The sequence below is a fragment of the Vipera berus genome, assembly GCF_964194415.1.
Source record: "Vipera berus genome assembly, chromosome: 7".
NCBI lineage: Eukaryota > Metazoa > Chordata > Lepidosauria > Squamata > Viperidae > Vipera > Vipera berus.
The window spans coordinates 53,671,746-53,815,924 of NC_138209.1; the positions used below are offsets into that span (position 1 = coordinate 53,671,746).

The following is a 144,179-nucleotide window of genomic DNA, read 5'->3' on the forward strand; positions in this document are numbered from 1 at the left end:
AGAATATTGGTAACTATAATTTTTTCCCACCTAATTTTTGCCCTGACTTTTAGAAGTTTATGGGCAGGGATCTTTTTCTGCTGCCTCCATTAGTGTTGGATCATCTCAGGGTTAAAGGAAAATAAATAAAGGTTATTCTTTTATAAATGGTACCAAATGTAACACCAAATGTAACACCAATGAATTGTATCAAATGTAACACTAAGATGTGGGGGCCATCTATTTCCTGCTTAGACAGAGAATTCACACATGGTAATCAACAAAGTTTTTTTGAAATGTTAAAAAGGATACTCACCTCAAGAAGGTGAGTAAAACAAGATAGTGTAGTGATGTAAGGAAGTTGTTAGAATAAGTCTTTTGGAAGTAAAGGTTCAAAGATCTTTTAGAAATGTAAATGACTTCAAAGACTAACTTAAGTTTCTTAAGGGGGTGCATGTATCGAGAAAAGAAAGTATAAATGCTTGCTTTGAAACTTGCTCAGCGCGCTCTTCGAACCCAATCCAACTTGGGAAGGGTCTAAGAGGCCACGTTTGCAAACGCTTTCTTTCTTTATTATTTTCTTGATTATTTTCAATTTCTTTTCAATAAATCTTTGTTTTTTGTTAACCAGACTTGTCTTTGAGTTGTGAGTATCAAATTTTGGGTTTTTAAATCTCACAGGGTCTATCATCCGCTCTTCACCCATCTACTAATGGGACCACGGAAGCTGCTAACAAGATGGTGGAGCAATATCCCACAACCCAAAACATTCCCCAAGCATTGCTTTAGATTTAGAACAATGCTTTTCAACCCTTCACAGATTGTACCACTTTTAGGATATGGCAATATTCAAGTACACCCAGTCACCTAGCAAGGTGTCAAAACTTGATGACAAAAAAGGAAAAAAGTGATAAAGTACAGGTAGTCCTTGACTTATAGCAGTTTGCTTAGTGACTGTTTGAAGTTAAAATAACACTGAAAAAAGTGACTTATGAACATTTTTCACACTTATGACCATTGCAGCATCCCCAGGGTCACATGATTTACCCAGTACTGGGTTTACCAGGCACCTAGTGCTGCCTGAGTCTAACAGGCCCCTTAAGTTAGTTTTCAGTCCTGAATCTTGAAAGCTCAGTTCTATGGGAATTGTATCTGGTGTAATCAGGCCACTTACCAGGGGTCATCATTGGAATCTGTGTCAGTCAACCCCTGGCCATCATCTGGTAGGATCAGAATTACTTCCACCTGTTTTGGCGATGGGGTGAACTTGATGACCTCCACTCCTTTCAGCTCAGTTTCTCTGGCCCATGGCAGTGCCTTGGTGCCTTCCCCACAGGGCTGGGGTTCACTTTCTAAGTTGGTTGGTTGGCTTTGAATTCCGCCACTCTGTGCCCTTCTTGGCCACACTTAAAACATGCAGTGGAGCGAACCTGCTGAGCTGGTTGTTTGATCACTTCCCTCTTCTCTAGGGGCAATTTCTTCCATGGCTGAGCTGCGGGTACTTGTTGTGTAGTTGATTGATCTCCATTCCTCTGCTAGGATATACCAATCATGGAGGGTTGTAGACACAGGTATTGTACAGGTCATTTTTCAATCCATCTTTGAAGCAGCTGATTAGGATGTCTTCTGGCTAGTCATTGAGCCAACATGCCAGATCATCAAACTCCTCAGTGTACTCAGCCACAACCCAGTGACCCTGCCTCTTGATGCAGTCTCTTGCTTTGTGGTCAACCAGGGGATCCTTGAACTGACAGTGGAGTGCTGTCATTAACCAGATGAACTTCCTCAGCTCAGGAGCATTCACGTTGTGGAGGGCAACCATCCAGCTCCCTGCTAGGGTGACACTTCTCATCTTGGCACCCTTAGTGGGGCTCTCCAGTCCATACTCCTGCACATGGGCCAGGAAGAACCTTAGCTGTTAGGAGTCCCCATCAAATTTCACCCTCCAGGGTTGGGGTCTTTCATCACTTCCATTTTGCCATGCTGTCCCCCCCAGAGCATTGACACTGATGGGAATTCTTTGTGCTGCTTTCCCGGCCATGGTACCACCGGCTGGGATTGTCAAAACTCTCACCGCAGTGTCTAGTGGTGATGCTCCCCTACCATCCTCCTCTTGGGTTGGGCAAGTCTCGCCAGCGATCATCCTAGCCTTGGGCTCACGGACTTGAGGCCCTAGAAGGCATCCATTATAAAGCTCATGGCTTGCTTCCTTAGGAGATCGGTGTGGTCAGCCCCCTTCACCTTCTTTCTCCTTGTCCTTGAGCTCTTCCAGCTCCAGATGCCATTCATGTCATCAGCTGCCTTGGCTGCCTCAGGTGAGGGTCATCCCTTTCCCTTTTGTCCTTCCTGCCAACACTGATGGACCACCTGGGTCTCAATGAGTCCACTTGGAGAGGCCCAGTCCGGGGAAGCCCTGGTGGAGGCTCCCCCACAGCATTCAACTTCCTCCTGGTCACTGCCTTGAGCTGACATTGCTTACACAGTCCCCACAGTAGGGCCAGGCACCTCTTCACTTTACAGATTCCACCTAATGTAAGGATCTGCCCCAGCTGTTCCCACAGGAAAACAAAACTCCTGACTCCATTAAGGTTAATCAAAAAGAACTTTTACTGAGAGATACTGGATCAGAAAAGTCAGGCAGAATCTGAAGCTCCCGCACAAAGCACACAGCGATTTTTTCGTTTTTCCCCCAAACCCACCCCTCCGTACCAATCCATTGGCAGCCAATATGATGCCAAAGGGACGCGGTGGCTCAGTGGGTTAGGACGCTGAGCTTGTCAATCAGAAGGTCGGCTGTTTGGCGGGTCGAATCCCGAGTGCTGCGTAGCAGAGTGAGCGCCTGTTACTCATCCCAACTTCTGCCAACCTAGCAGTTCGAAAGCATGTAAAAATGCAAGTAGAAAAATAGGGACCACTACAGTGGGAAGGTAACAGCATTCCATGCGCCTTTGGCATCTAGTCATGCCAGCCACATGACCACGGAGACGTCCTCGGACAAGCGCTGGCTCTTCGGCTTTGAAACGGAGATGAGCACCGGCCCCTGGAGTCAGAAACGACTAGCACACATGTGCGGGGGAACCTTTACCTTTGACCTTATGATGCCATGAAGATGTTATGAGAACACCAAGGTTCTGGGCAGATAACAGGTCACTCTCGGGGCACGATGACCTTGGAACCAGGTTGGAACCAGCTGAGAAGGAGTCTGCTTCTTCTCAGAAGACAGTCCCCCTCCCTAATTCCCAAGCAGTTACAGCAGAAGTGAAAGTATGCAAAGAATGCCAGAAGCATTCTTCCTCCCTTCCCCCAACAGAATGGCAGGACACCTGCATGGTGGATCTGATACAAAGCCCCATCCTCAGGATGCAGGCAGCATGTGAAACCATAGCCCTCTGATCACAGAAAAACCTCTCTCCACAAAACCTGTCCCTGATGCCCAAAAGGTTGAGAGCTACTGCTTTAACATACCAGCTGCTGCAAACATGTAGGTGTGTTATACTAAGCATTAATGGTGCTTTTTGGACATCTCTGCATATCATTAGAAAAACTGATGAAAACAAGGTGAAAGTCCATCCTACCTATGGAAGCTCAGTTGATACTTGATGAAGAGTTATCACTATTTTTCAAGCCCACATATTTCACAGCTTTCTTATTCTCAGAGGAAAAACAGAAATGGGAACACTATTTTTTGAGTTCCAGAAAGCAAAACAGAATAAGTAAATAAATTTGCTTTGACATTTCACTTCTAGCGCAGATGATTTACTCCTGCAAAAGAGCTTATCTTTCCATGTCTATATCCATGCTGATTTGAAGGATGTCTATATCCAAATATCCAAATTATTGCTCCCTAAGGATGAAGAAGAATATAACTTTATTATGGTGATATACCAGCAATAGACGTCACTTTTTACAATATATTAAAAAACAGTACTGACATTAATAGTAAATAATAACATCCCTGTTAAGAAAATACATGTTCTCAAAATGTTAGGGTCACTCCCTTGTTTACGTGAGTGAAAAGCCAATAAGTATGTGAGTAAATATAATGTTTCAAAAATTGTTAGAGATATCTCCAAAAAATTGGCACAAGTTGACAGCTATAATTCTGTAACCAATTTTTTTCTTGTGGACATTGCAGCAACACAGAATTTTGCCACTGCATGCGTGGTAGAAGGATTTGAGTCCTGGAGGAGAAAACCTACATAAAAATTGTCTGCCCTCCCTGGCAATCTCTCTAATAAGGAGAGAATATATGCTGACCTATAAACTCGGTATAACTCAAGTACAATAAAGCATGTGAGATATCTTCGACTTCTCCTTTACCACATATACATACCCGTTCTGTTATTGGTGTTCTCTTATACCTGCCCTGGAGGAGTGCTGAGGGGAGAATGTTAAATCTGGCTCTGAAAAAAGCTATTCTTTGTTTTGGGAAAATCAGATCATTTAGATATCTTGCTGATTCCCACACACCCTCTTTCATTTTATCCCTACTGTGGACAGGCAACCTATTTAGTTCTTCTTGGAACTCCGTGTCCCTCATTCTATTGATTACTACTTGCTTTGCTTGGTCAAAGCCTAGGGACATTAAGAATACTGATGAGAGCCCATAAGAGCCCAGCTTGTGATCTATCACCTGTTTCCAGGGGTGGACAGTCCCTCTGGAAAGAAATGCATTTTAAACCAATGAATGATCATCAACTTCCAGGCTCTTACCTGAATTTGAGGCATGGCTGTCTCAATTCTTAACTGGGCATTTGGAGTTCCTTTGGGTGCAGCTAAGATGGCTCACAGGAATTTGGTTTGTATGATTTCTAACAAGTTTTTCTTTGCAAGGATTCCTGTTTGTGCCCCATATAGAATTTGTGCCAATGTTTTGGCCTCAAAAGGTTTTAAGGCAGCAGGTACTAATTGACCTCCGCCTGTGTAAATGAAATGTTTAATTGCATTTGAGGACCTATTGGCTGCTTGCAATGTATGATCCAGGTGTGCCTTCCATGTCCCTTGCGAGTGGAAAACCACCCCAAGGTATCTAAATGTTCTAACCTGTTCTAAACTATGTCCTTCTATTTTCCAGGAGTATTGGCTGGGTCTTTTAGCAAAAACTAAAAATTTTGATTTATCAAAGTTAAGGACCAAGTTGTTCTGTCTGCAATAGCCAAGTGTTGCCCTAATTGCTCTCTTCAGTCCTACAGGGATTTGTGAAATAATAACAGCATCGTCGGCATATAGGAGAATCGGCGGATGCAGATCAAGGTTCTGTATGATATCGATCAGGGGCTTAATATAGAAGTTAAAAAGGGAGGGGGACAGGATGCAACCCTGCCGTACCCCTTTTTGTACCCTTACTGGGCCGGTTAAAGTCCCTTGAGGATTACACCTCACTTTCAAGGTGGAATTGGCATACAATTTTTGTATGAGGAAAAGGAGGCGTTTATCGATAGTAGTGCATTTTAATTTCTCCCAGAGGGTGTTCCTGGATATTAAATCAAAGGCCTGCTTAAAATCAAGGAAGGCCATGAAAAGAGAGGATTTTTTTATATATATGTGTATTTTTTTACTAGATGGCGAAGTACCAAGATATGATCCACCGTTGATCTTTCTTCTCTAAAACCGGCTTGTTCATCTTTGATTATCCCCCCCCCAAATTAGCCAATCCTGAAGTTTATAGTTTAGGTGTTTGGCATACAGTTTACTAATAACACTCAGAAGACTAATGGGTCTATAACTGCCTGGGTCATTTCTACTACCTTTTTTATAAATTAATATGATAATTATTAATCCCCAATCTTTTGGCATATGGCCCGTTCTATCTATAAATGTAAACAGAGATGTTAAAAGTGGAGCCCACCAACTGGCATTATTTTTTATTATTTCTGGCAGGACATTGTCAGCACCAGGTGCCGTATTAACCTTGATGGCTCCAATCAACCGGGATATCTCTTCTGGTGTAACAGGGGGCCAGTAAGGGGTTTGGTCCAAACTAATTTGGCTCTCCTTAGTTACATAATTGGGGTCTGCATATATCTCTCTAAAATATTCTTCCCAGGCATGTATCAGTACCTGGTTAGTTGGAGGTAGGGGGGATTTCCCCAATCCTTTGGTGATGTGCCAAAAAAGGGATGGATTTTTTGTCCTGACTGATGCAATTAGTCTGTGCCAAGACTTCTTCAGAGTTGCACTTTTGTTTTCTTTTACAAGCGTCTTATATTGTGCCTTCAACTGCTTTAAGTAGTGAGTGTGATCCTTAGAAGGGGCATTTTTACTTTTTCTGTACTCCCTGTTATATATATATATATATTAATAGCACGCAGTCCCTGTCAAACCATTTTTTATTCTTTAAAACCGGCTTTGGGGAGTGAGCTAATATTCTGTTAGTGATGTTAAACACAAAAATAGTCACAAATTGAAATCCACTCTGTTTGTGTTACAAATAGAAAAGAAGTTTATTAGACTTCACAACAAAGTCTAAAAAGCAACAGTTTGCAAAGCGTGGTGGATTCAGGAAGGCAAACAATGTAGCCAAACACTGAACCACACCCCAAATTCCAAAATCACATATTATTATACATCCTATCACGATGCCCCATTCCCTCCCCCATGGCCCTTCCTTTGCATTTTTCTCAGTTCATTTAATTTTTACCTGGGTATTTTGGTTCTCTAACCTGGGTAGGTAGGTTGAGCCCACCCTTAACAATTTCTGGTGTAATGTAAGAGTAAGGATTAGTGGATTGTGATTGCTCTCCAATCACAAGTCAACCTCCACCTTCTGCAAGAATTTCAGGAGGTCGTATGATATTATCCAATAATCAACTGTGGATTTTCTTCCTGCTCCCCAATAGGTATAGTCTGCTGGTAATCATCCCGTGTGGAACCTTTAAGGATACAAAGGTCCAAAAGTACAGTCATCTGTCTTACACACAGACCTGCTCCCTAAGGACAAATTCTTTAGACAAAATTGGCTGATCTATTAGCTGAATGCCACTATTAGGAAATAAAAGCTAGAAAGAGGTACCATAATTATACAATTAATTACTTTGATTTTTAATGTTTTTTAAAGGGCATGCAGAGTTGTATGAAATACCTGCACAAATGTCAATAATGTCACTCTGGGAGATGGAAAGGTAAACAGTGAAGAAAGACAGGAGAATGAAAATTTGCTCCAGGCTATTTTAAGATGAGATATGGTTCAGTGTGGATGTAAAGGAACTGTTATGTATTGGTGTAAAATACTTGGAAACCGTTATTGTTGGTTAACTACTGCATCTGTTTAAACTCCAGACTGCTTGTCTTTAGAATTGTTACTTGTGTTTTGAGCGGGAAAGACTACTTTAATCCCATTGGCCGCTGCCTAGCAATGGTCCATGTTATGTACTGGGCTTGTGGTGATACACCACGTGCGTTGCTGGAGCAGCCAACGGCTCTCCAGCAACCCAGACTGGCTGTCTCTGGTCCTGCAATTGGTTAGTCCCAGGCAGCAAGAGTGGGTTCAAACCCATTGGCTGCCACCTAGGGGCTAGACTATATATTGTGGCTGGTTGCAGTCCAAGTTTCAGTACAGTTGCAGCAAGAATAAAGTATGAGTTATCCTGTACTCAGCCTCCTGTGAACCCAAGAGCCCACGACTTAACAGTCCATATAAATAGAAGCTTACTGGCAGTTTGAGCCGCTTCTATGTTAACCTAATAAACGTGTTGCTGTTTTCACCATTCGCCTCGTAAATGCCTCACTGATCCCGAAACAACAGGAACACTGTACATGTTCAGTAATTCAGCTTTTAGTATTGGTTTTCATGTTCCAGAGCTGTGCTCTCGTGATTTTAAAATTGTCCAGGGAAAGCCTACGTTAAACTAATTACCACACACCTTGGACTAATATTGCATTACACTTGATGTTTGCTTTCTTTTAACTGTTGAATCCGTTCTGACCATTTTTTAGTGATACAAACATATTCGAACTAATGAAAACGATACGGAGAAGGAGGCAACTGAGAGAGGGAGGGAGGGAGGTTTAAAAACACCCACGCACATGCCCAGAACAACCCAAGCAGTTCAGCGAGAAAAGGCCAGCTTTTCTGCAAGTCTAAAACGGATTCCCGAGTTCTGGGAGGCCTGAGAAAGCAGCGGAGTCATAAAGGTTGAGCAGAGAATCGTTTCTGCAGTCTCGAATCTGAGAATTGGCTTGCATCAGCGGTATTAGGGGAAGGTTCGGGTTGTTTCAGGGGCTCGTTTTGAGCAGCAGCAGCAGCAAAACCCAGGCCTCGCAGTCGCCGTGCTTCTTTAGAGCTCCCTTTCGCTGCCGGACGGCCATAACGCTTGAAAGCTGACGGCACCCTCGGTTCGTGTTCCCTTCCTACCTCTTTCTTGGGCCGGCCTTGTCCAGCCAAGTAGGGCGGTGTTTCACGGAGGCTTTTCCATTCGTTTAGCTGGCTCTTTGTTTTTTGTGTTGTCTTCTTTGAGCGATATGCGGTGGGTGGACTAGAGAGCGTGCTTTGCTTAATTTTGTTCGCCCTGCCTGTTCCTGTTTCCAGACCTGCAGCCTCACAAATTGCGGTTGGAACCGCAGATAGGGAAACGTCAAAGCTATGCTTTCTGCCCACGAACGGTGCCCCAATAGTTTCTCTCGTTTTCTAGAATAAGCTTCCTTTTCTGGGTGGCTGGGGAGAGAATGAGAGCGCGCGAGATGGAAAGTGATTGAAGAGAAACATTCAGCGCCTATTCAAAAAAAACGCATTTAGGGTATGCATAAGAAAGAATTCTACCTCATTGATGCATGGGCTATTTTATATGGATTACTGTATTTAAAAAGCTAAACAACCGCTAGATGGCAGCATAGAGATACAGAAAATATTCTTTGTCTCCTTATTAGTGGTCATCCGGAAGTTTCAGAGTAGATAGGCTAGATGCCTGGAATAAATAACCAAACAAAATTCACATAAGGTGTAATTGGCCGAATGCTTGCTTAATATCTCATATAAACCCAACCATTGTAATTTGTGGCTAGAGAGCCAGTTTGGTCTGGTCGTTAAGGCACTAGTTTAGAAACCAGGTGATGTGAGTAGTCACCTGAGGCCTACTGGGTGACTTCAGGCCAGACACATTCTCAGCCTAAACAATAGGAAGAAGAAACACTAACAATATGTGGTTAGTTCTGGTTGAAGGTATCTCTTATGAGTTATGCAACTGAATTTTTCCAGAATAGAGGTGGTCTCAAACATATTTCTAGACAAATAGTAATAGGAACAAGATAAAATAATTAAAATACTGTTCCTCAGCATACCTAATAGCTGGGAAGTGTGTAGTAAAAAATAGTCTCAGTGGGCTTGCGTGTCATTTATTGTAATTGTTAATAGAGGAGTTGTTGCTTATTGGAAAAATACATTTCATATATAAAGATATATTTTAAGTACAATCCCATGAAAAACATTTTTTCAACTTGGAATCCTCCCAGTGTGTTAGACTACAACTCCTTTACTTACCAGGAAAGAAAAGGCAGCCTTAGAATTCCAAGCTGAAAAGGACAGTAGCTAGTTAGTGCTTCTGTTCAAGTGTTCATAGTAAGAATAGAAAATGGAAAAGGTGAACACAGAGTCACATGTAAGTTACTTTTTATTTTCTGTCTGCCTGCAACATTTTTAAGAAACCAGATGCATTTATTGTTTTAGGAGCTTTAGCAGAATCCCAAAAGCTGCATGGTGTAATACATTTATCTTTGTTTTTTAAATTTTATTGAATGTACATTTAAAAACAAAAGTGGACATGTTACAACTTCCCTGGCTACAGCACTGCTATTAGTATTACCTTATGTAACAAAAAGAAAAACAGAAAAGTAAAATACATTCTATGACGGGACAGAATATGACAAAATGTACATATAATATCTGTAAATTTTCTGGTAAACCATCTTTCGGTCGTCTACGTTGTACTTAAATATCTTTCAATTGTGTCTTGATATAGGTGCTAGTGAAAAGTCTTAGCGTTATCAACTAATCAATCGATAGTCATCTCAGCGTTCCTCCTTATCTCTAAGCATTTGTACAAATGTTTCAAAATTTCATAATACTCTGTTTCAATTTTATTTTTAATCTCTAAAGTTAACCTGTCCATTTTGGCGCAGGATAGAATTTTGTTTATTATTTCTTCTTCAGTAGGAGTTTCCGTTCTTTTCCATTTTTGGGAGTAGGCCAATCTTGGTGTGGTTAAAATATGCAATAGTAAGTAAAAAAGATGCTTTGCTGAGTTTATCATTAATAATCCCTAATAAGAAGGTTTCTGGTTTTAAATCATTTTTTTGTAATAATATTTCTTCAAGCCAATTTTTTATCCGGTGCCAAAAATTTTGCGCTTTTAAACTTTCCCACCACATGTGATAGTAGGTCCGTGGAAGCTTTCTGCATTTCCAGCATGTCAGTGAGGTTTTTTTATCTATTTTTGCTAGCCTTGTGGAGGGAAGGTACCATCTATAAAACATCTTGTATAAATTTTCTTTATAAGAGGTGGGTAGCGTTAACCTCCTCTTTCTATCCCATAGTGATTGCCAATTGTTTAGGTCTATACTGTAACCGAAATTTTGCTCCAGATTAGCATTGTATCTTTTACCTGTTCTTCTAACATATCTTGTTCTAATAAATATTGGTATATCTTTTTTATCATTTGGTCTTCTGTTCCTAGAAGGATTTTATCTAATTGTGAATGCTCTAATTTTATCCCTGGTTCTTTTTTGTCTTTTCTGTATCGTGACTGTATTTGTAAGTATGCCCACCATTCCAGCTCTATACCGTCTTCTAATAGTCTTTTCCTTGTTTTCAAATCTCTGTTCTCACCTAAGATATCTTTATATGTGATTACTCTTCCTAGGTTTATTAATTTGGGGTGCATGAATATCTCTAATAATGATAGCCAATTGGGGATTTCTATATAGTTAATTTTTTTAATTTTAATCCACATGTCTAAAAGTGCCCGTCTAATATAATGATTCTGGAAGTACTGATGAGCCTTATATTTCCCATCCCACATTATGGTATGCCACCCTATCTGCATATCGTGGCCTTCTAATGCTAGTGGTCTTTATTCCTTAAATGTATCCAATCCTTTATCCATACCGATATTGCTGCCTTATAATATTTTTCCCAATTCAGGAGGCCAAGCCCTCCTCTTTCCTTTGCATCCTTTAATAATTTTGATTTAATTCTCGGTTTTTTACCTTGCCAAATAAATTTGGATGTAATTCTGTTTAAATTTTCAAAAAAATCCTTGCCTAATTTAATTGGAATAAAAAGAGTAATTTGGGAAGTATATTCATCTTGATTGTTGCTATTCTCCCCATAAAGGAGAGCTGCAGGTTTTTCCATCTGTCTAAGTGCTGTAATTTGATCTATTAATTTGTCATAATTTTCTCTTTTAAGTGTAATACATCTTGCCGACAGTTGGATCCCCAAGTACCTTACTCTTTTAGATGTCTGGATGTTAATTTTTTTCTACTAGCTCAGTTTCTTATAAATTAGACATGTTTTTAACTAACATTTTAGTTTTTTCTTTATTAATCTTCAACCGAGCAACATCTCCATAATTTTCCAGCACCTGTAGTAGTCTTGTTTCAGATTCTAAGGGGTCTTCCAAAATGAAAAGTAAATCATCTGCATAGGCCTGTAATTTAAATGTCTCTTTTCTGGTTTCTAGTCCTTTAATCAGCTTATCTTTTTGGATTCTTCTTGTGAGTACTTCTAAAGAACAAATAATAGAGGAGATAGTGGGCAACCTTGTCTCGTGCTTTTTTGTATTTGAACACTATTTGTTAATTCTCCGTTTATGATTACTTTTGCTTCTTGTTTGGAATAGATTGCTTTAAACATGTTTATAAATCTTTCCCCAAATTCCATCCGTTTAAGTTGAGTCAACATAAAATTCCATTTGACATATTGAACGCTTTCTCAGCGTCAACAAAAATCAATGCCATTTGTTTTTTGCTGTGTGATTCATAATATTCTGAGGTGTCTAGTATAATCCTAACATTGTGTCTAATTTGTCTTTTGGGCAAGAAGCCATTTTGGTCAGTATGGATAAATTCAGCCAAGTATTTTTTTTAATCTTTCTGCCATTATGGTCATGAAAATCTTGTAATCCGTATTCAATAAAGAAATGGACCTATTGTTGACCTTGTTGAAAATGTTTAATGTATGTTTTTAATGCAGGTCAAATAGGAGTTTTCTTTAGGAATTAGTGAGATGGTTTCTTTTTTCCATGAGTTTTGGATTTTTGCTGTGTTTAGTACATCGTTAAGTATGTCCAATAAAGTTGGGGCCAAAAGTTCTTGGAAGTTCTTATATGTTTCAGATGGTAATCCGTGGGGACCAGGTGTTTTATTACTTTTTTGCTTTTTAATTGCTTCTATAATTTCCTGAGGGGACGCGGTGGCTCAGTGGGTTAGGACGCTGAGCTTGTCGATCAGAAGGTTGGCAGTTTGGTAGGTCGAATCCTGAGTGCCGCGTAACAGAGTGAGCGCCTGTTACTCATCCCAGCTTCTGCCACCCTAGCAGTTCGAAAGCACGTAAAAATGCAAGTAGAAAAATAGGTACCACTATGGTGGGAAGGTAACAGCGTTCCGTGCACCTTTGGCATCTAGTCATGCTGGCCACATGACCACAGAGACATCCTCGGAAAAGTGCTGGCTCTTCGGCTTTGAAACGGAGATGAGCACCGAGTTGGAAACGACTAGCACACATGTGCGGGGGAACCTTTACCTTTATAGTTTCCTGGGCTGTTATGTCCTTATTTAATATATTTTGAAATTCTTCCGGATCCTTCGGTAAGTCCGCTTTCATAAGATATTGTGATATTCTTTCCTCAGTAATCTTTTTGAAATTTTTATAGAGATTTTTATAGAATTCATACGTCACCCATTTTTTTTCTTCATTTTGATGTACCGTCTCCTCTGCTTCATTGCATAGTTTACTAATCCATCTTTTATCTTTTTTTTCAGTCTATAGGCCAACCATCTCCCGGGTTTGTTTGCCTGTTCAAAAAAATTTTTGTCTAATACTTTTTATTTTTTGTGCCATTTCTTCCTTTTCTATAATGTTCAATTTATGCTTATTTAAATCTAGTTGTTGTTTTAGGTCTCTACATTGTGGGGGTTTTTGTAGTTCTAATTCTAATTTTTTGTGTTCTTCTAAACTTTTTCGATATTGCCTTTTCTTTTTATCTTCATTGGCCATGTACACAATTGCAGTTCCTCTCATAACGGCCTTGGCCGTATCCCATAATTTTTGAGTGCTGGTCTCCTCTTTCTTGTTTGTCTGGAGGAATATCCACATTTGTTCTTTCATCTTTTGCTTAAATTTTATTTGGTTTAGGATTGCCTTTTTTAGAGTCCACCTCCTTGTTGTTTCTGTTCTTTCCATTTAATTATAATAGGGTTATGCTCTGCCCAAGTATTAATGTCTATTACTACATTGTCTATATCTGAATTTAATTCTTTCGTTGTCCAGACCATATCAGTTCTGGACCACGATTGGTGCCACCCTGAATAATATGTAAATTGCTTTTCATTCAAATTTCTCTTCCTCCAACTATCTTGAATATTTAATTTTTGTGCCATTTTCAAGAAAGTACCGGATAAAATTCTTCTGGTTCGTTTCCTTACTTCCTCACTCTTATAGTCTAATTCTCTGTCTATAATTGCATTAAAATCACCAATTAAACAAATGTTCTCATATTCAATATCAGCAATAACCTTATGCAGTTTCTTATAAAATTGTCTTTGTTTCTCATTGGGGGCATAAATTCCTACCAGGGCGACCTTTTTTTTATTCAGGGAAATTTCAATGATCAGTATTCTACCTTCTTCATCTTGGATAGATTTGTTTTGTTGGGATTCTTTCTTTAACATATATCACAATTCCTCCTTTCTTCTGCTGTGAAAGTGATACAAATTTGATTCCTAGCTTAGAGTGGTTTAGTAGATCTTGGTCTTGGTTCTTTATATGTGTTTCTTGTAAAATTATTATGTCTTGAGCTTGTTCAAAATTATATTTCTCTTAGCCAGGGAGTTTAGTCCATTTACATTTAATGATAATACTTTTAATATTTCCACATTACTGCCTATGTTTTGATCTTGTTGCTCTTGTCTGTCTATCTTCTTTGAGTTCTTTGTGTCTACTTTCAACATCGTCATCGTCATTTTCATTTTTTCTCTTCTGTTTCCCATTTTTTGCCTTGTGATTCTCGTGTCTTTCTATTATATCTCTCTGTATTGCTCTCTTCTCTTAACTCTCTTTCTTCTGATTCATCTTCATTGCTTAGGTGCTGCTGGAAAAACTCTTCTGCTTTGTCAATCGTATCTATCCTGTATCTTTTTTCTTGCCACGTCACCAGAATCCCTTCCAGCATCTGCCACCTAAAATTGATGTTTTGTATTATTAATTTTGATGTGATATGTTGGTAGGACCTTCTTAGATCTCTTACCCTCCTGGGAACTTGTTTGAGGACTGTTAGTTGTTTGCCTCTGTATTCTGTTGGGTTGTCCCTGGTTCTGTGCAAGATCTCATCCCTAACTGACCTTAACAAATCTAATATGTACTTCCTTAGGTAGGTTATTTCTTCTCACGTAGTTTGTGAGGATTCTGTGTATTTCATCAATCTCATTTTCCATCTCTTTTTCCCCCCTCCCTAAGGCCCTCTAACAAGTCCATCATCATTTCTGGGAGGTCCTCCCCCTTCTCTTCTTTCATGTTTTGAAAACGTAGATAATGGTCTGCTTTCTCAGTTTTTTTCTAATTCTTTGTTTGCTTGTGAGAGTTTTTCATTCATTTCATTTACTCTTCTTTCCTCCTTATTCATTCTGTCTTCCATTTCTAATAATTTCTGATCATTTTTGGGACTTCCGGTGGCAACGCCGCGCCGATGGCGGCTTTTTTCGGCTGCCCGTCCTGAGGTTTTGTCAGAATGACAGAGACAGTGAAAATCAGCTGTCCCGCGGCTTGTAAACCTCCTTCTCGGGAGAAGAAGGGGACGTGAACTTTCCTCGGGTAGAGGTAGAGCTCCCCTAGACCCCCAGAAATATCTGGGGGTCGGAGGGTGTGAGCTCCCTCGGAGCCCAAGGCTTTCTCCGAATCCAGGACGCCTTTGCTCCGAGCTGATGGGGCGAAGCTAGACACTGCATCCACATCTGCTGATTATAGCGATCTGTGATTGATTTGAAAGCAGACAGTGCTGATCAAGAGGAGTTAAATTTGCAAGTATTTGGAACTTTAACTCGGGGAGTATTAATTTTCTCCATACCCTAATTTGATTTTGAAAGGGAAAATATGGTGCCGGAATGTTTGTTTTTTTTGAAAGAATAAAGCGTGAAGAAAGAGATATATTTTGTAACAAAGTTTGAATAACATATTGGATTTTTGTGTATTTGAGAGTTTTTAAAGTTTTTAAAGATTTTTCTGGGAATTTATCTTGAAGTGCATAGGGAAAGTGAAAGCGATAAGGGAAAGTGAATTTTAACAAGCGGGGAAATGGCTTCAAGACAGCAGGGAATTCCTGTTGTTCCTAAAAGTTCAATTTTCTCTCCTGTAACACAGCCTGCAGTGCAATCCACATCGAAGCCCAAATCTCCTCCACCTTCTCCCCCACCACCTGCATTTACACTTAAGGATTTGCAGGATGCTTTGAAGCTTCAAGCTCAGCAAACAGCTCAACAAATAAAGGAAGAGATGGCTGAACTTTTTGAGAGTAAAAATAGAGAGATGAGAGAAGACATATTGCTCGCACTCCAAGGGCTGATCACACACATTGAACGTTTAGATGATCGTGTGGATGAGGTTGTGGAAAACAGTGCAAAATTAGAAAGTAGAATTGCTACAGTTGAAAATAAAATTGATAGAACGGAGGATGAGGTGACTATCTCACAATATAGAGACATGGAATTTGCCTTGAGAATAAGAGGATTGAAAGAGAACCCACGTGAAGACTTGAAGGAGGAGGTAGCAAAAGATATAGCTCCCATTTTGGGATGTGATCCTGAGGAATTATCAAGAGAGGTGGATAAAATATTTAGGGTTAACTCTTGGATTGTAAGGCAGAAAAATTTACCTAGAGATGTGGTGATTTATTTTTCTAAGAGGTCACTCCGAAATGCAATTATCCAGGCCTTTTATCAACAGAGATTTCTAATTGCAGGTCAGGATATTATAATTTTAAAAGAAATACCTCCAAAAATTTTGAGAAAGAGAAAAGATTTTGGTTTCCTGTCTGAGGAGCTTAAAAATTGACAGATTCAGTTCAGATGGGAGATACCTATCGGAATGGTGGTGAATTACGTAGGGACACGATATTGACTTAACACGATTTCAAAGGCAAAAGATTTTTATATTCATGTCCTGAAAGCAGGTTCACCACCATCTCCACAACTTAAGAGAAAAGAAGAAAAGTTGGAAGATAAACAGCAAACTGAAGGTGCAATGTCATTCGTTGCTGGAGAGGCACAGCAGGCTGAGTCTACTGAACAGTTTTTGGTGTTAAAGGATGATCCAAAGGAACAGAGAATGACACGGGCTGCGTATAAATGTAAAGAAAAGGAGCAATTGAAACAGAAGATAGATTCTGGTTCTACAATACAAGGTCCTGTTACTACTGAGGCAGTGGGAGGAGCAAGACTGAAGAGACCAACTGAGGATCTTCAGGCATTGTTCTATAGGCTTCAGGTCGCAAAGAATGGCGACAAAGTTCCTGACTTGGAATGTTAATGGCCTGAATTCACCACAAAAAAGAATTTCATTACCTGAAGCAACATAAAAATGATATTGTTTGCTTACAAGAAACTCATATTAGTGCGAAAGATCAAAGGTATCTGATTAATTCCCAAGTGGGATTACATTTTATTGCATCTGCTCCAGATAAAAAGAGTGGAGTGGTTATCTACTCAAGAAAAGACTTGCCAGTTAGATTAATTGAGACTGATATACAAGGAAGATATGTTATTATTGAACTACTGTTACAAGGCAAGAAAGGTCTTATTATTGGATTATATGCACCTAATCAACAGCAAAGAAAGTTTTATAAGCTTTTACATGACAAAATAACTCAATTGGATTATAAATCTGTTATGATGGCTGACTGGAATGGTGTTTTGGACTCATGTAAGGATAAGAAGGGATCTTTTAAAAATACCCCTAATCGTTCTAAACTGCCTAAAGCCTTTTTTGATTTGAAAGATGATTTGGAATTAAGAGATATTTGGCGGGAGTGAAATTTGGAGGACAGAGACTTTACCTTCTTTTGTGACAGGCATCAATCGTTTTCCAGAATTGTTTTTTTTTAATTACTAATGATCTTTTTTCTAGGGTTAAAAAGGTCAAGATTTTTTCCACAACACTATCGGATCATAGTCTGGTATGGATGGAGTTGTTAATGAAGATGGGATTAGAAGATCTTGGAGACTGAATGAAAATTTATTTAGATATGATGAGTTCTCGGAGAAATGTAGGGAACATTTTAAAGAATTTTTTGCTTTGAATATGCATAAAGGTATTCGATTGAAATGGTTTCGGATGCTAGTAAAGCTTATATGAGAGAGGTTTTGATTTATATGCATAATAGACATAGGCGTAAGCAGATGCAAAAACGTAAAGAGTTGGAAGAAGAAATTAAGTTGAAAGAGAAAGCTCTTATTTTGAACCCACTAGATAAGAGAGTAAGGGACTCAATAAATTTGCTGAAAGAGCAATTTAATATGTTAATGGCAGATCAGGTTGCAACTAACTTGTGGTATGCGAAACAATACTTTTTTTTATTATTGAAAAGTTTTACAATACATTTTATCTTTAACAAAACAAAAACCTTCCCAACCCCCTCCCCTCCCACCCCCTTCCCACTCACCAACCCTCCCCATCCCCTCCCTTCCCCCTCCCCCCTCCCCGACTTCCCAGAGCTAAGTACAGGGTATAAGAATACAAACAATCATAATCTACTTTATGCAAACAATCATAAACTATTAAAACTATCGCACTTTAACTCATATAGATTAACTCCAAACAGTATAAATATCACATCAATAATTATTCAAATGCTGGATAATACTTTTTAGTCCCATATTTACTCCGTAGTATCTCTCTGTTGCAAATAGTCTTTCAGGTACACTAAAGTCTTTGCCATATCCTCGAAATTGAAAACTTTACAGTCCATTCTTCTATAATCGGTAGTTCTTCCTTTTTACTAAGAGTCTTACTGCCATAGTTAAATTCAACATCCACTTGATATCCACAACAATAGTGTCAATAAAAATACCCAATAAAAACAATTGCAGACAAAACAAATTTACATCAATCATTAAAGACCAATTTTCTATTCTCCTTTCCAGCTGGGCTTTAAATTTCCATACTAAAACCAAGTTTATGCAATCTTTCCTTCTCTTAATATATTATACAGCTTCAAGTACCATGCATTACTTTCCAAACTTAATTTTTTTTTATATATAATCACCTCATTTTTATATTTTCTATTACGTGTTTCATTATTGCCCATAAAAATAGCTTACACATTACTTTCCAAACTTAAAATTTTTTATATATAATCACATCATTTTTATATTTTCTATTACATGTTTCCTTATTGCCCATAAAAATAGCTTACAAGTTAGCTTTCATCTATAATTTTTCCCAAATTTGCAACAGAGCATATCACAAAGTATATACCTTAAACACATTATCCACCTTCTTATCACACAATAGATATACATACCAACCAAATAGCAAATCATAACCTTCAAAATTTCTGTAAGCACTACTACAATTCTTCCCAATTAAGTTTTCGTAATTATCTTAAAATTAGAACAACATAAAATATTACAAAGCATAATTATTTTATATAACTCTACATTTGAGGGTGAAAAATATATCCCCAAATATTTAACCGTTCTAACAATTTCAATTCCCGTTTACTCTTCTAGAACCACACTTTATAATCCTTATTACATTATTATCTCCTTCAGTTCTGCAACTAAATCTTCAGGCTTGTCTCGTTCGTCTAGAAGCAGCACGCCTCTTCCAATTTCTGGCCTCCTCCAGTGACACTGAAATTTGATCCACTCCTGTAATTTTCTCATCTGTCTGCATTGTTCCTTCAGCACCTTGTAAGTTCTCTCTTGTGTCGTTGAGACTCTCTCTCACCTTTCTTCTTTGTAGATTCCAAAAGTGGTATGGGGGCTGCTTTTAAAACATTACTGTAAAAATCACGTGCCTGAATCACCGTAGTAAGACGATGCTTCATACCTTCATAGGTCACCACCATACCCACTGGTATCTCCCATCTAAACTTGATATCACGTCGTCTCAATTCTTGTGTCAAAAAAGCAAATTCCTTCCTTTTTCTTAAAATTCTTGGAGGGATCTCTTAAAATCAAGACTTTTTGCTCAGCAATTACAAATTCAATGTTGTAGGAGGCTTGAATAACTTCATTTCTAATCACTCTCTTTGTAAAATAAACCACATCTCTGGGTAATTTCCTTTGTCTTGCAATCCACGAATTAACACGGAAAATTTTATCTATATCTTCCATTATTTCATCTGCTGGTCGCCCCAGCACCCCTTCCAGAGCCTCAGAAACTATTTTCTTCAAGTTTTCTTTAGGATTTTCTTTTAAGCCTCTAATCCTTACAGCAAACTCCATCTGATAATACTGTACCAAGGTCAAATCACAATCAATTTTCTCTACCACATTTTCAGTTTCTGTCATTTTTACTTCCAGTCTAGTATCATTTTGACTGAGATCTTCCACTCTTTCATCCAAATTCTCAATACATGTAGCCATGCCTTGAAATGCAGATAAAATGTCTGCTCTTATTTCTGTTAGTTTCTCTGTAATCATTTCATCCATAACCTCAGCTAGTTTTCCTGTTAACTTCTCCAACTTTTTATCCATTATCTCAGCAAATTGTTGCAATTGCAGCACATTCTGCAAATCTTTAACTGTAAGGGCTGATGCAAATACGGGTGCAGAGGGCAACAAGGCTTGCAACAAAGACTGCTGCACCAGAGCAGAAACTTTAGAAGATATAGCCGCCATTTTCACCCACTATTGTTTGCTACGCACTTCCACTTTCAAGCTCAGCAAAGTCCATTGAGTTAAATATCAAAAAACCATTTTCACCTAAATCTCCTGTATCGCTCTGCCTGCGTCCTCGTTCTCCAAAGTTCTTTCTTGCTAGCAGGGATGGTTGCGGACGCCCTGTTCTGCTCCAAAAAGCCCGGAGCAGAAGCGCCTCGCAGTCCGGAGCATGCCCAGGCTTCATGGGGGCTCAATCCTTCAGCCGACAAAACTTTAAGTTCTGGCGGCCCCGGAGAGCTCTACCCCTACCTGGGCGCTCACCCCCTCCTCTTCTCCCAAGGAGGGGGCTTCCGAGCCGCCGAAACAGCTGATCGGCGCTGTTTTCGGTGGCTCTACGGAGCCGCGAGGCTGACAGCCGAAAAATGACTGCCTCCGGCGACACCTTGCCATCCGGAAGTCCGAAACAATACTTTTTATAATGCAAATAAACCTGGTAGGTGGTTAGCTTATCAATTAAGGAAAAAACAGAAATTACGTACTATAGAGAAAATAGAATATAAGTGTAAAGAGGTTTATCAAGAAAATTTGATTAAAAAGGGTTTTTTAGATTTTTATGCAAATTTATATGCCAGTGAGAATATACAAGCTTTAGATATAGATAAGTATCTACAGGAAGCACATATTCCTATTCTCTCAAATGAGCAACGGGAGGAGATGAATCGATTAATCACTTCTGAGGAAATCATTTCAGCAATTAAACAGTTAAAATTGGGTAAGGCTCCTGGTACAGATGGGTTATCAGCAACTTATTATAAATTATTATTTGCAGAGATGGTAGAACCGTTAAAGGAATTATTTAACAATATCCAGGCTGGAGGGGTGCCTCCGTCCTGGAGAAGGGCTTTTATATTGCTGATTCCAAAGGAGGAGCAAGATCCCACCCAACCAAAGAATTATAGACCTATATCGCTTTTAAATATAGATTATAAAATCTTTGCAAAAATATTGGCAAATAGATTAATGCAGGTTTTGAAACAAATGATTCATAGTGATCAGTCTAGATTTATAACTGGAAGACATATGAAATATAATGTAAGACAAATTGTAAATTTAATAGAGTATTTGGATAAGAACAACCAAGTCCCTGCGGCACTGATATTTTTAGATGCTGAAAAAGCATTTGATCAATTGAATTGGCAATTTTTATTGAAAGTTGTTGATAAGATGAATTTTGGGGATAAATTTTTGCAATCTATTAAGGCTATATATTAACAACAATCGGCACAAATTATAATTAATGGGAGATTAACAGATGCATTTAAAATTGAAAAAGGTACAAGACAGGGATGCCCCCTTTCACCATTGTTGTTTGTTTTAACATTGGAGATTTTATTGATTAAAATTCGTGTATCAACTAAAATAAGGGGAATAAAAATAAAGCAGAATGATTATAGTTTAAGAGCATTTGCGGATGACTTGGTTGTTACACTATCTCAACCGACTCAATCGGTTACAGCTTTAATGGAAATTATAACTCAATATGGGAAAGTTTCTGGTTTTAAGATAAATAATTATCTAAAAATATGACTATGAATGAAAAAGAAAAGTTAGTAAAACTAATGGGTTTTGAAATAGTGAAAAAGGTTAAATATTTGGGAGAATATATTTCAGCTTCAGATGTGAAATTATATAAGAACAACTATGAGATATTATGGCAAAAAGTACAAAAGGAGTTAGATAGTTGGAAAAAATTACAATTATCTCTGTTGGGGAGAATTGCAGCTGTTAAAATGAATGTTCTACCAAAGTTTCTTTTTTTGTTTGAAATGATACCTATATTGAAAAAGGATGCCAATTTGGATGAGTGGCAGAAGGGTATTAATAAATTTATTTGGGCAGGGAAAGGCTGAGAGTTAAATTTAAGATCTTACAAGATGTACGGGAAAGAGGAGGACTTAAAGTGCCTAATTTGAAATTATATTATGATGCGGTTGTTTTATCAGCGGTTAGTGACTGGCTTAATTTAACAAATGAAAGATTACTTTACCTTGAGGCAGGGGACTTATTATATGGGTGGCATGCATATTTAGTTTATGATAAAAAAGTGGATAAGGCATTTAAATCTCACATTTTAAGAAGCGCCTTATTGCGCATATGGAAAAAATATTACTTTAAGTTAAATTATAAAATACCAATTTGGGGGATTCGTGGGCATGCGATAGAGGGTGTATCTGTGGGTGTGAGCTTGGATATGACTTCATATAAGGAATTACTTAGATGGATAGGGAATGGTTGGCAATTAAAATCATTAGGTGAGTTAAAACAAGAAAATATCATACAGTCTTGGTTTCAATATACTCAATTGCAAACGAGGTGGAAGATAGATCAGAAAATTGGTATTACATTAACTGATGGAAATTTGGTAAAACAAATTAAAGATCAAAACCGAGCGCATATAAAGAGAATATATAATGCTTTAATAGAATTGGATTCTGAAACAGAATTAAAGATTGTATGATAAAGTGGGCTCAAAATATTCAAGAACCAATTTCATTGGATACATGGGAGGTAATTTGGGTTAGAAATGTGAAATTTACCCAGGCTCAAAATTTAAGAGAAAACTTTTATAAAATGTTTTATAGATGGCATTTGGATACCCAAAAATTGTCCCGCATGTATCCTAACTTACAGCCCAAATGTTGGAGATGTGGTAGTTTGGATGCTACCTGTTATCATATATGGTGGACTTATAGAAATGTTAAAGCTTTTTGGATTAAAATTTGGTGGAATATTCGAAGGATTTTTAAGAGTAAGATAAAATTTTCTCCACAATTGTTTTTATTGGGTATTGTTATAGATTGTGATACTAAAGAAACAAATTTGATGTTGAATTTGATAGCAGCAAGGCTCTTGGTAGGTCAATATTGGAAGAAAGATAGTTTGCCTACTATAGAAGATTGGTCCACTTAAGGTGTCAAATTTGCCAGAAATGGCTAAGATTTCTGCTTATTTGAAGGATCATTCACAAGAAAGATACATTTCGGTCTGGAGAAGATGGATAGATTATATTCAGAACAAATATGGGACTAAAAAGTTTCATCTAGCTTATGAATGAATTATAGAATGATATTAATATTAGTATGTTTTTATGATATTTTTATTAGTTTTTATTATATTTTATTATTTTTATTAGTATTGTTTAATAATATGGATATTATCTTGTTTTTATGTTCTTATCATGTTTACTTTTATCTTGTTTGTGTTCATGTTAAAGGGGAGTTAAAGTGTGTTAGGAACTTGGTTACGTATATAGTTGGTTAATGTTATTTAGATTTTGATTGTTATTTTTGTAACGCTGTATTCAGTTCTGAGAAGTGGGGGAGGGGGAGGGGTGGTGGTTTGGGGGTGGGTTTGTATTGTAACTTTTATAAAACTTTTTAATAAAAAAAATAATTTCTGTTCATTTTCCATCCATTGCTCTCCTCTTTAAGTTCTCCAGTATCATTCCTTATTTCACCTATTTATTTTTTCAGATCCTCGTGGTTTCTCAGCATAACCTTTTGCATAGATTGTAGCATTGATTGTAGGTCTTTAAGTGAGCCTGCTCTCTCCCGTGGCATCATCTCTTCTATGGATCTTTGCCCTGCTGGGCTTAATTCCACCGATGAGGCTTGGGTTATCTGCCTTCTTCCAGTCCCAACTCTTGTTAGAATTGGGATGCTTCTCATCTTTCGAAGTGACGTCAACCAACCCTCCCACTGATACACAATCTTTGTCTTTCCCTCCACCACACCTGGAGAATTTATTATTCTTCCAAAGTTATAGTTACTAGTGCCTTATATCTTAACAATAATATATTTTGTTGCTAACAAAATATGAAACCTATTACAGTAACACTTCTAATATATAATAATCAATATTAATCAATTTCAAGTGTTTATATTCCACTACAGTCCTGATTTATCTATATGTAACATGTAACAATAATATAACCTTTAAGTTATCTAAATATTGTAACAAAGTATTCAGTTCATTAGCAATAAAGACCAGGTTTTACAGTCAGTCCCTTGGCAGTTATAGATATTATTGTATTCAACAAGAAGACAAGTAAATAAATTTTCTCACCCTCCTTGGGCATTCAACCTTTTGTTTCTAGTTAGCCTCCTCCAATTCAATCATACAATGGGTTATGTACAATTAATTCTTATTGGTCTGAGCTATCAAATCAATTACAGTTTATCCCTTTTGTTTTAATTTTTTTAAGCAATTACTTCACTTCTTAACGTATGGGTGTCACTCTTTCCTCATTTAATGCTAATTGGTTGTCAGTTCTTATTCAAAATGTCCACTCTCTCTGCTCAGTCCGCACTGTCGCTCTTCAAGGTTTTTTTTTTTAGCTGCTTCTTGGCTTTGCTGCATGACCCAGAAAGAGAAACCACCTGTTGTGATTCAGGGTCAGCCTGTGGGTTCGGCAGTTTGGTCGGACGACTCAGAGGAGGAGGGGGGTGTTGAAGAGCTTGCTGAGGGGGTTGGAGAGCTTGCTGAGGGGGTTGGAGAGCTTGCTGATGAGAGCCCTCAGCCAGGCCCCTCCCACCTGGTCACGACGGAGACCCAGCTGTGTGAGCCTGACAGCGTGCATGAAGATGACCCACAGCTGGCCCTGGAGTAAACAGAGGAAGGCAATGGGGCACCTCGGAAGGAGGCAGAGAGAAGCCACGCCCTGAACTGTATAAAAGGGGAATGCGTGGGAGGGCTGGTTTGCTGAAGGCAACCGCTTGGATAGTTCCTGTTTCATGATTAGTGTGTTGTTTTGCTCTGTTTTTTGTTAATAAATTTGGCAGGCTTAGTTCCAGCCTCTTGCCTTCTTGTAAAAGGGGTTGTCCCTGCCTTTTCTGCAGGGCCGGTAGCAGGCTGGTACAGAACAGTTTGCCTTCAGCCTCCCACCCCTTACTATTATTATGGAGCAGCTACGTGCTGAGAATGTCCAGCTCGCCCAGCAACTCACTTTGTTGGCAGCTCAGGTGACTCAATTGCAAGCTCAGGTCCATGCTGCACCCCCACCATCACCCCCACCCAGAAGAAAATGCCAAGTTGCAATGCCGGATAAATTTACTGGCAATCTAGAACTGTTTCCTGCTTTCCTGGGACAATGCCAGCTCATTATCAGCGTGATAGCAGCTGATTTCCCCACTGACCGGGATAAGGTGGGGTTTGTGTTAAGCCATCTTTCGGGTGATGCAGCTCGTTGGGGCACGCCTCTGCTGGCTCAACCTAGTCCATTGTTGGACAACTTTGTGGGGTTTTGTGATCATATGCGTCTGATGTATGAGGACCCTATTGTTGTGATTCAGGGTCACCCTGTGGGTTCGGCAGTTGGGTCGGACGACTCAGAGGAGGAGGGGGGTGTTGAAGAGCTTGCTGATGAGAGCCCTCAGCCAGGCCCCTCCCACCTGGTCACGACGGAGACCCAGCTGTGTGAGCCTGACAGCGTGGATGAAGATGACCCACAGCTGGCCCTGTTCAAGGACGCCGAACACAGGAGGCAGTCAATCAGGAGTAAACAGAGGAAGGCAATGGGGCACCTCGGAAGGAGGCAGAGAGAAGCCACGCCCTGAACTGTATTAAAGGGGAATGCGTGGGAGGGCTGGTTTGCTGAAGGCAACCGCTTGAATAGTTCCTATTTCATAGCTCCTGTTTCATGGTTGGTGTCTTGTTTTGCTCTGTTTTATTTTAATAAATTTGGCAGGCTTAATTCCAGCCTCTTGCCGTTTGTAAAGGGGTTGTCCCTGCCTTTTCTGCAGGGCCGGTAGCAGGCTGGTACAGAACACCTATTAAGACGCAGACTGCTACTCGTCACCTGAAAGCTCTGAGGCAGGGTCAACGACCCCTACAGGGCTATATCAGCGATTTTCGGCTGCTTAGCCAGGATTCTGCCTGGAATGAGGCTGCGCTTGTGGATGCCTTCCAGGATGGATTGTCGGAGGAGATGTTGGATGAGCTGGCCCGTGTGGATATTCCCTCAGACCTGAATGGGCTGATCCATCTCTGCCTGCGGATCGATGTTCGGTTGCAGCAGTGAAGGAGTCGCCGTGCCACCCCACAGACCCCTGCAGCCCCTGTTGTGCGTGAGCCCCCAGTTCAAAGGGAGGAGCCAATGGAGCTGGGTGCCGCCAGGTCTCGTCTATCGGTGACTGAAATGAACAGACGATCGGGGGGGTTGTGTTTTTACTGTGGGGACCCTGGGCATTTGGCTGCTTTTTGCCCAAAGAAGCGACAGCGGGCATCAGTGACCGAGTCTGCCCCGAGAAAGTCCCCTACTTTTCTGTCGGGAAACGCCCCGAGCCCAATCTAGACGGTGTGATAGATCGGGCGTCCCACAACAACACTGAGCGACGTCTTTCCGATGCTGCCTGTGGACCTCCACGGCATCTGATATTGCAGGCACGTCTGATCCTTCCTGGCAAGCCAGAGGGGATTCCAGTCCATGTTTTAATTGACTCTAGGGCCACCACAAATTTTATGGACTCAGCATTTGTGGCCAAATGGGCTGTTCCCCAGTGCCCGGTGGATCCGCCCATGTTAGTGGAGACTATCGATAGTCGAGTGCTCCTGTCTGGGCCAATTACGGCCGCCACACAACCATTATGTATGGCCATCAGTTCCCATGTGGAGGCCATCCAGTTCTATATCACCTCAGATCTGCATTTCCCCGTGGTCTTGGGACTGGCGTGGCTCCGGGCGCATGACCCACAGATCTATTGGTCACAGAACGTGGTCACCTTCCCAAGCTTGCAGTGCGTGGACCACTCCCGCCATATCTGTGCAGGCCAGGTGGAGGGTTCCCCAGGGGTTTCCTTGCCTCCCGAACTGTCCGACGTTGCTGATGTGTTCAGCGAGACAGAGGCGGATCAATTACCCCCACACAGGCCCTATGACTGCCCCATTCATTTAGTCCCTGATGCGCCTCTCCCAGTGGGCCGTTTGTACTCCATGTCGGACCCCGAGTTGGCTGCATTGCGGGACTTTCTGGAGAAGAATTTGTCTCGCGGTTTCATCCGGCCCTCGTCCTCGCCAGTGTCTGCACCCGTGCTCTTCGTCAAAAAGTCGGGTGAATTGCGGCTTTGCTGTGATTATAGGAAACTCAACGCCATCACGGTGCGCAATCGTTACCCGCTGCCCCTCATCCCCGAACCCTTGGACTGACTCCGGGAGGCTAAGATCTTCACGAAACTGGACCTGCGTGGAGCTTACAACCTCGTCAGGGTTCGGCCGGGTGATGAGTGGAAGACGATGTTTGGTACTCGCTATGGACATTTTGAGTACACGGTGATGTCGTTTGGCCTGACCAATGCCCCGCCGTGTTTCAGCATTTCATGAACGACATTTTCCGGGATTTGTTGAATCACTTTGTCGTGATCTACTTGGACGACATCCTGATCTACCCCCCGTCGCGTGAGGTGCACCATCAGCATCTCCATCAGGTTCTGCAGCGACTCCGAGAACATCGGCTGTTTGCCAAGTGGGAGAAGTGCCAGTTCTACTGGGTGACCATCGATTTCCTGGGTCACCGCATTTCTCCTGAGGGCATCGCCATGGAGCCGAGTAAGGTTGAGTCTTTGCAAAGTTGGCAACCCCCGCGTCGCGTGAAGGATGTTCAGCGACTTCTTGGGTTCGCCAACTATTACTGAACTTTCATCCCTGGGTTTGCTGCCTTGACAGCCCCCCTCACCCGGCTCCTGCAGAAGAAGACTCGGTTCCAGTGGAACGCTTCAGAACAACGGGCTTTCCAGACTTTGAAGGAAGCCTTCATGAAGGAGCCCATCTTGAAGCATCCTGACCCGCAACGGCCGTTTGTCGTGGAGGCGGACGCCTCCGACATTGCCATTGGGACGGTGTTACTCCAGGCAACGACGCCCAGCGGTACCCTCTTCCCTTGCGCGTACCATTCACGAAAACTGAACCCTTCGGAGCGCAATTATACAATCTGGGAGAAGGAGCTGCTGGCCATCAAAGTGGCGTTCGAGGCCTGTAGGCATCATCTGGAGGGAGCGCGGCATCAAATCGAGGTCCGGACGGACCATAAGAATTTGGAAAGCCTGCAAATGGTGGTCTCTTTTCTTTGCGAGGTTCGGTACATACCTAGCGGGCACAATCAAAGAGCGGATGCTCTGTCCAGGAAGCCCGAATATTCCCGAGTGGAAGACAAGCTTCTGCCCAGGACAGTGATCCCCGTCGAGTCTTTTACTGCGGTGCGGGAGCCACTTGATATACGGGCTCGGATCCGGGAGGCACAGCAGCAGGAGGTGTGGGTGGCTCAGCGGAAGGAGGAGGTGGGGACAGATTCTCCTTGGATGGTCACGGATGGACTCTTGTATTATCGTGACCGGCTCTACGTTCTGGGAGGGCCACTCAGGGGACTCATCCTCAGCCAGTGTCACGATAACCCGGCGGCGGGGCATTTTGGCCTGTTCAAGACCCTGAACCTGGTCTCCCGTACCTTCTGGTGGCCCCAAGTCCGACACGACGTCCAGTCCTATGTCACCTCCTGCATCCCATGCAGGCAGGCCAAGTCAGCGACAGGGGCCCCGCCTGGATTACTGCAGCCCTTGCCGACACCCAAAAGACCCTGGGGGGCTGTGTCCATGGACTTTCTGATGGATTTACCCCCATCCTCTGGTTTTACAACAGTGTATGTGGTGGTGGACATGCTGACCAAGATGGCGCACTTCATCCCCTGTCGCGGCTTACCGTCAGCCCACGTCACTAGTCGTATGTTCATTCAGCAGGTGTTTCGGCTGCACGGCCTCCCTGATAGAGTCGTCTCTGATAGGGGGGCCCAGTTTACAGTCCGCTTCTGGCAGGAGTTGATGCATGCGTTGGATATCAAGCTTTGCCTCTCGTCTGCACATCATCCTCAAACTGACGGGGGAACCGAGAAGGTCATTGGTATCCTGGAACAATATCTGCACTGCTACGTCAATCTGCAGCAAAACAATTGGGTGGACTATCTGGCCATAGCTGAGTTTGCATTTAACAATTCGCAGCACACCTCCACAGAGATGACACCGTTCTTGGCCAATGTGGGATATCACCCCCGGTTTTTCCCCCTTTCTCCCGTGGACTCACCAGAGCCGGGAGCGAACGACTTCATGGCAGAGTTACAAGTGATCCATCGATTGGTGCGACGTCAGTTAGAGAAGGCCAAGGCCGATTACAAACGGTTTGCTGATCGGTCAAGACGGGATACGCCTCCACTATCGGTGGGAGATCGGGTCTGGTTGTCCACCAGGAACCTACCGTCAACACGGCCGGTGAGAAAGTTAGATCACCGATATTTAGGACCGTTCCCAATCGAGGCTGCCATCAATCCGGTCGCCTATCGCTTAACTCTGCCACGTTCCCTGCGCGTGCACCCAGTTTTTCATTGGTCTCTGTTGGTCCCCGAGCAACCGGCCTGTCCACTCCGCCGAGCAGAACCTCCCCCATCAGGACCTCATGATGGAGACAGCACCCCCGAGTACGAGGTCGCCAGCATCAGGGACTCCCGTTGGCTGAAAGGTCGTTTCCAGTACCTGATTGAATGGAAAGGTTACGGACCAGAGGAGTTCACCTGGGAAGACGCGACCGCCGTTCATGCCCCTGCTTTGGTGACCGCTTTTCATGAACAATTTCCATCCTGACCGCATCTGGATCGGCAGACCCGGGGGAAGGGCCCTGCGGTGCGGGATAATGTTGTGATTCAGGGTCAGCCTGTGGGTTCGGCAGTTGGGTCGGACGACTCAGAGGAGGAGGGGGGTGTTGAAGAGCTTGCTGAGGGGGTTGGAGAGCTTGCTGATGAGAGCCCTCAGCCAGGCCCCTCCCACCTGGTCACGACGGAGACCCAGCTGTGTGAGCCTGACAGCGTGGATGAAGATGACCCACAGCTGGCCCTGTTCAAGGACGCCCGACGCAGGAGGCAGTCAATCAGGAGTAAACAGAGGAAGGCAATGGGGCACCTCGGAAGGAGGCAGAGAGAAGCCACGCCCTGAACTGTATAAAAGGGGCATGCGTGGGAGGGCTGGTTTGCTGAAGGCAACCGCTTGAATAGTTCCTGTTTCATGGTTGGTGTCTTGTTTTGCTCTGGTTTATGTTAATAAATTTGGCAGGCTTAGTTCCAGCCTCTTGCCTTCTTGTAAAAGGGGTTGTCCCTGCCTTTTCTGCAGGGCCGGTAGCAGGCTGGTACAGAACACCACCCTTGTTCACCAATCCTTACAGCCTGTGAGTCTGTTGCTTTAAGGTCAAATCTCTTTTTCCCCGTCTCCTTGTCGCCGCTATCTGACAGGGGAGATGATTTTCCCCTTTTGCTCTGGGGCTTCCCCTCTTTTCTTCTCTTCTGTGAAGTTCTCCAGAATAATTTCACGATCCGGAACACTTACAAAGGTTCGCTGAGTACTCAGTCCGCCAGGTTAGTTGAATCACTGTCCCGCTGATTCACCACTGTTTCTGTCCAGCTGACAGCTGTCATTTCTTCACAGCCGCCATAATGGGCCATCTCCTTCACCCAGCTTTCTCCTAGGCTTTCCTGCTTTCTGCGGTTCAGACCGCCATCCAGAAGCGTTCAGCTGGGCACCTCCATTTCTAATCTCCCTTCGAGAGATCTGGGGCTTTTAAAAAACCCACCAGGAACAGAGAAACGGCTGTGAAATTGGCACGCTCATTCGGAGCGGCATCTCAGCACAGCCATTCTGTTTGACAGCTGGCCAATACATTTATCTTTCATATATCTGCCACCCATGCAGTAAAGGTGCACATAATTGCATCATGATAAATACAACACAGTATCAGCTTTACATTCTCTTCCCACATACACAAATGCTTTGGAGAATGTTTAAGTAGCACTTAAATAAATTTTGTTTTGGAAAATGAGGCCTTGAAATAAACCCAGAAAATATGCAGGTGTCATATTCATCTAGCTGGAACAAAGATTTTCCCAAATGAAACAGTAATATTTCTGTTCTTGGAATATATCCCCAATTTAATCATTTTTTTAAAAACAGAATAGTTGGACAATGTCTTTTTTTTGGCAGACCTAGAAAGTCCTAAGTATTCTTAAGAAAAGCTGAAATAATGAACAGAAAATGGTACTAATGTAAATAAAAGGCCTTCAACTCTATGGCAAACAGCATGAAAATTATCATTAGTTTTAATATTTTATGTTGGATATCTTACATTGAATGTTTACTATTTTATGCTGTGTATCTTGACATTGAATATTTGGTAATATTTTTTCCAAAATTATATCCCTAACAGAAATATTTCTTTTTTTATTAAAAAGTTTTACAATACATTTTAAGCATAAACTCCTTCCCTCCCCCTCCCCCCAGCTTCCCCTCCCTCCCCCTCCCCCCAAACGTACCCTCCTTCCCCCTCCCCCCCAACTTCCCAGAGCTGAATACAGGGTATTGGCTCTAACAAACGTGAGCTAAAATATGCTAACCATCTATAATTACACTTTAAATCCTACCACACTTTAACTCCACTTAAACATAACTAAATAATAATACATCTTATAATTCTAATACTCATTCATATGCTAAATGAAATTTTTTAGTCCCATATTTATTCTGAATATAATCGATCCATCTTCTCCATTCCGAAATATATCTCTGTTGCAATTGTTCTTTCAAATATGCTGATATTTTTGCCATTTCTGCCAAGTTTGAAACTTTTAAAGTCCACTCTTCTATAGTAGGCAGTTCCTCCTTCTTCCAGTATTGCGAAACCAAAAGTCTTGCTGCCATTATTAAATTCAACATCAATTTAGTTTCTATAACGGTACAATCTGTAATAATACCCAACAGAAATAACTGTGGAGAAAACCTTATCTTTTTCTTAAATATTTTCTGCATATTCCACCAAATTTTAATCCAAAAAGCTTTAACTTTTTTACAAGTCCACCATATATGGTAGTATGTTGCATCCTCACAACCACACCTCCAACATTTAGGCTGATAATTTGGATACATATATGCTAATTTTTTAGGATCTAAATGCCATCTATAAAACATTTTATAAAAATTCTCTCTTAAATTTTGTGCCTGAGTAAATTTTACATTCCTGACCCAATTTTTCCCCCAGGTATCCATCGTTATTGGATCCTGAATATTCTGGGCCCATTTTATCATACAATCTTTAACAAGTTCCGTTTCTGAATCTATTTCTATCAATGCATTATATATCCTTCTTATATGCGCTTGACTTTGATCTCTAATTTGTTTTACCAAATTTTCGTCTGGTGTCGAAATGCCAATTTTCTGATCTTTCCATCTAGCTTGTATCTGGCCATACTGAAACCAAGTTTGTACTATTTTCCCTTCTTTTAAAATATTAAATGGCTTTAATTGCCATACATTCCTTTCCAATCTAAGAATATCTTTATATGTAATCACATCATCTCCTAACAGAAATATTTCTTAAGGAAAATATTTTGAACAAATAAAGTTTAAGTAATGAGTGATAGATGTGACCCATTCTCTTTTGAATGTTATTATTTCTTTAAAAGCTTATTGCAGAAAATAGTGTTTTAAAGCATGCATTTTGTGTCCTTTGTTTTGATTTTAGTTATATCCAGTTTATTTTGAAGATTGACTTTGCTACTTGGTGCATTAAGCATGAATTACTCACGTTTCATTACTGCAGTAAGTGCAGCAAGAAAAGCATCTCCAATAAGAGTTCTCAGTAAGTATATAGTTTGCAGTTCGTTCTTCAGACTTTCCTCAAGTTCTAGTTAGGGGTTATCATAGACATGGTTATTAAGAAGAAGTGATATATGGAGGTGGGCACTTCTGGCATTTGTAAACTGTTGTGATTTCCCCCCCACACAAAATAACTGATATAACTGATCTTCCCATTCAGAAGAAAAGGTGCCATGATATCTGTCGCCACTTATTTCCAAGAAGACAAATTGGTGGGGGAAAAGAAAAATAACAATGCTCAGAAATTACATAGCAAACAAGTCTCGGAGCTTTTGTTCCAAAATTTGTTTCATATTAAGTGCAGAAATTCATTATTTCTGAAAATGTGGCATGGAAGATGGTACTTTGCACAATATCAACTTTCTAGTTAAATAAATAAATTAGAAAGTACAGAAAACTAGACAGTTATTTTTTTAAAAAAATGTCCACATAGTAGACATTGTACTAGACTACCTTAAGCTGGGATTCCATGTTGTATGATACTGTTATTTCCCAAATAGCATAATTTTCAGTGACTGGAGAATATGAGGTTTAAATATCAAAAAATGTTATGTATCAAGTTAAGGAAGGCCTAAAGTTTATGTCTTCAATATTGTATAAGGCTACCAGATTTGGCAAAAATTTAGATGACACCTAGGGGGTAGCAAATTGTAATTTTTGTTGCTATCTCATAATAGTTGATTTTTGCAACTCAGACTCATAGCACTAATCATATCAGGTATGCTCTAATTTTTGTTTTTATTATTTTTTTACTCTAGCTGAATTGATGCAGCAATCTCCCCCATCATTAATTTCTCTGGCTGGAGGAGCACCAAATTCCAACATGTTTCCTTTCAGAACTGCTACCATTATCATTAAAGATGAAACAAGAGTTGAAATCAAGGAAGAGCTGATGAAGAGAGCTCTCCAGTATTCTGCTTCAGCAGGGTATTTTAATGGCTGATAAAAGTTGTGATTTTGAAGCCACAAACTCCCTAAAAAAATTTCAAATGTGGGGGCAGGAGAGATAGTCTCCTTTATCTATTTCAGAGCTGTCTTTCTATTGTTGACTTCCTTGAAAATGTTTAATGTATGTAAGATAAGGAAATAGGGAAAGAATGGATACTTTGCTTGTCCAGAAAGCAGCAGATTGTCTTGACTTGACAAAACCTGTCCCTACTTGACAAAACTGCATTCTCCTTGGAGCAGCAGATCCACAACTTGGGGAATCCTTCTAAACCAAAGTGGAAAATGTAGCTATGAGGGTCTTTGTCCACCTTTAGCTAGTACACCAGTTGCAGATGTCTTTAGGGTGGGAGATTTTAATGACAATCATTAGAATTAGAAGTAGAATACTTTATTTGGCCAAGTGTGATTAGACATACAAGGAATTTGTCTCCAGTGCAGAAGCTCTGTACATGCAAAGCAACAGAGTAATAGTAATAATCATAATCATAATACCAATAAGAAGGAGTAGTTAAGAAGATAATTATAATACTATAGCCATACAACATGGATAAATGTACATAGACTACTGTGAGAATTAGGTGTTGAGCAGAGTGATGGCACGAGGGAAGAAACTGTCCCTGTGTCTAGTTGTTTTGGAATGCAATGCCCTTTAGCGGTGTCCTGACCTTGCAATATACAGATGTTCCATGGAAGGCAAGCTGGTTGCAGTTGTTCTTTCTGCAGTCCTAGCTATCTGTTTGAGTCTGTACCCATCCTGTTTGGTTGCTATATCAAACCAGACAGTTATAAAAGTACAGATGACAAACTCAATAATTCCTCTGTAAAACTGTATCAATAGCTTCTGCAACAGTCTGAACTTCCTAAGCTGATACAGGAACAACATTCTTTGTCATGCTTTTTAAATAATGGTTCTATAATCCTGGGAGATTATAGAACCCCAAAACATGAAGGATTCTACTCCTGATACTGTGCTCTTGAATATAGGAACAGATGGTAGAATAAGGGTTTCTCCTAAAATGCACTCATTCATTCTCTTGTTAATTCAAACATGGACAGTTGCGACCTATTCTGATTGCATTTGCTCTTGAAGATTATTCAGATGATACAAACGCAGTGGCTTATATGGTAGCAGGTGAAAATCACTGTGGCAGAGTTACACCATTATTACAGAAGTTGCATTAGTTACAAGGATTACTTAGGTTCAGGATATATAGGGCCATCTCCACCAGAGGCAATCTACCCATCCTATTTGATCAGTCCTGAAGGGGATGCTCTGGCTTCTTTCTGAACAAATCAGGGCAGGATGGCTCCAAAGGGCTTCGAGACTTTTTGAATCTGTCCCAATAGAACATTCTTCTGAAAGCCACAGTGCCCCTGTAGACGTATTTTTTCAAAGAGCAACTAAGACTTGACTCTTTCAAAGAACATTTGGAAATTAAAAGATGCAACTTGGATTGTTTTTCACCTTCAGATTTCTTGTTTAACTACCACTGAAATAGCAGTAAAGAAGGTAATGTTAATGACAACTGCAAGAGTAAGTCTAAGCTAGGGTGTATTTTACATACAGCAACTAATGCTGGTGGTAGATCAGAGTGGTTTAACCAACATCTAAAGGAAGAGACGTCTTCATATTAGTGACTGCATAATAAAAGAATTGTCTAAGAAATGCAAAAAGAATGAAAATCTTATGAAGAAGTGTATGATACACCTTACTAATGTAATCATATTTAGCATTCCAGAACTGTTGTCCTGGTTGAAGGATTTGCAGAAGACTTTCCATAACCCTCCAACAGTTGACTACAGTCCTCAGGAAGGACAAATGGAAATGTGTATCACTACTGGAAGCCAAGAAGGGCTATGTAAAGTAAGGAAAATGAACTATAATGTACAGTGAGCATAATTATATAATTACTGTGAATCTTCAAAAATCTTTAAAAAGCTGCAGAGGCTTCCAGGTACGTAGGATTTGTAGGGATTATGCAAGTCTAATCCTGAACATTTGGGGGGGCATCAAACTGCTTATCCTTGCAGATAGCTTGTCCTTAGTTCCAGGTTATTCTATTTTCTTCTCTATTAAAAGTATCACCAGTATTTGTTATAAACTTTACAAACATATCTCTGTTTAATCTCTGCCTTCTCAGCTCACATATTAATGAAAGCAGTATTAAGAAGCGACACTTTGGTAAAATCATTGTAGATCCTACTTATTTGCAATAGTGGTAAATATCTGTAACTTGGGTGTAGGATGAAGGTGAAGGTTTGTTCTCCGAGCTTGTGGGTTGGTTTCCAAACATTTTGTTATCAGGCTAGGTAACATCTTCACTGAAGTTTAGAGGATGTCAGTGTTTTTTTATATTTTAATAATAATAATAATAATTTTATTTATATACCGCCCTTCTCCCGAAGGACTCAGGGCGGATTGTATTTTATTCTCTATAAAACATTATATATCTATATCTATATCTCTATATATCTATGTATGTATGTATGTATGTATGTGTGTATATATATATATATATATATATATATATATATATATATATATATATATATATATATATATATATATATATATATATATATATATATATATATATATATATATATATATATATATATATATATATATATATATATATATATGTATATATGTTTTCTGAGGTTTTCGCGGGTGTTTGTATGTGGATCTTTGGTTATTCGGGTTTTTCCCCGCGTAGAACTAAAGTTGTAGGCGCAACGTTTCGACAGAATCCCATCCGTCATCATCAGGCTGGTGGCTTTAGCTTCCTTCTTCTGGGAGAAGCATGTGGCTGTTTGTTCCTCTTTTTTAAACTGCCAGAGGGGGTGTGTTCTGTGGAGGTGTGCTCTGATTGGGTGGGGGACCAAGTGTGTTCTGATTGGGTGGGAGTGTGTTTTGAATGGTGGGTGTGTTCTGATTGGGTGGGGGTGTGTTCTGAGTGGATGGGCTGGTCTCAGCTGCCAGCTCCAGACCTGAGCTGGTGAGTTGTGCTGCTTTTGTTCGGCTTCGTGTTTGTGGTGGTGCCATATTTTTATAGTGGGTGTCAGTTTGCTTATTGTGTGGTTTGGAGGGGTTTAAAGTGGCTGATGTTGCAGCTGTAGTTAGGTTTCTGTTTTGTGGTTGTGCCTCGTTATCATTGTGGGTTCGGATTTGCTTTTTGAATGGTTGTGTGGTGGTGATGTCATGTGATGTTATCATGAGTTTGGGTCTGGTATCATTCTTGGTGGTTGGGCCTCGTCTGTCAATTAAGGCGGGTTTCCAAATGGCTGGAAGGCGAGAGGTATCATCTCGTTTATTCATGCTGTGGGGGCGTTTTTCTATCTCAATGGCTTCTCTGATTATTCTGTTGTTGAAATGTTCAATTTTGGCGATAGTTTTGGTTTTTTTAAAATCAATTTCATGTCCCGTGGCTTCAAAGTGTTGGACCAGGGATGAAGTTTGTTCTCCCTTTCTGAGTGAGTTTTTGTGCTCTTCAATGCGTGCACTTATTCTTCTGTTGGTCTATCCGATGTATGTGGTGGGGCAGGTGGTGCATGGGATTTCGTATACTCCTTGGTTTTCTAACCCAATTATGTCCTTGGGGTTTCTTAGGATGGTGGATATTTTTCTGTCTGTGTAGAATGCTGTTTTGATGTTGTGTTTTTGGAGGACCTTGCTGATTCTGTCTGTGGTCCCTTTTAAGTATGGGAGGAGGGCTTTGCCATTTTCTTGTTCTCTGTCTTGGGTTTTTGTGGGTGTCTCTCTTCGGATTAAGTTGGTAATCGTGTTTCTTTGGAATCCATTGGCTGTTAGTACATTAGTGAGAGTGTGTAGTTCGGTTTTTAGGTGTTGTTCGTCAGCTAGGTGTTTTGTTCTGGAGATGAGTGTCTTGGCTACGGAGTTGATCTGTGCTGGGTGGTGGTGTGAGAGTGCGTTCAGATAGCGGTTTGTGTGTGTTTTTTTATGGTAGATAGTGTGTCCTAGGGAGCCGTTGGATTTCTTGTAGACTAAGACATCAAGGAAGGGAAGTTGATTGTTAGCTTCTGTTTCCATGGTGAATTGTATTTTGGGGTGTAGGCTATTGAGGTGTATGAGGAAGTCATCCAGTTTTTCTTTGCCGTGTGGCCAGATTACGAAGGTGTCATCTACGTATCTGAGCCAGAGTTTGGGTTTGTGGTTGGATTTTTCTAGAGCGAGGGTTTCAAAGTGTTCCATGTAGAGGTTTGCGATGACAGGTGAAAGGGGTGATCCCATGGGTGCTCCTTCCATTTGTTTGTATCTTTGTCCATTGTAGATGAAGTATGTGTTAGATAGGCAGTGGTTGGTCAGATCTAGGATGTGTTTTGGGGGGTTGTATTTATTTAGGATAGCTGTCAAGGCTTCTTTGATTGGCACTTGGGTGAAGAGGGATACGACATCGAAGCTCACAAGTAGGTCACAGGGCTGTAAGTTTAGTTTACTTATGATCTCTATGAATTGGAATGAGTTTTGTACGTGTGAGGTGATGGAATTTGCGTAAGGCTGTAGTTGTTTGGCCAGAAATTTGGCTAGATTTTGTAGAGGTGAGCCTATGGAGCTGACTATGGGTCTGAGTGGGGTTCCTTCTTTGTGTATCTTGGGCAGACCATAGAGCTTAGGACATCTGGATGATTTTTCTCTGGGAATGATTGTTTTCTGGATCTCTTCACTGATGGGGGTGGCTTTTATTTTTGATTTTGTGGTTTTTTCCAGGTAGGTGGTGGGATCTGTCTTGAGGAGTTTGTATGTGGAGTCTTGGAGTAGGTTGGATAATTTGGTATGGTAGTCAGATGAGTTCATTACCACCGTGGCGTTGCCTTTGTCTGCTGGCAGAATGATTATGCTGGTGTCATTTTTTAGGTTAAGTAGTGCTGTCTGTTCCTCTTTGGGTAAGTTGCTTTTGGGTGGTTTGCTGGTGCAGAGGATGTTGGTTGCTGAGATTGAGGTGAAGTTGCTGAGATTGAGGTGAAACACAACATCAAAACAGCATTCTACACAGACAGAAAAATATCCACCATCCTAAGAAACCCCAAGGACATAATTGGGTTAGAAAACCAAGGAGTATACGAAATCCCATGCACCACCTGCCCCACCACATACATCGGACAGACCAACAGAAGAATAAGTGCACGCATTGAAGAGCACAAAAACACTCAGAAAGGGAGAACAAACTTCATCCCTGGTCCAACACTTTGAAGCCACGGGACATGAAATTGATTTTAAAAAACCAAAACTATCGCCAAAATTGAACATTTCAACAACAGAATAATCAGAGAAGCCATTGAGATAGAAAAACGCCCCCACAGCATGAATAAACGAGATGATACCTCTCGCCTTCCAGCCATTTGGAAACCCGCCTTAATTGACAGACGAGGCCCAACCACCAAGAATGATACCAGACCCAAACTCATGATAACATCACATGACATCACCACCACACAACCATTCAAAAAGCAAATCCGAACCCACAATGATAATGAGGCACAACCACAAAACAGAAACCTAACTACAGCTGCAACATCAGCCACTTTAAACCCCTCCAAACCACACAATAAGCAAACTGACACCCACTATAAAAACATGGCACACCCACAAACACGAAGCCGAACAAAAGCAGCACAACTCACCAGCTCAGGTCTGGAGCTGGCAGCTGAGACCAGCCCATCCACTCAGAACACACCCCCACCCAATCAGAACACACCCACCATTCAAAACACACTCCCACCCAATCAGAACACACTTGGTCCCCCACCCAATCAGAGCACACCTCCACAGAACACACCCCCTCTGGCAGTTTAAAAAAGAGGAACAAACAGCCACATGCTTCTCCCTGAAGAAGGAAGCTAAAGCCACCAGCCTGATGATGACGGATGGGATTCCGTCGAAACGTTGCGCCTACAACTTTAGTTCTACGCGGGGAAAAACCCGAATAACCAATATATATATATATATATATATGAAAAAGTATGTGAACCCTTTGGGATTATGTGGTTTTTTTGCATGAATTGGCCATAAAATGCGCTCTAAACGTCATGTAAGTCACAACAATAGAAAAACACAGTCTGCTTAAAATAATACTACACAAACATTAGCTGTTGTCATGTTTTAATTGAACATAAGATGGAAACACTCACAGTGCAGGGTGGAAAAAGTATGTGAACCTTTGGACTTAATAACTGGTTGACCCTCCTGTGGCAGCAATAACCTCAACCAAACGTTTCCTGTAGTTGCCGATCAGATCTGTACAACGATCTGGAGTAATTTTGGACCACTCCTCTGCACAAAACTGTTTCAGTGTAGCAATATTCTTGGGATGTTTGGTGTGAGGTCAGGACTCTGACTGGGCCACTCCAGAAGGCGTATTCTGTTCTGTTGAAGCCATTGTTTTGTTGAATTACTTGTATGCTTTGGGTCATTGTCCTGTCCCATCCTCTGCGGAGCTTCAGTTGGCGGACAGATGGTCGTATGTTTTCCTGCAAAATGTCCTGATAAACTCTGGAATTCATTTTCCCATCAATGACAACAATTCGTCCAGGCCCTGAGGCAGCAAAGCAGCCCCAAACCATGATGCTCCCTCCACCATGTTTTACAGTGGGGATGAGGTTTTGATGTTGGTGTGCTGTGCCTTTTTTTCTCCACACATAGTGTTGTGTGTTTTTCCCAAACAACTCAATTTTGGTTTCATCTGTCCACAGTATATTTTGCCAGTAGTGCTGTGGAACATCCAGGTGCTCTTTTGCAAACTTCAAATGTATACATATACATATACATACACATACATACATACATACACACACACACATAAAGGGATGCAGTGGCTCAGTGGGTTAGGACGCTGAGCTTCTCGATCAGAAGATTGGCAGTTTGGCGGGTCGAATCCCGAGTGCCGTGTAACAGAGTGAGTGCCTGTTACTCGTCCCAGCTTCTACCAACCTAGCAGTTTGAAAGCACGTAAAAATGCAAGTAGAAAAATAGGGACCACTACGGTGGGAAGGTAACAGTGTTCCATGCGCCTTTGGCGTCTAGTCATGCTGGCCACATGACCATGGAGATGTCCTCGGACAAGCGCTAGCTCTTATATATATACTTTGCCCAAGATGGCGGCGACCATGGGCAGCGCTCGCTGAGCTCCGCGGTGAGCCGATACAATGGGTGGCTGGGAGGCTCACGAAAGCCCAGCCGAGGGCCATATTCGGAGGGGGGGTGTAGGAACAACAGGCTAGCACCGTTTCACGGTGTGGAGCCTTTCCCCCCCCAGAGAAGTAGCAGTGGCAGCGGCCGGGCGGTGCTGGTGCTCGGGATCAGTTGTCGGGCACTGTGCTGGCTTGAATCAATCTCTCGCTTCTACTTACCTCGGGCGCTGGGGAGCTTCGTTAGACTGGAATGGCTTCGGCAGCCTAGGATCCTGCTGCGGACCCCTGGATGGACTATCTGGCACCTGAACTTAATTGGAGGGCGCCGTTCGTAGCCGCGCGGATCTCTCTACTCCTGACTGTTACTCCTGGCCTTTTGGCTTATAAAATGGCCGCGGATCATCTCCTTTTAGGGTTTGTTGTTAGGTGCCGTTTTGGTGTGGAGGCTATGGGGGAGACTTTTTTGTCTACTTCTTTTTCTCAGAGGATGATGGAGATTTGGCTGCTTGAATCTGAACATTTGACATTTATGACTGAGATCCCTGCTGCCCTAGGGATGGATTTAGCGTGTTTGGATGGCCTCTGCTTGTTACTTTTCAAGATGGATTGGAGGCTGGATCAGGATTTGGGACATTTTTTCCCTGTTCCCGTGACCTCCCTATGATGTTCCAGAAGGAGTCTGGGACAGGCCGTGGTGAGAGGGCGGCCCTGGACTGGCTATCAATCCCCTGCTGGTGTGAGAGACTAGCAGGGGGGATTTTTGCTCCCCCAGCAATGCTGCCCTTATCCATCCCAGGCTGGATCTCATGGCTAGGTGAGAGGACAGTCATGGGCTCTTGTCTGGACCGGCTCAGGTGAGAGCAGAGCCGGATTGGCAGATTGCTGGATGAAGACATGTTCCGGACTTAATGTTTTTACATCTTAACTAACATCTTATCATCTTAATAACATCTGACCCCATTTGTGAACAATGGCTCATACGGACAGTTCTATCTCATGGCTCGAGTACAATACTCTAGATCGGACTTGTACGCCCTCGGGGGTTTTTCCCTCCTGGATACGACCTGCCTCCCTTTCTAACATTTCCCTTGATGACGGGCCCAATTGTTGGGACCCCGAGAGGTGGCTGGGCTTAACTAGGGGCCCCTGGTGGAGACGAATTAAGAGGCCCCTGATATATTTTTAGCTAGGTATTTTAAAGGGTTAGGAATGGGGAGGGACAGTAGGGTGGGGAGGGAATTTTTAATTGGTACCCAGTCTGGGCCTATGAAGGGTCCCGGCGAGATAGGGTTGGGGGTGGAGACTGCTGGTTCTGTGTGTGCTCGGGTGGGGCTGCAAATCCCCACGACAATAGGAAATGGTGGCAGGTGGTTGCACGGAGGGCCATATCAACATCTGGGATCGCGCCCCCGCTGTCTTCAAGCGGTGGCGCGCTCCGACCCTCCGGTTAGCACCCTCTTGCCCGGGGGTGAGGGTGATCAGGTCCCTAAGCTTAGGCTGGTTTATTTTAACGCCAGATCCGTTGTTAGCAAGGCTCCCCTCGTTCATGACATGATCGAGGAGGAATGCGCGGATCTGGCGTGCATTACGGAAACTTGGGTGGGCTCGGAGGGAGGGGTCCCTCTGACTGAATTATGACCCCCAGGTTTCCGTGTGCTACACCGGCTGTGGGCTCAGGGCAGGGGTGGAGGGGTGGCGGTGGTTATCAGGGAGACTTTATGTCTGCGGGAGACCACCATTGTCCAGACTGGCGGGAGTGAGACCCTTCTCCTGAGATGTGGCCCTCGGGTTCAGATGGGCTTGTTGCTTACATACCTGGTGCCCAGCTGTGTGGCAACAGCCCTGCCCGAGCTGCTCGACACCCTCTCAGGGTTGGCGGTGGAGTTCCCCAGGCTTATGGTACTGGGTGACTTCAACCTGCCTTCACTGGGAGGGTCATCTGAGGTGGCTTGGGAGTTCATGGCTTCCATGACAGCCATGGGCCTGACCCAAGTAATTCAGGGCCCGACTCATGCGGGGGTTCACACTCTCGACCTGGTGTTCCTGTCTGGACAGTGGTTGGATGATCTAGGAAGGGGGTCACCTGTCATTGGTCCCCTGTCATGGTCCGACCATTATCTCCTGCGGCTGGTCTTCCATTATGCTATCCCCCACTGCTGGGCGGCGGAACCGACCAGGTGGTTCCGCCCTAGGCGCCTAATGGACCCGGAACGGTTCCAGATGGCACTTGGGTCTATACCCATCGCCCTCACTCACAGCCCAGTTGAGGCCTTGGTTGATGCCTGAGATAGGGCAGCAGCTGAGGCACTCGACTGTGTTGTACCCTTGCGACCCCTGACCCGGCACAGATCCCGTTGGGCGCCATGGTTTTCTGTGGAGCTCCGGGACATGAAACGTCGGAGACGGGGTCTAGAGAGCTGTTGGAGATCCACCCGATCCGAATCTGACCGATTGCAGTTAAGAACCTTTATAAGGTCTTATCTTGCGGCGATGAGGACGGAGAAGGCTAATTACTTCACTGCCCTTATCGCGTCCACAGATAATCGCCCGGCCGCCCTGTTTAGGGTGACTCGCTCCCTTCTTAACCAGGAGGTGAGGGAGGATCCCTTGCAGGGGCGTGCCGAGGAGTTTAGTCATCATCTGACTGACAAAATCGCTCAGATCCGGGCCGGTTTGGACTCTGACTGGGCAGAGTCTGACGTGGAGGAATCGGACGGTCTTGAGCATGTTATCTGGACTGAGTTCGATCCTGTTTCCCCTGATGATGTGGACAGGATGATGAGGAGGCTGAGCTCCACCACCTGTTTGCTGGACCCGTGCCCCTCCTGGCTGGTTTATGCGGCTCGGGAGGAGACACGAGGCTGGTTCCAGGCAGTAATAACTGCTTCCTTGAAGGAGGGTATCTTCCCCGCCACCCTGAAGGAGGTGGTGGTGAGACCCCTCCTCAAGAAGCCTGCCCTGGACCCGGCTGTTTTAAATAACTATCGTCTGGTCTCCAACCTCCGCTTTCTGGCGAAGGTTGTTGAGAGTGTGGTGGCCCATCAGCTTCCTCAGTTCCTGGATGAAACTGATTATCTGGACCCGTACCAATCGGGTTTCAGGCCTGGGCACAGCACGGAGACGGCATTGGTCGCGCTGGTGAATGATCTCTGGCGGGCTCGGGACGGGTTGTTCCTCTGTCCTAGTCCTATTAGATCTCTTAGCGGCTTTCGATACCATCGACCATGGTATCCTACTGCGGCGTCTCAGGGGGTTGGGAGTGGGAGGCACTGTTTTGCGGTGGTTCTCCTATCTCCTGGGCCGCTCACAGTTGGTGTTGACGGGAGGGCAGAGGTCCGCCCCGAGGCCTCTCGTTTGTGGAGTTCCTCAGGGGTCGGTTCTCTCGCCCCTCCTGTTCAACATCTATATTAAGCCGCTGGGCGAGATCATTTGTGGTTTCGGGGTGGGATATCATCAGTACGCTGATGATACCCAACTTTTTTTCCCCACCCCAAACCAACCCAGCGATGCCCTCGCCGTGATGTCCCGTTGCCTGGAAGCGGTCCGGGTCTGGATGGGGAGAAACAGGCTTTGTCTCAATCCTGCCAAGACTGAGTGGCTGTGCATACCGGCATCTCGGGTCAACCAGACTATTCCATCTCTAACGATGGGGGGTGAGGTGTTACCCCCTGTTGATAGGGCTCACAACGTGGGCGTCCTCCTGGATTCATGGCTCAATTTTGAAGATCATATAGGAGCCATGACCAGGGGGGCTTTTGCCCAGGTTCGCCTGGTGCGCCAGTTGCGACCCTACCTGGACCGAGATGCCCTACGCACAGTCACTCATGCGCTCGTGACCTCCCGTTTAGACTACTGCAACGCTCTCTACATGGGGCTGCCCTTGAGGACCACCCGGAGGCTTCAGCTGGTGCAGAATGCGGCCGCGCGAGTCGTGATGGGGGTCTCCCGATACTCCCATGTAACACCTCTACTCCGCGAGCTGCATTGGCTTCCGGTTGCCCTTCGGGTGAGATTCAAGGTGCTGGTGATGACCTATAAAGCCCTAAATGGCGAGGGTCCGGGATATTTGAGGGAACACCTGCTGCCAGCATCAAGCTCCCTTCGTCCAGTGCGCTCCCACAGGGAGGGTCTTCTCAGGGTGCCGCCGGTTAATGATTGCCGGCAGGTAACACCCAGGGGTAGGGCCTTCTCAGTGGACACGCCTGCCCTTTGGAACCAGCTGCCCGCGGAGCTTAGGACTGCCCCCGACCTCCGTTCATTCCGCCGGGACCTGAAGACCTGGCTCTTCGAGCTCTCTGGCCCAGGCTGAGAATTTTTTAATTTTTAATTTTAACTGGGTTTTTATTTTTTTCTCAGGGTTTCATTTAATCTTTTTAAATTTGTTTTAACTTTTGTATTGATTTTCTTTTAAATATCCTGTAAACCGCCCTGAGTCCTTCGGGAAAGGGCGGTATATAAATCTAAATAAATAAATAAATAAAATAAATATATATACATACACACACACATGTATACATATACATATGCTGTACACACACACACACACACACACACACACACACACACACACATATATATAAATGTGTGTGTGTGTGTGTATTTTATTTATTTATTTAGATTTATATAGAAAAATAGGGACCACTACGGTGGGAAGGTAACAGCGTTCCGTGCGCCTTTGGCGTCTAGTCATGCCGGCCACATGACCACGGAGATGTCCTCGGACAAGCGCTGGCTCTTCGGCTTTGAAACAGAGATGAGCATCGGCCCCTAGAGTTGGAAATGACTAGCACGGATTGCGGGGGAACCTTTACGTTTACCTTTTTAGCTAATTTTCATTCCCTTAGAAATCTAGATCCTAAATATAAAATCAGTTTATATCTTTTAACAGTTCCCCTTGGCCCATTAAAAAAGATTTTAAGCTTTATTATTACAAATCCCAAGATTAAGAGAAAACCCTTTTTTAAATCTAGCTTTAGCTTTCTTTTTGTACCAGGCAGGCTTCCATATCATTGCCTTAGCTTCTCAAATGTGTCTCTCTTTCTTCCTAACACGGTGTTGGAATCCAGGGAGACCAGTTATCAATTTTTCAAAGAGAGTGACCCCTTTATAGTCATTAAATTTTTGTTCTAATAAATCCAATTCCATGTTTGGCATTAATTCAATCTGGTCTTCTCCTTTCAGTTCCAGAGGTCATGTCTGGTGTTGTAGTTATTGTTTGGTTGGTTAAAGTTGGTTATACTATATTTGAAGGCCTTTGGCATCCTCCATCTTAGTATTGCTTTCTTCAGCTTCTGTAGTTTATTGAATTGCAGATTTTATAGTTGAAATCAAAGTTTGGGCATCAAGGCTCTCAATAGATTGTACTTGGTGTTCTTTAGAGTCCCCTATTTTCTTGTTGATTTCCTCCTCTTCTGTTAGTTTTTGGGTTGTCAGTTCATCAATTAAAGTCAAAGTGTCATTTGATGAGTTTATGCTGTCAGATTTGTCTTTAAGTTTAGCTTTCATTTCTTCAGTCATTGCCAGGATTGTTTCAAGTATAAGTTTATAGTCAAGTGGTGGAATATATTCCTCCATTTCTTTGATGTTTACAGATAGGTCTTTAGTGGAGGCTATTTTGATAAGAGTCAGTGAATGTCCACCTCCACTATTCCTAAAGGTTGTTTCCAGTGCCAGGTGTTCCCAGTTCTTATCTTTAAAGATAATGTCAAGGACAAATCTGTTACAGCCAGATCTCACAGTAAAAAAAAGTTTACTTGCTATACGAGGTTTCACCACAAGATGTCATCAATAGCATGTAAAATCTTTTTCCAGACTAATATGAGGCTTTTATCCAATTAATCCACTTTTTAGCAGTAAATAAGGTAGTAGGTCCCCGCAGAAATAAGAACTTTTTAGTGGTCCAGAAATTCCAGAAATAGAAATAGAGTTGCTTAATTGTTTAGCTTAGTCATTTGATTTCTTTGAAGGCTTTAAGGTTTTAGTTCCCCAAGTAGGCAGTCGCCGATCTTTCAAGAAAGGGGGAGAAGATTTTCAGAGAAGTCCCACAGGAAAGTAATTAGGGAAGTAAGAAAGGTAAGGTCTCATCCAAATCCTCCAGATTGCTTCGTTGTGCTTGATGGTGATTTTGGCTTTAGGCAGGGAACGGCTTAGTGATCGGCCATGTTGATGGCCGATCTCTTTTGCTTTGGGCCAGATGAGCTACTCCTGATCAAACAGAGGGCTGCCGCCCTTGTGCAATTACAGGGAGGGCCTCCTCATGGTGGGAGACTTTTGACCCTTTTCAAGGTTCTCCAAGGAAGAAAGACCGGATGGCAGGGGGAGCATTCTTCCCATGTGTCCGCCGGCGCTGCGTGCACAAACCAGAAGCCTGCACCCCAAATTGTTTTTCAATTGTTTTGTCCAGCTTACTAAAAGAGAAGCTTCAGTTTTCATTAATATTTGTATCTTAAATATTTTTCACATTGTCATTGTTAATGTTTAGCCAGTATGTTTTCACATGCAAGACCATGACATGATGAACCTGGATTTGAACTGCATTTCCAATATTTAATAGAAATCCCTTTATATATTTTCGCTAGTCTATCTGGGGTCAAGTACCAATGATACATCATTTTATAAAAGTTTTTTTCAAACTATAATTTAATGTAAATTTAGTTCCTTTGTCCATACATTCTCCCATTTATCTAGCATCATATTGTAGCCAAAAAAATTGCCCATTTTATCATACACTCTTTAACATATTCATCTTCTAGATTCATTTTGAGTAGCATTTTATATACGTTAGAAATCAAGTGGGGTCCCCAACCCCCGGTCTGTGGACTGGTACTAGGCTGCAGCATGCAAGCAACTGGTCTGCACAAACTAGAGCCCCATCCATGGGATGTAGGCAGCACACAAAACTATGCATTCTCCGGTCCATGGAAAAACCTCCACGGAAAAGGTCCCCAGTGCCCAAAAGTTTGGGGACCTCTGCTCTACAGCATAAATTAATGTCCAATTCAGATTTTGTTCCTGTGAAAACATAACATTTTTAATCAAGTTTAAATCTTTCAAAAATTCTATAATAATTTAACCAATCACAACCATATCCTTCACATACTTGTTGTTCTCTTGTCTTTATCTTAAATCCCTCTTTTTCAAATATCAATAAGTCTTGATATGTCATCCATTTACATTCCAAAATCATTTCTGTTCTGTATAGTGCTTCAGGAGGTGATAGCCAGAGTGGTACTTTATCAGCTAATCTTCTTTTATACTTCCACCATACACATGTAATCGATTGCCTAATAACATGAATCAAATCAAAACCTTTGAGGTCTAACAGCTTTGAATTTTTTAAAGTTATCCAATCCTTTAACCATACCAGATAACAAGCATCATAATATAATCTAAGATCCAGCAAATCCAGACCTCCTCTATCTTTAGAAGCTTCTGGCAGCTTTTCAAGCTATTGATTTAACAGCTAACCAGTTTATGTAATGATGGGAATGACTCAGCAGGATCTATGTCACGCATGTCAAACTGCCAGCCCGTGGGCCGAATACATCACAACAAAACCGTGCCCTCCCATTGCTGGCAATGGGGAAAAAGTCACGATACGTCACACAACGTCACATGACGTCACGAGTTTGACATGTCTGGTCTATGTCTCTTTAAGAACCTTTGTATAAAGGGAAGGCTCTGCTAATGTGTTCTCTCTTCCGTTTCCTGCTGTAACTGGTTTATTGGATCCTGCTATATTAGCACATGTATGTATATTGTTCCTGGTGTATAATACTGTAGATAAAGATAAACCACCATTTACTATAGCCCACTGTTTACTGAGAGTTCTGACAAAACGTGATCCACTGGAGAAGGAAATGGCAACCCATTCCAGTATATTTTCCATGAAAACCCTATGGACAGTACCAAAAGGCAAAACGATATGACACTGGAAGATGAGCCCCTCAGGTCGGAAGGCGTCCAATATGCTACTGGGGAAGAGCAGAGGGCTAGTACTAGTAGCGCCAGAAAGAATGAAGCGACTGGGCCAAAGCCGAAAGGACACTCAGCTGTGGATGTGTCTGGTGTTGAAAGGAAAGTCCGATGCTGTAAAGATTTTTTCTCCATAGGAACCTGGAATGTAAGATCCATGAATCAAGGAAAGCTGGATGTGGTCAAACAAGAGATGACAAGACTGAACATCGACATCTTAGGTATCAGCGAACTAAAATGGACAGGAATGGGTGAAATTAATTCAGATGACCATCAGGCATACTACTGCGGGCAAGAATCCCTCAGAAGAAATGGAGTAGCCTTCATAGTCAATAAAAGTAGGAAAAGCAATACTGGGATACAATCCTCAAAATGACAGAATGATCTCAGTTCGAATCCAATTCAATATCACAGTAGTCCAAGTCTATGCCCCAACCACCGGTGCTGAAGAGGATGAAATTGACTGGTTCTATGAAGCCCTACAGCACCTTATAGAACTAACACCAAAAATGATGTCCTTATCATCATGGAGGTTTGGAATGCTAAAGTAGGAAGCCAAAAGATAACTGGAATAACAGGCAAGTGTTGTGATTCAGGGTCAGCCTGTGGGTTCGGCAGTTGGGTCGGACGACTCAAGATAAGGAGGAGGGGGGTGTTGAAGAGCTTGCTGATGATGGCTTTGAGGCTCCGCAGAGCCCTCAGCCAGGCCCCTCCCACCTGGTGGAGACCCAGCTTTGTGAGCCTGACAGCGTGGATGAAGATGACCCACAGCTGGCCCTGTTCAAGGACGCCCGACGCAGGAGGCAGTCAATCAGGAGTAAAGAGAGGAAGGCAATGGGGCACCTCAGAAGGAGGCAGAGAGAGGCCACGCCCTGAGCTGTATTTAAGGGGAATGTGTGGGAGGGCTGGTTTGCTGAAGGCAACCGCTTGGATAGTTCCTGTTTCATAGCTCCTGTTTCATGGTTGGTGTCTGTTTTATGTTAATAAATTTGGCAAGCTTTATTCCAGCCTCTTGCTGTTTGTAAAGGGGTTGTCCCTGCCTTTTCTGCAGGGCCGGTAGCAGGCTGGTACAGAACAGTTTGCCTTCAGCCTCCCACCCCTTACTATTATTATGGAGCAGCTACGTGCTGAGAATGCCCAGCTCACCCAGCAACTCACTTTGCTGGCAGCACCGGTGGCTCAACTGCAAGCTCAGGTCCATGCTGCACCCCCACCATCACCCCCACCCAGGAGAAAATGCCAAGTTGCAATGCCGGATAAATTTACTGGCAATCCAGAACTGTTTCCTGCTTTCCTGGGACAATGCCAGCTCTTTATCAGCGTGAGAGCAGCTGATTTCCCCACTGACCGGGATAAGGTGCGGTTTGTGTTAAGCCTTCTTTCGGGTGATGCAGCTCGTTGTGGCACGCCTCTGCTGGCTCAACCTAGTCCATTGTTGGACAACTTTGTGGGGTTTTGTGATCATATGCGTCTGATGTATGAGGACCCTATAAAGACGCAGACTGCTACTCGTCGCCTGAAAGCTCTGAGGCAGGGCTATATCAGCGATTTTCAGCTGCTTAGCCAGTATTCCGCCTGGAATGAGGCTGCGCTTGTGGATGCCTTCCAGGATGGATTTTCGGAGGAGATGTTGGATGAGCTGGCCCGTGTGGATATTCCCTCAGACCTGAATGGGCTGATCCATCTCTGCCTGCGGATCGATGTTCGGTTGCAGCAGCGAAGGAGTCGCCGTGCCACCCCACAGACCCCTACAGCCCCTGTTGTGCGTGAGCCCCCAGTTCAAAGGGAGGACCCAATGGAGCTGGGTGCCGCCAGGTCTCGTCTATCGGTGACTGAAATGAACAGACGATGATCGGGGGGGTTGTGTTTTTACTGCGGGGACCCTGGGCATTTGGCTTCTTTTTGCCCAAAGAAGCGACAGCGGGCATCAGTGACCGAGTCTGCCCCGAGAAAGTCCCCTACTTTTCTGTCAGGAAACGCCCCGAGCCCAATCTAGACGGTGTGATAGATCGGGCGTCCCACAACAACACTGAGCGATGTCTTTCCGATGCTGCCTGTGGACCTCCACGGCATCTGATATTGCAGGCACGTCTGATCCTTCCTGGCAAGCCAGAGGGGATTCCAGTCCATGCCTTAATTGACTCTGGGGCCACCACAAATTTTATGGACTCAGCATTTGTGGCCAAATGGGCTGTTCCCCAGTGCCTGGTGGATCCGCACATGTTAGTAGAGACTATCGATAGTCGAGTGCTCCTGTCTGGGCCAATTACGGCCGCCACACAACCATTATGTATGGCCATCAGTTCCCATGTGGAGGCCATCCAGTTCTATATCACCTCAGATCTGCATTTCCCTGTGGTCTTGGGACTGGCGTGGCTCCGGGCGCATGACCCACAGATCTATTGGTCACAGAACGTGGTCACCTTCCCAAGCTTGCAGTGCATGGACCACTCCCGCCATATCTGTGCCGGCCAGGTGGAGGGTTCCCCAGGGGTTTCCTTGCCTCCCGAATTGTCCGACTTTGCTGATGTGTTCAGCGAGACAGAGGCGGATCAATTACCCCCGCACAGGCCCTATGACTGCCCCATTGATTAAGTCCCTGATGCGCCTCTCCCAGTGGGGCGTTTGTACTCCATGTCGGACCCCGAGTTGGCTGCATTGCGGGACTTTCTGGAGAAGAATTTGGCTCGCGGTTTCATCCGGCCCTCGGCCTCGCCAGTGTCTGCACCCGTGCTCTTCGTCAAAAAGAAGTCGGGTGAATTGCGGCTTTGCTGTGATTATAGGAAACTCAACGCCATCACGGTGCACAATCGTTACCCGCTGCCCCTCATCCCCGAACCCTTGGACCGACTCCGGGAGGCTAAGATCTTCACGAAACTGGACCTGCGTGGAGCTTACAACCTCGTCAGGGTTCAGCCGGGTGATGAGTGGAAGACGGCGTTTGGTACTCGCTATGGACATTTTGAGTACACGGTGATGCCGTTTGGCCTGACCAATGCCCCCGCCGTGTTTCAGCATTTCATGAATGACATTTTCCGGGATTTGTTGGATCACTTTGTCGTGATCTACTTGGACGACATCCTGATCTACTCCCCGTCGCGTGAGGTGCACCATCAGCATCTCCATCAGGTTCTGCAGCGACTCCGAGAACATCGGCTGTTTGCCAAGTGGGAGAAGTGCCAGTTCTACCGGGTGACCATCGATTTCCTGGGTCACCGCATTTCTCCTGAGGGCATCGCCATGGAGCCGAGTAAGGTTGAGTCTTTGCAGAGTTGGCAACCCCCGCGTCGCATGAAGGATGTTCATCGACTTCTTGGGTTCGCCAACTATTACCGAACTTTCATCCCTGGGTTTGCTGCCTTGACAGCCCCCCTCACCCGGCTCATGCAGCAGAAGACTCGGTTCCAGTGGAACGCTTCAGAACAACGGGCTTTCCAGACTTTGAAGGAAGCCTTCATGAAGGAGCCCATCTTGAAGCATCCTGACCCGCAACGGCCGTTTGTCGTGGAGGCGGACGCCTCCGACATTGCCATTGGGACGGTGTTACTCCAGGCAACGACGCCCAGCGATACCCTCTTCCCTTGCGCGTACCATTCACGAAAGCTGAACCCTTCGGAGCGCAATTATGCAATCTGGGAGAAGGAGCTGCTGGCCATCAAAGTGGCGTTCGAGGCCTGTAGGCATCATCTGGAGGGAGCGCGGCATCAAATCGAGGTCCGGACGGACCATAAGAATTTGGAAAGTCTGCAGACCGCTCGGAATTTGAACCAACGCCAGATCCGGTGGTCTCTTTTCTTTGCGAGGTTCGACTTCCGAGTTCGGTACATACCTAGCGGGCACAATCAAAGAGCGGATGCTCTGTCCAGGAAGCCCGAATATTCCCGAGTGGAAGACAAGCTTCTGCCCAGGACAGTGATCCCCATCGAGTCTTTTGCTGCGGTGTGGGAGCCAGTTGATATACGGGCTCGGATCCGGGAGGCACAGCAGCAGGAGGTGTGGGTGGGTCAGCGGAAGGAGGAGGTGGGGCCAGATTCTCCTTGGACGGTCACGGATGGACTCTTGTATTATCATGACCGGCTCTACGTTCCGGGAGGGCCACTCAGGGGACTCATCCTCAGCCAGTGTCACAATAACCTGGCGGGGGGGCATTTTGGCCTGTTCAAGACCATGAACCTGGTCTCCCGTACCTTCTGGTGGCCCCGAGTCCGACACGACGTCCAGTCCTTTGTCACCTCCTGCATCCCATGCAGGCAGGCCAAGTCAGCGACAGGGGCCCCGCCTGGATTACTGCAGCCCTTGCCGACACCCAAAAGACCCTGGGGGGCTGTGTCCATGGACTTTCTGACGGATTTACCCCCATCTGGTTTTACGACAGTGTATGTGGTGGTGGATATGCTGACCAAGATGGCGCACTTCATCCCCTGTCACGGCTTACCGTCAGCCCGCGCCACTAGTCGTATGTTCATTCAGCAGGTGTTTCGGCTGCACGGCCTCCCTGATAGAGTCGTCTCTGATAGGGGGGCCCAGTTTACAGCCCGCTTCTGGCAGGAGTTGATGCATGCGTTGGATATCAAGATTTGCCTCTCGTCCGCGCATCATCCTCAAACTGACGGGGGAACCGAGAAGGTCATCGGTATCCTGGAACAATATCTGCGCTGCTACGTCAATCTGCAGCAAAACAATTGGGTGGACTATCTGGCCATAGCTGAGTTTGCATTTAACAATTCGCAGCACACCTCCACACAGATGACACCGTTCTTGGCCAATGTGGGATATCACCCCCGGTTTTTCCCCCTTTCTCCCATGGACTCACCGGAGCCGGCAGCGAACGACTTCATGGCAGGGTTACAGGCGATCCATCGATTGGTGCGACGTCAGTTAGAGAAGGCCAAGGCCGATTACAAAAGTTTTGCTGATCGGTCAAGACGGGATATGCCTCCACTATCGGTGGGAGATCGGGTCTGGTTGTCCACCAGGAACCTACCGTCAACACGGCCGGTGAGAAAGTTAGATCACCGATATTTAGGACCGTTCCCAGTCGATGCTGTCATCAATCCAGTCGCCTATCGCTTAACTCTGCCACGTTCCCTGCACGTGCACCCAGTCTTTCATCGGTCTCTGTTGGTCCCCGAGCAACCGGCCTGTCCACTCTGCCAAGCGGAACCTCCCCCATCAGGACCTCGTGATGGAGGCAGCACCCCCGAGTACGAGGTCGCCAGCATCAGGGACTCCCATTGGCTGAAAGGTCGTTTCCAGTACCTGATTGAATGGAAAGGTTACGGACCAGAGGACTTCACCTGGGAAGACGCGACCGCCGTTCATGCCCCTGCGTTGGTGACCGCTTTTCATGAACAATTTCCATCCCGACCGCATCCGGATCGGCAGACCCGGGGAAAGGGCCCTGCGGTGCGGGATAGTGTTGTGATTCAGGGTCAGCCTGTGGGTTCGGCAGTTGGGTCGGACGACTCCGAGGAGGAGGAGGGGGGTGTTGAAGACCTTGCTGAGGGGGTTGAAGATCTTGCTGATGAGAGCCCTCAGCCAGGCCCCTCCCACTTGGTCACCACGGAGACCCAGCTGTGTGAGCCTGACAGCGTGGATGAAGATGACCCACAGCTGGCCCTGTTCAAGGACGCCCGACGCAGGAGGCAGTCAATTAGGAGTAAACAGAGGAATGCAATGGGGCTTCTCGGAAGGAGGCAGAGAGAAGCCACGCCCTGAACTCTATATAATGGGAATGTGTGGGGAGGGCTGGTTTGCTGAAGGCAACCGCTTGGATAGTTCATGTTTCTTTAAGCTCCTGTTTCTTGGTTTGTCTTGTTCCGTTTGTTTTTATGGTAATAAATTTGGCAGGCGTAATTCCAGCCTCTTGCCTTCTTGTAAAAGGGGTTGTCCCTGCCTTTTCTGCAGGGCCGGTAGCAGGCTGGTACAGAACACTATGGTCTTCCCAGTTGCAATGTATGGCTGTGAAACCTGGACCATGAAAAAGGCTGAGCGCCAAAGAATTGAGGACTTTGAACTCTGGTGCTGGAGAAGACTCCTGCGAGTCCCTTGGACTGCAAGGTGATCAAACCGGTCAGTCCTAGAGGAGATCAACCCTGACTTCTCTTTAGAAGGCCAGATCCTGAAGCTAAAACTCAGATACTTTGGCCACCTAATGAGAAGGAAGGACTCACTGGAGAAGAGCCTAATGCTGGGAAAGATTGAGGGCAATAGAAGAAGGGGACGACAGAGAATGAGGTGGCTGGATGGAGTCACTGAAGCAGTAGGCATGAGCTTAAATAAACTCCAGAAGATGGTAGAGGACAGGAAGGCCTGGAGGAACATTGTCCATAGGGTCGCGATGGGTCGGACACAACTTCGCAACTAACAACAACAACTACTGTTTACTGTGTTTACTCCTGGGTTATCTTGCGCAATAAGACTGTGCATGCTCTGACATGTTATGGGCTCAGTAAGAGGAGAAACCCAGTAAAAGCTTGACCCAGAGCCAGAGGATTTAGGGCTTGTGGTTTGTGGTGGTTTGTGGTGGTAGCAGGCAACATGGACTCCGTCAGCGTAATGGGAGGAGGTTTCGTAATATCTCATCTGAATGAGACAAACTACCTCTTCTGGTGTTTGAAAATGGAGATGTACCTGCGAAGGGAGGAGTTGTGGATGATAGTTGCTGATAGCCCTGGATGATGGAGACCAGAGAAAGAATGAGAAAGCATTGGCCAGCATAATCCTGAGTTTGGAGGATAGCCAGCTGATACACGTGAGGGGTCTCTAATCTGTTAAAGAGTTCTGGGAAGCTTTGCGCAGTGTGTATGTGAGAGAGACTGCGAGCAGGAAAGTAATGCTGACAAGAAATCTATATAAGGCCCAGCTGAAACTGGGAGAGCATTTCTACCCATTTGCAGTCCATGAGAAAGACATTCCTAGAGATAGAAGAAAGAGGAATGACTTTTACTGAGGCACACAAGGTATGTGGTGCTCAGTTCATTGGACACTTCATGGGATGTACTAGTGACCAGTTAGATTCCATGTAAGTTATTTGACTGGCCAGTTGCTGGAGGAGGAACATAAATGGCTGGAAAGGCAGCAGAGAGAGGTGACAATGCACAGACCAGGCCTAAAACTGCAACATCCAAAGATGCCAATAGAGCAGCCAAGAACGTTTGCATGCCCTGAAAGAAGAAACAGAGGAGCAGCGAAACAGGGTTGTAGAGCTACACAACCAACATTTTCCCTGGTAGCAATATTAACTGAAAAAAAACCCACTTATCTGTTGTTTAGTGGGGTAAGTCAGCATATTGTAAATGACCTACAAATGTTTTCAAACCTAAGACCAGCTAAACCAGACATGTCAAACTCACGACATCACGTGACATCAAGCAACGTATCAGAGCTTTTTCTCCATTGCCGGAAATGGGGTGGGCGCAGTTTCCTGCTGACGCATCCGGCCTGCGGGCCAGTAGTTTGACACCCCTGAGCTAAACAAACATTTATTAGCTTGGCTAATGGACAACAGTCTGCTGTTAAAGGGGAAGATAAAGTTCATGTACCTGATACTGGAGAAACATTGGATAATGTATTATATGTACCAAAGTTAGACCATAATTTACTTAGTATTTCAAGTTGGATAATATGGGGTATGAAGTACTGTTTACAAAGGGTCAATACACTATCAGAAAAGGTGGAAGGATACACAAGGTATTAAGCTGGATAATTTATACATGTTAGGAAAGCAACAGGATGGTTGTGCATGAACACTTACAAACACTCCCACGCATGATAATTGCATACATTTATTACACAGGAGGTTAGGTCATGCAAGTTTAGAGTGCTGCAAAGGATGCCAGACCTAGCTGAAGGACTACACATTAAGCAATGCAACACATAGTTAGATTGCGCTATTTGTAAGCAGTCAAAGTCCAGAGTGTATCCTGTAAGTAAGAAAAGCTCAAGTCAAACAGTGTTTTGCAGTTGTGCACACTGATTTAATTGGTCCTATGGCACCCTCTCTAGGAGGGCTTAGATACGTACTTGCCTTAGTAGATGACTACACCAGTTATCAATTTTGCTATTTATTAAAGAGCAAAACAGAAGTTCTACAAGAGTTCAAGCAATAGGTGAACTGTGTAGAGCAAAGATATGGCCATAAAGTATGCCAACTGCAAACAGACGGGGGAACAGAGTTCATGTCTAACAATTTCCAAAAGTGGCTGAGGAACTTAGGCATAAGCATAGACATACGAATCCGTACTCACCAGCAGAAACTGAAGTGGCTGAGTGGAGGAATGGCGTATTGCAAACCACTGCTGGCAGATACAGGAATAAGTAAAACGTACTGGTGGGAGAGTTTGTCCTCAGACAAACGCTGGCTCTTCGGCTTTGAAACGGAGATGAGCACCGCCCCCTAGAGTCAGAAACGACTAGCACGCATGTGCAGGGGAACCTTTACCTTTACCTTTTTACTGGTGGGAAGCCATGAAAACAGCCAACTATCTAGTAAACAAGGTATGGAGTGTTGCTATCAATGAAACTCCATATTACCTGTTATATGGAAGGAAACCTTCATTGGCTCACCTAAGGACATTTGGCAGTTATGCTTGCGTGCATATTCCCAAAAGCATCGGAAGGAAGAGACAGAAAAAGGCCAGGAAACTTACGTTTGTTGGATATGAGCCAGGTTTCAGAGGATATAGATTCACAGATGGAACAAAGAAGGTTGTGATTTCAAGGTCTGCTAATTTTGCAGAACAAAACAATTTGGACAGGGTGCAAGCTAACACTGAGGTGTTCATGCCAACACGTAGCACTAATTCTCAGGAAGGAGAGGCTACACAAAGCCCAATGAAGGAAGAACAGAATAGCAGGTCAGAAATAGAATAGAAGAGGATAAACCTCAGGTAAAGAGGGAAGAAACACAGGAACAGATGATACCGAAGAGGTCTGAACATAGCAATAAAGGCGTACCTCCTGATTGGTTCTCAGCAAGTGGGGTTACAGCGTGTAGTGTAAGGTATGAACCCTGTAATTACCAAGAGATGTTCTCATTGCCTAAAGTAGAACAGGATAAATAGAAGGAGGCTATGGACAGAGAGATGGAGTCTATGATTGTGCATCAGGTGTTTACCCTTATGAGATTAACAGAAGGACATATAAAAAGGTTTTACACAATAATGAAACAGTATAAGGCACACTGGACCTAGGACTAAGGATAAGGCCATCTGATAGCTTATCATTACAATGCTGCATAGACAGTGACTGGGCAAATAATATGCATCACAAAAAGTCAAACTCAGGGTTTGTGATATTGTTTACTGGCACCGTAATTGAATGGAAATCCAGAAAACAACTTTTAGTAGCACTGTCAACTGCTGAAGCTGAATTTATAGCATTGTTTGAAGCATGTTCTGAATTAACCTGGTATGTCCAATTACTAAGACATGTACATATTAATGTAAAAGAAGCTGTGCCAATATTTAAGGACGATGCATGTATAAAGATGGCAATGGAGAATGTATCGGAAGCAGAAGCAAACGTAGACATAATATATTGTAACATCAGGGAGGTTGTAAAGGATAAACTGATAAAGTTACAGCATTGTTCCACTAACAACAATATAGCTGATACGTTGACTAAGCCTTTAAATGCAGGCAAGCATCAAGAGTATGTAAAAGCATTTGTGTTAACAGCTGTTTAGTTTTAAATGGGAGGAGTGTCAAGATATTGATTTAACATCTAACCAGCTTATGTAATGTATGTAATGATGGGCTTTGCTGATGTGTTCCTCCTTCCATTTCCTGCTGTAACTGGGGTTTGTTGGATCCTGCTGTATTAGATCATGTATGTATATTGTTCCTGGTGTATGATATCATAGATAGTATAAGATAAACCACCATTTTTACTGTGTTTACTCCTGGGTTATCTCGTGCAATAAGACTGTGCACACTCTGACACAGCTTATATTTAATTCTTGGTTTTTTATTTTGCCAAATAAATTTAGATATATTTTTCTGCCACTGTTGGAAAGTAGAATCTCTAATCAATATCAGTATAGTCTGAAACAGAAATAACATTCTAGGTATTTTAATTCATTTTAATTACTGAAATTCTTCCCATTGGAAGCCAAGACGGCGGCTCCTTGCTTGGCTGCGGCCTGGTAGGTTCCTGCAGCAGCATGTTTTCCAGCAGCAAGTAAGCTAGGAAGGAGCAAGGGGAAGGTGGGGGGAGGAGGAAGGCGACGCCGCGTACCACCAGCCATACGCTCACGTACCACCAGTGGTACGCGTACCACCAGTTGAAAAGCACTGGCCTAGATGTTAGGCCTCCGCGCTTGCCACGCTTCCTTTTATAGTCACACCTCCTCCTCTTCTTACGAGGATGGTCAGCAACAGAGGGAAACTTCCCAGCTACAATGACTGCTCCTCCCCTCTGCCTCTGTGGCCCAAAACGCTGGCTTTGCTGCTCAAAACACTGAGCATGCTGCTTTTTCCACATCCAGCAATTTCCTTTCTTCCTCTCCGCTCCTCCAGACATAGCAGCTGATCTCTCACTCTCTGTGTCAGCTGCCGGCATCTCCAACGTTGATTTTATCCTCCGTAGTAATCCATGTAGACTCTTCTGAACAGTTTTCTCTACCATTCCTTTCACGCTGAATTTCTTCAACTCCAGTATGGATTGACGTTTGTATGAAAGTTTAGCAGCCCAACTCTGCTTAGTTGTCCCTATTTCCGAAAACTGGTTCAGTCCAGATCATTCTTTTCACTCCCTAACCCAGGGGTCGGCAACCTGAAAAAGGAAAAGAGCCACTGGGAACCGGTTCCATCACACATAAAAAAAAGTGGGAGCTGCACGTGCATGCGCAAAAAACCCGTTTTTTCTTGCGCATGCACGGACGCGCGCGGTTGCCATTTTTTTTATGTGTAATGGAACCGGTTCCCGGTTGCGCGACGGCGACGGCCCGTTTGCAGAGCTACCGCCTTCGGCAGCCTGCAAACGTGCCGCGACAGCTTTCCCAAAGAGCGGCGCCGCTGCCCGTTTGTGTGGAGGTACGTGCGCACCTCTTCAAAGGTTTGGGGAGGTGCGCGCACACCTCCGCTCGTTCGGAGAGGTGCGCGCCCACCTCGGAATGGGCAGCGGCGCCACTTGTTGGGAAAGATGCCGCGGCCCGTTTGCAGAGCTGCACATGTCTGCTGGCTCAAACTAGTCCATTGTTGGACAACTTTGTGGGGTTTTGTAATCATATGTGTCTGATGTATGAGGACCCCATAAAGACGCAGACTGCTACCCAACGCCTGAAAGCTCTGAGACAAGGTCAATGCCCCCTACAGGGCTATATCAGCGATTTTCAGCTGCTTAGCCAGGATTCAGCCTGGAATGAGGCTGCGCTTGTGGACGCTTTCCAGGATGGATTGTTGGAGGAGATGTTGGATGAGCTGGCCCGTGTTGATATTCCCTCAGACCTCAATGGGCTGATCCATCTCTGTGGATCGACGCTCAGTTGCAGCAGCGAAGGAGTTGCCGAGCCACCCCAGAGATCCCTGCAGCCCCTGTTGTGCATGAGACTCCAGTTCAATGGGAGGAGCCAATGGAGCTAGGTGCTGCCAGGCCTCGTCTATCGGTGGCAGAAATGAACAGATGACGATCGGGAGGGGGTTGTGTTTTTACTGTGGGGACCCTGCACATTTGGCTGCCTTCTGCCCAAAGAAGCGACAATGGGCGTCAGTGATCGAGTCTGCCCCAAGAAAGCACCCTACTCCTCTGTCAGGAAATGCCCCGAGCCCGATCTATAAGGTGTGTTAGGTCGGGCGTCCCACAACACCGAGCAACGTCTTTCCAATGCTGCCTGTGGACCTCCACGGCATCTGATATTGGAGGCAAGTCTGATCCTCCCCGGCAAGCCGAAGGGTTTTCCAGTCCATGCCTTAATTGACTCTGGGGCCACCACAAATTTTATGGACTCAGCATTTGTGGCCAAATGGGCTGTTCCCCAGTGCCCGGTGGAACCACCCATGTTAGTGGAGACTATCAATGGTCAAATGCTCCTGTCTGGGCCAATTAAGGCTGCCACGGAACCATTATGTATGGCCATCAGTTCCCATGAGGAGGCCATCCAGTTCTATATCACCTCAGATCTGCATTTCCCCGTGGTCTTGGGACTGGTGTGGCTCCGGGTGCATGACCCACAGATCTATTAGTCACCTTCCCAAGCTTGCAGTGCATGGACCACACCCGCCATATCTGTGCCGGTCAGGTGAAGGGTTCCCCAGCGGTTTCCTTGCCTTCTGAACTGTCTGAATTTGCTGATGTGTTCAATGAGACGGAGGCGGATCAATTACCCGCACACAAGCCCCATTGATTTAGTCCTTGACGTGCCTCTCCCAGTGGGGCATTTGTACTCCATGTCGGACCCCATGTTGGCTGCATTACGGGACTTTTTGGATAAGAATTTGGCTCGAGGTTTCATCCGGCCCTCGTCCTCACCAGTGTCTGCACCAGTGCTCTTCATCAAAAAGAAGTCTGGCAACTTGCGGCTTTGCTGCGATTATAGAAAATTAAACGCCATCACGGTGTGCAATTGTTACCCGCTGCCCTTCATCCCCGAACTCTTGGACCGACTCCAGGAGGCTAAGATCTTCATGAAACTGTACCTGCGTGGAGCTTACAACCTTGTCAGAGTTCAGTCGGGTGATGAGTGGAAGATGGCGTTTGGTACTCAATATGGACATTTTGAATACACGGTGATGCCGTTTGGCCTGACCAATGCCCCCGCCATGTTTCAGCATTTCATGAACAATATTTTCCGGGATTTGTTAGATCAGTTTGTCGTCATCTACTTGGACGACATCCTGATCTACTCCCCGCCACGAGAGGTGCACCATCAACATCTCTGTCAGGTCCTGCAGGGACTCCGAGAACATTGGCTGTATGCTAAATTGGAGAAGTGCCAGTTCTACCGGGTGACCATCGATTTTTTGGGCCACCGCATTTCTCCTGAGGGCATCGCCATGGAGCCGAGTAAGGTCGAGTCTTTGCAGAGTTGGCAACCCCCATGTCGTGTGAAGGAACTTCAGCAACTTCTTGGGTTCGCCAACTATTATCGAGCTTTCATCCCTGGGTTTGCTACCCTTACAGCCCCCCCTCACTCGGTTCCTGCAGAAGAAGACTCGGTTTCAGTGGGACGCTCCAGAACAATGGGCTTTCCAGACTTTGAAGGAAGCCTTCATGAAGGAGCCCATCTTGAAGCATCCTGACCCGCAACAGCCGTTTGTCGTGGAGGCAGACGCCTCCGACATCGCCATTGGGGCGGTGTTACTCCAGGCAACGACGCCCAGCGGTACCCTCTTCCCTTGCACATACCATTCGCGGAAACAATCCTTCGGAGCGCAACTATACCATCTGGGAGAAGGAGCTGCTGGCCATCAAAGTGGCGTTCAAGGCCTGGAGGCATCATCTGGAGGGAGCATGGCATCAAATCGAGTGGACAGACCATAAGAATTTGGAAAGCCTGCAGACCACTCGGAAATTGAACCAACACCAGATTCGGTGGTCTCTTTTCTTTGCGAGGTTCAATTTCTGAGTCGAGTACATATCCAGCGGTCGCAATCAAAGAGCAGATGCTCTGTCCAGGAAGCTGGAATATTCCCGAGCGGAAGACAAGCTTCTGCCCAGGACAGTGCTCCTCATCGAGTCTTTTGCTGTGGTGTGGGAGCCGATAGATATATGGGCTCAGATCCAGGAGGCACAGCAGCAGGATGTGTGGGTGTCTCAGCAGAAGGAGGAGGTGGGGCCAGATTTTCCTTCGATGGTCATGGATGGACTCTTATATTATTGTGACCGGCTCTGTGTTCCGGGAGGGCCACTCAGGGGACTCATCCTCAGCCAGTGTCACAATAACCCAGCGGCGGGGCATTTTGGCCTGTTCAAGACCCTGAACTTGGTCTCCTGTATCTTCTGGTGGCCCTGAGTCTGACATGACATCCAGGCCTACGTCACTTCCTGTATCCTGTGTAGGCAGGCCAAGTCAGCAACAGGCCCCGCCTGGATTACTGCAGCCCTTGCCGTCACCCAAAAGACCCTGGGGGGCTGTGTCCATGGAGTTTCTGATGGATTTACCCCCATCTTCTGGTTTTACAACAGTGTTTGTGGTGATGGACATGCTGACCAAATGGCACATTTCATCCCATGTCATGGTTTACCGTCAGCCCGCGCCACTAGTTGTATGTTCATTCAGCAGGTGTTTCAGCTGCACGGTCTCCCTGATAGAGTCATATCTGATAGAGGGTCCTAGTTTACAGCCCGTTTCTGGCAGGAGTTGATGCATGCGTTGGATGTCAAGATTTGCCTCTTGTCCGCGCATCATCCTCAAACTGACGGGGGAACTGAGAAGGTCATCAGTATTCTTGAACAATATCTGCACTGCTATGTCAATCAGCAACAAAACAATTGGGTGGATTATCTGGGCATAGCTGAGTTTGCATTCAACAACTCGCAGCACACCTCCACACAGATGACATCATTCTTGGTTAATGTGGGATATCACCCCCGGTTTTTCCCCCTTTCCCCGTTAGACTCACCAGAGCCAGCAGCAAATGACTACATGGCAGAGTTACAGGCGATCCATCGATTGGTGCGGTGACAGTTAGAGAAGGCCAAGGTCAATTACAAAAGGTTTGCTGATCGGTCGAGGCGAGATATGCCTCCACTATCGGTGGGAGATCAGGTCTGGTTGTCCACCAGGAACCTACCGTCAACACGGCCGGTGAGAAAGTTAGATCACCGATATTTAGGACTGTTCCCAATCGATGCTGTCATCAATCCGGTCGCCTATCGCTTAACTCTGCCACGTTCCCTGCGTGTACATCCAGTCTTTCATCGGTCTCTGTTGGTCCCCGAGCAACCGGCGTGTCCACTCCGCCAAGCAGAACCTCCCCCACCAGAACATTGTGACAAAGACAGCACCCCCAAGTACGAGGTCGCCAGCATCAGGGACTCCCATTGGCTGAAATGTCGTTTCCAGTACTTGATTGAATGGAAAGGCTACGGACCAGAGGAGATCACCTGGGAAGACGCAACCACCATTCATGCTCCTGCTTTGGTGTCTGCCTTTCATGAACAATTCCCATCCCGACCGCATCCAGATCAGCAGACCTGGGGGAAAGGCCCTGCAGTGCGGGATAGTGTTGTGATTCAGCATCAGCCTGTGCATTCGGTAGCTGAGTTGGACAATTCTGAAGAGGAGGAGGAGGAGTGGTTTGGAGAGCCTTTGGTGTCAGAGGAAGGTTCTGATGCACCGCAGAACTCTCAGCCAGGCCTTTCCTGTCTTGTTCCTCCTCAGACCCAGCTGTGTGAGCCTGAAAGATTGGAAGAAGACGATCCACAGCTGGCTCTGTTCAGGGACGCTAGGAGCAGGAAGCAATTTAGCAGAACTGAGCAAAGGAAAGCAATGAGGCAACTCAGGAGAAGGCAATGAGAAGCCACGCCTTGAGACTGCTGTTTAAAAGGGGAATATGTGGGAGGTGCTGGTTGCTGAAGGCAACCGTTTGAAGAGCTTCTGATAAAGTCTTGGTCTGTATTTGTTTAACTTTTGTTTGAACTTTTTCGTTTAGCTTTTGCAAATAAATTTGGTTGGATTAGTTCCAGCCTATTGTTTATAAAAAGGGGTTGTCCCTGACATTCCAACAGGGCCGGTCATAGGCTGGAACAGAATACCCTGTCTGGCCGGCTTTGTGCCTCCGTCCCCCAAGAGCAGCTGGTTGTGAGTTGCTAGCGTGCGCTTCCCTGAGTGCCGGATCTCCCCCCACCCGGAACTCCGGCCGTGTCTGCAGAAGGTGAGCGGGGAGAAGGGCACTTTGGTGCATCTCCCATCCCTCCCGTGTGAAGGGCGCCTTCCTGCCCCATGGTCCACAGCAGCATATTGGCGTGCATGGATTGACTCTGAGCGAAGACGAGGTGTTTCTGTTGCTGGAATAAAGCTTATTAAATGAGCTAGCAACCTCCAAGTATCATTGATAGATCTTCCCAACTTTCCTACGGTGGTTCATAAAAATTTAATTGGGCGTCAGGATTCTTGGTAAAATGGATTTGGAAGGAAGGAAGGAAAGAAATGACAATGGGAGGGAGGGAAGGAGGAAAGGACAAAGGGAGGGAAGAAAGGAAAGGGAGGGACAATGGGAGAGGGAGGGAGAGAGAAATAGGGAGAGAAAGAGAAAAAGGGAGAGAAGGAGAAAGAAATAGGGAGGGAGAAAAAGAGAGAGAAATAAAGGGAGAGAGAAGGACAAAGAGGGAGGGAAATAAAGGGAGAAATAGAGGGAGAGAGACAAAGAGAAAGAAAGGGAGGGAAATGGAGAGAAAGGGAGAAATAGAGGGAAAGAAAAATAGGGAGAGAGAGGAGAGAGAAAGAAAGAGGGAGGGGGAGAGAGAGGGAGAGAGAAATTAAATTAGTAACATGATTGTTAAGTGAATCTGGTTTCCCCACTAACTTTGCTTGTCAAAAGGTTGCAAAAGGCAATCACATGACCCTGGAACAATGTGACCATCATAAATATGAATTGATTGCCAAGCATCCGAATGTAAATCACATGACCCTGGGGATGCTGCAACAGTCATAAGTGTGAAAAATGGTCATAAGTCACTTTTTTCAGTGCCATCCTAACTTTGAACAGTCACTAAGTGAATTGTAAGTTGAGAACTACCTGTACTTTATCATGTTTTTTTCCTTTTGGGGGGGGGTCAAGTTTTTGACACCTTGCTGGGCGACTGGTGGTACTCGGACATTGCCTTGTCCTAAAAGTGGTACAATGGATGAAAAGGTTGAAAAGCCCCGATCTAGGCTAAAAGCTAGCCTTTACAGAGTGTCTCTTCCATCTATTTTGTTTGCAAATGCTCACTCCTTAGAACCAAAAATGGATTACTTGAGGCTAGATTTAACAACAAACCGGGAGGTGAGAAATTCCTCTGTCATCATTGCAACAGAAACTTGGTTAAAACCCTCTGTCCCAGATAGTGCTGTTAGCTTGATGGGATTTTCAACATTTCGGCTGGACAGGAGTTTTACTCTTACTGGCAAATCCACTAAGGGAGGGGGTGTCTGTTTTTATATAAATGACAGATGGTGTAATAATGCCAAGGTGGTTTCAAGTCTGTGTTCCCCAGATGTGGAGCTTCTGACCATCAAATGCAGACCCTTCTATCTGCCGTGAATTCTCTGTTACCATTATCACAGCTGTGTATATCCCCCCTGATGCAAACAGAGAAGAGGCCCTGAAGGCTATCTGTCATACAAACAAACTACTCACCCAGAGGGTGCATTTATTGCAGTGGGAGACTTTAACCAAGTGGATTTGAAAGCTACCCTGCCACATTTCCATCAATATGTGGACTTTGCAACCAGAGGGGACAATACACTAGATCTTGCTTATTCCAACATCAAGATTGCTTTCAAAGCTATCCCCCGCCATCACCTGGACTCCTCTGACCATCTCTCAGTGCTGCTTATTCCAGCATATAAACCTTTATTACTCAGAGTGAAACCTACAGTAAAGCAGGTGAGGGTTTGGACAGAGGGAGCTATAGAAGCATTACAAGACTGCTTTGAGTGTACAGATTGGGGCATGTTTAAGGAAGCAACTACTGATAACCAGCATACAAATGTTGAGTATGCTACCACGGTATCTGCATATATCCAAAAGTGGTTAGATGATGTCTGTGTCCTGAAAAGCATTGTTGTGAGGGCGAATAATAAACCGTGGCTGACTTATGAGATCCGCAAGATGCTGAAAGCACGGAATGTGGCTTTTAAATCTGGCGACATGCTGGCACTTAGAACAGCCAGAGCAAATCTGAAAAGTGCCACAAAAGATGCAAAACAAGCCCATTGCCAGAAAATTCACAACTTTTTTCAAGACCCTACAAACACCAGGCAAATATGGAAAGGAATCCAGACCATTACAGATTACAAGGTGAATCCACCGAGATGCAAGGACGACACAGACTTCCTAAACAAACTGAATGCATTTCTTGGTAAATTTGAGACATCAAATAGCACTCCTGCTAGGAAAGCTGTGCCCCATCCTGATGAGCAAGTGCTAAGCTTTGATGTCACCTCTGTCCAGAAAACACTGAAGAAAGTTAACATTCAGAAAGCAGCAGGCCCAGATAAACTATCTCTTCTGTTCTCCATCTGAGCTTGAAGCACTTAGAGCAGTGCTTTTCAACCAGTGGTATGGGTACCACCTGTGGTTCATTGGCACCTGGCAGGTGGTATGCAACCATCCTAGAAAAGTGATAGTGGGGCTGAATGAGCTGAACCAGTGGCAGCACCGCACAAGCCTGAGTGAGAAATGGCTATAGTCGCAGGGCTGTCAGGGCTCAGCGGAAGCACCATGATCAGCGCCAGGCTCCAGCTGGAGCTTGGCGCTGATCCTGGTGCTTTTGCTTAGCCCAGAAGAAGCGCCAATCAGCTGGAATGTTGCAGCATCTCCAGGGTCTTATGATTTACATTCAGATGCTTGGCAACTGATTCATATTTATGACGGTATCCCAGGGTCATGTGAAGTGACCAAAACTTGCTGCAACCACCCAGCAGACGGGGGGAATAACAACCAAACACCCCCCACCCCACCCCCACTACCAATTCTCAACAGAAATGCTCACAACAATGAAAACCTTGGACAGGAGGAAGAGCGCTACCGGGCGGGCAGGCAGGTGTCTTGCTCAGCTGTGGCTTGGGGGGCACTTTTTTCAGTTCCATTGTAACTTTGAACAGTCACTAAGTGAACTGTTGTAAGTCGAGGACTACCTGTACTTCATCACTTTTTCCCTTTTTTTTGGTCATCAAGTTTTTGACACCTTGCTAGGCGACTGGTGGTACTTGGATGATGCCATATCCTAAAAGTGGTACAATGGGTGAAAAGATTGAAAAGCCCTGACTTAGAGGAAAGAAATATTCAGGTGCATTTGTTGTTTCTCGACTTCAGTTCGGCGTTTAACACAATCATTCCCCAACATCTAGTAGACAAACTGGGCCTTTTAGGCTTAAACACCTCTTTGTGCAACTGGATTCTTGATTTTCTTACCAACAGGCCCAATATGTGCGACTGGAATAAATACCTCTAATACCATTTTCTTGAGCACAGGTTCTCCTCAGGGCTGCGTCCTAAGTCCGGTGCTGTTCACCCTGTTGAGTCATGACTGTTGTGCTAGGCTTGCCACCAACCATATTGTGAAGTTTGCAGATGATACAACAGTAGTAGGCCTTATGATGGCAGTGTGGAAGCTTACTGCAAGGAGGTTGAGGGGTGTTCTGTTCCAGCCTACTACCGGCCCTGCAGAAAAGGCAGGGACAACCCCTTTACAAAAAGGCAAGAGGCTGGAACTAAGCCTGCCAAATTTATTGACACAAAACAGAGCAAACAGAGCAAAACAAAAACACGAACCATGAAACAGGAGCTATTCAAACGGTTGCCTTCAGCAAACCAGCCCTCCCACACATTCCCCTTTTAAACAGTTCAAGGCGTGGCTTCTCTCTGCCTCCTTCCGAGGTGCCCTATTGCCTTCCTCTGTTTACTCCTGATTGACTGCCTCCTCCGTCGGGCATCCTTGAACAGGGCCAGCTGTGGGTCATCTTCATCCACGCTGTCAGGCTCACACAGCTGGGTCTGCGTAGTAACCAGATGAGAGGGGCCTGGCTGAGGGCTCTGCGAAACCTCAGGACTGTCCTCTGCAGGCTCTCCAAAAAACCCCTCCTCCTCCTCCTCCTCTGAATCGTCCGACCCAACTGCCAAACCCACAGGCTGACCCTGAATCACAACAAGGGGTTGGTAAACTGGTGTAAGAAAAAACAGCCTGGTTTTGAATACCGGAAAAACCAAAGAGATCATTGTTGATTTCAGAAAAGGCAGGCACAGCTATACTTCTCTTTGCATTAATGATTCACCTGTGAAGATGGTTACCAGCATCAAATTCCTGGGTGTGCAGCTAACGAGTAGGCTGGCTTGGTCACTCAACAGTGAGAAACTGGTGAAGCAGGCACAGCACTGCCTGCACTTTCTGCGTCGCATGAGAAAAACTCAATTTCCTTCCCCTGTTCTGACCACTTTCTACAGGGGGACGATTGAGAGCATCCTGTTATACAGCATCACAGTCTGGTTTGGAAGCATCACTGCTTCAGAGAGGAAGGCGGTGCAGGGAGTGGTGAGGATGGCTGAAAAGATCATTGGCAGTTCCCTCCCATCCAGGATATAGCACAGAAGCGTTGTCTGAACAGGGTCCGTAAGATTATCTGGGACACTACTCATCCTCTTCACAACCTGTTTTCCTTGTTACCTTCTGGGAGGAGGCTTCATGGTATCCATAGCAGAACATCCAGATTCAAACATAGTTTCATTCCATACAGCATTAACCTTGTGAACTCTCAGGTTTCCTCCTTCTGTGATATATTCAAGATGGACAGTATTTAATATTTTATTATGTATATGTAGAGGTGTGGGTCTATACATATGTTGTATATAGTATGTTTTAGGTGTTTGTCATGTATGTGTTTCACTTTGAGAGCGGGCAACTAAATTTAATTTTTGAGGTGTGTCATTGTACGCACAGTAAAAAATGACAGTGAAGATTATCTTATCTTATTGATGATAAGTCTAATTATTGCCACCTATTTAAATCCAATTTTATCTCCTTCCATATTTTACTGTAATTATTTTTGTAAAGCTTAGAACTTTCCTCAGTGAGAGTCATCCCCAAGTACTATATCCTTCTCACAACTTTAAAACCAGTTTTAAATTCCAATTTCTTCTGATCTTCCACCTTTATGTTCTTAGTCTTTGATTTATTTATTCTTAAACCTGCCATTTTTTCAAACATTTTAATCCTCCTCATAATATGTTTGTCCTGTCCCATGCAGAGAGAGTTGTTCCACGTGAATCAGGCAGGATGAACTCAATGGACAGATCATGCAAGATTACTTTTATTCACATGTATCCTCAAGTCAATAACTCACAGTTACAGCAGAGGTTCTTCTGTAATGTAGGTTGTAATCTGGACCCATCACATAGGTAAAAGAATAATGGATTTCCCCGTCCTATGTAAATGTTACATGCTGGTACGGAGCTCCTAGTCTAGCATCGTGGCTAGGATTCATGCAGAGAGATAAAACCCTGGCGCGTAACCAGGATGTCCTGCAATAAACTTTGAAGCTCCTCCCTCTAACTAGATAAGATATAAGACTGACTAACAACTAGACTACATTTCCCAGAAGCCATCTCTTAAGGAAACAGCGTTTAACCCTTTAAATGCTAAATGTTCTTACAGTTCTCTTAAGGATACTGCATTAACCCTTTAAATACCAAATGCTCTAACACAGTTCTTAATTCCTAAGCTATCTATATAATGGACCAGAGGACTATATACTGGTCCAGCACAATGTTCAGTGCTCTCTAACAGGTCTTGCACAGTCAAAATCAAATCATCAGTAAACGCACATAATTTGTAATTATGTACTTTGATTTGTAGTCCCTTTGCTCTGTTATTCTGTATAATATCTCTAACAGTTCCAACATTAGAATAAATAATAAAGGGGATAAAGGACACCCATATCTTATTCCTTTCTGGATTTCAACTTGTCTCCATTCACCATGATTTGAGCTTTCTGGAGTGCATAGGTGGACTTCAGACCCTGTATAAAGCCCAGTCCAAAATCCATCTTTTCCACTACTTTAAACATAAAGGCCCAGTTCAAATTGTGAAAACCTTTTTCTCATCCAGAAAAATTAATGCAACCTATTTGTCGCTACATTGTTGTAAATATTTAATTATATTCAAAATTACTCTTACATTATCATTTAGTTGTCTTTTAGCTAAGAAGTCACACTGGCCTTTATGTATATATTCCAGTAAAACTTTTTTAAGTCTTTCAGTGAAAATAGATGTAAGATTCCTCCAGAGTATTAAAGAGATTTCTAGTTCTTTATATAATTAGTATAATAATTCTAAAAAGGTTTTTGAATGTTTTTGTTATCTATGTAAGTCTTATTCCCCTCTTGAAGCTTCTTTTCTATCTGTTTTCTTAGTTTGTATGCCAACCATCTCCCTGGTTTATTTGCATGTTCAAAGAAAGTGTTTCGTAAATTTAAATTTCTTTTCAGTATTGAAAAAGTCAACAAAAAAATTGTTGTTCCAATATTTTTAGTTGATTAAGTATGTTAGAATCTTCTGGTGAATTCTGGAGTTTCCTCTCCTTTAATTTAATTTCTTGTAACACATTTTAGATTTTTTCATCTATCCTCCTCTTAATTGCTCTATTGTATTGTATAAAATGTCTTCATAACACAGCCTTACAAGCATCCCAAAATGTTGTCAAATTGGTTCCCTTACCTAAATTATTATTAAAATAGTCTTGATGTACAAAATAGTCTCTGTATACATTCTTTAACAATCTGGTCTCTGCAAAATAAATTCATTTAATCTCCATTTAAAAGAACCAAATTTAAGATGTAAAGACACTGGATTATGGTCAGAAAAAGGTTTTGAAAGAATAATGGCTTTAGTTGCTTTATGAAGCAGATTTTTTGTAATGCAAATCAAATTGATTCTAGAAAAGGATTTGTCAAATGTCAAGGTTCCGACTGATGGAACTGAATAAATCAGAACTCCAAGGCACAAGATTTCCTCAAAGAACATGTTTATTGGATACATAATGTTGGCACATTCAAATGTGAAACCAAATCTAAAATCCCCCCCCAAAGATTCAGAGTAATTCACTGTAATAATTCCCACCCTCCTATTTAGCTGTAAATCACATTCCAATATAACTATTTGGCAGACTCTGTAACAGAACGTCCCTCTTTCTCCATTATGGTGTGGGAATGACATGGGTTCTTACAGGATTTACTCATATTTAGACTAGCAGAAATACTTCGTCCCCCCTCCCTTTCTTGTGACAACCTAGAATGACAAAAGATGGCTGCAGCCAGGTTCCTTGTAGAGTTGACAGTAAAATCTTTTCTTAGTCCATTTTTACACCTCCAAACATCGATCAAACCTAAAGTATTGGTCAGCTCAAAAAACGTTGGGGGCAGTTTCCCTTGTGTTTCTTTAATTCCTTTATCAACTGATCTGTCCAATTGTGGGTTACTATCCCATTGTAGCCATTACAAGATATACTGACCACACAAAGCTCTTATAAACAGTAGAACACTGATATCCCCTAAATTCTGCTGAAGATGTTACCTAGCCTGGTAACGAAACTTTTGAAAACCAACCCACAAGCTTGGAGAACAAACCTTCACCATCATCATACTTATTTCACTGAGATCTTCCCTTAAAGAGATGTGCCTTTTCAGTAGAGCTTGTGCAGAAGCTCACAGAGGCTATTCACGTTGCTTGTTCTTTTCATTTAGGTAAAAGTTTATTACATATAATCCCATAATTTTTTAAAAAACATGAAGTAAGCAGTTGTATAGATAAACTATGAAGCCATTTGCCAGATATACTTAGATTCTTAAAGAACCAAAACCAAAAATGAATTGTGATGGAACAATGTTTTAAAATTCTTTAAAATTTGCTATATGCATAATTGGCTTTGGTTTTTAAACAATTTACTAAAATTAACAAGTTTTATTTTGTCTTTATGCTTCATATTCTTGTGTTTTGTATTACGTTACACCAAACATTTTTTTTATTTTTTGTGATTTAAAAATCTTTATCTCTGCTATTATCAAAGGTCATATTTGTCTGCAGCAGGAAAAATTACTGCCTTTTATATTTTGTTAGGTGTTTGAAATGCTTATTAATCCTGGAGATAACATTCTTTTGGATGCCCCCACTTATCCTGGGACATTAGCTGCTGTGAGTATTCCACAAATCTGGAAGATTGTGATGGGAAAAAGATTTATTTTTCCTTCTACCTATTTAGGTCTTGCTCCCATTTATACCAGGCTGTCATTTTTGTTAAACTAGGAAAGAAAGGAAATATTTCCAGTAAAAACTAATCCACGTTTCTGGAATGTTTCACCTGATCAAAGATAAGTGGAAAATAGTAACAGCCTTCCCTCATAATTCTACCACTACTTCTGATCAGCTATATTTTAACTGAAAATTCTGGGAGTTGTAGTCTGAGCACACTGGGAGAGTACCTGACTGGGAAAAGTTGGACTAGGAGCTCTCCTATACATTTTAAAGGAACAAATTTGTGTATCTATATCCAATCCTGATTATCTAATAATTATCTACAGTGCAGATAATTTTATAATTTACATAATTACATCATAAATATATGCTTAAATATATCATATAATATGCAATTTGATGTAGGAAACAGACAACCCATTTAACGTATTATAGTAGTAGATATTATGATGTGACCAGCTCACATTGCCATTGCAAACAAGTAAAAACAGGGAGACTCTAGATGCAGTGCCACAACTTCCGTCTTGTTCTGAACTGCCCCTGCAGACATCATTGCGTGCGTATAATGAAATTTTCAAAATCAAAAAGCTGACCTGCTCCATATAAATAATATTCTGCATAGAATACAGACCTCAGTTCCCAGAATTCCTACTCAGCAATCTCAATATATTTGGAGAAGGCCAGATTGGATAAGACTAAAATAAACTAATTTCATACAACCTTTGCCTAACCAGATCCTACACTATATTGTCTTGTTACATATCTTGTGAACCACCCTTTAGAAACCCAATAGAAAAGAAAAACAAATTGCAGTATGAAAAATATGCATCAAAGCTGAGCAATTACTCTAACATATTTTAAGGATATTATTATTTTAATACGTATTTTCTCACAAGATGACCGTTGAAACTTGGGAAATAAGAACTGATGATTTAGTTTGCAGGAATAGTACGTTATACAGTAGCAAGTTTAGAAATTAATTTATCAAAAGCTGAATAGAATGCATATGTACAATAAATGCTTGTTTCTCTCCTTTTGTTAAAATAGCTTAGACCACTGGGTTGTAATATCATCAATGTGCCCAGTGACCATCATGGTATGATTCCAAAAGCTTTGAAAGAAGTTCTTTCCAGGTGGAATCCAGAAGATGTAAAAAAGCTCAGGAATGATACCCCAAAATTTCTATACACAATTCCTAATGGTGGCAATCCAACAGGAGCCTCATTGACAACAGAACGCAAGAAAGAGATCTATCAGGTATAACCATCCAATAAATGGTCTCTATACATAATTTTATAGCATTTAATCTAAGATGCAGTTAGGCTTCAGTCTAAAATAAATGACTGTTTATTATCAGCCACATGGGAAAGGTTCTCTGAAAATCAGAATAGTAATATGCAAACTAAAAGATACACATTTCAAAAGGCAATCTGTGATGTCAGTATATGTTAGATACAAAATAATATTTCCTTGCTTATTTGTGTATTCAATGAGAGATCAAATTATTCCATAAATAAGATTACTTATTTGTCCAGTTTATACTTTTTAAAACCTGGGATTAAATATTTGTTAATTAAAGATGTAATTGAAATATGAAATATGATATCCTACAGTGTGATCCCCCTTCATGGATTACTGCCTTGTCGTGGCGAAGGGGCTTGCGTAATTCAATGAAGCTATGAGCTATGCCGTGCAGGGCCACCCAAGACGGAAAGGTCATAGCAGAGAGTTCTGACAAAACGTGATCCACTGGAGAAGGAAATGGCAAACCACTCCAGTATCTTTGCCATGAAAACCCTATTGTTGTTGTTAGTTGCGAAGTCGTGTCCAACCCATCGCGACCCTATGGACAATGTTCCTCCAGGCCTTCCTGTCCTCTACCATCTTCTGGAGTTCATCTAAGCTCACGCCTACTGCTTCAGTGACTCCATCCAGCCACCTCATTCTCTGTCGTCCCCTTCTTCTATTGCCCTCAATCTTTCCCAGCATGAGTCTCTTCTCCAGTGAGTCCTTCCTTCTCATTAGGTGGCCAAAGTATTTGAGTTTTAGCTTCAGGATCTGGCCTTCTAAAGAGCAGTCAGGGTTGATCTCCTCTAGGACTGACCGATTTGATCGCCTTGCAGTCCAAGGAACTCGCAGGAGTCTTCTCCAGCACCATAGTTCAAAGGCTTCAATTCTTTGGCGCTCAGCCTTTCTTATGGTCCAGCTTTCACTGCCATACATTGCAACTGGGAAGACCATAGCCTTGACTATACACACTTTTGTTGGCAGGGTGATGTCTCTGCTTTTTAGTGTGCTGTCTAGATTTGCCATGGCTTTCCTCCCGAGGAGCAAGCGTCTTTTAATTTCTTGGCTACAGTCCCCATCTGCAGTGATCTTGGAGCCCAGGAAAATAAAATCTGTCACTACCTCCATTTCTTCCCCATCGATTTGCCAGGAATTGAGAGGGCCAGATGCCATGATCTTGGTTTTCTTAATGTTTAGTTTCAACCCAAGTTTTGCACTCTCCTTCTTCACCCGCAACAAGAGGCTCTTTAGTTCTTCTTCACTTTCTGCCATTAGAGTGGTATCATCTGCATATCTTAGGTTGTTGATGTTTCTTCCGGCAATCTTAATTCCAACTTTTGATTCATCTAGCCCTGCCTTTCTCATGATGTGCTCTGCATATAAGTTAAATAGGCAAGGCGACAGTATACAGCCTTGCCGGACTCCTTTCCTAATTTGGAACCAATCAGTGGTTCCGTGTCCAGTTCTCACTGTTGCTTCTTGGTCCGCATATAGGTTTCTCAAGAGACAAATAAGATGGTCTGGTACGCCCATCTCTTTAAGGACTTGCCACAGTTTGTTATGATCCACACAATCAAAGGCTTTAGCATACTCAATGAAGCAGAAGTAGATGTTTTTCTGGAACGCTCTAGCTTTCTCCATGATCCAGCGTATGTTAGCAATTTGATCTCTAGTTCCTCTGCCTCTTTGAAATGCTGCCTGTACTTCTGGTAGTTCTCAATCCACATACTGCTGGAGTCTAGCTTGTAGGATTTTAAGCATAACTTTACTAGCATGTGAAATGAGTGCAATGGTGCGATAGTTTGAACATTCTTTGGCACTGCCTTTCTTTGGAATTGGAATGTAAACTGATCTTTTCCAACCCTGTGGCCACTGTTGAGTTTTCCAAATTTGCTGGCAAATTGAGTGTAGCACTTTTACTGCATCGTCTTTTAAGATTTTGAATAGCTCAGCTGGAATACTGTCACCTCCCCTAGCTTTGTTGTTGCTCAGATTTTCTAAGGCCCACTTCACTTCACATTCTAGGATGTCTGGCTCGAGGTCAGTGACCACCTCATTGTGATTATCAGGGACGTTAAGCTCGTTCTTGTATAGTTCTTCTGTGTAATTTTGCCACCTCTTCTTAATCTCTTCTGCCTCTGTTAGGTCCCTGCCATTTTGGTCCTTTATCATGCCCATTTTTGCATGAAACGTTCCTTTCATCTCTCCAATTTTCTTGAAAAGATCTCTGGTCCTCCCTATTCTGTTGTTTTCTTCTATTTCTTTGCATTGTTCATTTAAGAAGGCATTCTTATCTCTTCTAGCTATTCTTTGGAATTCTGCATTTAATTGGGCATATCTTTCTTTTTCTCCCTTGCCTTTCACTTCCCTCCTTTCCTCAGCTATTTGCAAAGCTTCCTCAGACAGCCATTTTGCTTTCTTGCATTTCTTTTTCTTTGGGATGGTTTTGGTTGCTACCTGTTGTACAATGTTGCGAACCTCTGTCCATAGTTCTTCAGGCACTCTGTCTATCAGATCTAATTCCTTAAATCTATTTGTCACCTCTACTGTATATTCAACAGGGATATGATTTAATTCATACCTGACTGGCCTAGCGCTTTTCCCTACTTTCTTTAATTTAAGCCTAAACTTTGCAAGGAGAAGCTCATGGTCTGAGCCACAGTCAGCTCATGGTCTTGTTTTTACTGACTGTATAGAGGTTCTCCATCTTTGGCTGCAGAGCATATAGTCAATCTGATTTCTGTGTTGACCGTCTGGTGATGTCCATGTGTAAAGCCGTCTCTTGGGTTGTTGGAAAAGAGTGTTTGCTATGACCATCGTATTCTCTTGACAAAATTCTATCAGCCTGTGCCCTGCTTCATTTTGTACTCCAAGGCCAAACTTGCCTGTTATTCCAGTTATCTTTTGGCTTCCTCCTTTAGCATTCCAATCCCCCATGATGATAAGGACATCATTTTTTGGTGTTAGTTCTATAAGGTGCTGTAGGGCTTCATAGAACCAGTCAATTTCATCCTCTTCAGCACCGGTGGTTGGGGCATAGACTTGGACTACTGTGATATTGAATGGTTTGCCTTGGATTCGAACTGAGATCATTCTGTCATTTTGAGGATTATATCCCAGTATTGCTTTTCCTATTTTTTTATTGACTATGAAGGCTACTCCATTTCTTCTGAGGGATTCTTGCCCGCAGTAGTATACCTGATGGTCATCTGAATTAAATTCACCCATTCCTGTCCATTTTAGTTCACTGATACCTAAGATGTCGATGTTCAGTCTTGTCATCTCTTGTTTGACCACGTCCAGCTTTCCTTGATTCATGGATCTTACATTCCAGGTTCCTATGGAGAAAAAATCTTTACAGCATCGGACTTTCCTTTCACCACCAGACACATCCACAGCTGAGCGTCCTTTCGGCTTTGGCCCAGTCGCTTCATTCTTTCTGGCGCTACTAGTACTAGCCCTCTGCTCTTCCCCAGTAGCATATTGGACGCCTTTGATTGTGTGGATCATAACAAACTGTGGCAAGTCCTTAAAGAGATGGGCGTACCAGACCATCTTATTTGTCTCTTGAGAAACCTATATGCGGACCAAGAAGCAACAGTGAGAACTGGACACGGAACCACTGATTGGTTCAAAATTGGGAAAGGAGTCCGGCAAGGCTGTATACTGTCGCCTTGCCTATTTAACTTATATGCAGAGCACATCATGAGAAAGGCAGGGCTAGATGAATCAAAAGTTGGAATTAAGATTGCCGGAAGAAACATCAACAACCTAAGATATGCAGATAATACCACTCTAATGGCAGAAAGTGAAGAGGAACTAAAGAGCCTCTTGTTGCGAGTGAAGAAGGAAAGTGCAAAACTTGGGTTGAAACTAAACATTAAGAAAACCAAGATCATGGCATCTGGCCCTCTCAATTCCTGGCAAATAGATAGGGAAGAAATGGAGGTAGTGACATATTTTATTTTCCTGGGCTCCAAGATCACCGCAGATGGGGACTGTAGCCAAGAAATTAAAAGACGCTTGCTCCTCGGGAGGAAAGCAATGGCAAATCTAGACAGCATACTAAAAAGCAGAGACATCACCCTGTCAACAAAAGTGCGTATAGTCAAGGCTATGGTCTTCCCAGTTGCAATGTATGGCAGTGAAAGTTGGACCATAAGAAAGGCTGAGCGCCAAACAATTGAGGCCTTTGAACTGTGGTGCTGGAGAAGACTCCTGCGAGTCCCTTGGACTGCAAGGCAATCAAACCGGTCAGTCCTAGAGGAGATCAACCCTGACTGCTCTTTAGAAGGCCAGATCCTGAAGCTAAAACTCAAATACTTTGGCCACCTAATGAGAAGGAAGGACTCACTGGAGAAGAGCCTAATGCTGGGAAAGATTGAGGGCAATAGAAGAAGGGGACGACAGAGAATGAGGTGGCTGGATGGAGTCACTGAAGCAGTAGGCGTGAGCTTAAATGGACTCCAGAAGATGGTAGAGGACAGGAAGGCCTGGAGGAACGTTGTCCATAGGGTCGCGATGGGTCGGACACGACTTCGCAACTAACAACAACAACAACAGTGTGATCCATTATGTCAGGACCCACCCCAATTCGCATTTTAGGAAATAAGGACTCTTGGTGCCAAAGGAATTTTTTTTACTAAGGATAAATTGGTTGTGGAGATATGAGACAGGATCTGGTCTCGAGTCACATTTCAAATCTTATATAAGCATTCTCGGTTCAGCCCACTCCCCTCAAAACTCCATTTGGTTAGGATCCCATCAATTTGGTTGTCAGGTCCTTCCGTGGGAAGATAGGACTTCTTGCATTCCTTTGTTGATTGCCTTCTTCCTACAGCCCCAACAGACAGATCATTTCCCCCCCTTTGTTCCCCCAGATCAAAGGTTCTTTGAAAGCAGCTACAGATAGATTGAATAAACAATCCCCCCCTCCTTCTACCAGTATGGCAGAATCCCGGTAGGCACAATATTTTAACCATACATTTATGAATGTGTTATCAATGGATTCTGACACATTAGCCTTTTGGGCCCAGGGATGTATAATTTTTCTGGGGAAAATTAACATGCATATGCTTTCTTTGGTTTGTGTACATTAGTGTTTTTTTTCAATGAAGCAATTCTATCTGATTTCAAAGGTTGAAGTTGTGTATGAGCTTGGGAAATCTGTTCTTTTAGAACTTGTTCCAATCAGTCACAGTAGTTAGGATAATTGGGGATTTGAGTTAGGGATAAGAATCATCTGGAGAGTCATCAAAAACCCCACAGCATCAATTCTGCCATAAATCAGACCGTATTATTGTTCAAGAATATTTCCTACTGTTTATTTGAATTTACTTCCCTTTTGCTAATTTTTATACAATTACCCTTTTCAAAGTTAGTTACGTTGAATTGTTCTTAAATTATACTGGGATTTGGATTTGTTTTCTAATTTGTACAGTAATGTGCTTTGCCATTAGTGTGAATCTCTGGGATTCCCGTTGTATTCCCTGATTGAGGTTTTGAGAACCATGTTGTTCTCCAGCATGACGAATGGAGAATCTACAGATGGGTTGATCTTTCCTTTCTGCCCTAGAGACTAAGTCAATCAACCTTTGCCACGCCTCTCTTCTTCTGGCTAGGAATCCCCAGTCACGACTTAGTCTTAGCCCAAGAGAGACGTGGTGAAGATTTGCTCTAGTTTCTAGCAGACAAAACTGTTGGATTTTCACAGGTTGTACCTTTCCCTTCCCTTCCCTTCTCTGTGCTGATATCAGCACTTCGTTTCAAACCGTTGAGAGTAAGAGCAGTTTTGCAGGCTTTGGGTGCAGGTAGGGTAGCTTCCAGATAGGGTAGAAGTGCAGCGGTCGCCATTTTGAGCGCCGCTTTTACTGTTCCTAGGTGGGGGGGCTCTCCCAGAGAGGGCTTTTTAGACTCAAATAGAGTCAATTTTGGCCAAAGTTCTGTCAGCACTCTTATTAGCCCGGCATCAGAAGCAGCTGTCGCATTTCTTAATTCAGATATCAATGGAGCAGGAGGTCGCTTACTTTTGAAAGCCTTACAAACACTCTCAGTCCATTCCAGAAGGCTAGAGTTAAGGAGAGGCATTTCGAGGGTGCTGCTTCTCCAATTCCAGGCTCCTTGGCAGCTCCTATTACAATTAGAGGCAACAACAGCACCTCCAGCCTCCCAGGCATTATGGAGGTCCTCAATCGGTCAGGCAATTTCCAAAGACTTCAGGGCATGGCCGAGTGCCCGCTTTAACTGTCGCCATTTTCAGCGACTCTTACTACCACCAATTTCATTGATTATAAGTGTGCTAGCTAGCCCATTAAGTTGGTCTTGCCGCCACTAACAGGATCATAAATGTGCTGGCTACCCCATTAAGTTGGTTTTGCTGCCACTAACAGAATTGTGAGTGTGCTGGCTATCCCATTAAGTTGGTTGTGCCGCCACTATCAGGATTGTGAATGTGCTGGCTATCCCATTAAGTTGGTTGTTGCCACCACTATCAGGATTGTGAGTGTGCTGGCTATCCCATTAAGTTGGTTGTTGCCACCACTATCAGGATTGTGAGTGTGCTGGCTATCCCATTAAGTTGGTTGTGCCGCCACCACTTCTAGCCACAGCTTGGCTCCTTGCTACTGGGATCACCTCTCTGTTGCAAACACATTGAGATTGCCATTATTGTGATATCTCTGATTTTGCAATGGCAGATAAAACTACAGAAGCTCAGGTATCTCAAGGTGCCTCCAGCAGTCCTTCCAGGCACAAGAAATCCAGATCAGCCAAGCAGGAGGCTGCTGGGAAACTCAGATCTAAAGTTATCTCTGGCAGAAGGTCTTCCAAAGCTGCTGAGAAAGAAGCAAGCAGGAGGCACCAGTCATTGGAAAAACAATTCTCCAAAGCTGCAAAGCAAAAGAAAGATGCAAAGGTGGGTCAGATTACTTCTGTTCCCATGGAGGCATTGGTTTTTGGCCCTCAACAAGCTCAACAAGCTCCTTCAACTCTGCTGCTCCAAGTGCCTGGTCTTCAAAAGGGGAAAAAGGTCAGTTCATTTTTCCCATGGGAGAACAGGTGGAGATGGTTCCCCTTTCCAGTGAGGGGCTTGGCCTTCAGATCCCTGCTCCTCCGAGTACAGCTAGACCTCTGGGCCCAGAGGCCACATTCACTCCTACAGCGGCAGGGCTTTGCCCTCCAGAGGGTCAGGAGACAGATCTATTAGAACGAATGCATTTTCTGATTTCTCAGGCTATTGCCAAGGCGTAGCTTCATCCCTACACCAGAGAGCTTGACCTGAGTTGATAGCATCAGGGATCCCATCTCACAGCAATGTATCGTATCTCTCCCAGGTGGAAGCAGCCGCATACCAAGGGTCAGTTTCCCCCTCTCATTCCTCCAGGAATAGAATGTCGTTCATAGGGGATGAGGAGCAGAGAGAGCTGGGGATGTCAGAAGATGAGGACTTATCTCCTGATCCCCCTCCTTTCATAGGCCTGTTTAATCCGGCCCTCTTTAAATCCTTACTTCACAAGGCCAGGAGCACTGCTCAACTTGGTCCTGAAGGTGTCCCACCAGCCTGGGACCTATCAGTAAAGTCTTTTCAGAACCAACATTTACCCAACAGGACATTCCCTGTCCTCCCCTTTTCCTCAATGTAGTCCAAAGACAATGGGGAACGCCAGGTACTTTTCCATCCCTGGGGGTGGGGGGACTGATAAGTTATTTAATATGGCTCCAGCACTGTCAGGGATGCTAGCACTCCCCACTGTAGATGAGCCCTTAGCACCATTGGTTTCCTCCTTCACTGTGTCGGGATATAGCGGAGGTTCTGAAGTCAGAGGATAAGAAAGCAAGAGTTTAATTTCCACAGGACCCATCAAGCCTCAGCATGGGCGGTAAAGGCAGCTACATCAACTTTCTTTTTCGCCAGAATTTCACTCCTCTGGCTTTGCCAGTTATAGCCTAGGGTCCCACCAGAAGAGGTACGGATGCACCAAGATTTAAACAAATTAGTGGCTGCATCAGAATACATGGCTGACTCGTTGCACGTGGCCAGATTTTTCTCCCAGGCATTAGCATTTAATGTTAGCTCCTGTAGACTTCTGTGGCTCAGGCATTGGCGAGCGGATGTTAGGTCCAAGTGGCGGTTGGCCTCAGCCCCTTACGTAGTCAAAAGAAGCCTCATGAAAGAGGCCATTCGACATCTCCTGGAGATCCAGGCCATAAAACCGGTACCGGCAGGGCAGAAGGGACAGGGTTTTTAATTCCATTCTGTTCATCGTTCCGAAGGCCTCAGGATGATGGAGGGCAATCCTAGATTTAAAGAAATTAAATGTCCATTTGGCATACAAGAAGTTCAAAATGCAAATGCTCCAATCCATATTAGCAGGCATCAGAAGGGGGACCTCCTGACATCCATCAACCTCACGGAGGCCTACCTACACATTCCCATCCTTCCCGGACACCGTAAATTCCTCAGGTTCTGCTACTCAGGCCACCATTTTCAGTACAGAGCTCTACCATTCGGCCGGTCATTGGCCCCCACACCATTCACAAAGGTCCTGGTGGTGCTGGCCGCGCATCTGAGTACCATTCTGGTGCGTGTCCAGTGTTATCTGGACAACATCCTCATTCAATCCTCCTCAGTGCAGTTGGCTTAGTCAGATTTGGCATTATCCATCAAGACCCTCCAGGATGGGTTTTCAGTAAATTTTCCAAAAAGCCAAACAGTTCCCTCCACCCGCCTCCTTCACCTTGGCACAGTGATAGATACAAGGAAGTGCGAGGTTTACCTGTCTCAGGAATGTTGGGACAGTATCCAATCCCTAGTCACCCAGATTCAAAGGGAGCGAGTAGTCACCCTAGCAATCCTTTCTCAACTGCTAGGAAAAATGGTTTCCTGCATAGCAGTGGTTCCTTGGGCTCGACTTCATTCCAGAACCCTCCAATGGTTCTTGCTCCCATTCCAGAGACTAGGCACCAGTTCCTCCAACCACAGGGTAAGGGTCCCATCACAGACCTTGAAATCCCTCCAGTGGTGGGTCCCCCCAGCGATGGCCAGGGGAACCTTATTCAAGGAGCCCAACTGACTCATCCTAACATCGGATGCCAGCTTGTTCGGCTGGGGAGCGCACCTGCAATTCCAGTTAGCCCAGGGTTGGTGGTCCCAGTCAGATCTGAAGCACAACATAAACTAGTTGGCTCAGAGCTATACATTTGGCTCTACACCACTTTCGCCACACAGTAGCAAGGCAATACATTCTAGTCCTCATGGACAACCTGGCGGCAAAAGCCCATATCAATAGGCAAGAAGATACCCACTCCAGGTCCCTCATGGCCGAGGCTCAATTATTAGGAACCTGGGCAGAGACCAACCTCTCCTCCCTCAAGGCAGAGCACATCTTGGAAGAGACGAATCGGCAAGCAGATTTCTTGAGCAGGGCAACAGTGGACCACTCCGAGTGGTGCCTGAACCCAGATCTCTTCAGGGAGTTATCGGAGAGGTTCGGTCATCCAGCGGTGGACTTGTTCGCTACCCCGGCAAATTCCCAGCTCCCAAGATTCTTCTCCCGGTTCCCGTCTCCAGAGGCAGAAAGGGTAGATGCCCTCTGCAGCCCATGGCCCAGAGAGCTCCTGCATGTGTTCCCTCCTCTCCCTCTGATCCAGGCAGTTATTCAGAAGATACTGCAGGAATGGGCAGAGGTGATACTCATTGCTCTCCACTGGTCAAGACGGCCATGGTATGCTGACCTCGTAGGTCTCTCAATCTCTCCTCCGTTGAGGATACCCCAAGATCGACTCTCCCTCAGCCAGGGGATTCTACAACATCCAGAGCCTCAGTGGCTCCAGCTAACCGCCTGGCATTTGAAAGGAAACTCCTAACAAAAGAGACCTACTCATCAGATGTGTTTACCATGGATTCAGGCTTCAAGAAGACCTGCAAATAATAGAATTTATGATTCCACATGGAAGAATTTCTGTAACTGGTGTGGGAGACAACAATTAGATCCAGCTACAATTCCTATTCCAAGAATTCTGCATTATTTACTGGAGGGACTTAAGAAGGGCTTAGCACCCAACACAATCCGCAGACAAGTTGCTGCCCTGTCCACGGTGCTCACATATGGCACCTCAGAACCCTTGGCTCAACACCCCATGGTACGTTCCTTTATCAAGGGAGCAATTAACAGCAAACCACCCGTGGTTCACAGATATCCCTTTTAGCACCTGTCCATGGTCTTACAGGCTCTCACCCCACCTCCATTTGAGCCCATCAGAACCTCCACTCTATGGTTCTTGACGCTTAAGGTCGCCTTCCTAGTAGCCATCACTTCGGCTAGGCACATCTTGGAATTGGCAGCACTCTCAATTAGAGATGACTTATGTATTTCTCATAATGACAGGATGGTCCTACGCTTAGACCCCTCCTTCATCCCCCAAAATCAACTCATTGTTTCACAGGGCGCAGGAGATTGTGCTGCCAGATTTTTGTCCTGAGCTGTCCTATGATTTGGAACGTAAATGGCACACCTTGGACGTTCGTAGAGCCTTGCGTCGCTATATTAAGTGAACTGCCTCTTTTGCAAATCTGAAGCTCTGTTCGTTTCATTCCAGCCCTCTTCAATGGGTCAGAAGGTGACTGCCTCTACTATCGGCAGATGGATTAGGGCTTGCATAGCAGGAGCGTACCAGACGCACTCCTTGCCACTTCCAAGACGACTCACCGCACACTCCACTCGCAGTGCGGCAACTTCAGCGGCAAGGGCGACACAGGCGTCCATCGAAGAGATATGCAGGGCAGTGACATGGTTGTCTCCTTCCCCATTTGTGAGGCATTATAAGTTAGATGTGTTTGCCTCAGCAGACGCTTCATTTGGTAGGAGATCGTGGGACACAGATAGTGGGACAGATAGTAACAGATAGTGGGACACAGGCCTAGACTTCTTCCCGCCCATAGGGACAGTGAGGATTTGGTATGTCCCATCTGTGGATTCTCCATTTGTCATGCTGGAAAAGGGGCGTTGTCTTACCTGAACGCCTTTTCTCAGCATGACGATGGAGAATCCACTCCCCCCCCTAGGGTCCATCCAATCCTGTGTCAGGAGAATTTGAGCCACCACCTTAAAAAATCATCAACTGCTGCGCCTTCGTCGTGACTAGGGATTCCTAGCCAGAGGAAGAGAGGCGTAGCAAAGGTTGATTGACTTAGTCTCTAGGGCAGAAAGGAAAGATCAACTTATCTGTGGATTCTCGATCATCATGCTGAGAAAAGGTGTTCAGGTAAGACAACGCCCCATCCCAGCAAGGAAATTGAAACAGACTTCAAAATTCCCCCAACTGATAACAACTGAATGTTTTAACCATACAAAACAGCTCATTTGGTAGCAATAATATATGATTATGAAACAATTGTTTTTATTATTTTGTTTGCATGTATGAATATGAGTATATATATTTCTTTCAGCTTGCAAGACAATATGATTTCCTTATAATAGAAGATGATCCATATTATTTCCTTCAATTTAACAGGGTGAGTTTTTGTTAATTGTGAACTAGAAGCTACAGCAAAGAATGCATGGATTTGTATTCTTTGGATATTTCTATATAAATTGTGTTATAATTTATCACTACTGTTTTCAAAGTCGGTAGAATATTTTTTCCATTAATTATGATGCTGTTTTCAAAGCTACAGAAGGTATACCATAGATTTCTGGTACATATGCATTTAAAGCCTCAACAATATCCATAAAAGAGTATCATTATGGTTTTAGGCTTATATGCTGAGCAATATCAGTTTTTATCAGTTATTAAAAATATGAGAACATATCTGTGATTTCATCTACACACATTTCAATTTAAGAAAAAACACTAGACCAAAACATTCTATTTAGACTTTCTGTATCTTGATAATGTATTATTGTCAAGAGGCATCGTTTATAATGATTCTCCTTTGCCAAATATTCCACTTCTTGTACATAGGTAGTTATACTTTAAATAATTGATAGACCTTTCAGAGTAGATTTGGGGCAGATATTGAGATGGGTGGGGAGTATAATGGGAAACCATGCTACCTGAATGGAAATGTTGGATGCAGCCCAGTTTTGATGCATGAATAGGTTTCATCATGCATGTATACCCTTTTTTAAAAAAAAAATTTCCACATGTAAGCCACCTTGTGCAAGTATTATTTACTAACAGCAAACCTTTGCTTTCTTTCCTAAAGCCTTGGGCACCAACCTTTCTTTCAATGGACATTGATGGGCGAGTTATCAGGACTGACTCCTTTTCTAAGATTCTCTCATCTGGGTAAATTCAACTGCACCATAGCTGGACATTCAGTTACATGGGGGCTGGCCAAGCACACACTTGAAAATCCCTAAAGTTACTGGTATAAATTTAATTTGAACAAAGTCTTTGATTGTAGTCTTTTTTGAAATTGAATTATATGATTTAACAGTCAATTGTTGTTCCATGAATACATCTTCTATCCTTTCAATTTTCATGACAGTAATCTTTTTCCTGAAACAGTATCAGATTTTTTCTTTGTCTTAGTTGTCCAGTTCCATCATTAGTTATATGATTCCTATTTAATTAACTTTTATAAAATTGGTTTGTTTTTCTCTTCGTGATACTTTCATAATTTGCTTTTGTTGCCTCAAAATGAATATGAATATTAGGATATATATTGTCTTCCACAATTTCAGACATGGTATTTTATGTGTATGTAAGGAAGTATTTTAAGTATATTTTTATTTTTGCACAGGCTAAGAATTGGATTTCTAACTGGTCCTAAGCCATTAATTGATAGAGTTATTCTACATATACAGGTTTCTACAATGCACACCAGTACATTCACACAGGTAAGAAAATATAAATATACCGGTATATTCTCAGCTAACAAAGCGAGAGAGATCCTGTGGCTTAGAGGTGAAAACAACTGCCTAATGTGTAATGTGTAATCAGCCCAGGTTCGAATCTCAGAAGGGTATGGCTGACTGATGAAAACTAATAAGTTTGAAATGCATATCAGTCTCCCTTAATTCTTTGTTAGCAATTTAAAAATGTACACAAATATGAGCTGTCACCGGTGTGACTATTGCCTGTCGATGGCCTTCAGGATAGGCTGACACAGGAAATAAAGATTTGTCCCATGTTTGGGGCCTAGCAAGGTAATCTAAAAACAGTTAACAAGCATTTGTCATATATATATATATATATATATATATATATATATATATATGTATGTATGTATGTATGTATGTATGTATGTATGTATGTATGTATGTGTATATATATATATATATATATATATATATATATATATATATATATATATATATATATATATATATATATATATATATATATATATATATATATACATCCGTCATCATCAGGCTGGTGGCTTTAGCTTCCTTCTTCTGGGAGAAGCATGTGGCTGTTTGTTCCTCTTTTTTAAACTGCCAGAGGGGGTGTGTTCTGTGGGTGGAGGTGTGCTCTGATTGGGTGGGGGACCAAGTGTGTTCTGATTGGGTGGGAGTGTGTTTTGAATGGTGGGTGTGTTCTGATTGGGTGGGGGTGTGTTCTGAGTGGATGGGCTGGTCTCAGCTGCCAGCTCCAGACCTGAGCTGGTGAGTTGTGCTGCTTTTGTTCGGCTTCGTGTTTGTGGTGGTGCCATGTTTTTATAGTGGGTGTCAGTTTGCTTATTGTGTGGTTTGGAGGGGTTTAAAGTGGCTGATGTTGCAGCTGTAGTTAGGTTTCTCTTTTGTGGTTACTACAGCTGCAACATCAGCCACTTTAAACCCCTCCAAACCACACAATAAGCAAACTGACACCCACTATAAAAACATGGCACCACCACAAACACGAAGCCGAACAAAAGCAGTCGAAACATTGCGCCTACACCTTTAGTTCTACGCGGGGAAAAACCCGAATAACCAAAGATCCACATACAAACACCCGCGAAAACCTCAGAAAACATATATATATATATATATATATATATATATATATATATATATATATATATATATACTCTTAACTTTTAGACACAAACATCAGTATAACATCCATGTATTTATAGAATCATCTAAAACAGTACACTGAAGAAAAGCTTTTCATTATTTATAATTCCTTAATCCTATATAATATGTTTGATTGGCATAATTTTAATAAAAATTAAGTTTTTTCCTATAGAAAAAAGTACCAACAGGATGAAAAGTTAGGCCATTTTAAAAAGAAAATATTCTTTCACTGATTTTATTTAATAGCTCTTAAAATACTTTATAACTTGTTTATAGTTGTGAGCGTTTGAAAGCTCTGATGGATACAGTATTAGTTTTTCTACAGCAAACCCTTTCTCTGTTCCACTTCTGTAGCTATTATTAATAAAGTTATGAACAAGCCAAACAACTATTACTACTGTTAATACTACTAATAGTATTGGTTCCTGGCATATCTACAGTGAGGGAAAATAATTATTTTAACAGAGACAGAATAACAACAGCAAAATCCAGAAAAGCACATTTCAAAAAAGTTATGTTGATTTGCATTTTAATGAGTGAAAGAAGTATTTGACCCCTTTGCAAAACATGACTTAGTACTTGGTGGCAAAACCTTTGTTGGCAATCACAGAAGTCAGATGTTGTTTGTAATTGGCCACCAGGTTTGCACACATCTGAGGAGGAATTTTGTCCCAGTCCTCTTTGCAGATGCTCTCCAAATCTTTAAGGTTTTAAGGCTGATGTTTGGCAGCTCTCACCTTCAGCTTCCTCACAGATTTTCTATGGGATTAAGATCTGGAAACTGGCTAGGCCACTCCAGAACCTTAATGTGCTTTTTCTTGAGCCTTGGCCATATGTTTTGGGGCATTGCCATGCTGGAATACCCATCCACGACCCATTTTCAATGCCCTGGCTGAGGGAAGTTCTCACCCAAGATTTGACAGTACATGGTCCCGTCCATCGTTCCTTTGATGTGGTAAAGTTGCCCTGTCCCCTTAGCAGAAAACCTCCCCCAAAGCATAATGTTTCCACCTCCATATTTGACGGTGTAGATGGTGTTCTTGGGGGTCATAGGTAGCATTTCTCCTCCTCCAAACGGCAAGTTGAGTTGATGCCAAAGAGCTCGATTTTGGTCTCATCTGACCACAACACTTTCACCCAGTTCTCCTTTGAATCATTCAGATGTTCATTGGTAAACTTCAGATGGGCCTGTACATGTGCTTTCTTGAGCAGGGGGACCTTGCAGGCGCTGCAGGATTTCAGTTTTTCACAGCATAGTGTGTTACCAATTGTTTTCTTGGTGACTGACATCATTGACAAGATCCTCCCATGTACTTCTGGGCTGATCATTGAAACTCCACAAGGTAAGATCTTGCATGGAGCCCCAGACCAAGGGAGATTGACAATTATTTTGTGTTTCTTCCATTTGTGAATAATCGCACCAATTGTTGTCACCTTCTCACCAAGCTGCTTGGCGATAGTCTCCTAGCCCATTCCAGCCTTGTGTAGGTCTACAATCTTGAACAGCTCTTTGGTCTTGGCCATGGTGGAGAGTTTGGAATCTGATTGATTGATTGCTTCTGTGGACAGGTGTCTTTTATTACAGGTAACAAGCTGAGATTAGGAGAACTCCCTTTAAGAGAGTGCTCCTAATCTCAGCTCGTTACCTTTATAAAAGATACCTGGGAGCCAGAAATCTTGCTGATTGATAGGGGATCCAATACTTATTTCACTCATTAAAATGCAAAGCAATTTAAAACTTTTTTGAAATGCATTTTTCTGGAATTTTTTGTTGTTATTCTCACTGTTAAAATAAACCTATGATTAAAATTATAGACTGATCGGGCTTCTGGTTTGCGATCGCGGTGCTGGCGGATGTGATGAGAGATTGCTCCCTTCATCCGTTTTTTCCCCGCTGGGGGACCCTGAAGAGGGTCGGAGGTCGCCCTGTAGGGGTGACGAGCATGAAGAGGACCTCCAAGTGATCGTTGAAGTGCGGCAGCCCTCCTGTTTGATCCGGGGCAACTCTTCAAACTGATGGGGAAAAGATCAGGCATTTATGGCCCATCATCAAGCTGCTGACAGACGAGGCAAAACTTACTAACAAGCACCCTGAAAGCAACATGGAGAAATTGGGTGAGATTTTATCTTCTCTGTACCCCAATTACTTTTCCTTTTCCTGTTAAAAGCTTCTTGAAAAATTATCCCCTTCTGAGGAGAGAGGGAAGGGAACTACTTTCCCCCACCCTCTAAAATGGCGGCGTCTGCTTACTCGGGAAATAAAGCTTTGAAAAGATCTACTTAACACAATTGAATATCTATTTTCTGTTTGGAATTTGGGGACCCAAAAAGTTGCTATTCTTACTGGAACCTGCTATTCTACTTTTATTTGTAAAAAGAATTTGAATCAGATAAGAACCTAGCCCAGGATCTGAAAAAGACTCTAAATGCTATCAGGGACATCTTGTGGCGAAGCTTGGTACAGCAGTTTTTATTACTTCTGACAAAGAGACTTGCTCACAGCCCAGATTTGACCTTGGTATTATCTATGAGAGACTTATCTTGGAGAGAGCAGCTGGGCAGTGAAATTGGCTTCTAGGAATGGTGGAGGTGAACATTTACTGACTCTTGTTTAATATAGCCTTAACTAGAAAGACCATCTCTAACTATGTCAGAAATGGGGGAGGATCAACAAAAGATTTTGGATATGTTAAAATCTTTACTTGAAAGCATTTTGGCAAACACTGAGAAACTTAAAGCTAATCTGAAAGACAAAGGTGCCAGCTTACCCCCAGAACACGAAACCCTGATTGCAGCTAGAAAACTACTAACAACAGGAGTGGAACAAGTGGATATGAAGACAGAGAGCTTTACAGAACAGCAAGCACAGTCTGCTGAAAATCCAGAAAACAAAACAATAACTCCAAAACTGGAAATGACCTATGCAAACCAGAAGAAATTTGAGAAAGAAAAAGACCAGATCGAATTGAAGACAACTATATCAGAACAAACACAGGGATCTGGGATATCAGGGTGACAGCCTAATGATTATAAATGGACCAGATCTTTCAGAAAATTGGCAATGAGATGGTCTCCTTTAATTCAAATAATATATACAAGAATGAAGGGAGATCTATCTGATGATTTAAAAGCATTGATATGGAAGCCTGGTTGGCAAAAGAAGAAAGCTAGAATTAGGTTGAAAAACTGGGGCCTTTTGATTTATTAGAGAAGACCCTAAACTGTCAGCTAGTGGGCTAAAGGGAGATTTTGAGACAAAGAGAAATTTGATTACTAGATTTAAAATAGTTGGAAAATAGTAAAAAGTAAGGGATTAATCTGTTTAATATTGAAGATTTAGATTTACAAGGGAAATGTAAACTAACTATTAGAAAATAGGTTTGAATTATTGACTAGCCCGGAGAATATAGATGATGGATTTGAACTAATAATGGATACTCTATTATTAAGGTGGTGATGTATTAGGGTGAGAAATAGAAAATGTTTATGGAATAGAATAAGAATATATACTGCTCAAAAAAATAAAGGGAACAGAAAATAAGACATCCTATTATTAAATACAGTACATTGTGTTGTTTAAGTGTTCCCTTTATTTTTTTGAGCAGTATAGTTAAGTAACTAATATGTGTATTTTAAACATTATATTTTTATGAAGTGAGATAAAGGAAGTTTGGGTTACCTGAAAGTTAAATACTATGGATATTAAAGATCAAACTGGAAATACGTAATTAAAAATTAAAATTAGGTAAAATTTAATAACAGGACATTGATTGTTCATCAAGATTTATTAAGATATGTATAAGCAAAAAAAATGTATGAATGCTATAATGAAGTTTATACTAACTTTTGATACAATTAGAAATTTGTTAGCTTAAATATGAAATAGCAAATGTTAAGGGAAACAGAGACGGAAGTATTTGATGATGTAACATGAGATACCTACTAAAGATTGTATTACTGAAGTATTGTTTAACCCAGTTACCACATTGCCTTCTAAATACTTATATGTAAAACTGGAAAATCAATAAAATATCTTTTTAAAAAATATAGACTGATCGTTTCTTTGTCAGTGGGCAAATAGTTGTTATATGTTGATGAGCAAGTAACATACTGACTGTAGACCTACTATTCCTATAGATTATGATAGCCCAGCTTCTTCAACAATGGGGACTGAAGGGTTTCCTGGACCATGTAGAGAGGTAAATATATTTAGCGTACTTCATTTTTGATAAACTATATATTTGTAATTATTATATTCTCATATATATTTTAAACATATGTTGTTTTAATATTACTGTCACAATTCTGTACACACACACACACACACACACACATACTGTACATAAAGACATATTAATATAGTGGCCGCAATAATATATGCAATTTATTGTGCTAAAGTCCATTCATTTGAATGTACAGATTTAATTTTCTGAGAGCTGCCCATTGAAATACTTGCAAAGAATTCCGGACATTGTAATCTAAAACATCTTGGAATTGCAGCAAGTGTACATGTATCCTTTTAAACATGGTTAAATTAAATATAAATTAAATGAATTAAAAATATTTAGAATGGAATTTTTATTTCTAACAGTATCAGAAATTACTGTACATGTTTTGCAGGACTCTGCATTTTACAGTATATGCTGACTTTTGGAAATTGTAGAAATAAATAAATTACAAATTAGGGAAACTGGAAAAATTGCAAGCGCTGGATAGTTTATATCAAATGGATAACTTCACAAGAAATTGGCTAAAACGTAAAATCAACACACTGACATGAATTGAAATCTGTCCTTTACATTTGAAAGGAGCAGATGAAAAAAAGGAATACTATCTCATGAACTCTGCTCAGAGACCCAACTGTTTAAATTGAGCCCCATCCACTTCTTCTAGTTGCTGGCAGCCACTCATAGCAGGAGGCCATGTGGCACGTCTTGCCGGTGCTGCCAGTTATGTCAGGATACCACATGGCACATTGTACCAGTGCTGTCGCGCACGCCACAATACACCACATGGCATCCTGCTGCAACCAGCAACACTGATGTGATGTGCCACATGGCCTCCTACCATGAACGGCAACACCAGCGTGACACACCACATGGTATCCTGCAGCAAGTGGCAGCACTGGCACAACACACCACGAGTGGCACCACTTGCACGATGCGCCACATGGCATCCTGCTGCGAGTGGCAGCACTGGCGTGATACGCCACACAGCATCCTACCACGAGCTGCAGCACCAGCACAATGTGCCATACGGCATCCTGCCACAAGCAGTGGCACTGGCACAACATGCCATGTGGTGTCCTACAAGTGGCTGTGAGAGGCTGCAGAAGTCAAGCAGTGGCGTGACAAGTGTCAGGGCGTGGGAGGCCTGGCTGCAGTAAGCGGGTAAGACATCCCCCGAAAATAAGATCTAGTGTCTGTTTTGGAGACAAAAAAATATATAAGACCAGGTCTTATTTTCAGGGAAACACCGTAGAACTGTAAATTAAGCTTTTATTTGATTTGTAGGGTTTTTTCCCTCCTATCCCATATTGTTTTCCTTTTGGGTCACAGTTTTTAGTTATGTTGTTTTATATAGGAATACCATAATCCACATTATTTGGACATCCTCTTCCATCAGGAAACAATCTATAAATATCATTTTGTGCTAGAAAAGAGCTAAGAGATAGAGATGTATTCAAGTTTGTGCTACAGTCAGTGAAAATTGAAATCCAATACGTACTTTACATTCACATTTATATCAGAATTGTTATCTGAACAATAAATGATCCTAATAATGATACACAGATTTTTTTGTTGTTTAATGATTCTGAAATCATTAAAGAACAAAAAAAATCTGTCATTATTAGGAATGATGCATCCAAATGCATCCAATTCAATATAGTTTGGATGCATCAAAAAGATATACACAGGGAAAGGCCATTTAATGTTCTTTGCATAGTAATTATATATACAGTATTCCTCCTGGCAGATTTTTATTTAAAAATTGCAGTAATTAAAAAATTATCTTAATTTTGAAGAATATCTACAAACTGTTATTTAGGGCACAGAAGTCTTTATAACCAATTGCTATTTCTATAAAGTTCATAAAGTCTTCTCTAAACCAGGGAGTTGACTATCTGTGGCCTTCAACTCTCAGAATTTCTCAGCCAGCCATGCTGAGTCTTCAAATTCCCAGGATTGGACTCCCCTGACCTAAATGACCTTCCTTGTTTTGAGCATGAGAACTGTTAATTTGGAAGACTTTCTTCATCATTATGCTTTTCTCTTTTCTTTTTCTCATCTTTTGCTAGTGTGGTGGATTTTTACAAAGAACAGCGAGATGTGATGCTTAATGCAGCAGATAAATGGCTAAAAGGTTGGAGTCAATAATGAACATTTGAACTATTAATATATGACAGAAATATACTACTAAAAAGATGATTAAAAAGGGAAATGTATAACTTTTCCCTTGGTTTTGAGAAGTGTGTGAAAAATTAATGTATCCCATTTTAGGATTACCTTCAGTAAAAACAATCTTTTTCCTTTTGAAGGTTGTTCAATGCCCGGTAATAACTCTCCTGTGAAAATATAATATGGTCCCTTGCCTTTTGCATTTTGTTCCTGTGTTTCATTTCTGCCATTGCTGTGCCCCTACAACTATTCCAGATAACATACTTACACTTGTGGTTCCTTTTAGTTAAAGAAGCTTCTCTGTCAGGCATAGGTTCATTTACTGATATCATTACTAGCCAATAAAACTCAACACAGTCCTTGGATATAGGTATAGATATATGGATATATACATTTGTCAAGTCCATAATATTTCCCACATGTTACTACATTCTACTAATGATGATGCTAATTGTTCATAACTGTTTATTCAATAAATTGTGTACAGATAATCCTCAATTTATGACAACAGTTGGGACCAGAATTTCCATTGCTAATAAGACCTTTTTGCTGCAGTTGTTAAGTGAATCACACAGTTGTTAAGTGAATCTAGCTTTCTTCATTTACTTTGCTTTTTGGAAATCAGCTGGGAAAATCACAAATTGTGATGTGACCCCAGAAGTCTGCAACTGATATAAATAAATGCCAACTGCGAAGCACCCAAATGTTGATCATATGACCATGGGGATGCTACAGTAGTCATAAGTGTGAAGCATAGTTGTAAGCTATTTTTTTCAGTGCCAAATACTTCAAACAGTCACTAAACAAATGGTTAAGTCAAGGACTACTTATATTGGAGCTAAACATTATAACTGATAGCTATTTCACTAGACACAACGTGATGGATATCATTGTGTCAGCCTCCACCAGATAGACCAGGCCAGAGATTCAACCTAACAGACTAAAACCGACTTTATTAGTAACAGCTATAGTAAACAGAATTTTACAAATGTGATTGTGCTCCATAAAGGCTATCTTCCTTATTCTTTGATACCAGCCTAAAGCTCAGCCATATATGCAGAAGCTTACTCAAAAAGAAATCCTGTTTTGTTTATTAGAACAGATTTTTCAATACAGCCATTTGTAGTGAAGAAAATAAGTTGCATTTACTTTACCAGCAATAATTTAAAATGAAAACATACATATACCATACATAATGTCAGAACCCACCCCAATCCACATCTTAGTAAAGAAGAACTCTTAGAGACAGGATTGTCCAAACAGGAACTTTTACTAAAACATGGTTGACAGTGGATAATCTAGACAGGATCTGGAAACTGTCTCACATATCGATGCTTTTAAAGTGTCCCCGAGTAATAACCCCTCCCTTCAGTCCCTTTGGTCAGTACCGGATCAGTCAAGTTTCAGGTGTCAAACTCCTCGTGGGAAAGGAGAGCACCAGTACATTTGCAACATTATTACTTCCTCCCCTTCGTATTCCAGTTGGAGATACAAACCAGAATCCCCCCCCCCCTTATCTTTGTTCTTCTTAGTTCAAAGGGTTTCTTCCCTGGTCTTTTGTGATGGCCTCCAGACAGGCTGAATAAACAAACCTTGCATCTAAGAGATAGAGATGGCTCTTAACAACCCTGCCTTCTCTTTCCCTCCTTGGAAATGGCAGAATCCCGTAAGGGGGTGAGATTTAGATTTGCACAGATAGGGAGTTAGAAATGAACTATAAATGGATTCTGACACATATACTGTTTATTCTGTACCCAGCCAGGATTTTGTAGTTTGTATCAATCAGGACAGACCTGGAAGGAACATTGGAGGTCTTTTGTCCAACCCCCTGCTCAAGCAGGAGACCCTATACCATTTCAGACAATTAGCTTCCAGTGTCTTCTTAAAAACCTCCAGTGATGAAGCACCCACAACTTCTGAAGGCAAGCTGTTCCACTGGTTAATTATTCTCGCTCTTAGGAAGTTTCTCCTTAATTCCTGGTTGCTTCTCTCCTTAATTAGTTTCCACCCATTGTTTCTTGTCCTGCCCTCTGGTGCTTTGGAAAATAAGTTGACCCCCCCCCCTCTTTATGGCAATCTCTCAAATACTGGAATACTGCTATCATGTCCCCCTAGTCCATGGGTCGGCAACCCGCGGCTCTCGACCTGCATGCAGCTTTTCAGCCTTCTACAGCGCCTCCCATTTGCAGTCCCACAAAAAAAATGGAACTAAAAATGTTCAATCAATCAATTCCAACTTCTCACGAAAACAAAATCTCGTGAAGTTGGAATTGATTGATTGAATTTCTTTTATTTGTGGGACTGTCCACAGACTTCTTTTCTTCTTGGCACTGCACGTGGCAGTGGCGGAGGAAGAGACGGAAGAGTGCGGAAAGAAGGTGCATGGGTCAGATGAGATGTGTGGGGGGAGGGTTCTGCCAAGCAAATGGAGCTGGGGAAACAGGCTGGGTGGGAGGAGCTGCCAACACCATTGCCATGATCCCCCCCTCCCCAGCCACCCAACCACCATCGCCAATATTCTCACCTGGCCTCACACTCTTCTTCTCTTCATCTTTCACACTCAAATCGGCTGCTAGTGGCTTGGATGGCTCTGCTCTGTCTGAGTTGAAGAAAGCTGCTTTCTGCTGGCCTCCACTTTCTTCAACTTGGACAAAGTAGAGCCACCCAAGCTGCTAGCAGCTGATTTGAGTGCAGAGGAGAAGAGCATTTCCTCAGGAACCGCCTGAAGCTCTGCAGCTGGAAGAGCTCCAGCTGAGGCTGCTTTAGGAAGGTGTCTCCAGCCTTGAAGCCGCTTAGCATTGAAGGAAAGGTCAGCTCTTTATAGCCCCCGCGTGCTCTCACCCCATGGAGTGCTTTTTATGCACAAGGTGCCAGCCTCATTCACACCCTGGAGCGTGAGGAAGGCGGCCAGAAGCAGCGGAGGAGGCACCTTCTCACTTGATAAGGCTGATGCAAGGTAATGGCGCTCTGGGCTCAATTCCAGCCACCCCCTTCTCACCTGGATTGCTCTTCCAGTTACTCAGGTGCGGTAGCCCCCTTCTCTTCAAGAAGCCTCATCCAAATCTATGTGAAAGGGGAGCGCAATGAGCACAAGGGAGAAGCAAACGGGCTACGGTAGGAGTGGCAGGGGCTATTCATTTGGCAATGTGAGACAGGGAGGGAGGGAGAGGGAAGAGAGAGAGAGCATGTGAACTGCAGAGGCTGGTCTCTTCCCAACCCAAATGGTGAAGCATCAATTTGGCTTCCAGACATCTTTTCAGAGTCCTGGGAAAAGCATGTAAAGCAAACTGTTGTAATCATTTTACTTGTCTTGTTTCCTAGGAACTGTCAGACAGTTATTGAGACAGGCAAGTGGCAGCCAGCCCCTTTTAAAAGACAAAAAGGATTGGAATTTGTTAGATTTTCCCAGTAACTGGTTTGCTGGGAGGGAGAGGGAGGGAGGGAGAGAGAGAGAGAGAGAGAATATGAATATACGTGGTTGTCCTTACTGGACTTTTAGTAAAGAACGTTTAATGAAATATTTTGATTTTTTTTAGTTAAGAGATGAGGTATGGTGATAATTATGCTGTATTTAAAGATGGTAGATAAGCTACTAAAATTGTTTTTACCTATTGGGATGAAAGAGAAAGGGTTTTTTCCCCTCTTTCTCCTGTCCTTCTCTTTTTTTCCCTCGCAATTTTTTTTCCATTTTTCTATTTGTAGTTTTTATAGTTTGCACTGGCTTTTTATTTCATAAATATGAGGAGGACCCAAATAGACATTGCGTATTTTATTTCAAACTAACCTTCGACCCAGCGCCTTTTTTTGGAGCTCAAAACGTTTTTGTTGCATGGAGAAATAAAAATTTGTTTTCTTTGAAGCAACACTATACTTTTTTTATACATAGCATAAAGGTAAAAAATGATATATGCAGTGTGTCAGGACCCACTTCAATCCCACATCTTAAGAAAGCAGAACTCTTGGAAGCGATGTCTTCCAACAGGAACTTTTATTAAGAGTAGTTGATAACAGGCATAATAGACAGGATCTGAGATTTCCCGCGGAAAACGATAGGTTAAGGTATCCCCAAGCAAGCCCACCCCATAGTCCATCTGGCCAGTGTGGGACGACCAATCCCCAGGTGTTAGGTCCATCGTGGAAAAAGGGGAGATAACATCGGCCCATCTCCAGATCACACAGCAATCGTTGACGGCTCTTCACATCTTCCTCTGGGATTGTAGAAACAAACCAGGCATGGAGGTTGCATTCTTTATTCTTTCCCTTGTTTTAGCTGACAGTTTAGGGAGATAGGTTCGGAGAGAGTGATAGTGGAGGGCAGCAAGATGTTACATTGTGGCGGATGGAGGAAGCAAACGGAATAAACGAAAGCAAAAGGTTACATTGTAGCAGATAGAGGAAGCAGAGGCAATAAACCTGCGGACACATCCCGCCTTCCCCTTGGGAGTATGGCAGAACCCAGGGAAAGGTGATATTTGCTTTTGGGCTAGAGGGGATAGATAGAAATGAAATAGGAATGGGTTCTGACATCCTGCCTCCCTTAAAAATAGTGAGATCCACCTGTAGAGATAACAAAACAGGTATATAGGTTAGTCGGATTTGTCAGGAAATTCTGTATGAAACTTTTTTAGCAATTTGGGTGCTCTAACATGTCATTTGTGGACCCACATGTTCTGTGAAGAGGGAAGGTGTTTCCACACTACTAGGTATTGGGTTGCCCCACAGTATGTCCTAGAATCTAGAATTTCTTTTATTTCGAAGTGTTGTTCTCCTTCAATCATGATTGGAGGTGGTGTGTATTTTTGGCCGTAAGGGTGATTGTTGTTCTAGTTTCAGCAAGCTGCAGTGAAAGATTGGGTGTATTTATCTGAGGTTCTTCTGCAATTCTAATTCTACTGTTACTGGGTTTATGATTCTTTTAATTGGAAAAGATCCTATATATTTTGGACCAAGTTTTTTACAAGGCTGTAGGGATTTTAGGTATTTTGTAGACAAATATACCATTTCTCCTACAGTGAATGGTCTAGGTTCGACTCTTTTTTTATCCACTTGTGTTTTGTATACCAGTCTAGCTTCATCTAAGTCTTTCCTAACTACTGGCCAGGTGTTTTATAATTGGGATATCCATTCTTTCAGTGATGGGATTGCCGGTTCATTTGGGGTTAGTTCTGGCATAGGGTTGAAACTTTGGCCAGTGGCTACCTGAAAGGGAGTATATCCTATGCTGGAGTGGACTGCCTTGTTGTAGGCAACCTCTGCAAAAGGAATTAGGTCCATCCAATTCATTTGTTGGAAATTAATAAAGCACCTTAAATATTGCTCAAGTACTGAGTTCGAAAGTTCAGTCGATCCATTAGTCTAAGGATGATGACTAGATGACAGTCCCTGGGATAAAAATTCTTTCCAAAACTGTGATGTGAATTGCACTCCCCTATCTGATATGATGCGTTGGGGTGACCCATGCAATCTGTAGATGTGCTGCACGAATAGTTTTGCTAAGATTTTTGCGGTAGGGATTTTTTGGCAAGGGATAAAGTGCATTTGTTTTGAAAACAGGTCCGTAACCACCCAGATGACAGTGTTTCCATTGCTTTCTGGTAACTCCACTATAAAATCCATGGATATTTCTTTCCATGGGGTCGAGGGATTCGCCACTGGTTGTAGCAATCTGTGTGATTTCCCTTACAGCCTCTTAGCAGCTGTGCAGGTTGGGCAGCTAGCCACATAGCTTTCTATTTCCTTTTTCATGGATGGCCACCAAAACTGTCTTGATTAAATGTAGTGTTTTTACAAATCCAAAATATCCTGCTGATTTTGTGTCATGGCACAGCTGCATGAAAGTGACTCTCTGGTGGGTGGTATATATGACTTCTCTCCCACCCATGGCAGATCGTGCATACATGTTTATTCTTCTGGAACCATTCATCTGTTTCTAAAGTTTTCCAGAATTCGATTCCAGTTTGGCTGCCCAGCTGCGGCTTTAATTTAGCCTGGGCCCTGGTGGTCACTGGTGCTGCCAGTTGTGGTTCGGGCATGAGTGGTTTAGAACCAGTGGAACACATGCTGTTATATTGGGGCATGCGACACAGGGCATCTGCCAGGATGTTCTTTCCCCCTCGGCAAGTGTTTGAGCAGAAAATGGAATTAGTGAAAGTGCTGAGACTAGTGGGCCTGCTTAGAGGTGAGCTTTCTGGGTGTTTTTAGTGCTTCCAAGTTTTTGCGGTCTGTCCAGACCTGAAAAGGGATTTTATTCCCTTCAAGGAAATGGCGCCATGTGAGTAACGACCATCTCACAGCGTACACTTCCTTTTTCCACACAGCCCAGCATTGTTCTGTTTCAGTGAGTTTTCTGGATGTGTATGCGCACGGTTGCAGTGCCCCTTTGGCATTTTCTTATAATAGTACAGCCCTCACCACAACATCACTTGCGTCTGCCTGTATTACGAAAGGTTTATCTGGGTCCGGGTGCCTCAGTACAGGTTTGGCAGAAAAGAGTCTCTTTAATCTTTCGAATGCTGCTTGGCATTTCATTGTCCATTTCAGTGGCTGGCTGGGTTTCACTGAGGTTTCCCCCCTCGTTTTTAAGAGGTTTGTGAGGGACAGGGCTATTTGGGCTAATGAAGGGATGAACTGGCAGTAAAAGTTTGCAAAACCCAGCAAACTTTGCAATTGCTTCCTTGTGCAAGGTGGTGCCCATTCTAACACTGCCCTCAACTTCTCGGGTTCCATTTCAATGTCCTGTGGGGATATGCGATAACCTAGGTAGTCTATTTTTTTCCTGGTAAGAGTTCGCATTTCAATAGTTTGGCATGTAGGTGGGCAGCTCACAGTTTCTTTAAAACTGCTCTGACTAGGTTGACATGCTTCTCTTCGGACTCAATGAAGATAAGGAAGTCATCCAAATAAACCAGGACCCCCTTGAATAGGAGCTCCCTTACCATGTCATTGATTAATTGCGTAAATATTGCAGAGGGCCCTTATAGTCCAAACGGCAAAACTTTGAATTGGTAGCATCCCATTGGACAATTAAATGTGATTTTCCATTTGTCCCCTTCCTTAATCCTGACATGGTAGTACACTTCTCTTAGGTCTAGTTTGGTAAAAATTCTTCCTTACAATAGGTGGGATAACATGTCCTTCATGAGGGGTAGGGGGTACAGGTTACTTTCACTGATTGCATTCAGGGCACGGTAATCCATGCACAAGCGCAAAGTGCTATCCTTCTCTCTAAAGAGGACCAGGGCGGCTACTTTGGGCTTGGCAGGTTCGATAAATCCCCTTTCTAGGTTTTTGTTTATGAATCTTTCCATCTCCTCCTTCTCTTTAGAGAAGTATAATGGAGTATAATCTGGGCTTCGGGAGTTTTGCCCCGGGTTTGATTTCTATGGCACAGTCCGTGGGTTGGTGAGGAGGGAGTTCATCCACCCATTCCTTGCTGAAAACCTCGGCAAGGTATCGGTATTCCTCTGGTATTTTGGGTAACCCCTTTTCCTCTCCCACCAACGCTTTCTGCACTCCTGGGCTTGGTAGGGCTCCTTGGGGTGTTGAGTTCGCACAATCCCCTTTTGGGAATTTGAGCTCTGCCATCTTCCAATCTACCCAGGGGTTCCATTTCTTTAGCCATGCCAGCCCTAGGATCACTGAGCATTCCATACCTGGGGTTACTACAAACCTTATGTCTTCCTCGTGGTCCCCCAGAGATAGGTAGATTGGTAAAGTGGCTAGGGTAGCTGGCACCCCCCCTGCTGTGGACCCATCTAACTGGCCGAACGAGATCAGCTGTTTCAGCCTCCTCACCGGGATGCCAAAGTTTCCCACTACTGTTGGGCTAATGAAGCACTGGGTGCAGCCAGAGTCTATTAGGGCTTTCACTTTGACAGCTTCAGGCATGGAGGGGGCTAATATAGTCACTTTCTTGAGGATGGGCGCAATGAGTCCACTTACCAGGGGTTTGCCCTCTGAGTTTCCCAAGGAATCGGCCACCCCTGCAGTGTAGGCCGGAGTTCCCTGCCCACGCTTGAAAGATGGTGGAGACTCTACAGCCTTTGTTGCCTTCATGGCAGTTCTTGTGTATTGGCTGGGGTCTTCCCTGACTTCCCTGCCGGTGATCGATCTGGGTTGTGTTGAGGGGCTTTTGAGCGGCACTCTGCGGCACGATGCCCCTCTGTCCCGCATTTGAAACAGCCTGTTGACTTCTTGGCCATGGCCGATGGTTTTGGTAGTGCGCGCAACAGTTCAGGGGGTGAGCAGCCCCACGGTTTCCCTCGGCAGTGCCTCTTCAGGTTGATCTCTGCTTCCTCCGCCAGGACGTACCAGTTGGCGTGGGTTTTCTCGGGGCAGGCAAGCATTGTACAGGATGTAGTTTAGGCCATCTTTAAAGTGGCTAAGGAGGATGTCTTCCGGCCAGTTCAGCTTGCTGACGAAGGCGTATATTCAGCTACCAGGCGTCTGCCTTGTTTCACTGTTTTGATCTTCTCACGGACTTTTCGGTCAGTCAGGGGTCCTCAAATTGCCTTCTCAGTGAGGACATGAAGTGGTTGAAGTTGTGGAGCTCTGAGGCATTGAAATCATACAGATTCACCATCAATCTGTGGTCGCCCCATCCAGAGCAGATTGCACAATACAGATACGGGCTTCATCGTTGGGGATGTCTCGTCCGTATTTTTCCATGTAGCTGATGACTTGGGTTAAGAAGAACCCCAAGCGTTGCGGCTCTCCCCTGAATTTCACGTCCAGAGGTCGGTACCTTCGCTGCCGATGGTGATGTCTCCCATCCTGATTGGCCGCTGCAGGTAGGCGGGGAGTGGGGACTGCCAAAGCAGTAGCTGCTGTCTTGGTGGTTTTGGTGGACATCCTTGGGACTTCAGCTTCCGATTCCCCTTCAGTGTCTCTGGCTGTGACCCAAAGTTCAGGTTTCTCATCCCCGAGAGAGCTGAGGGTTCTTTTCATCAGGTCAATAGCTTTCTCTAGGGTCCAATTTGAGTGCTGTGCATGATCCCCTTCCTCTTCACTAAGGTGAAGGGATCTCTCCATTTCTTGCTTCCATCTGGGTTGGTGGCTGCCTCGTCTCAGGGTCACCTTTCTTGATCTCTTCTCCCACTTGTCTTTCTTTCCTACGCTCATCAACCACAGAGGTTTGTGGCTGCATGTTCCCACCACCTTAATTAATCGTTCTGCGCAGGAAATCTCAGATCCTGTTTAATGTCAGGACTCAATCCCACATCTTAAGAAAGCAGAACTTTTGGAAGCAATTTCTTCCAACAGGAACTTTTATTAAGAGTAGTTGATAGCAGGGGCTTCCAGTTTGCAATTGCGGGGCCGGCACGTGCGCGGTAATCGCTCTCTCCGCCTCCGGTTTTTCTCTCGCCGGGGGACCCTGAAAAGGGGCAGAAGTTGCCCTGGAGGGGTGACAAGCATGAAGAGGACCCCCCAATTGATCGCAGAAGGGTGGCAGCCCTTCCGATTAATCCAGGGCAGCTCTTCAAACTGACGGGGAAAAGATCAGCCATTAGCATGGCCCATCACTAAGCCACTACGAGCGAAACCAAAATTATTATCAAGCACATTGGAAGCACCACAGAGGAATTGGGTGAGATCCTACCTTCTTTGTATCCCAAGTATTTTCCTGTAAAAGCTTCTTGAAATTTCCTCCCCCCACCCTCTAATATGGTGGCGTCTGACTACGTAGGGGAAATAAAGCCTTAAAAAGAACGACTAAGTAATTGGATTTGCATCTTCTTGATATTTGGGGACCCAAAAAGTTCTTAATTCTACTGGGACCTGTTACCTTATCTACTTGTAAAAAAGTTTAAAAAGAATTCAAATTGGATGAAAACCTAGCTTGGAGTTTGAAAAAGACTTTCAATGCTATTGGGGACATCGTGTGGCAAAGCTTGGTACAGCAAGTGATTACTCCTGACGGAGAGAACAGCTGGGCGGTGAAATTGTCTTTTAAGAACTGTGGAGGTGAACACTTACTGACTCTTGTTTCAAAATAGCCTCCACTAAAGGATTATCTATAGCCATCCTAGAAATGGAGGTGTACCAGCAAAAAAACCTCAGCTAATTCTAAACTTATACTTGAAAAAATTCTTGGAGCTACTAAGATAATTAAATCCAGGTTAAAAGACAAAGATGCCAGCTTAAATCTACAAAATGAAACCTTGACTTCAACTAAAGAACTTACAATTCAAAAAACAACAGAAGCAGAAGAAATTAATACCAAGACAGAGGATTTTAAAGAACAAGTACAATCTACTGAGAATTTTTACAGTCAAACCCTGACTGCAACTAAAGAACTTACAACCCAAAAAGCAATAGAAGCAGAAGAAAGTAATACCAAGACAGAGGGTGTTAAAGATCAACAAGTACAGCATACTGAAAATCTAGACAACCAAACAACAACCATAACATTGGACATGACTTTTTACTTAAACCAGAAACTTGAGGAAGAAGAAGACCAGACTGAATTGAAGATAAATATACTAGAGCAAATATGGAGATCTGAGCCTCTAGGGCAGCGATTTAATGGTTATAAATGGGCCAGTTCCTTTGGAAAATTGATAACTAGATGGTCTCCTTTAATTCAAGTAACATGTACAAGAATGAAAGGAGATCTATCTAATGATTTAAAGGCATTGCTATGGAAGCCTGGCTGACATAAAAAGAAAGCTAGAGTTAGATTTTAAAAATGGGGTCCTTTGATTTATAACAGAAGATCCTTAAAGTCTCAACTAATGGGCTAAAGGGAGATTTTGAGATGAAGGGAAATATGAGGGAAATGAAAATTAACTATTAGGAAATAGCTTTGAATTATTGCTTAGCCCATATAATATAGAAGATGGACTTGAGACAATAAAGGACACTTTATTAGTAAATGGTGAGGTACTAGGATGAGAAATAGAAAATGTTTATGAAATAATATAAGAATATATTTAAGTAAGTAATATGTATATTTTAGATATGATAATTTTTATGTAGTGAAATAAAGGAAATTTGGGTTACCCGAAACTTAAATATTATGGATATTAAAGGTTAAATTGGAATACTGTAATTAAAAATTGAAATTAGGTAAAATTCAAAAACAGGACGTGGATATGTAAAAGTAAAAATATATTGATAAATGTTTTAACTGACCGTGTTATAATTAGAAATTTACTAGCTTAAATATGATATAGTAAATGTTAAGGAAAATAGAGAAGGAATCTTTGATGATGTAACCTGAGATATGTACTAAAGATTTTGTTTTTGAACTATTGACTACCCAATCACCATACTGCTTTCTAAATACTTAAATGTAAAACTGGAAAACCAATAAAAATATTTATTAAAAGAAAAAAGAATAGTTGATAGCAGGCATAAGAGACAGGATCTGAGATTTCCCACACAGAACGATAGGTTAAGGCAGGGCTTTTCAACCAGTGGTACGGGTACCACCTATGGTACACTGGCACCTGGCAGGTGGTACATGGCCATCCTAGAAAAGTGGTAGTGGGGGAGGGAAATGAGCTGAACCAATGGCAGCACTGCACAAGCCTGAGCGAAAGATGGATGGAGCTGCAGGGCTGTCAGGGCTCAGCAGAAGCGCCAGGATCAGTGCCGCTTTCCAGCTGATTGGTGCTTCTTCAGGGCTGTCAGGGCTCAGTGGATGCGCAGGATCAGTGCCAGGCTCCAGCTGGAACTCGGCCCTGATCCTGGTGCTTCTGTTGAGCCCTGAAGAAGCACCAATCAGCTGGAAAGCAGCACTGATCCTGGAGTTTCTGCTGAGCCCAGAAGAAGCGTCAATCAGCTGGAATGTTGCAGCATCTCCAGGGTCAGATGCTTGGCAACTGATTCATATTTATGACGGTCACAGTGTCCCAGGGTCATGTGAAGTGACCAAAACTGCTGCAACCATCCAGCAGGGGGGGGGAATGAAATCCAAACACCCCACCCCCACCCCAGCTGCCAATCCTCAACACAAATGCTCACAACAATGAAAACCTCGGACAGGAGGAAGGGCGCCGCCGGGTGGGCAGACAGGTGTCTTGCTCGGCTGTGGCTTGGGGGGCCATTCAGTGCCATTGTAACTTCAAACAGTCACTAAGCAAACTGTTGTAAGTTGAGGATTACTTGTACTTCATCACTTTTTTCCTTTTTTCTTTTTTTTTCTTTTTTTGGTCATCAAGTTTTTAACACCTTGCTAGGTGACTGGTGGTACACAGATGTTGCCATATCCTTAAAGTGGTACAATGGGTGAAAAGGTTGAAAAGCCCTAGGTTAAGGTATCCCCAAGCAAGACTGTCCATCCAGCCAGTGTGGGATGACCAATCCCCAGGTGTTAGGTCCATCATGGAAAAAGGGGAGATAACATCGGCCCATCTCCAGATCACACAGCGATGGTTGACGGCTCTTCACACCTTCCTCTGGGATCGTAGAAACAAACCAGGCACAGAGGTTGCATTCTTTATTCTTTCCTTTGTTCTAGCTGACAGTTTAGGGAGATAAGTTGGGAGAGAGATATAGCACAGGGCAGCAAAATGTTACATTGTAGCGGATAGAGGAAGCAGAGGCAATAAACGAAAGCAAAAGGTTATATTGTAGCAGATAGAGGAAGCAGAGGCGATAAACCCGTGGGCACATCCTCCCTCCCCCTTGGGAGTATGGCAGAACCCAGGGAAAGGTGATATTTGCTTTTGGGTTAGAGGGGATAGATAGAAATGTAATAGGAATGGGTTCTGATACAGTGTTATCTTCATTTTAGATGTCAAAAAGGGTTTGTGGCTGCCAGTGTTTTCTTTTCTGTGGGAAACAGGTCCAAATGGCTCTTTGAGTGTTTAAGGTTGCCGACCCCTGCCCTAGTCCTTCTTTTCTCTAGACTAACCAAACCCAAATTCTGCAACTGTTCTTCATATGTTTTAGTCTCCAAGGCTTTAATCATCTTAGCTGCTCTTTATTGTACTTTTTCCAAAGTCTCAACATGTTTTTTGTAAAGTGGTGACCAATGCAGTATTCCGGGTGTGGCCTTAGTAAGGCTTTATAAAGTGGCACTAATACTTCACGTGATTTTGATTCTATGCATCTCTTTATACAACCAAGGGTTGTATTAACTTTTTTGGCTGCCGCCACACACTGCTGACTCATATTTAAGTGATTGTCCATTAGGGCTCCAAGGTACCTCTCACAGTTACTGTTTTTGAGCAGGTTTTGATGGCCCATAAGGCCAGCTGTATTAGACATATAGACACACATTGCAGCACGAATAAGGCAAAAAGGGAAGAAAGACGCCGCCTTTATCATGTCTGCAGAAACAACGGGTATCCACCTAACTTCAATAGACAATACAGCAGGCCAGGTGAACCTACAGCACTTGCCATCAATGTGAAAACGCCTTAACATCACGGATAACACTGCCTTATATCCACGTTGTATCCAAGGCCACAGCGCGCATACTAGCCCCTCAGAAGGTCAGTGTTGCCCACAGACCTGATCGGACTTTACGAGCTTATGTCATGCGCCCTAAAGATCCACTCCCCAATGAAGAAAAATCCTCGGTCGTGTACAAGATGTCATGCCAAAATTGCAATTGCAATTACATTGGGGAGACGGCAAAACGACTGAGGACTAGAGTGCACGAACACAAGCTTGCTATTAGAAGACAAGAACAACATTCACAGGTGTGGGCACACATGGCTACACATAACCATGTCTTTAACAGGGACCGAGGCAATTGCCAGTGACAACACTAAAGGCGGCTGCTTGTTTAAGGAAGCTTGGTTTTCAAACCACTCCTCTATCAACCGGTACATAGACCTCCCCCCTGCATACCAGGTACTAAGGAATTGGGAAGAGGAACAACGTGCGCAATATGGAGGCAAACAATGCAAGCACTTACAGAGCGCCTCATTGTATCAAAATCAAGATTGTACAAACACAACCACCCTGCATTGTAGAACACAGGGAAGAAGAGAAACAACTATTTAGAACCTCTGGTATAAGAACACGGGCAATGACTAGAGCTATGGCTATAATACATGGAACTGTCAGCAATCCACCTTTGACAACAGACACCCAGAGACAGCTACATACCCCAAAAACGGATGTGCGACAACTCAAAGGAATACGGCTGGCCTCAACAAACAGGCCGGTGTTGCACTCCATGAGCGGAGTGCAGACACCAACAGTATAAACACAATCTCCCCACCCCATTATTTCCATCCTGACTATGTTGGCAGTTAGCCAACAAAAGCTTGATCTTTTAGCAATAAAAACATTTATTTTTTCTTATTCCATCCTAGTGTTCGCTTAGTTTGTTAATTTTAATATGCCTGGGATTCGCATTTTTAATCTTATCAAGGAATATTAATATATAAAATACAAAGGAAAATAAAAATAAGAGATTAGGGGAAGGGAAAAGGGAGGGGGAAAAGAAAATGTGAGGTACAAGGGGGGAAAGGTGTTGACTTCCGACTCTTTTTAGCACATTACAGGATAAAAACATTCCAGCCTCAACTTTTTGCTTTTACACATTAGAATATAACTAGCCATTTCTATAACATCTATCTAATCGACAAAACCATAGTCAAAATTTCTTTTTTTTCCATCACAAGGACAAAATCCACAAGTGATATCCAAGTAGAAAACGTACTTAAATATATTCTCCTCTTTGAATAAATTGATCAATTTAGCCATTCCTGCTTTATCTTTCTTGCTATTGAAATAGCGCATATTTCTATTTCCACCTAATAATGTTTATGAACTATCATCATTTTTGTTAACAAGGTTCACTGTATTCTTTCAGATTCTTTGACCTTACAGGGGATAATATTCTTTTTTTCTTTTTTCACCCTTTTTAAAAAATGCTAAACTTTTCTTTAAGCGCATTTCTAAGATCAAAACTTTCTAATATATTTTTCTTTAACTTCTTAATGTACAGGCTTTGAATTTCAGTATTAAATTTATATCCCTCCCTCCAAACTACCCTTATAGAATTTTTTTTCTTTTATAAACATCCTTTTTAAAACTCAAAAATTTTCTTTAAACTGTTACATTTTCTTTAACTTTCTCTTGTCAGAAGGAAAAATCGGGTCCTGATCCAAGATGGGAGGACGCTGTAGAAATGAGCTGAAGGCAGACCACATTTTGGAAACAAAGTTTCTTTATTTAGTTGCCAGAAACTTCAGTGACAACAGCATGTTTCTGGAGTGGCTGACAAATGGAGTTGAGAGTGGATGGATCTTTATAGGGCTCTGGGACTCTGAAGTGGAAATGTTTCTGGGTTGTGCTATGAGGTGGGCTTTTGTGTCTTTTACTAGTCTAATGGTTTCCAGGAAACTTTGGCTATTCTAATAAGAGATCTGAGTCTACTTTCTCCCCATTCATAGGGTAAAGCAGTCAGCACACGCCATTAAGTTTTAAATCATGACCTATACTTCAGTGCATTTCTAAAGTAAGTTAGTTGGTGGTAGCCATATATGTGCTTTTCTGTTTTTCACTCTGCTATTTCATTTCTCTCATTTAAGGTCTGGCAGACTGGCATATCCCTGTTGCTGGAATGTTTCTATGGATTAAGATTAAGGGAGTTCCTGATACCCAAGAACTGATCATGAAAAAAGCTTTGGAGAAACAAGTATGAAAAATAAATATTGAACCTAAAACAAAATGGGGAGAGAGGGCTAATACATTTTTTTAACTATTCTAATATGAGAAGCTTATGACTGACTGAGAAGGGTTTTGTTTTAGGTGTTGCTTGTCCCTGGATGTTCATTTAACATTAACAGTTCTGATCCCAGCTCTCATGTCAGAGCCTCCTTCTCTCTCTCTTCTCCAAGTCAGATTGATCAGGTGAGTGAAGTTTGCCTTGTCTCCACAGCTACCATTTCATCAGACTCAGTGTCATTATTCTTATGTTATAGTTGATAAGCCATGTTCTATTCAATTTCAGTCTTTTCCTCTTTCTGTGAGAAACCGGCTGAATTTGGGTTATCAAATTTGAATCTTTCATTACTTTTCATATGTCTATTGACAGGATGATTTAGTTATTTGCTGGAAAAATTTAAAAGGTTAGAAAGTTAATTCAGTTTTATAGAGTATGGGATTGGCATAGGCATTATAGGATCCTGCTTTTAGGTAACATTAGAATCATCTCCATGTAACACAGAATATTGTTATGAATTTCTGAACACTATGTACATTTAGATGTATCCATGAAATATTGTAGGCATTTGTAGATATTTAGCTATCAAGTCAATTGGCCTAGGAATAATACCAATATAGTTAATGTAGGCTCTTAAAAAGATTTCTTTCTATTCAAATTCATGAATAGTGCCAATGCATAGAAGAGTGATTTCTCTTCATCTAAATCTTAATTCCATTTAGACAATGAGGAATATACATAAGAGAAAAATACATGTATAGGCATTGCATGAAATATTGCAGTGCACTTTCAAGGTGGAACCTGTTTGTATGTGACATTGTTCATGAGAAATATTCATGGTAAATGGAAAAAAGATTGGGTAAGCTATGGATCATTTATGTAGCTATTTCATATCTTGAAATTCCAGCTTATGTTTCTGCATTTGTATTGATGAAACTACATTGGAAAGAATATTCAGCTCTTTTACATATGCATACCTAGTGCCTTCCTTGAGCCATATAATAAGGTTCAAAACATTATTGGTTTTATTTTGTTATTATAATAATTCATAATACTATTCGTATTATAATTATATACCCATTACTATATTTAGGGGTAAACAATATTATACAAAATAAAAAGTACAAAATAGTAAGCTACAGAAATTAGATGGATGAGATAAAAGGAAATACAGCTAAATCTAGCTTACAATATCATCAGCATTCACTATATCTTTCAAACTTTCTGTTTTTGCAAACTATTTTTGCCTTATTTATACCACCTCTTTTTACTGATTCATGTCATATAAATAGCAGTTCTTGTTGTTACAGGGTTTCCAAAGATTGGCTGACATCATTAAAGAAGCTGTATGATTTTATTAAATGAAAAATCCTTAAGAAGAAAAATATGTTTTTCCAACTGTATAGAATATACAATGTTATAGAATATAAGTGATAAAGAATTTTATGCACTTTTAAAATGTACATTAACATCTGAAAACAATGTATGAATATGTGCAAAACTTACTTATTAATTAGGTTGCCACAGAAATTTTACTCAGGGTGAAATCTTTTACCACCAAAGTTTTTAATACTTTTCAGATTTCACAGGGATGCTGTTGTTTTATCTTAGTATTCTCCCCAAAGATAAGCATTATACATTTCAGAATCAGGCATATTTGTGTGGAATTGGTTTAATTTCTGGGTTTTTTATAATAATGTTCTATATCTTATAATACTCGTCATGATTCAGAAATTCTCTAAGTCTATTGTATGTTTTGTATTTGCTTTGAAGTTTAAAACAAAACTAAGTGGGAAAAAGTTCTGCAAATGGAAATTTGAACTCAAGGAAACCACATTTCTACAGGTAAGAATGAGCAGAATTTGAGAATAGATTCTCTGATATGAGCAACTTTATTTTTTGGCCCATGTAAATTAAATATTCCATTCTATAATGCTGTGTATCTCCTATAAATTAAAACTATTTGATGTCATCATAGGAATTATTTCACAGCAAGGTTTTCTATGGAAATCCTGATCTCCTATACTTAAAATTTTGGATTAAGAAAGCAGACCTTCTTCATAATAAATTTCAGTGTGTAAAAGCAGGAAATTTTATATATTTTTTTAAAAATGCTATTTACATTTTTCTGAGTTTCATCCTACACAGTCAACTATAAGATTCCCATCCTCTAGTTTAGAAAAAACAAATACCTATATCAATAAATAACATTCTGTCTATTTCTTCTAAGAGAAGATAGCTTCTTCATCTTTTCAGGATGCATATTTTAAATACCCAATAATTGAATTATAGAAGTGAGATCATGTAATGAAAAGAGAAATACTTCCTCCACCTGGTTATTGGCCGAGCTACGAAGATTTATTTTATTTGGACTGCCATATTGCTTCTAGCTTGTCTACAGTTGCAAGGGGGGAGGAAGCTTGGGATCCACAGGTGTTCCCTATCAGTGTGAGAGCTGAAGCTGCTGAAGAAATGTGTTGGCAAGTTGAAGGTTTCTTCTCTCATAACAATTGCTGGAAGATTAATTGGACAATGTGACTGAATTGTCAGAGAGGGAGGGAAAGTTTTACTCTTTTAATTATCTGTTTCCCACCATGTTGCCTAAGCTAGCTTTTCTTCTATTTGCCAGTATGTTATGCCTAATTAAAGTTAACATTAAAGATCACTATGTCTCCAGTGTTTTACTTCGTTGGACTTTACAGCCAGGATTTGACACTAGTTGAAGAGCAGAGAAAAGTCAAAAATTATTTTGCACAGTGCATTTATTTGTCATATTTTTAGTACTTTAAAATAGAAATGCTGATGGTCTCATGAGGATACCTTTTTAATGATTATGTTTTTTTCTCTAGGTTTAACTATTTTGTTGTTGTTGTTAGTTGTGAAGTCGTGTCCGACCCATCACGACCCCATGGACAACGTTCCTCCAGGCCTTCCTGTCCTCTACCATCTTCTAGAGTGCTTTTAAGCTCACACCTACTACTTCAGTGACTCCATCTAGCCACCTTATTCTCTGTCATCCCCTTATTCTCTGTCTTTTGCCCTCAACCTTTCCCAGCATTAGGCTCTTCTCCAGTGAGTTTTTCCTTCTCATTAGGTGGCCAAAGTATTTGAGTTTCAACTTTAGGATCTGGCCTTGTAAAGAGCAGTCATGGTTGATCTCCTCTAGGACTGACCAGTTTGATCGCCTTGCAGTCCAAGGGACTCACAGGAGTCTTCTCCAGCACCAGAGTTCAAAGGCCTCAATTCTTTGGTGCTCAGCCTTTCTTATGATCCAACTTTCACAGCCATACATTGCAACTGGGAAGAACATGGCCTTGACTATACACACTTTTGTTGGCAGGGTGATGTCTCTGCTTTTTAGTGTGCTGTCTAGATTTGCCATGGCTTTCCTCCCCGGGAGCAAGCATCTTTTAATTTCTTGGCTGCAGTCCCCATCAGCGGTGATCTTGGAGCCCAGGAAAATAAAATCTGTCACTACCTCCATTTCTTCCCCATCTATTGGCCAGGAATTGAGAGGGCCGGATGCCATGATCTTGGTTTTCTTAATGTTTAGTTTCAACCCAAGTTTTGCACTCTCCTTCTTCACTCGCAACAAGAGGCTCTTTAGTTCCTCTTCACTTTCTGCCATTAGAGTGGTATCATCTGCATTTCTTAGGTTGTTGATATTTCTCCCGGCAATCTTATTTCCAACTTTTGATTCATCTAGCCCTCCCTTTCTCATGATGTGCTCTGAATATAAATTAAACAGGCAGCGTGACAGTATACAGCCTTGCCAGACTCCTTTCCCAATTTTGAACTAGTCAGTGGTTCCGTGTCCAGTTCTCACTGTTGCTTCTTGACCCGCATATAGGTTTCTCAAGAGACAAATAAGATGGTCTGGTACTCCCATCTCTTTAAGTTCCTCTGCCTCTTTTAAATCCTGCCTGTACTTCTGGTAGTTCTCGATCCACATACTGCTGGAGTCTAGCTTGTAGGATTTTAAGCATAACTTTACTAGCATGTGAAATGAGTGCAATGGTGCGATAGTTTGAACATTCTTTGGCACTGCCTTTCTTTGGAATTGGAATGTAAACTGATCTTCTCCAATCCTGTGGCCACTATGGAGTTTTCCAAATTTGCTGGCAAATTGAGTAGCACTTTTACTGCATCGTCTTTTAAGATTTTGAATAGCTCAGCTGGAATACTGTCACCTCCACTAGCTTTGTTGTTGCTCAGCTTTCCTAAGGCCCACTTCACTTCACATTCTAGGATGTCTGGCTCGAGGTCAGTGACCACCTCATTGTGGTTATCTGGGACATTAAGCTTGTTCTTGTATAGTTCTTCTGTGGTAATTTTGCCACCTCTTCTTAATCTCTTCTGCCTCTGTTAGGTCCCTGCCATTTTGGTCTTTATCATGCCCATTTTTGCATGAAACGTTCCCTTCATCTCTCCAATTTTCTTGAAAAGATCTCTGGTCCTCCCTATTCTATTGTTTTCTTCTGTTTCTTTGCACTGTTCATTTAAGAAGGCATTCTTATCTCTTCTAGCTATTCTCTGGAATTTGCATTCAGTTGGGTGTATCTTTCTATTTCTCCCTTGCCTTTCACTTTCTTACTTTCCTCAGCCATTTGCAAAGCTTCCTCAGACAGCCATTTTGCTTTCTTGCATTTCTTTTTCTTTGGGATGGTTTTAGTTGCTTCCTCTTGTACAGTGTTGCGAATCTCATCCATAGTTCTTCAGGCACTCTGTCTATCAGATCTAATTCCTTAAATCTGTTACCTCTACTGTATATTCGTCAGGGATATGATTTAGTTCATACCTGAGTAGCCTAGTGCTTTTCCCTACTTTCTTCAGTTTAAGCCTAAACTTTGCAACAAGAAGCTCATGGTGTGAGCCACAGTCAGCTCCTGGTCTTCTTTTTACTGACTGTATAGAGCTTCTCCATCTTTGGCTGCAGAGCACATAGTCAATCTGATTTCTGTGTTGACCATCTGGTGATGTCCATGTGTAGAGCGGTCTCTTGGGTTGTTGGAAAAGAGTGTTTGCTATGACCATCGTATACTCTTCAATATCTTCATTAATGACTTAGATAAGGGAATTGAAGGGGAACTCATCAAATTTGCAGATGACACCAAACTGGCAGGAGTACCCAACACCCAGAAGACAAACCCAGGATCCAAAAAGATCTTGACAAACTTGAACAATGGGCCCTATCCAACAAAATGAGTTTCACTGTGGAGAAAAGCAAAGTTTTACATTTAGGCAAGGAAAATCAAAGGTACAAGTACAGATTGGGTGAGACCTGGCTTAAAAACAGTAACTGTGAGAGGGACCTTGCAGTCCTAGTGGATAATCCCTTAACTATGATCCAGCAGTGTGCAGCAGTAGCAAAAAAAGCTAATATAATCCTGGATTGTATAAACAGAGGCATAGAATCAAGATCATGCAAGGTATTAGTACCGCTTTATAAAACTCTAGGAGGACCACACCTGGAATACTGCACCCAATTTTGGTCACCATATCACAAAAAACATGTTGAGAGTTTGGAAAAAAAATCAGGGAAGATCAACTAAAATGATTAAAGGCTTGGAGACTAAAACTTATGAAGATTGGCTGCAGGACTTGGGTTTGGTTAGTCTAAAGAAAGGGGAGACATGATAGCAGTATTCCAGTATTTGAGGGGCTGCCACCAAGAAGTGGGGGTCATGTTATTCACTAAAGCACCAGCAGGCAGGACAAGAAACTGGTTGGAAACTGAAGAGAGAAAAGCAACCTGGAATTAAGGAGAAATTTCCTGATAGGACAATTAAGCAGTGGAACAGCTTGTCGGTGCTCCATTACTGGAGATTTTTAAGAAGAGGCTAGCCGCTAGACAGTCACTTGTCTGAGATGGTATACATCCTCCTACTTGAGCAGGGGGCTGGACTAGATGACATCCAAGGTCTCTTCCAGCTCTACCCTATTCTTTCTATTCAATTCAGCCTTGACATGCTGTCAGAACCCACTTCAATCCACATCTTAAGAAAGAAAGACTCTTGGAGACAAGATTATCCAAGCAGGAACTTTTACTAAAATGTAGATGATAGAGGGTATAATCGACAAGATCTGAAGAATCTGCTCACAGATCGATATTTTTAAAGTGTCCCCAAGCAAACTCCACCCCTCAGTTCATTCGGTCAGTTCCAGATCTTCCAGGTGGTAAGCCCCTCATGGGAGAAGGAGAAACAGTCCATTCGTAGCAGAATCAATCCCACCCCTTCACATTCCATCCAGAGAAACAAACCAGATTCCCCCACCCCCTTTCTTAGTTGCCCGTAAGATGAGAGAGAATGTCTCTCATCGATCATATTGTGATGGGTAACAGGCAGGTGAAATAACCAAAAGTTACATCTAAGAAAAGAAAGTGGAAGCAATAAACACCTATGTTTATTCCCTCTCCTTGGGAATGGCAGAATCCAAGGGGGGGTGAGATTTGGGTTTTGCACAGAAGAGACAGTTAGAAATGAGATATAAATAGATTCTGACATCCTGCCCCCCTTTAAAAATAGGAGAGATCCACCTGTAGAGAACGTCACATTTTTGCTCCTGTGACTTTCCTTTAAATAGTCTGGAATGGACCCGAGAATCGACTGTGGTGAGAGGGCAGTTGAATCAATCCACCCCACTGATGTGAGAGATCAGTTGGGGTGGGTCTATCCTGGTAGTCTGTGATCAGTCTACCCCAGATTTGACACCTCAACTGTTGTGAGAGGACAGTTGTGGCTCCTTTGTCTCGTTGCCGGCTCGGGTGAGAGCGGGGCCGGATTGGTGCATCTGAGACGCTCTCCGGACTTAATACTACTTTAACATCATTTCAGTATTAGTTGACCATCTACCTGCTCATAACTGCCCTAAGCGGATATTGTTAGTATATGGTTCGGTTGTGTTATTCTAGCGCGGACTTGTATGCCCTCAGGAGGGTTCCTCCCTCCTGGGTATGACCTGTTGCTCTTTCTTCTACTTCCCTTAAGGACGGGCCCAATTGTTGGGACCCCAAGAGGTGGTTGGGCATAGACAGGGGCCATTGGTGGAAATGTATTAAGAGGCCCCTGGTATGTTTTAGCCGATTGTTTTAAGGGGCTAGGGAGGGGGGGAATGGTAGGATTGGGAGGGATATGGGGTGTATTTTATCAACCGGTTGTCAGTCCGGGCCTGAGATGGTTCCCGGCGAGACGGGGTTGGGGACCTCCGGTTTTCCAAGCAGTGGGGTGGGGTTTCAAATCCCCACGACGATTGGGAATGGCAGCAGGTGGTTACACAGGGCCATATCAACATCTGGGATCACGCCCCTGCTATCTTCTAGCGGTGGCGTGCTCTGACCCTCCGGTTGGTACCCGGTTATCCGGGGGTGAGGAGGATCAGGCCCCTGAGCTCAGGCTGGTATATTTTAATGCCAGATCCGTTGTGAACAAAGCTCCCCTCGTCTGTGATTTGATCGAGGAGAAACGTGCAGATCTGGCATGCATTACGGAAACCTGGTTGGGCTCAGAGGGAGGTGTCCCTCTGACTGAGCTTTGCCCTCCAGGTTTCTGTGTGCTTCACCAGCCGTGGGCTCAGGGTAGGGGCGGGGGTGTGGCGGTGGTTATATGGGAGGCCTTACGTCCGCAGGAAATCACTGTTGTACAGATGGGTGGGAGTGAGTCACTCCTCCTGAGGTGCGGCCCTGGGGCTCAGTTGGGCTTGTTGCTGACATACCTGGCGCCCAGCAGTGTAGCAACGGCCCTGCCCAAGCTTCTCGACGCCCTTTCAGGGTTGGTGGTTGAGTTTCCCAGACTCATAGTTCTGGGCGACTATAACCTTCCTTCCCTGGGGGGATCGTCGGACTTAGCTCGGCAGTTCATGGCCTCCATGACGGCCATGGACCTGACCCAAATAATTCAGGGTCTGACTCATGACGGGGGTCAAACTCTCGACCTAGTTTTTCTATCTGGACTGTGGCTTGATGATCTGGGAGGGGGCTCGCCAACTATTGTCCCCCTGTCATGGTCCGATCATCATCTGCGGTTGGTCTTCTGTCTTGTCACCCCTCGCTGCTGGGCTGCGGAACTGACCAGGTGGTTCCACCCCAGGCACCTAATGGATCTGGAACGGTTCCAGACGGCGCTTGGGTCTATACCAATTTCCCTCACTCACAGCCTGGCCAACGCCTTGGTGGGGGCCTGGAAAAGGGCTGCCACTGAGGTGCTTGACCGGGTTGTACCCTTGCGACCCCTGATCCAGTGCAGATCCTGATGGGCTCCATGATTTTCTGTGGAGCTCAGGGAGATGAAGCGTCGGAGACAGGGTCTGGAGAGCTGTTGGAGATCCAGCCGATCTGAATCTGACCGATTGCGGTTGAGAGCCGCTACGAGGTCTTACCTCGCGGCCATGACAGCGAAGTCTAATTACTTCGCTGCCCTCATCGCATCCGCAGATAATCGCCCGGCCGCCCTGTTTAGGGTAACCCGCTCCCGCCTTAATCAGGAGGTCAGGGAGGAGCCCTTGCAGGGGCAGGCCGAGGAGTTTAGTCATCATCTTGCGGACAAAATCGCTCAGATTCGGGCTGGTCTAGACTCTGACTGGGCAGAGACTGACAGGGAGGAATCGAGTGGTCTTGAGAATGTCATTTGGAGTGAATTCGATCCTGTGACCCCGGATGAGGTGGACAGGATCATGAGGAGACTGGGTTCCACCACGTGTTTATTGGACCCGTGCCCCTCCTGGCTGGTGTATTCAGCTCGGGAGGAGACACGAGGCTGGTTCCAGGCAGTAATAACTGCTTCTTTGAGAGAAGGTACCTTCCCTACCGCCTTGAAGGAGGCAGTGGTGAGGCCCCTCCTCAAGAAGCCTGCTCTGGACCCGGCTATTTTAAACAACTATCCGGTCTCCAACCTTCGCTTTTTAGCGAAGGTTGTTGAGAGCGTGGTGGCGCATCAGCTTCCTTTGTTCCTGGAGGAAACTGATTATCTAGACCCGTACCAATCAGGCTTTAGGCCCGGGTACAGCACGGAGACGGCATTGGTCACGCTGGTGAATGATCTATGGCGGGCTCGGGACAGGGGTTGTTCCTCTGTTTTAGTCCTGTTAGATCTCTCAGCGGCTTTTGATACCATCGACCATGGTATCCTACTGCGGCGTCTCAGGGCGTTGGGAGTGGGGGGCACTGTTTTACAGTGGTTCTCCTCCTACCTCCTGGGCCGCTCGCAGTTGGTGTTAGCAGGAGGGCAGAGATCCACCCCGAGGCCTCTCGTTTGTGGAGTTCCTCAGGGGTCGGTCCTCTCTCCCCTCTTGTTCAACATCTACATGAAGCCGCTGGGTGAGCTCATTCGTGGTTTTGGGGTGGGGTATCATCAGTATGCTGATGATACCCAGCTTTTTCTTTCCACCCCAAACCAACCCAGTGATGCCCTCGACGTGATGTCCCGTTGCCTAGAGGCGGTCTGGGTTTGGATGGGGAGAAACAGGCTTCGACTCAATCCCACCAAGACTGAGTGGCTGTACATACCGGCATCTCGGGAGAACCAGCTTTGTCCATCGCTAACTATGGGGGGGTGAGGTGTTACCCCCCATTGATAGGGCTCGCAACTTGGGCATCCTCCTGGATTCACGGCTCAGTTTGGAAGATCATATAGGAGCTGTGACCAGGGGGGCTTTTGCCCAAGTTTGCCTGGTGCACCAGTTGCGGCCCTATCTGGACTGAGATGCCCTACATACAGTCACCCATGCGCTCGTGACCTCCCGGTTAGACTACTGCAACGCTCTCCACATGGGGCTGCCCTTGAGGACCACTCGGAGGCTTCAGCTGGTGCAGAATGCAGCCGCGTGAGTTGTGATGGGAGTCACCCGATACTCCCGTGCAACGCCTCTTCTCCACGAGCTGCATTGGCTTCTGGTTGCCCTCCGGGTGAGATTCAAGGTGCTGGTGATGACCTATAAAGCCCTAAATGGCATGGGCCCAGATTATCTTAGGGAGCACCGGCGGGTGATCCCCAAAGGGAGGGCGTTCTCTGTGGGCGCGCCTGCCCTATGGAATGATCTACCTGTGGAACTCCGGACCACCCCCGACCTTCGTTCGTTTTGTCGGGACCTGAAAACTTGGCTCTTTGACCTATCTGGCCTGGACTGAGGGGTTTTAAGTTTTAAACTTTGTTTTAATTTGTTGGGCTAGTAATTAATTTAATTTATTTTAATTCTATTTCTATTTTAACTTTTATATTGTTTTTAAACTTTGCCCTGTAAACCGCCCTGAGTCCTTCGGGAATAGGGCGGTATATAAAAATAAATAAATAAATAAATAAATAAATAAATAAATAAATAAATAAATAAATAAATAAATAAAATATAGATGTTAGCCCGGTTTGCTGGCATATTCTGTATGAAACTTCTTTAGCAACCTGGGTGCTCTAATGTGACGTTCATTGACCCACTCATTTTCTGAGGAGGGGAGGTGTTTCCAAGCTATTAAGTATTGAATTGCTCCATGGTGCTTCCTCGAATCTAGGATTTCTTTTACCTCGAAGTGTTGTTCTCCTTCAACCATGATAGGAGGTGGGGGGGTTGGTCGTAAGGGTGACTGTTGTTCCCTTTTTAGTAAACTGCAGTGACAAATTGGGTGTATCTGCCTAAGATTTTTGGGTAGTTCTAATTCTACTGTTACTGGGTTTATGATTCTTTTAATTGGAAAAGGTCCAATATATTTTGCTCTGAGTTTTTTACAGGGTTGTAGTGATTTAAGGTATTTTGTGGATAAATATACCATCTCTCCCACCCTGAATGGTGTGGGATTGACTCTCTTTTTGTCTGCCTGTATTTTGTATGCTTGTCTAGCTTCATTTAAAGCTTTCCTAACGATTGGCCAGGTGTTTTGCAATTGTGCAATCCATTCCTTCAGCAATGGGATTTCCGGTTGGTTTTGGATTAGTTCTGGCATAGGGTTGAAACTTTGACCGGTGGCTATTTGAAAAGGAGTGTAGCCTGTGCTGGAGTAGACTGTGTTATTGTAAACAACTTCTGCGAAAGGGAGTAGGTCTGTCCAATTTGATTGTTGGAAATTAATAAAGCATCTTAAGTATTGCTCATGTACAGAGTTCCTGTGTTCTGATTGACTGTTCCCTTGAAGGTGGTGACTAGATGTCAGTCCCTGAGTAGTTCCTAAGCGAGACAAAAATTCCTTCCAAAACTTTGACGTAAATTGTACTCCCCTGTCAGATATGATGCGTTGGGGTGCTCCATGCAGTCTGTAAATGTGCTGCACGAATAGTTTCACTAGGGCTTTTGTGGTGGAAATCTTTTGGCACGGGATAAAGTGCACTTGTTTGGAAAACAAGTCCGTGACCATCCAGACTACAGTGTTCCCATTGCTTTCTGGTAATTCCACTATAAAATCCATGGCTATTTCTTTAGATGGGGCTGAGGGGTTCACCACCGGTTGTAACAGTCCTGGCGACTTCCCTTGCAGCCTCTTAGCCATCGCACAAATTTGGCAGCTGCCCATGTAGCTTTCTATGTACTTTTTCATGGATGGCCATCAAAATTGCCTTTTAGTTAAGTGTAGGGTTTTTACAAACCCAAAATGTCTTGCTGATTTTGTATCATGGCACAACTGCATGAAATTGATCCTCTGGGTGGCGGGTGTGTATAACTTCTCACCCACCCAGGGTAGTCCATCTTTAATTGTGCACACATGTCTATTTTTCTGGAACCATTCATCAGTTTCCAAAGACTTTCGGAATTCTATTTCAGTTTGGCTATCCACCCACGGCTTCATTTTTGCTTGGGTCCTGGTGGTGACTGGTGCTGCCAGTTGTTGTTTAGGCATGAGTGGTTTGGAGTCAGTGACCCGTGTGCTGTTATATTGGGGCATGCGAGATAATGCATCCGCCAAAAAAATCTTCCCCGCCGGTAAGTGTTTGAGAGTGAAATGGAATCGGAGAAAATGTTGTGACCAGCGGGCTTCCTTAGAAGTGAGTTTCCTGGGTGTTTTTAGTGCTTCCAAATTTTTGTGGTATGGCCAGACCTGGAAGGGGATTTTATTTCCTTCAAGGAACTAGCGCCATTTACATAATGACCACCGCACAGAGTAAGCCTCCTTTTCCCACACTGGCCAACGTTGTTCTGTCTCTGTGAGTTTCCTGGATGTATATGCACATGGTTGCAATGCCCCCCCCCCCATTATTTTCCTGTAATAATACAGCTCCCACCGCCACATCACTAGCATCTGCCTTTATTACAAAAGGTTTATCCGGCTCCAGGTGCTTCAGTATGGGTTCAGCACAAAAAAGTCTCTTTAGCCTCTCAAATGCTGCTTGACATTCCATTGTCCACTTCAGAGGCTGGCTGGGTTTCACTGGGGACCCCCCCCCCTTCATTTTCAACAGGTTTGTGAGTGGCAGGGCTATTTGGGCAAATGAAGGGATGAATTGGCGGTAGAAGTTTGCAAACCCCAGGAAAATTTGCAACTGCTTCTGTCTGCAGGGGGGTGCCCATTCTAATACTGCCCTGACTTTCATAAGGTCCATTTCGATGCCCTGTGGGATATGCGATACCCCAGGTAGTCTATTCTTTCCTGGTGGAATTCACATTTCGATAGTTTAGCATATAGGTGGGCGGCCTGCAACTTTTTCAGAACTGCTCTGACTAGATTAATATGCTTCTCTTTGGTCTCAGTGAAGATAAGGATGTCATCTAGGTAAACCAGGACTCCCTTATATAGGTGCTCTCTTAAGACTTCATTAATTAATTGTATAAAAACTGCGGGGGGCCCTTGCAGTCCTGGTAGCAACCCATTGGATAATTAAATGCAGTCTTCCATTCGTCCCCTTCCTTGATCCTAATGCAATAGTATGCTTCTCTTAGGTCTAGTTTGGTAAAAATCCTTCCTTTCGATAGGTGGGATAGCATATCCTTCATTAGGGGTAGGGGATACAGATTACATTCACTAATTGCGTTAAGGGAGCGGTAATCAACACACAAACGAAGCGAGCCATCCTTCTTCTCCCTGAACAAGACTGGGGCGTCCACTTTGGGTTTGGCAGGCTCAATAAATCCCCTTTGTAAGCTTTTATTTATGAATCTTTCCATCTCCGCCGTTTCCTTTGGGCTCATGGCATACATCCTGAGCTTTGGGAGTTTTGCACCAGGTTTGAATTCTATAGCACAGTCTGTGGGCCTGGTGAGGGGGAAGCTCATCTGCCTGTTCCTCACTGAAAACTTCAGCAAGGTCCCTGTATTCTTCCAGTATTTCTGGTAACCCCTTCTCTTCCCCCACTGATGCTGTCTCCTCTCTTCGGTTTGGGGGGGTGCTTTGGGGTTTTATGTTCCTATGCTTCCCCTCTGGGCAGTTGAGTTCTGCTGTCCCCCTTTGGGGCCCTGTATTAGCAGGTCTTTTTACACACATAAATAACACCTGCCATATACCAGATGGGTGGAAGATGGCAATAGTTGTCCCCATTTTTAAAAAAGGAATAAAAAGGATCCTAGCAATTACAGGCCCATCAGCCTGATTGACATTGTAGCAAAAATATATGCTAGGTACCTTTTGAACAGAATTGAAATCTGGGTAGAGGAAAACAATATCCTCACAGAAGAACAAGCAGGGTTTAGACAAAACAGATCTACTATTGATAGCTGCTTTGTCTTGAACCATCTAATTGCCAAATATGCCTATAAGAGGAGACCCCTGTTTGCTGCTTTCATAGACCTTACAGCAGCATTTGATATGTTAAATAGAGAAGTACTATGGAGTAAATTGACATATCTTAAAATAGAATCCAGACTCCTGGCTTGATTAAAGTCCTTTACACAAGTACCCATTTGAGGGTGCGGTATGGGGTTAATGGGGCCCTGACTAACTGGATTCACACAAATAAAGGGATAAGGCAAGGGTGTATCCTGGCCCCATTATTATTTAATTTATACATCAATGACCTGCCAGGGTTAATGAAAGATACCATGGTACACATGCTGATGATCCTAAATACTTACTGTAACAGCTTGCTTTATGCTGATGATATGATTTTATTATCATACTCATAAGTAGGATTACGTAGGGTATTAAGAAGATTCAGCTTTTATTGCCAGGATAACTCCCTAATCATTAACAAATCTAAATCAAAAATAATGGTGTTTGGAAGAAATCATCAGAGACATAAGTGGCAATTAGATGGTGAACCAATTGAACACCTTTGTATACTTGGGCGTAACTTTTTCCAAGACTGGATCTTGGGCCTGCCATCATCAACGGAGTACATTTAGAGAAAAAGCCCATTTGAATTTACTGCTCAAACTAAAGAACCATAGTTACCCAGGGTCCCTAGCCTCATTAATCGTTTATAAGGCTAAGGTTACCACAATGCTCTTGTATGGAGCAGAAATTTGGGGTCTTTATTCAACCACAGTCCTAGAACAAACACAGTCCCAGCATTTGAAATGTATCTTGGGTGTAGATCCAAGAACATCTGCTGCAGCAGTTAGCGCTGAATTGGGAATTCATACAATTCATGTATTATCTAAAATTAGAGCTTGTAACTTCTGGTGCAAAGTTAATGAAATGGAGACTGATAGACTCCCCAAGTTATGCCTACTAGAGCAAATAAAACTACAATCACAAATCTCCTGGACCACCAAACTAACAAATTTTGTAAGAAGCTGTGGCCTTCCTGTCTCTTGCGTAACAGGAGAACAATCCAAAAAAAGAGTTGCCCAAAGAATTAAAGATATAGAAGCACAAAATGATATAGCTATCCTTGGTAAGGTGGGTAACTTGAAATGGCTGAATAAATACAAAAGTACTTTTCAAGTAGACAGTTATTTGAAGTTACAACTGCCAAAACATCTTAGGGAGATATTTACACGAGCGAGATTCGAGCAGCTTGACACAATGGTCACATATGGGAGATTTCATGCTATACCCTACAATGAGCATCTCTGCATTTACAGAGCAGCAGAGGTAGAAGACCTGGCTCACATCCTATTTGACTGTTGCCTGTATAAGAGGGTGAGAGACAGGTATCTTGGTCTATATACCAAACGAATGACCCATTGGGATCCCCATATCAAAACAACTTACCTTATGTCCGGCCAGAACTTGAAAATAACATTTAATGTAGCACAGTACTTAAACAAAATGGTTCGGTTGAGATCTGCATATGTGGGACTGATTGGGGTAGATTGCAAGGGCGACTCCAAAATATAATTTTATCATATTTTATTTATATCTTAAATTATTATACACTACTACAATTTCATTTTAGATTGTATTTTATTCCCATTTCATTTTACATTGTATTTTATTCTAATTCCATTTTAAATTGTATTTTATCAAATTCCATTTTAAATTGCTTTTATCAAAATTTAGTAACAATTTGTTACTGAAACTTTGCACTTTGATATGGCCCAAGAGCTAATCAATAAAGACTTTATTTAGTATTATACCCAGGGGTTCCATTTCTTTAGCCATTCCAATCCTAAAATCATTGGGCATTCCATGCCTGGGGCCACTACAAACGTTATGTCTTCCTCATCAGTCCCCAAGGACAGGTGAACTCGTAAGGTGGCTAGGATAGCTGGGACCCCCCCTGCTAAGGACCCATCTAACTGGCCAAAGGAGATTGGTTGTTTTAGTCTCCTCACTGGGATGCCCAAATTCCTCACCAGCGTCAGGCTGATAAGGCAGCGGGTGCAGCCAGAATCTATTAGGGCTTTTACTTTGATGGCTTCAGGCATCGAGGAAGCTAATATAGTCACTGTCTTAAGGATGGGAGGAATGGATCCACTTACCAATGGTTTCCCTCCCAGCTGTCTTCTGAGGTGTCCACCGCCCCTGTGGTGTAGGCCGGAGTCCCCTCCCAGTCCTTGGCAGGGGTTGGGGAGTCTACAGCCTCTGTCCCCCTCATGGCAGGTTCTTTTGGGTTGTCTTTGGACTTTCCTGGTCTCCTGGAGGGTGATGCCTCTGTTTTGCGCTGAGGGGTTTTTGAGCGGCATTCTGTGGTGCGGTGGCCCTCTCTCCTGCGTTTGAAACAGCCTGTTGATTTCTTAGCCATGGACAGTGGTTTCACCGCCTCGCATGTTTCCTCGGGCAGCGGACGGCCCCATGGTTTTCCCCTGCATTGCCTCTTTAATAGGTCTATCTCCATCTCCTCTGCCAGGACATACCAGTCATCAAGATGGTGTGGGTCTCATTGAGGCAGGCAAGCATCATACAGGTCATAGTTTAGCCCGTCTTTGAAATGGCTAAGGAGGATGTCTTCCGGATGTCATAGTTCCGATGAATGAAACAAATCAAACAAATTGCAGGCATATTATTTATCTAAAAAGTCTTAGTAATGAAATGAAACATTGGCACTCATGGAGGGATGCCAGAATCTGAAATCTCCCCCACCCAAACCCATCGTAACACAGACATAATCCCCACCCTTATCTACACGTCATAAATCACATTATCCAATTAGTTTCACATATGAGGTCTCTCCTCCCATTCTGTACGTGGGCTTCTTATCTTCTCAAAATAGTTGTTAGAAAATTCGCTCCCTCCAAGATTCAAAGTGAAGCGGTTTAAACAAAAGGCTGTCTCTTACATTGTCAGTGCAAAAACATATGTCAATGTTTGCAGCATTGACACTGGCCAGTTCAGCTTGTTGGCAATGGCTCGGAATTCTTGGGTATATTCAGCCACCGGCCGTCTGTCCTGCCTCACCGTTTTGATTCTCTCCCGGGCCTTACGATCAGCCAAAGGGTCCTCAAACCGCCTCCTCAAGGATCACATGAATTGGTTGAAATCATTGAGTTCTGGGACGTTGGAGTCATGCAGGTTCACCACCCAGACTGCAGCCGGTCCGTCTAAGGTGGATTGTATAATACGGATGCGGGCTTTGTCACTGGGGATGTCCCGTCCATATTCTTCCATATAGCTGAGGACCTGGGTTAGGAAAAACCCCAAGCATGGTGGCTCTCCCCTGAATTTTGCTTCCAGGGGAGGTAGCCTTTGAATGAATCGTTGTCTGCGCAGTGGGCGGTATTGCCCATCATCCTGTTCATCTGTCTATCATTTGGGAGGGGGTGGGTACTGCTGAGGCGGCAGCAGGTTACGGATCCCTCCCACTGTCTCTCAGGTTGCAGCCCCAGGTGCTGCTGCGGGTGTGGTACTCAGGTTTCTCCTCCCTTAGTGAGCTAAGGGTTTTCTTCATCAGGTCAATAGCTTTCTCTAGGATCCACTCCTCTTCACTGATGTGCAGGGAGCTCTCCATCTCTTGGCTCCATTCGGTTTGGTGGCCACCCCACCTCAGGGTCACTTTCCTTGATGCCTTTTCCCACTCGCTTTCCCTTCCAATGCCCATCAACCATCGCGGTTTGCGGTCATGTGTCTCCACCACCTCTTCCCCCAAGGAATATGACACTTCAGCTTCTAAACATTGGTGGGGTTTCGTTCCGGGGAAAAACTCCCTTTCCATGGGGCTTTTGTCATCCCTTGCCTCATCATTAGACATTTTATTTTTTGCAAAGTCCCCCGGTAAGTTTTCTCCTTCCAGGTTGACTCTTAATGCAGATCTTGTCTAATGTCAGGACCCACCCCAATCCACATCTTATGAAAGAAGAACTCTTGGAGACAGGATTGTCCAAGCAGGAATTTTTACTAAAACATGATTGACAGTGGATAATTTTTTTAAAAATCCCATTTATATCCCACCCTTCTCCAAAGACTCAGAGCAGCTTACAATCTAAGCACAAATCAAATGTGCTTAGCAATAGCCTTCATTCTATGTATATGCCTGCTTATTAGGGCTTTCCCCCCCCCCCCCCAAGCAGCATTATTACAAAGTCAGCTTATTGCCCCCAACAATCTGGGTCCTCATTTTACCTACCTCGGAAGGATGGAAGGCTGAGTCAACCTTGAGCCTGGTGGGATGCAAACCTGCAATAATTGCAGGCAGCTGGTGTTACTTAAGGAGGCATTAGCCCACTGCTCCACCAAGGCTCTAGACAGGATCTGGAAACTGTGTCGCAGATTGATATTTTTAAAGTAAAACCTTTCCCCTCAGTCTATTTGGTCAGTCCCAGATCAGTTAAGTTTCATGTGTCAAAACCCTTCGTGGGAAAAGAGAACTTCCATGCATTTACAACATTGTTGCTTCCTCCCCTTCAAATTCCAATCAAAGATACAAACCAGAATCCCCCCTCTTTTTTGTTCTTCTCAGTTCAAAGGTTCTTTCCCTGGTCTTTGATGATGTCCTCCAGGAAGGCTGAATAAACAACCTTGCATCTAATGGATAGGGATGGCCAATTAACACCTTCTCTTCCCCCCCTTGGGAATGGCAGAATCCAGTAAGGGGGTGAGATTTAGGTTTGCACAGATAGGGAGTTAGGAATGGAATATAAATGGATTCTGACAGGTGCTCTCTTAGCACTTCATTAATTAATTGCATAAAAACTGGGGGGGGCTTGCAGTTCAAATGGCAAAACTTTGAAGTGGTAGCAACCCATTGGACAATTGAATGAGGTCTTCCATTCGTCCCCTTCCTTGCTCCTAATGCGGTAGTATGCTTCTCTTAGGTCTAGTTTGGCAAAAATCCTTCCTTTCGATAGGTGGGATAGCATATTTTTCATAGTCAGGAAAGCCCTAGACGAAGCCAGGCAAGCATATAAAAACCAAGCAGATAAAAAAAGAATTGAACCCACACCATTCATTATAGGTGAAATGGTATATTTGGCTACAAAATACCTAAATCCTTACAACCCTGTAAAAAACATGGGCCAAAATATATAGGACCTTTTCCAATTGAAAGAATCATAAACCCACTAACAGTAGAATTAGAATTACCCAAAAATCTTAGACAGATACACCCAATCTTTCACTGCAGTTTGCTGAAAAGAGAACAGTCACCATTACGGCCAAAAAGTCCCCCCCTCCACCACCTCCAATCATGGTGGAAGGAGAACAACTCTTCAAAATAAAGGAAATCCTAGACTCTAGAACACGGGTCGGCAACCCGCGGCTCCAGAGCCGCATGCGGCTCTTTGAGCCGTCTCCTGCGGCTCCCAGCCGCCCGGTGCGCGCTCACCTCTTTGAACGGGCAGTGGTGCGCGCGCACCTCTCCAAATGGAGAGTGGCACCGCCCGTTTGGAGAGGTGCGCGCGCACTTCCCCGAATGGGCAGAGGTGCGCGTGCACCTCCCCAAACCTTTGGAGAGGTGCGCGCGTACCTCCGCGCGAACGGGCAGAGATGCCGCTCTTTGAGGAAGCTGTAGCGGCCCGTCTCCGAAGCTGCCGCTTTCGGCAGCTTTGCAGACGGGCCGCTACAGCTTCCTCAAAGAGCAGCACCCCTGCCCATTCTGAGAGGTGCGCGCGCACCTCTCCGAATGACCGGAGGTGTGCGCGCACCTCCCTAAACCTTTGGAGAGGTGCGCGCGTACCTCCGCGCAAACGGGCAGAGATGCCGCTCTTTGAGGAAGCTGTAGCGGCCCGTCTCCGAAGCTGCCGAAAGCTGCAGCTTCGGAGACGGGCCGCTACAGCTTCCTCAAAGAGCAGCGCCCCTGCCCATTCTGAGAGGTGCGCGCGCACCTCTCCGAACGACCGGAGGTGCACGCGCACCTCCCCAAACCTTTGGAGAGGTGCGCGCGTACCTCCGCGCGAACGGGCAGGGGCGCTGATCTTTGAGGAAGCTGCCGCGGCCCGTCTGCAAAGCTGCTGAAAGCGGCAGCTTTGCAGACGGGCCGTCGCCGTCGGGCAACCGGGAACCGGTTCCATCTCACTTTAAAAAAAATGGCAACCGCGTGAGTCCGCGCATGCGCAAAAAACCGTTTTGCGCATGCGCAAAACTTTTTTGCGCATGCGCATGCATGGACACACGCACGCGGCTCCCACTTTTTTTAATTTGTGATGGAACCGGTTCCCAGTGGCTCTTTTCCTTTTTTAGGTTGCCGACCCCTGCTCTAGAAGATACCATGGGACAACTCAATATCTAGTAGCATGGAAACACCTCCCCTCCTCATAAAATGAGTGGGTTCACAAACGTCATGTAAAAGCCCTGAAGCTTTTAAAGAAGTTTCATTCAGAGTATCCTAACAAGCTAGACTAACTTTTATACCTGTTTTGTTTTCTTTACAGGTGGATCTCTTATTTTTAAGGGGAGCCAGATGTCAGAATCCAGTTACATTTTATTTCTATCTATCTTCCCTGAATTACAAACTAATCCTTACTCTCTCCTGGATTCTGTCATACTACAAAAGGGGAGGGGGTATTCATGGGGGTTTTATTACTTTCACTTCCTGAATACAATACAAAGTAACCTTTTGTTGATTTACTTCAGGTTTATTAACCAAACATCGTTTGGTATATAGACCAAGATACCTGTCTCTCACCCTCTTTTTTTTATAAGCTTTTTATTATTTTTTTCTTTCTTTACATACATATGTTAATTTTTCAACCAGCATGTGGCCTGGGTTCAAAAATGCTAATACATAATCAAATCCTAGTCTTTTGTTCTCTCCTCTAGCCATTTGTAGAATAATTTCCAGCTTTGGTAGCATTCTGTTTCTTCTTTATTTTTCAGTCTCATAGTTAGTCTGTCCATCTCAGCGCATTCCAGTATTTTTTAAATTACTTCTTCTGTTATGTATCCAAGTCATCTGCATAGCAACAGCCACCAGGGGGCGTTGGCCTCGACGGTTTTGGCGGGAAACCTAGTTTCGGCAGGAAACCTAGGGCCAACCCCAATGGCTGGTCGCCTACCTGGCTGGGTATTTAAGGAGGCCAGGTAGCCCTTGTTCCAGCAGTACGCTACCCCCCCCCAATAAAGAGCTGAACACGTACTCCGGCTGGCGTCTCTTCCTTGTGTCGGACCCACTACATTACAGTGGTGACGAGGATGGGATTTGCTGCCGACAAGGAGCTGAAGTCACTTGGGGAGCGCACCGCACGCTGAAGGAAGGAGGAATCTTCCCTTCCTCCCAACGTGACCGCCAGCCACCGCCACCGGCCACTGCGAGACCGCCATGCTAGCAACAGAACCACACGCCGCAACAACCAATGGGACAATGGCACGAGCTGGGCAACCCCGCGGGTTCGACACCCGCCACCCAGAGAAATGGGCCCGGTACCTGTCGCATGTCGAGCTGTACATGAGATTTAACCAAATCTCGGAAGATGGCTCAAAAGCGGCAGCCCTGTTCTGCCTGGGCAGACCAGCACTCCTCGAGGTCGCCGCAAACCTGTTCGCTCCAGAAGCCATCAATACCGTCTTGTACCGGGACCTCGTAGCTAAGCTAAACGCCAATTTCTGGCCCCGCAGATCCAAGCTGGCTGCCCGAGCCCAGTTCAAGAGGAGGAACCAGCGGCCCGACGAGTCCGGGGCCGATTTCATCGCCCCCTTACGAGAAGCCGCCATCGCCTGCAAGTTCTCAAATTTGGAGGAGCGGCTACGAGACAGGCTGGTTTGCGGCCTACGGGACACGAGGCTGCAGGAGCGCCTGTTCGAGAGGGAGGAGGTCTCGCTCCAGGAAGCCCAGGACGCCATCCTGGCCCACGAGGCAGCCTGCGGGGCCGTCCAGGCCATCCAGGAAGCCAACCCCAGCGGCCTGGCAGCCAGTGTCCACCAGCAGGTCGCCTCAGATGAGGGCGGACAAAGCATCAACCTCCTCCAGTGGAAGTCGACCCCCGACCATCGAGGCGGACGCCTAGACAAGCCCAAGCCCTCTAGCAACGCTACCAACCTGCAGACGTGCGCAGGGTGTGGTGGAAACCACATGCGCAGCCTCTGCAAGTTCCGGTCGGCCACGTGTCGGGCCTGCAAGAAAACAGGCCACATAGCCGCGGTCTGTCGTGGCCGCCGCCCCCGAGAGGAGATCCGAGAGCTGCAACCGGAGGAATCGCCGTTCGAAGGTACTGGGGCCCTGACCAAACCGCGAATTGGCTATGTTGAGAGCCGGCTGGCCATCCACCACACGGGTAGCCGCCGGCTGCTCAAACCTAAAATTAGATTAACAATCCGCTTGCAAGGCATTCCTTGCAGCATGGAGTTTGACTCCGGATCCGCGGTCTCCATCATTTCAGACGAGACCCTTAACTACATTAACAGCCGGAGCAAGCAGCGGACTAAATTATGGCCTACAAAATTAACCCTGACCGATTTCCAGAATTCGGCGGTCAAGGTAAGGGGGAACGCTACCGTTTCGGTGGGGTTTAAGGGTCCCGAAGAGCACCTGGAGTGGTAGAGGGCCGGAGAGCCAGCCTAGTTGGTCTAGACTGGTTTGAGGCCCTGGGAATCAGAGTCTCCGGGATCCACCGGATCCAGGGAGACTCCGTCGAGGCTGTCTGCAAGGAGTTCACAGACGTCTTCGATGGGACGCTGGGCAGGTACACAGGGCCCCCCATCTCGTTCAAGCTAAGCCCGAACGTTCCCCCCATTAGGGTCCGGCTGTGGCGAGTCCCCTTCGCGCTCAAACACAAAATCGAGTGTGAGCTGGATAAGCTGGTGGCCCAGGGAATCTTAGAGCCCGTAGATGGGGGGGAGTGGGAAACCCAAATCGTCACCCCGCTCAAATCCAATGGGGAGATAAGGATCTGCGCCGACTACAAGTGCTCGGTGAACCGCGCCCTAAACCCGCACGCTTACCCGGTCCCCACGGTCAGCCATGTTCTCGCTTCCCTCCAAGGCGGCGCCATTTTTGCAAGGCTCAATCTTGCGCAGGCGTACCAGCAACTCACGGTTACTAGGGCAACAGCTGACATTCAGACTATAGTAACACACAGGGGAGCGTTCCGGGTGAACAGGCTGCAGTTCGGGATCAGCGTAGCTCCTGGCATTTTCCAGGAAATTATGGAGAAAACACTCATGGGCATAGCCCTAATAAGCAGGCATATACATAGAATGAAGGCTACTGCTAAGCTTGTAAGCCGCCCTGAGTCTTCGGAGAAGGGCGGGATATAAATGGAATTAAAATAAAAAATAAAATAAAAATTCCCGGGAGTCTGCCCTTATTTTGATGACGTCCTGATTGCGGGAGCATCAGCAGAAGAGCTGGCAGGTAGGCTGAGGGAGGTACTATCCAGGCTGCGCACAGCTGGCCTCAAACTAAAGAGGGAGAGATGCAGCATAGGTGTTCCCTCCACAGAATTCTTAGGATTCAGGGTAGATGCCAAGGGAATCCACCCCACAGAGTCCAAGGTGAGGGCAATCAAACTGGCACCCACACCCAAGAACAAGGCAGAGCTACAGGCATTCCTGGGCCTGCTAAATTTCTATCATACATTCCTCCCACACAAGGCAGCAATTGCAGAGCCACTTCACAGGTTACTGGATAAAAAGGCAGCATGGGCCTGGACTTCCGTCCATGAACAAAGCTTTAGAGCATTAAAAGCACTGCTGTCCAACAAGTCCACAGTAACACACTTCATAGAGACAAAGCCCATATGCATCGCATGTGATGCATCCCCTTGTGGTGTGGGCGCAGTACTCAGTCACCTCGAGCCTAATGGGCTCAAATCCCCATAGCCTACTATTCAAGGACGCTGTCTGGAGCAGAGAGGAACTACGCCCAAATTGACAGGGAAGCCCTGGCAATCGTGGCCGGAATCAAGAGGTTCCACGATTATCTGTATGGCAGGGAGTTCACTGTCTACACAGATCACAAGCCCCTGCTAGGCCTATTCACCACAGACAAGCAGACCCCCCAAACACTGTCCCCCAGAATGCTCCGGTGGTCCATCTTCCTTGCAGCTTACAATTGCAAGCTGGTGCATAAGCCAGGGAAGGAGATGGGCCACGCAGACGGCTTAAGTAGGCTACCCCTTGACACCACTGAACCAGACCCGGCACCAGCAACGCAGATCCTAGCTCTGCAGGAATTAACAGAATGCCCAGTTCATGCCAAGGACATTGTCAGCAACACAGCCACTGACAACATCATGAGCAGGGTACACTCATGGGTTTGCACAGGGTGGCAGGACAAGTCCCCGGGGCCTGAGTTCCAGGCCTATTTCACCAGGCGTCACGAGCTCTCCACGCACAGGGGTTGCCTCCTCTGGGGAAGCAGGGTCATTATCCCCACCGCAGTCCGGGGCAGGGTATTGGAATCATTACATGAGGGACACCCGGGGGTGGTTAGGATGAAGGCGCTGGCCAGAAGCTACCTCTGGTGGCCAGGGCTGGACAAGGACATTGAGGAACGGGTCAAGGCCTGTTACACATGCCAGAGATCCAGGCCAGAGATGCCACACGCACCAGTACACAGGTGGGAGGCCACACACACACCCTGGTCCCGCATCCACATTGACTATGCAGGGCCATTTCAGGGCCAACTGTTCTTAGTGGTAGTGGACAGCCACTCCAAGTGGCTGGAGGTAGTCCCTGTTCCCAACATGACCTCGGCTAGGACAATCCAGGTGCTCAGAGCTCTCTTTGCCACACACGGCCTCCCCGACGTCATTGTATCAGATAACAGGCCTCAGTTTACCGCTACTGATTTCCAGGCGTTCTTGAAGGCGAATTGGATTAGGCACGCCACCTCCATGCCCTTTCATCCATCAACTAACGGGCAAGCTGAACGGATGGTAAGGACGACCAAGGACGCACTCAGGCACATCATCAGCGGGGACTGGCATCACAGACTGGCGAAATTTTTACTTGCCCAACACACTACACCATGCGTTGCTACCGGAAAGAGCCCAGCAGAACTTCAATGGGGACGGCGTCTCATCACCAAGCTGGACCGTTTACACCCGGACCGAGTAGCAGCAGAGACGGATAGGCCACCATCATCATCATCAGCAGCAGCAGCACACAGGGTTCTCAACGTGGGGGACCTGGTCTGGGCAAGGAACTATGGGCCAGGGCATCCATGGATTCCGGGGATCGTGGTTGAAAAAACTGGACTCCTCTCTTACATCGTGGAGGTGGAGGGGGACAGACACATAAGGCGACACATCGACCAGCTCAGAGGAAGGGTCCCTGAGTGCACCACACATGCCCAACAGGATAGCCACGCCCCAGGGGAGGTCAGCCCAACCGGAAACAACTCAGAACCGGAACCAGAAGAGGAGGGCCTCCTGCAACCAGCTCTGCTCAACCCAGCACAGAGGCTTCATGAGCCAGCTGTCCAAGTCCAGGGCCAAGCCACACCCAGACAGTCCACCAGACCCCACAGGACACCGGCCTACTTAGCGGACTATGTGTGCAAGTGACCACCCCACAGTTGCATTGTATTAACACACAGTGTATATAGTTATAATATTGTTCCATAGTTGTAATGTGGTTCTTCTCTAAGGGGGGAGGGGTGTTATGTATCCAAGTCATCTGCATAGCAACAGCCACCAGGGGGCGTTGGCCTGGACGGTTTTGGTGGGAAACCTAGTTTCGGCAGGAAACCTAGGGCCAGCCCCATTGGCTGGTCGCCTACCTGGCTGGGTATTTAAGGAGGCCAGGTAGCCCTTGTTCCAGCAGTACGCTACCCCCCCAATAAAGAGCTGAACACGTACTCCGGCTGGTGTCTCTTCCTTGCATCGGACCCACTACATTACATCTTCCTCTGATGGTATTCCTTCATTTTTCCAGTATTGCGCGAAGATTATTCTTGCTGCCGTTGTAATATGTAGAACCAAATATAAACTTTGCTTATTAAACTTTTCTGGTATTATACCTAATAGAAAAAAATCAGGATTAAATACTACATGTCTTGGTGGAGCAGTGAAGCCTTGGTGGAGCAGTGGGCTAATGCCTCCTTAAGTAACACCAGCTGCCTGCAATTAGTGCAGGTTCGCATCCCACCAGGCTCAAGGTTGACTCAGCCTTCCATCCTTCCGAGGTAGGTAAAATGAGGACCCAGATTGTTGGGGGCAATAAGCTGACTTTGTAATAATGCCATTTGGGGTGTGTGTGAAAGCCCTAATAAGCAGGCATATACATAGAATGAAGGCTACTGCTAAGCTTGTAAGCTGCCCTGAGTCTTCGGAGAAGGGCGGGATATAAATGGAATTAAAATTAAAATAAATAAATAAATAAAAAATGTTCTCCCAATATTTTTTCTAACCAAGCATGTATTTTTTTTCCAATAGGCCTTTGCTTTATCACATGTCCACCAGGTATGATAGTACGTGCCTGAATTATGTTTACATTTCCAACATCTATCTGACATATTTTTAAACATTTTTGCTAATCTTGCTGGTGGCAGGTGCCAACTATAAAACATTTTATATAAATTTTCTATATACGCAGTTGACATTGTCAGTTTATAACTTCTCTCCCATAATTTTTGCCATTTTTCTAATTCTATATTATAACCAAAGTTTTTCGCCCACCTTGTCATTGTTTCTTTAGTTTGTTCACTTTCCATCTCCAAAATTAACAAAAAATTATACATTTTCTTAATTAATTTCTCGTCAGAGGTTAACAATATCTTATCATATACAGTTTGTTCTTCGTAAAATCCATAGTTTCACATCTTTTTCATATCTATTTTGTATTTGTAACAGTGCCCACCATGACATGTTGATGCCCTGATTTTCCAACTCTTGTTTCAATTTTAATGTCCCATCAGTGTTTAAAATATCTCTATATGTCCAAATTTTTTCAAAATCTACTAAATTTGGGTGTGAGAAAGCTTCCGTCATTGATAACCACCCTGGAACTTTTACATATATTTTAGTTTGGATTTTTTCCCATACTGTTATCAAAGCATTTCTAATACAGTGATTTTGGAAATACTTATGAATTTTGTTTTTCCCGTACCACAAAAAAGCATGCCACCCCAATTGTAAGTCATGTCCCTCCAAATATAGCAACCTTTTATTCCTAAGAGTTATCCATTCTTTCACCCATGTTAATACAGATGCTTGATAATACAAAGCCCACTCGGGTAATCCAAAGCCTCCATTTTCCTTAGCATCTTGCAATGTTTTCATCTTTATTCTAGCTTTCTTTCCTTGCCATACAAATTTCAAAATTAATGAATTCAACTCATGGAAGAATTTTTTCTCAAGTTTTATCGGAATTGTTTGAAATAAAAATAAAATCTTAGGCAATATATTCATTTTAACTGTAGCAGTTCTTCCTAGTAGTGACAATTGTAAGTTCTTCCACTTTTCCAAATCTAGCTTTATTTGTTTCAATAGCCTTATATAATTGTCTTCTTTTATTGTTGAGCATTTGGCTGATAAATATATACCCAAATATTTAACCTTTTTCACTATCTGTACCTCTATTAATTCTGACAATCAGCTTTTTTGCTTATCCATAAGATTCTTAACTATTATCTTAGTTTTTTTTAATTTATTTTTAATCCTGCTATTTCTCCATACTGTTCTATCTTTCCCCACAATTTAGTGATCATCTCCAGGGGTTCTTCCAAAATAAATACTAAATCATCAGCAAATGTTTGTAATTTATATGTTTCACTCTTTATCCCCAACCCTTTAATTTCTGTATCTTGTCTGATATTTCGATTTAAAACTTCCAAAGTGAAAATGAATAACAGAGGGGACAATGGGCATCCTTGCCTTGTGCCTTTTCTTATTTCAAAGCTCTCAGTACAATCTCCATTCACAATCACTTTGGCTGTTTGTTTGTTATATATTGTTTTTACCATATTTATAAAATTCTGTCCAACTTGATGAATCATATATTGCCATGAAAGATTATCAAATGCCTTTTGAGCATCTAAGAATATTAGTGCCATTTGTTTCCCTGGATGTAACTCATAGTATTCTAATACATCTACTATCACTCTTAGATTATTTTTAATTTGTCACTTTGGTAAAAAGCCATTTTGATCTGGATGTATAAATTCAACTAAATATTTTTTCAATCTCTCCGCCATTATTGAAGTAAAATCAGGGTCAAATCAGAATCTTCTTTTTGTATTAAAGTGATATTTGCTTCAATCCACGTAGATGGAAGTCTAGCTTCTAATAAAAGTCCATTACAAACGTCTTTCAACGGTTTGCTTAGTATCTCTTGTAAATTCTTATATTACTCTGCCCATCTGGACCTGGTGTTTTCCCATTTTTTTGTCTTTTTATGGCCTCTGATATTTCCATCATTGTAACCCCTTCATCTAACATAATTTTAAATGTCTCTGAAATCTTTGGAAGATTACTTTCTTCCAGATATTTTACAGTTTTCTCTCTTGAAGCCTCCTCCTTGTCATACAATTCCTTATAGTATTCTTTGACTATCTTTTTTATTTCTTCATTTTTATATTATAAATAACCTTTCCCATCAAGTAAGTTATGTATCTTTTTTTCCTGTTTTTTAAGTTTATAAGCTAACCATCTTCCCGGCTTATTGGCATTTTCGAAAAAATTCTGTTTCACTCTTTTTATCTGTTCTGCCACTTTTTCTGAGTCTAACAGATTTAATTTATGTTTTATTATGTCCATTTCTCTTTTCAAAGTCTTTTTTGTGGATTTTTTGGCAGTTCTAATTCTAATTTTCCAAATTCTTCTTTTAATAATACATATTGCTGTTTTCTCTGTTTATTTTTCCTTGCCATATAAGTTATAGCTATGCCTCTAAAGTACGCTTTAGCTGTATCCCATACATTTTGTACTGTTGTGTCTTCTTTTTTATTTTCTTTAAAGAAGAATTCCATTTTTTCCCCACTAACTCTATAAATTCTTTTTCTTTTAATATGGAACGATTTAAAGTCCATCTTGGCCTTTTTTGTATTCCTTTCCAGGTCATTTTCAAAGGATTATGATCTGCCCATATGCCTGTTTCTATTTCAATGTCCTGTAACATTCATTCTCATGTCAGCAGTCATCCAAATCATGTCAATCCTTGACCAAGATTTTTGGCTATTTGAATAGAAAGTATATTGCAATTTTTGTGGATTAACTTCCCTCCAGATATCTTGCATTCCGATTTCCTCTGCAATATCAAAAAATGTCTTAGGTAACCTTCCTCTTCCACTTTTTCCTGTTTTGTTACTTTTATAATCAATTTTTCCATCTATTATTGCATTGAAATCTCCTAGTAAGCAAATGTTTTGGTACTCCATTTCTATTATTTTTCTATGTAGGTGTCAGAATCCATTTATATCCCATTCATAAATCCCTATGTGTATGTTCTAAAATCTTACATCCCTCACTGGATTCTGCCATTCCCAAGGAGGAGAAGAGAAGATGTTAATTGGCTATCCTTATCCATTTGTTGCAAGGGTGTTTATTTCAGCCTGCCTGGAGGCCGTCATTAGACCAGGGGAAGAACCTTTGAACTGAGAAGAACAAAGAAAAGGAGGGGGGAGAGATCTGGTTTGTATCTCCAATTAGAATCTGAAAGGGAGGAAGGGAATGTTGTAAAGACATGGAAGATCCCTTTTCCCTTGGAAGGTTTTGACACCTGAACCTTAATTGATCAGGGACTGACCAAATGGACTGGGGGGGTTCACTCAGGGACACTTTAAAAGTACCAACCTGTAACACAGTCTTCAGATCCTGTCTAGATTTTCCACTGACAATCATGTTTTAGTAAAAAGTTCCTTTTTGGACAATTCTGTCTCCAAGAGTTCTTCTTTCCCAAGACATGGATTGGGGTGGGACCTGACAGTAGGTTTTTGCAAAAAATTTTCTTGATTATTGTTCGGTGCATAAATTACCACTAATAATATTTGCTTTTGATGCAGATAAATTTCTACCATTAAAATTCTTCCTTCTTTATCTGAATATACCATTTTAGAATCTATTGTCTCTTTAATATATATAGCAACCGCTCTTTTTTTCTGTTGTGCTGATGCGTAATAAAGTTTCCCAATTTTTGGATATTCCAATAATTTATGATGTTGTTCTTTTATATGTGTTTCTTGCAAATAGAGTATATCTAAATTCAATTTCTGTAACTTCCTAAAAATCTTATTTCTTTTAATTGGGGAACTTAGTCCATTTATGTTTACTGAGAAGATTCCGTTTTCTTTCTCCATTTCCATTTATTTATATTTAGGTCTAGTAGATCTAGTAGTCCTTTGTTCTCTGGCAAATCCTTCATTATTGCCCTTTTGGTCGTCTTTCTCTTTCTGTTCTGTTTGTACAGTTGCTCCTTGAGTCCTCTCTTCTGTTTGCTTCTGCTCCTTACTCTCCCCTTGTCTTTGTTTCACTCCTTCATCTAAAATTGCCCTGTTCCTTACTTCAAAATCTTCTGCCTTCCAGATTGAGTCCAATCTATATCTTGTATTGTTCCAGTTTATTAAGATGCCTTCTGGCATCAGCCATCTGAAGTTTATACCATTGGCAATCAGCTTCGTAGTCAGAAAGTGATAATGTCTTCATGTATCTCTAACTCTCTTAGGTATCTGCTTTAAAACCACAATTTCTTTATTTTTGTATTGTATTGGCTCATCTCTAACTTTCCGTAGTACTTCATCTCTTGTTGTCTTCTTTGTAAACCGTACATGTACTTCTCTTGGCAGTTTATTTCTTCTTGTGTAGCTTGAGTTCATGAGAAATATTTCATCCACCTCTAGTTGAATATCTCCTCTGTCTGCCTTTAAAGCCTCCTCCAGGTTGTCAATAATCACCTCTGCTATGTTTTCTTCTCTATCCTCAGGAATATTTTGAAATCTTAAATAATGTTCCGCTTTTTCCATCTCTAAAGTCTTAATTGCATTCTCTAATTTTTCATTTTCTTGTAATAACATTTCTATCTTTTTATTCTTCTCATCCGTTTTTTCTTCAATTTTCTGTATTTTCTGTTGATGTTTAATTATCATTTGATTTTGAGCTTCAAATTTTTCTTTTATATCCAAGATTTCTTCACTTACTTTCTTAAATTTACTTTGTATTTCTTTATGGTTTTTCTGCGTTTCCAGATGATTCCTCTCCAACACCTCTTGATTATGTTGCACCATTTCTTGAAGCAGTTTTAATGAAGTCTGTGTTTGAGCAGTGCTTATCTTTTCACGTTGCAACATTGCTTCAACAGATCCCTGTGTTGTTGGACTAGATTGTCCTACTGAGGGTGCAGAAGAGGTTTTCTTCATGAGTCTGATAATATTCGATGAAGTCATTTTACAGCTCATAGTCTAAAGCCAAAACAACATCTGTTTAGATTTAGCCAAATTCAATAAAAGTAACTTTGAAGAGTCTTTTCTCTCACAATCTCACAACAAGGCACTCTTATCCTTTGCAGCTGTCTTTTGTCAAGGTCACTTTAATCAACAACAATTTTTTCAATTCTCACAATATATCAGAAGTTTCATTCTTCTTTCAGCCACTAGATGTCCTCCTTGGCTTATTTATCAATGTCCAATATTCTTAACAAAGAGTATTTCCCCTTCTTTGTAATTGCTCGCTGCTTTTAATTTTAATCCTTCTGGGGGGTCTTTACTTTTCAGCCCTTTCCCATCAGGGGTACAACATTTATTCCTTCTCTTCCTGCTGGAGATGACTAGGGCTGCTGTGGCTCTCCCGGCAGCCTTTTTCTTCATTTTTTCAGAGGGTCCTACAGTCCGCTCCGATCAGGTGCCCCCTGATCTGAGCTCCTGAAGTATCCCTCCTCCTTCATTGCCCCTCCAGGGCAACTTTCTGATCCTTTAAGGGTCGCTAGACAAAGAAAAACCAAGCTGGAAAGCCAAGCACCGGCTTTTCCCAGTTCTCCCAACGCCTGCCAAACAGGAAGTCTTCAGGGCTTTTACATGACGTTTGTGAACCCACTTGTTTTGTGAGGAGGGGAGGTGTTTCCATGCTACGGTGAGGCAGGACAGACGGCCAGTGGCTGAATATACCCAAGAATTCCGAGCCATTGCCAACAAGCTGAACTGGCCAGTGTCAATGCTGCGAACATTGACATGCTTTTGCACTGACAATGTAAGAGACAGCCTTTTGGTTAAACCGCTTCACTTTGAATCTTGGAGGGAGGGAATTTTCTAATGACTATTTTGAGAAGATAAGAAGCCCGTGTACAGAATGGGAGGAGAGACCTCATATGTGAAACTAATTGGATAATGTGATTTATGACATGTAGATAAGGGCGGGGATTATGTGTGGGTAATCCCACACAATATCTAGTACCGCAGATACAATATCTAGTAGCATGGAAACACCTCCCCTCCTCACAAAACGAGTGGGTTCACAAACGTCATGTAAAAGCCCTGAAGCTTTTAAAGAAGTTTCATTCAGAGTATCCTAACAAGCCAGACTAACTTTTATACTTGTTTTGTTTTCTTTACAGGTGGATCTCTTATTTTTAAGGGGAGCCAGATGTCAGAATCCAGTTACATTTTATTTCTATCTATCTTCTCTAAATTACAAAGTAATCCTTACTCTCTCCTGGATTCTGTCATACTAAAAAAGTGGAGGGGGTATGTATGGGGGTTTTATTACTTTCACTTCCTGGATACAATACAAAGCAACCTTTTGTTGATTCACTTCGGGTTTATTAACCAAACAATGTGGCCATTTGCCTTTCATCCTATGTGTCTCTGAAGATCTGCTCTTTACTGACAGTGAGGGAAAAGGGGAGGGGGAAAGAGGCAACACTTGGAATCTGGGCAATAAGAAGACGAATGATCGTGCCAATGGAGCTGGATGGATGTTATTTTTCCTGATGTAACACCTAGAAATCTGCCAATTTGAATTGCCTGGAAGAACTGCGAGTGGGGGGCCGTTTGAGAACACTTTAAAACATTGAATGGTGGAGGGAATTCCCCAGATCCTGTCTAGCACACCTACAATCAATTTCTCTTAATAAATAATTCCTGTTGGAAAAAACCATTTCCAAGAGTTCTGTTTTCTTACGATGTAGATTGAAGTGGGGTTCTTACAATACCCTTTCCATGGGGCTTCCCTCCTTCCCTGCCTCATTGTTAGACATTGTATTTTTTGCAAAGTCCCCTGGTAAGGTTCTTCCTTCCAGGTTGACTCTTAATGCAGATCCTGTCTAATGTCAGAACCCACTTCAATCCACATCTTAAGAAAGAAGAACTCTTGGAGACAAGGTTGTCCAAGCAGGAACTTTTACAAAGAAATAGAAGATAGTGGGTATAATAGACAGTATCTGAGAAATTCCTTCACAGATCAATATTTTCAAATGTCCCCAAGCAAGCCCCACCCCACAGTTCATTTGGTCAGTTCCAAATCAGCAAAGTTCCAGGTGGTAAGCCCCTCGTGGGAAGAGGAGAAACATCATAGCAGAATCATTTCCACCCCCTTAACATTCCATCTGGAGAAACAACCCAGATTCTGGAGGGTTTCATTCCATCCCCTTTCTTAGTTGCGAGTAAGATGAGAGGGGAAATGCCTCTCATTGATCTTATTGTGATGGATAGCAGGCAGGCAGAATAAACAAAAGATTACATTTGAGGAAGGAAGTGAAAGCAATAAAAACTCATTCTTGTTCCCTCTCCTCCTTGGGAATGGCAGAATCCAGGGGGGTTGAGATTTGGGTTTGCACAGAAAAGAGAGTTAGAAATGAAATATAAATGGATTCTAATAATGGATCTTGTATTATTGCTTTCAAGTCGAAAGATATCCATATCATGTTGATTCTGGACCATGATTTATGTCTATTTGAATAAAATGTGTATTGTAATTTCTCTGGGTTTTTCTCTCTTCATATGTCTTGGATACAGAATTCTTCTATCATTTTTGAAAATGCTTTAGGTAGTAAATTTCCTCCTTTTCTCCCTTGCTTTTATAATCCAAAGTCACATCTGCTATTGCATTAAAATCTCCCATTATACAAAGATTTTGGTAATTTAAGTCTAATATTTTGTTGTGTAGTTTTTGATAGAATTGCTCTTGTTTATCATTAGGTGCATATATTGCTACCATCAGTATCTGTTTTTGATCCATCATAATTTCCACCATTAGTATTCTCCCCTCTTCATCTGCATAAATTTGCTTAGGGTTCATCTTTTCTTTAATATAAAGGGCTATTGCTCTTTTCTTTTGAGATGCAAGTGCAAAATAAAGTTTACCAATTTTCAGTTGTTCTAAGATTTTGAAATGTTGTCTCTTGATGTGTGTCTCTTGAAGACAGATTATATCCATTTTTAATTTTTGTAATCGTGTAAATAATTGTATCCTTTTTGAAGGAGAGTTTAGTCCATTTATATTTATTGATAAAATCCCAGTCTTCTCTGTCTCTTTCAATTATATCTGGGTCTCAGTCTTCTAGTCAATCTTATCTGTTTCTGGTCTCTTGGTCTTGCTCCTTCTTCTAAATCTGTAT

At 43.3% G+C, this 144,179-nt stretch overlaps 1 protein-coding gene across 5 annotated transcripts; it reads left to right on the plus strand.

Moving 5' to 3' along the window:
• Positions 1-8,025: 8,025 nt before the first annotated feature.
• AADAT (aminoadipate aminotransferase) lies at positions 8,026-112,691 on the plus strand. 5 transcript variants are annotated; one of them, XM_081332778.1, is made up of 14 exons: positions 8,026-8,112; positions 32,611-32,727; positions 33,503-33,671; positions 35,424-35,556; positions 72,576-72,650; positions 73,758-73,967; positions 85,444-85,509; positions 86,203-86,285; positions 86,743-86,839; positions 92,141-92,202; positions 94,302-94,366; positions 109,899-110,005; positions 110,119-110,220; positions 111,328-112,691. In XM_081332778.1, the coding sequence occupies exons 2-14, from the start codon at positions 32,661-32,663 to the stop codon at positions 111,382-111,384; spliced, it is 1,293 nt and encodes a 430-aa protein (XP_081188904.1). In that variant the 5' UTR covers positions 8,026-8,112; positions 32,611-32,660; the 3' UTR covers positions 111,385-112,691. The 5 variants fall into 5 exon arrangements, with proteins under 5 accessions (XP_081188904.1, XP_081188907.1, XP_081188908.1 ...); XM_081332781.1 differs by having other exon boundaries at positions 111,343-112,691; XM_081332779.1 differs by having other exon boundaries at positions 8,048-8,313.
• The last annotated feature ends 31,488 nt before the right edge of the window (positions 112,692-144,179 follow it).

What these genes read in the sequence shown, in the direction of transcription:
- AADAT (XM_081332778.1), top strand. Translation starts at nt 32,661, where the DNA reads ATGAATTACTCACGTTTCATTACTGCAGTAAGTGCAGCAAGAAAAGCA. An exon ending in CAGTATTCTGCTTCAGCAGG is followed by an intron (nt 33,672 to 35,423) that starts GTATTTTAATGG and finishes AATCATATTTAG; the next exon opens with CATTCCAGAACTGTTGTCCT. An exon ending in TTCCTGGACCATGTAGAGAG is followed by an intron (nt 92,203 to 94,301) that starts GTAAATATATTT and finishes ATCTTTTGCTAG; the next exon opens with TGTGGTGGATTTTTACAAAG.